Source organism: Microtus oregoni, unplaced genomic scaffold (assembly GCF_018167655.1).
Source record: "Microtus oregoni isolate MIOR12 unplaced genomic scaffold, Mior012 000077F_ref0000221, whole genome shotgun sequence".
Taxonomy (NCBI): Eukaryota; Metazoa; Chordata; class Mammalia; order Rodentia; family Cricetidae; genus Microtus; species Microtus oregoni.
Window position 1 is genome coordinate 6,116,946 of NW_024544029.1, and position 113,241 is coordinate 6,230,186.

Here is a 113,241-nt window from a genome sequence, read left to right on the forward strand (position 1 = left end):
TTAAGAAAAGTGATGCCGGGCAGTGGTGGCGCACGCCTTTAATCCCAGCACTCGGGAGGCAGAGGCAGGCGGATCTCTGTGAGTTCGAGGCCAGCCTGGTCTACAAGAGCTAGTTCCAGGACAGGAACTAAAAAGTTAAGGAGAAACCCTGTCTCAAAAATCAAAAAAGAAAAAAAATAAATAAAAAGAAAGAAAAAGAAAAGTGACTTATAGCTGAGACAGTTTGCTTTAAAGTCTCAGAGACCTGAGTAGGGCGGTGATGGCGCACGCCTTTAAACCTAGCACTCGGGAGGCAGAGACAGGTGGATCGCTGTGAGTTTGAGGCCCCCCCGGTTTACAGAGTGAGTTCCAGGACAGCCAGGGCTGTTAACAGAGAAACAGGAACGGGATGCTGCTTTTTAAAGAGGTGCATTTTGATATCAAGTTGACAAGGGAATAGACTTATAGTGGTTAGCTTTGACTGACAGCTTGTTTGGCTAGAGAAGTACCCAGGAGTTTAGTAAAGATGCATCTGAAGGGGCTGTGAAGTGTTCCAGGAGAGTTAACATCAGAAAACCCACACTGAGTGTGAGTGGCAGCCTTCCATTGTCCAGGGACCTGGAGAGAATAAGGAGTCCCTGAGAGGAAGCATCCAGCTACCGCAGGCATTCTCTCTCCGCTTCCTGGCCTCCGTGAGGTGAGCTGTCCTCTGCCATCATCTCCCTGACGTGGACTGAAACCTCTGAAGCCAAACAACTGTCTTTTCCTCTGGCATGCTTGTGACAGGCGTTTAGTCAGTGACTAGGAACTAGCCCAGACTCACAATACTGAATGATGTTAAATTTAAAAGCAAATTACAAGGGGCTGGAGAGATGGCTCAGTGGTTAAAAGCACCAGCTGCTCTTTCAGAGGACGTGGGTTCAATTCCCAGTGTCCACGTGGTGGCTCACAACCCTCTGTAACTCAAATTCCAGGGGACCTGCCACCTTCTTCTGGCCTCTGTGGGCACCAGGCACCGAAATGATGCTGAAGCATTCATGCAAGCAAAACATATACATAAAATAACAATAATAAAAAACATTACAAAGTATTATATATGGTCCCATTTTAATAAAAAAATATTTTGTAACTCTTCCTTATAATAAAATGTCAACTAATATTATATATTCTTTTTTAAAGTTTAAAAATTATTTTAGGTGCGTTGGTGTTTTGCCTGTGTGTATGTCTGTGTGAGAGTGTTCCCTGGATCTGGAGTTAGACAATTGTCAGCTGCCATGTGGGTGCTGGGAATTGAACCCAGGTCCTTTGGCAGAGCGGTCAGTGCTCTAAACCTCAGAGCCATCCTCTTGATCCCTTCAACTAATAATATAGAAGGAAGAAAATAATTAGAAAATTGTCACATTGCAATAATCAAAGTATCACAGTAATGACTAACTTGCACAAGACTCATCAATGGATGTGAAAGCTTGTGGGTCAAACATTGATAGAGACTTGTTTCTCTCCGTGTGATGCTGGGGACGGAGCCAGGAAGCACTCTACTCCTGAATGATAGTTTCCGTCTCTGCTTTTTCTTGTTTCTTTGAGACAGGATCTCATTATGCAGTTCAAACAGGCCTTAAACGCACACACCTCACATTTCTGCCTCCTGAGTGCTGGGATTACAGACGTGCTATTTCCTCTTGTTTAAGCAGCTTTGTTGCTACTTTTTGTTTTGTTTTTGTTTTTCGAGACAGGGTTTCTCTATGTGTAGCCTTGGCTGTCCTGGCACTAGTTCTAGTAGACCAAGCTGGCCTTGAACTCACAGAGATCCACCTACCTCTGCCTCCTGAGTGCTGGGATCAAAGGTGTGCACCACTGTTGTATTTGGTGCGTGGGCCCCTTGTTCTGTCCCACCCGGCTAGCTTATGCCCGAAATAATTACACAGAAACTGTATTCATTTAAACACTGCCTGGCCATTAGTTCTAGCTCTTATTGGCTAACTCTCACATTTTGATTCAACCCATTTCTAATGATCTGTATGTCACCACGAGGCCGTGGCTTACTGGGAAAGATTCAGCTTGTCTGACCCAGCAGCTTCATGGCAGGCGGCTCTCTCTCTGCCTTCTTCCTCCCAGAATTCTGTTCTGTCTACCCCAACCTACCTAAGGGCTGCCCTATCAAAAGGCCAAGGCAGCTTCTTTTTTTTTTTTTTTTTTTTTTTTTTGGTTTTTCGAGACAGGGTTTCTCTGTGGTTTTGGAGCCTCAGCTTCTTTATTCAACCAATGAAAGCAACATATAGAAAGAAGACCTTCCTACACCACGCCACCACCGTCTTAAGCAGCTTTGTTGACAAACAATTCACATACTGATACTCCACCCATTTAACATGCTCTGCCAGTATTTTCAGTATATTCAAAGACTGAAACCATCACGACAACCTAATTTTTGAAAGTTTTTGTTCCCATTCTCATTACAGTTAGAACCTGATCCCTCCCTCATGCTCCTCAACCACTGGAAGCCACTAATTTATTTTCTGCCTTCAGGGGTTTCCTTCCTTCCTTCTTTTCTTCCTTCTTTTCTTCCTTCCTTCCTTTCTCTTTCTTTCTTTCTTTCTTTCTTCCTTCTTCCTTCCTTTTTTTTTTTTGTGAAGCAGCATCTCATTAGTCCAGGCTGTCTGTGAACTCACTAGATAGCTAAGATAACCTGGAATTGTTGATCCTCCTGTACCCAGGTAGAGGATCATGATGAAGTAGTCCCACACTATCTCAGAATGGAGTATAATAAAGCATTCTTTATTTAGGGGTAGACTCACAGATCACAGTCCTCTGCATGAGCAGGGAACAGGAACCGAATCCAGCTGCCAAGAGAGAGGCTGCACAGTCTTTATAGTACCCAAGGCCATGGCCAGAGTGGTCCAGCCTCTCAAAGGCCATTGGCTGAAGGAGGTTTCCCAGGACCTCCCTCTTTTGTCTAATCAGGGAATTTTAAACCCAATACAAAACTATATACAATAAAAACAGATACCAAGTATAAAATTAGAATTACAGTGACATAAACAATATTAATCAAGAAAGATATGCTAAATATTTCAATAATTAACCTATCCTAAGGAGTCTAAGTCTTGAATTAGAAATGGCTTGGCCAAGTCTTGAGAGGAAAGTAACTATGACTATCTAGTCTTCAACTCCATCAAAGGCCTGAGAAGGGAGATAATATTACTTGAGTAGGCAGGAAGTGCAATCAAGCAGCTTCCAAAATGGGCAGTATATGACAGAGACAACTGGCTACCTGGGCAATCATCCAAAGTCTCATTTGCAACATTGGAGCAATCAACTTTGGCTAAGGCCTAGAGTAACTGACAGACCATTTTCAGAGGCAGGAAAAATTTCAAAACCGGTTTACCCTGTCTTGGCAAGGTTTGGTAATCTTTATTCTTGTATCCTGCTTGTCCAGTCTGGACAATGTGTATTTTGTCAGCGGTCAAGGCATGGGCAGTTCCTTGCCCAAAGGCCAGTTTTGTCAAGAAGAAAACAAGCTCCAAGTGGAGTGTCTTCAGTGTTCCACATTCTCTTGAGAATAGATTGGTGCTACCAGGACCAATTGTGTCTCACATCAACAGAATCCTAAGTTATTTAAATGCTATATTCTGCAGTTCTTTGAAGTGGTTAAAGATTACCTATCTATGTAGAATACAATCTCTATGTACCTAAAGAACCTTATTAATCCAACTATAAGTATGACAAACATGGATGACTGTTGACCTATAATTCTTAATACCTATATAGCTTAAAGACTAGGGCTTTATATTAGAATATTAGAGAATCTTTAAACAGCTGTGCAACAAATGAGGACAATGACCTCAAATGTAAACAATGTACAAGTATCTTGATCAAAGGTAGAAATGTATAATGCATTATGATAAATATATCCTAAAATTGTATCAATATACAAAATGTCTTAAGCAGAGGTAGAAGCATGCATGCATACAATCTGACCAAATAACTTTGTCTAGGTATACAAACATTGTAAACAGAAACAGGAGCATATTCAATATAACAAATATAATTTGAACTTGTATCAATATACAAGAATCTATACCAATGTAAATTGTCTATAAATAATAGCTCACAAGTATTTACTCTATTACTCACTATTATTATTAATGTGAGCAAGCTCATACTAATCTACTAGAGCCTATCATAATCACAAATCAAAGTTAACACCACAAATAATGGCACAAAGACTGGAGAGGTTAAGGCCTCAGAGGTTAAGAGCACTGGCTGCTCTTCCAGGGGTCCTGAGTTCAATTCCCCACAACCACATGGTGGCTATCTATAAGGAGATCTGGCGCCCTCTTCTGGCTTGCAGGCACATACGCAAACAGAAGACTGTATACATAACAAATAAATAGATCTTTGAAAAATAATGGTACAAGTTGATGCCATGTGCCTTCTGATCTATGTGCTGGAAAAGACATGAGTCTACTTACAAAATAACTGCGGGGAGTGTGGCATGTACTTATGAGTCCGTCATTCCAGGTGCACCGGCAGGAGGAGCATGAGTTCCAGAAGAGTTATGTGATAAGATCTTCTTTCAGAGAATCAAGGCCTGGGAACACAGCTGAGGGATGAAGCGTTTGTCTAACACACACACACACACACACACACACACACACACACACACACACCTCTAGCTCCAATCTCAGCATTGGAAAAACAAAACTCAATACAACATAATTCCACCAAGACATGCAAAGTCTGTGTCTCGCCAGCAAGAAGCATTAGATATAACCAAATAAAGTCTGTTCTGTCAGCTGATTAGTTTATATTCCTCAAAGATGTTCTAGAACATACACCAAGAGGAAACCCTCAAAAAAATTTTTTTTGGGTGCTGTCTTCAAAGGAGAATAAGCCCACAGCTGTATTTGAATAATATTAATTGTTTAACGTTTCTTGAATACACACACATTTTATATTTGCTTACAAATAGAGGGAAAGCTAGAGGGATACACATTGAAATGTTAATTATGGGGGTTGCAGGGAGCTCTGTCAGTAAAGTGCTTGCAAGAGGACCTGAACCCACATAAGAAAGATGGCGTGGGTGTGGTCTTGTAAGTCCAGAGCCGGCGAGGCCGAGACATGTGGACCCTGGAGGTGACTGACCATTGTGAGTTTCAGGCCAATGAGAAACGCTGCCTCAAAGACAAAGAAGATCTTGTCTGTTTCCAATTTCGAGGAGGATCTATATATGTTTTTCTTTGGGTTCACCTTATTACTTAGCTTCATGAACTATAGGCTCTATGTCTTTTGTTTATAGCTAGTATCCACTTATGACTGAGTACATACCATAATCCTCTTTTTGGGTCTGGGTTACCTCACTCAGGATAGTGTTTTCTAATTCCATCTATTTACATACAAAATTCAAAATGTAATTGTTTTTTTAAAAATATTTTTATGGTTTATTTAACTTCATTTTTTATGCGCATTAGTGTGAATGTGTCAGATCCCCTGCAACTGGATCTTCAGACAGTTGTGAGCTGCCATGTGGGTGCTGGGAATTGAACCCGAGTCCTCTGGAAGAGCAGTCAGTACTCTTAACCACTGAGCCATCTCTCCAGCCCAAAATGTCATTGTTTTTTACTGGAAATAGGAAACAGACAAAATTGGGATAAAAACCTATAAAAACTGATAAAATTGGGAGCATGGGGGTTGGGGGAGAAGGGAGGGTAGAAGAGGAAAAGGAGGGGAGAAAGGGAGGGTTGAGGAGAACTTGAGGGAATGGGATAGTCGAGATGGAGGAACGACAGAGATGAAAGCAAGGAAAGAGATATATATTTTTTTATTTTTATTGAGCTCTACATTTTTCTCTGCTCCCCTCCCTGCCTCTCCCCTCCCCTTCAACTCTTTCCCAAGGTCCCCATGCCCCCAATTTACTCAGGAGATCTTGTCTTTTTCTATTTCCCGGAAAGAGATATCTTGATTAAGGGAGCCGTTATAGGGTTAGCAGAAACCTGGCTCTAGAGAAATTCCCAGGAATCCACAAGGATGACCCCAGCTAGGACCCTAAGCAATAGAGGAGAGGGGGCCCAATCTTGATTTGCCCTGTAGTCAGGCTGATGAGTATCTTAAATATCACTATAGAACCTTCACCCAGCAACTGATGGAAACAGAGGCAGAGACCCACACTGGAGCACTGGACTGAGCTCCCAAAGTCCAGTTGAAGAGTGGGAGGAATGAGAATATGAGCAAAGAGGTCAAAACCATGATGGGGACACCCACTGAAACAGTCTATCTGAGCTAATAGGAGCTCACCAACTCCAGCCGGACTGGGAAGGTACACTCATAGGTCCACACTAGTCCCTCTGAATGTGGCTGACAGTTGTATAGCTGGGCAGACTGAGGGGCCACTGGCTGTGGCACCAGGATTTATTTCTACTGCATGTAATGGCTTTTTGGGATCCTATTCTCTTTGGATGTATACCTTGCTCAGTCCACATATAGTAGGGAGGGCCTTGGACCTTCCATAAAGCAATGTGCCTTACCCTCTCTGAGGATGGGATAGGGTGGGGTGAGAGGGTGTGTGGAGGGAATGGGAGGAGGGGAGGGAGTGGGAACTTGGATTTGTATTTTTTAAAAATCTAATAAATTTTAAAAAAACATAGTGGACCTAAAAGGGGGGGAGAAAAGAAAAAAAAGACAGGGCTAGAGAGATGGCTCAGTGGTTAAGAGCATTGCCTGCTCTTCCAAAGGTCCTGAGTTCAATTCCCAGCAACCACATGTTGGCTCACAACCATCTGTAATGAGGTCTGGTGCCCTCTTCTAGCCTTCAGGCATACACACGAACAGAATATTGTATACATAATAAATAAATAAATAAATATCAAAAAAAAAGAAAAGAAAAAAGACAAAGAATGCACTCTAGAGAGATGGCTCAGTGGTTAAGTGCACTGGCTGCTCTTCCAGAGAACCTGGGTTCAATTCCCAGCACCACAGGGTGATCATAATGTTCTGTAACTCCAGTCCAGGGGATTTGATGCCCTATCTGAGCTCCACAGATATAGATATCAGTCATGCGTGTTGTGCATAGAAACACATACAGGAAAACATCCCTACACATAAAACAAGTTTAAAAAAAAATATCAAGGTAGGCAACACTTGAGAAACAAGAGCTGAGGGTGACTTTTCATCTCTACACGCACACACACACACCTATGTGCACACATGTACACACACAAACAAACACCCTATGTGCACATTTGTACACACACACACAAACATACACATCTATGGTTATCTGCAGAAAGTAAAACTAGGTTTTTTCTGCATACTATCTACTAAATTTTCTATACTGAATGTGTAAATTTAAAATTTTTTTTTTCTGGTTTTTCGAGACAGGGTTTCTCTGTGGTTTTGGAGCCTGTCCTGGAACTAGCTCTTGTAGACCAGGCTGGTCTCGAACTCACAGAGATCCGCCTGCCTCTGCCTCCCAAGTGCTGGGATTAAAGGCGTGCGCCACCATTACCCGGCTTAAATTTTTTTTGATCTATTTATTATATATACAGTGTTCTGTCTGCATGTATGCCTGCAGGCCAGAAGAGGGCGCCAGATCTCCTTAGAGATGGCTGTGAGCCACCATGTGGTTGCTGGGAATTGAACTCAGGACCTCTCTTAAACTCTGAGCCATCTCTCCAGCCCCCTGAATTTATAATTTTTACTAAAGGATTTATTAATGTTTTTATACTGAATTCACAGTAAAGTATACTCTAAAGGGAAGTTTAAAAATTACATATATACAGCTGGGTGTGGTGGCTTGTGCCTATAATTCTAGTAACCAGAAGCTGAAGTGGAAAGATTGTGAGTTCAAGGTCAACCTGGGCAAAACAGTAAGTCCCAGGTCAACAAGGATTCCAAAACATATACACACAAATCAATAAAACAAATAAAACAAAACAAACAATAAAAAACAGAAAAGAGAAAGGAAGGAAGGGAGGGAGGGAGGGAGGAAGGAAGGAAGGAAGGAAGGAAGAAAGGAGAGAGAGGACAGGGAGAAGTGTCTTGGTATACAAGTATCCTTTCCTGAATATTATTTTTGTCCCCTTTGTAACACTGTATTTAAAGTGTGTGTGTGCATGTGTGAATGTGTGAGTTTATGTTCACTACTTGTGTTCAGGAGCCCATGGAGGCAGAAGAGGGTAGCACTTACTGGAGACACAGGGAGGCTCAAATAACATTCAGAAAGATCCACAGACATTTTCCATAAGAATCAGAAAGAGGCCGGGTGGTGGTGCACACCTTTAATTTCAGCACTCAGGAGGCAAAGACAGGTAGAGCTCTGTGAGTTCGAGGCCAGCCTGGTCTACAGGGCTAGTTCCAGGTCTCTAAAAGCCACAGAGAAGCCTTGTTTTGAAAAAAAACAAACAAACAAAAAAAAAAAGCATCAGAATCAGAAAGGGTAGCTGAGAATTCCAAAGACACGGTCCCCAACATTTTCTTTGCCATATCTTATAGTGAGCTTCTGTTTTTCTCACTATAAACTAATATATGCCCATTACTGAGAGCTCAAAAATATTATATTTGAAAAGAAAAACCACAAAAGAGCAGTTACAGGGGCTGAGGGGCTGGCTTAGCCGGTAAAGGGCTTACTGCACATGCATGAGAGCTGTGTTTGCAGGGTCGAGACTCTAAACCCTGCTCACACTGATCTGTACTGTGTGCAATGACTGTGTACAGGGTCGAGACTCTAAATCCTGCTCACACTGAGCTGTGCTGTGTGCAATGACTGTGTACAGGGTCGAGACTCTAAACCCCGCTCACACTGAGCTGTGCTGTGTGCAATGACTGTGTACAGGGTCGAGAGTCTAAACCCTGCTCACACTGAGCAATGACTATCATACACACACACACACACACACATATTCAGAGATCTCCTTGAAAAAAAGGAAAAATTAAATAAAATAATAGATTAGTGTGAGCTTACTCACAATAATAGTAAATAATAAAATAGATACTTGTAAGCTATTATTTATGGACAATTTACATTGGTATAGATTCTTGTATATTGATACAAGTTCAAATTATATTTGTTATGTTGAATAAGCTCCTATTTCTGTTTAGAATATTTGTACACCTGTGCAAAGTTATTTTGTCATATTGTATGCAAAAATGTTTCTACCTTTGTTTAAGACATTTTGTATATTGATACAATTTTAGGATATATTTATCATAATGCATTATACATTTCTACCTTTGATCAAGATACTTGTACATTGTTTACATTTTGAGGTCATTGTCTTTATTTGCTGTACAGTTGTTTAAAGATTGTTTAATATTCAAATATAAAATCTTGGTCTTTAATCTATATAGGTATTAAGAATTAGAGGTCAGCCGGGCGGTGGTGGCGCACGCCTTTAATCCCAGCACTCGGGAGGCAGAGGCAGGCGGATCTCTGTGAGTTCGAGACCAGCCTGGTCTACAAGAGCTAGTTCCAGGACAGGCTCCAAAACCACAGAGAAACCCTGTCTCGAAAAACCACAAAAAAAAAAAAAGAATTAGAGGTCAGTAGTTATAGCTAGATTAATCAGGTTTTTTAGATGCATAGAGATTGTATTATTCTACATAGATAGGTAATCTTCAACCACTTCAAAGAACTGCAGAATTTAAATAACTTAGGGTTCAGTTGATGTAAGACACAATTGCTCCTGGCAGCACTGATCTATTCCTGAGAGAATGATGAGCACCAAAGACACTCCACTTGGAGTTTGTTTTCTTCTTGACAAAACTGGTCTTTTGGTAAGAAACTGCCCATGCCTCAACCACTGACCACTGACAAAATATACATTGTCTGGACTGGACAAACAGGATTCTAAAAAAAGGATGCCAAACTTTGCCAAGACAGGGTAAGACCATTTTTAAAAGAAATTCCTGCCTCTTAAAATGGTCTGTCAGTTACTCTAGACCTTAGCTAAAGTTGGTTGTTACAACATTGCAAATAAGACTTTGGGTGATTGCTCAGGTAGCCAGCTGTCTCTGTCATATAATGCCCATTTTGAAAGCTGCTTAATTGCACTTCCTGCCTACTCAACTAATATTATCTCCCTCTCAGGCCTTCAATGGAGTTGAAGACTAAATAGTCATAGTTACCTTCCTCTTATGATTTAGCCAAGCCATTTCTAATACAAGACTTAGACTACTTAGGATAAAATGATTATTTAGCACATGTTCCTTGCTCAATATCATTTATGCTAGTTATAATTCTAATTTTTATACTTGATATCTGTTCTTATAGTATACAGTTTTGTATTGGGTTTGGAACTCTCTTATTTAACAAAAGGGGGAGGTGATGGGGAACTGCCTTCAGCCAATGACCTTTGAGAGCCTGGACCAGGTTGAGGTGTGGCTTTGGGGTACCATAAAGCTGCCATCCTGCCTGCTTGCCCCTCTCTTCTCACTCCGCACCTGAATGTTTCTGTTCTGTGAGTTTTCCCTTTTTTTGGAATTTTTCGAGACAGGGTTTCTCCATAGCTTTTGGTTCCTGTCCTGGAACTAGCTCTTGTAAACCAGGCTGGCCTTGAACTCACAGAGATCTGCCTGCCTCTGCCTCCCGAGTGCTGGGATTAAAGGTGTGCGCCACCATCGCCCGGCTGAGTTTTCCCTTTTAATAAAGAGAATCCTTAGAATACTCTATTCAGAGTTATCTTTGGGTACTTGACTTGCGTTCCCCCTATTTGATGCGTTCAGCATCTGTTGTAATAGAAGCGGCGGGGCTGCATCCCCAGCACCCCGGCCGCCTGGCTAGCTTATACCCCGAAATAATTACACGGACACTTTATTCTTTTAAACACTGCTTGGCCCATTAGCTCTAGCCCTTACTGGCTAATTCTGATATCCCGATCAACCCATCTCTAATAAACTTGTGTAGCACCGGTCTTACCAGGAAGGATTTAGCAAGTCTGACCTGGCGGCTTGCTCCATCGTGTGCATCTGCCCGGAAGAGCAAAGCATGGCTTCTCTGCTCCAGAGAGCAGAGCTGTCGAGTCTGAGCTCACTTCCTCTTCCTCCCAGCATTCTGTTCTGTTTTCTCCTCCCACCTATGTTTTAACCTATGAGGCCAAGCAGTTTCTTTATTACTTAACCAATGACCTTCCTCCATCAAGCATCAACCTTTCTTTTGGCACAATTTTGCACTTCTGAATGTTAACCCCTATTGCTAATATTTGCTTACTTTCTTAATTTTCTGAAGCCTTCCTTACCAACAGCTTAGTAAGTAGCGCTTCTCTAAGTGGGTGACTGTTCTCTCCATGTGTGACACTCTGATGCTCTGTTAACTGCGTGTGCTGATGCGTTTGACTGCCATGACCTGTGCTGGTCACTCTGTAGGTCTGCACCTCGCTGTTGTCCTCTCCACTCTGTGGCTCTCCTTCACCATTCTCCTCCTTGGAAACTTCACCATTCTCCTTGGAAACTGCCTTCTTCTAGAGCCTGTGATTGTCAACTCTTGGTTTTGTAAGTCAAAATCCATTTAGTTTTCATTTTGTGTGTGTATGTGTATGCGTGCGTGCACATGCATGCATGCATGTGCAGGGAGTGTGCATACCTCAGCATGTGGAGGTAAGAGGAGAAGCTGGAATGTCAGTGCTCACCCTCCATCTTGTTTGAGACAAGGTCATTTATCCTCCATTGCATATGCAGGCTCTCAAGTTTCTGCCTCTGCTCCTGTCTCATCATGGGAGCACTGGTAATACAGATGAGTCATCGACACCCAGGTGAGTTCTGGGGAGACCAGGTCCTCATGCTTGTAGAGCGAGCACTTTATCCACTGAGCCTTCTCCCCAGCGCATTCTCTGAGTCATTTTGGGGGAACACATTCTGCAGCAACTTCTGCAGAAAGAAATTACAGAAGAAAATGCCTATAGTTCCTTCCATGTTAGGAATGTCTTCAATGCATTTTTGCACTTATTAATCATTTGACTATGTGCAAGATGAAGCATTAAAAAATCATTTTCCTTCTGAATTGTTAGAGCAGGGATTGGAGAGATGGTTGGTAATTAAGAACACTGGCTGCTCTTCTAGAGGATCGGAGTTCTATTCCGAGCACCCACAGGGCAGCTGAAACCGTCTCTGAACTGCTGGTCTAAGGGACTCAGCGCCCTCTTCTGGTGTTTGTGGGCACTGCATGCATAAGGTGCACAAACACACATGCAGACAATACCAATACACATAAAATAAAAATAACTCTTGTTTTTTTAAAACAGGATCCCTCTATGTAGTTCTGGCTGTCCTGGAACTCACTGCATAGAGCAAGATGGCTTCGTCTGCATGCCTCTGCCTCTGGAGATTAAAGGCATACATCACCATATTGGACCCAAAATAAATAAAAATTAAAAATAAAAAATAAAACATAATTATCAGAGCATTGTCCTGCTGTTCCATGCTGCCCGCATCTCTGTTTAAGAGCCCATTGTTACCAAGATTGTGAAGTCTGTTTTGATTCTTGAGACAGAGTCTCACGTAGCCCAGGCTAGCCTTAAAAATCACTATGTAGCCAAGGATAGCCAACCTCTGATCCTCCAGCCCCTGAAAACTAGAATGACAGGCATGTACCACTGCACTTGGCTCATGTAGTCCTAGGGTTTAATCACAGGGCCTTGTGCATGTTCAGCGAGTAATCCACCATCTGAGCTGCACTCCCAGCCAAAAACCTACTTTTAAAAATAATTTTTCTTTGATCTGAAAGTATAGCTCCGTGGTTCAGAGCACTTTCTGTTCTGGCAACCCCAGTTCGGTTCCCAGCACCCATGTCACCTCTGACAGCCTTCTATTACTTCAGTGCCTTCTTCTGGTCTCCTCTGGCTCTAGGCATGCAGATGGTGCACAGACACACATGCAGACAAACATTCATACATGTGAACAATAAAAAAGAACGATTTTCTGTAAGACTCTGTGTTCTGTTTATCATCTGTTGTGCCCTGCCCATAAAGGAAGGTCAAGGGAAAGAAACAAAGAGTAAAACCATAGAAAATGCAGTCCTTCTAGGTAATAACCTATCCTGCCAAACCCAAGCCTCAGCTAAACCAACAGCTTATATTAACACCAGACAGAGAATTCAGTTAAACAGCTCACATTTTCCAGAAAGCATATAACTCAGGCTCAAATGGCCTTCAACAAGCAATCTGTAAGCCTGCTTACTATTTTCAGGAGACAGACACTCATTATGCTGTTTAGGCGGGTTCCAGGCTCCTGGGCCTAAGTGACCTTCATATTTCAGCCTCCCAAATAGTCAGGATATGCACCACCATGCCCAGCTCGTGTATGTGTTATTTATTTTTATCTGTTCTAGTTGACAGATTACTATTTCTAATATATATGTATATATAATAGTATAATATATGTAATCTTATTATTAATATATATTAGAAATAGCCAGGTGGTGGTAGCGCACATCCTTAGTCCCAACATTTGGGAGACAGAGACAGGTGATCTCTGAGTTTGAGGCCAGCCCAGTCTACATAGGGTGTTCCAGGACAGTCAGGGCTACACAGAGAGATTGTGTCTCAAAACAAACAAAAAAGGAAGCAATAGTAATCTGTCGAGCTAGGAATAGCAGTGCACACTTGTGATCCCAGGACTCAGGCATCTGAGATGAAATTTCCATGCTTTATTATATAACAAGTCTGAGGCCAGCCAGGGTTAGGAAGCAAGACCCTATTTTGTAAAAACAAAGCAAACAAATTAAAAAAGAATCTATCCAAATATTTCTCAGGGTGTCTCTGCCATATGACATTTTCACCGACGAAGGGTGACACACTCAGTTTCTCCCCTGAGACAATCGAGCATGTGGGACCATCAGTGTTTTCTTCATTCTCCGTCTTAACTGATGGGGAGGGATGTTCCGTGGAGGTCTTAGTTTATCTTTTCCTAAGGAATGGTTACGTCTAAAACATTTCTGTATGTTTGTCTGACTTAGTATATCCTCTTCAGTGAGTTGTCTCCCAAACTTTTGCATATTTTAGTTGATTTTGTTGAAGATTTTTGTATAGAGTTTAAAAAAGTTTATGTTTTAGGAGCAAACCTTTTGAGGTATGTGGCTTGCAGGTGTCTTTTCCCTGGTTGCAGTCCATCTACTTATCCACTTAACAGAGCTTTCCTCAAATTAAAATTATCATTCACTGATGTTTCTTCTGTTTTTAGACAAGGCCTCACTCTGTAGACCAGGCTGGCCTTGAACTCAGAGATCCACCCGCTTCTGCCTTCAACACACTGGATTAAAGACTGACCTGATTTTTTAGTTTGTGAATCATGTTAGGTTTTACATATTACACTTTTGTTTGTTTATTTGTTTTTCAAGACAGGGTTTCTCTGTATAGCTTTGGTGGCTGTCCTGGAACTCACTCTGTAGACCAGGCTGGCTTCAAACTCAGAGATCCGCCTGCCTCTGCCTCCCAAGTGCTGGTATTAAAAGTGTGCGCCATCACTGCCCAGCTTTAACTTATATTCTTTTTTTTTTTTTTTTGGTTTTTCGAGACAGGGTTTCTCTGTGGCTTTGGAGCCTGTCCTGGAACTCGCTCTGTAGACCAGGCTGGTCTCGAACTCACAGAGATCCGCCTGCCTCTGCCTCCCGAGTGCTGGGATTAAAGGCGTGCGCCACCATCGCCCGGCTTAACTTATATTCTTGATCAAGTAATCAATATGTATCTGTGTGTACTCGTGTGTATGCATGTGTAGATACACATGAATATGTATGCACAAATGTGGAGGTCAGAGGTCAACTTCAAGTGTTACTCCTCAGGACCCCAGCTGGCCTGGAACTTGCTATAGAGACAAGGCTAGCCTTGAACTCATGGAGACCCTTCACCTGCCTCCCGAGGCCTGGGATTAAAGGCACAGGCCTTGACACCTACCATCATCTTGTAGTTTGAAACAAGGTCTCTCGCTTGAACCTCCACATCTCTCCTTAGGCTGGTCTAGCTGGCCAGCAGGCCCAGGACCCTTCTGTCTCTGCCTCCCCTGCACTGGGATGACAAGCATGTGCCATCATCCTTGATTTCAGTGTTTTTCTTAAATTCGGGGAAATTTAGGTTTAAGTTCTCTGTCTCTTCTTCTGCTTCTGTCTATTGATATCTAATTGTTCAAGTATTGTTTATTGAGAGCATTTGAAAGTGGCCCCCAACAGTCTCATATGTTCGAATGCTTGGTCCCCAGATGAGTATTGTTTGGGAGGATTAGGAGGTGTGTTGTGGCTTTGATGGAGGAGGTATGGCCTTGTTAGAGAAGGTGTGTCCCTGAGGGTTAAAAGGTCCACGCCAGGCCCAGGTTTCTCTCTGTCTAGTGCCTGTGAATCGAGATGGAATGCTCTCAGCTACTCCTCCAGCATCATGCCTGCCTGCCTGCCACCATGCTTCCCCCCATAATGAAAATGGACTGAAATGCCATACATATGAGACACGGCAGTTCTGTTCCCCATTTGTTTGTGACAGGGTCTTGCTTGCTTGCCCAGGCTAGCCTCAAACTCACAGCAGTCATCTTGCCTCGGCCTTCTGAGTGTTGGGATTATATTTATGTGGCACCTCACCTGACTGAGAATTTTATTATTTATTTATTTTGAGACAGGATTTTACTATGTGGCCATGGCTGGACTAGAACTCAGAGATCCTCCTGCCTCTGTCTCCCTAGTGCTGGAATTAAAGGTGTGAGCCACCACACCAGACTGAAAATTCTATTTTTAACTTTTCAAATATTACATTTTTATTTACTTATTGTGTGTGTGTGTGCCACAGTGTGTGTGTGTGTGCGTGTGAGTGTGCGTGTGCGGGTGTGTGTGTGTGTGTGTGTGAAAGACAGCTTGTGGGAGTTAGTTCTCTCTTCCTACACCACCTATAGTTCAGGGATCAGACCAAGGCCTTTAGGCTTGGGGGCAAGCACCTTAACACCTGCTGGGCCATCTCATTGGCCCTGTTTTTAATTTTCTGGGGAGCCTCCATACTGTTCTCCATCATGGTGGTACTAACTCATATTCCCACCAACAACACAGCACAGCAGAATGGTACCTCTTCATTTAAGCGATACTCAGTGCATGGCCCGTGAAGGGCGAACACAGGCTTCCTGTGTAGCTAGTTGTTTGAGCTCAAGCTTCCTAGTCTGTATAGCCTGAGAAATCTCCAAGAGTCTAGTAGCAATGGTCCAAAAGTCATCAGGGTTTGTAAGATGTCAAAAACTTAGCTGTTGCCGGGCGATGGTGGCACACGCCTTTAATCCCAGCACTCGGGAGGCAGAGGCAGTCGGATCTCTGTGAGTTCGAGACCAGCCTGGTCTACTGTAGTAATATGAGCGGCGGGGCTGCATCCCCAGCACCCCGGCAGCCTGGCTAGCTTATGCTCCGAAATAACAACACACAAACTATATTCATTTAAACACTGCTTGGTCCTTTAGCTCTAGCCCTTACAGACTAATTCTCACATCCTGATCAACCCATCTCTAATAATCTGTGAGCACCGGTCTTACCGGGAAAGGTTCAGCATGTCTAACCTGGTGGCTTGCTTCATCGCGTGCGTCTGCCCAGGAGCCGGGAGCATGGCGTCTCTCTGAGGCGTCTGCTCCCGAGAGGAGAGCTGTGGAGTCTGAGCTCACTTCCTCTTCCTCCCAACGTTCTGTTCTGTTTACTCCTCCCACCTATCTTCTAACCAATGAGAGCCAAGCAGTTTCTTTTTATTTAACCAATGACCTTCCTCCATCAGTCTACAGAGCTAGTTCCAGGACAGGCTCCAAAGCCACAGAGAAACCCTGTCTCGAAAAACAAAAACAAAACAAAACAAAACAAAAAAAACCCTTAGCTGTTTTATTGCAGTTAGCTAAGGCAACTTATTTCCCCTTGCTCACATTTGTCCCTGTGCTGGATGGCACAGCAGTGGCCATGAGCGTTTTTGGCATCCAGGGCAGGTCAGCTGAGTCAGAAATGCCCTCCATCTGGGCTATTACTACAGTGACAGCTACTCCTCACTGCACATGTATGAACATTTGACAGTGGTGAATCACCTGGGGTTGTGGCCTGTGTGGACACATCTAGGTCAAGTCAGGGCATTAAACGTGTCCAACAGCACCTAGGACTAGAAGTCTGTGGGAGTGGAGAAGAATCAAGGTTTTAATAGACATGAAGCCAGAATCTAGTCTGAGGAAAAGTCTTCCAATCATCAGCCATGAAGAATTGTCAGTAGAGAATTCCACTCCATACTGGCATCAGTGAAACCAAGTTTATCCTGTTGGCAATATACTCAATAATACAGCACATATAATTATTTAAGCACTGTGGTCTGTGTGTGTGTGTGTGTGTGTGTGTGTGTGTGTGTGTATATGTGCATGCATGCTGAGAATCAAACACCCAGGGTCTGTGTTGGCTAGCTGGGCAAGCATACCCAGCTCTCATTGTTTTTGAGATAATGTCTTGTTATAGCTTGTTATATATTCATACATCTCAGGCTGGCCTCCAAGTTTTAACTTTCCCACTTTGGTCTCCGAGTTTATCACCACATCTGGTTCATCCTTTTCCTTTTTTATGGAAATTATGCAAAATATAATGTATCAGAATTCCTATGTTTAGGGCTAGCAAGGGTTCAGCGAGTAAAGGAACTCGCTGCCAAACCTGGACAGAGAAAACGGTTCCCAGAAGTTGTTCTCTGACCTTCACGTGTGCACCATGGCACGTGTGGCTGTTAAAAATGCAATAAAAAAAATCAGGAGCTGGAGAGATGGCTAAATGGTTAAGAAAATATACTGTTCGTACAGAGAACCCAGGCTCAGTTCCCAGTACTCACGTCAGGCAGCTCATAACCAACTCTAACTCTGACTCCAGGAGATAGAATACCCTCTTCCTGCCCCCTCTGACACTACCCTTGTGTGCACAAACTGTCCTCAACCCCATATACACACACTTCAAAAATAAAATCTTAACCCAAAGAAAAACATATAGGCATCCTCCTGAATATTAACCTACATCAGGCGATGAAAGGAGACAGAGACAGAGACCCACATTGGAGCACCGGACAGAAATCTCAAGGTCCAAATCAAGAGCAGAAGGAGAGAGAGCATGAGCAAGGAACTCAGGACCGCGAGGGGTGAACCCACACACTGAGACAATGGGGATGTTCTATCGGGAACTCACCAAGGCCAGCTGGCCTGGGTCTGAAAAAGCCTGGGATAAAACCGGACTCGCTGAACATGGTGAACAATGAGGACTACTGAGAACTCAAGAACAATGGCAATGGGTTTTTGATCCTACTGCACATACTGGCTTTGTGGGAGCCTGGGCAGTTTAGATGCTCACCTTACTAGACCTGGATGGAGGTGGGTGGTCCTTGGACTTCCCACAGGGCAGGGAACCCTGATCGTTCTTTGGGCTGACGAGGGAGGGGGACTTGATTGACGGAGGGGGACTTGATTGGGGGAGGGGGATGGAAATGGGAGGCGGTAGCGGGGAAGAGACAGAAATCTTTAATAAGTAAATAAATTTAAAAAAATAAAATCTTTTTCAATTTTGAAGAATTCCTGTGTTCAAATGTTTTATGACTTGGCACAAAATACTTCTCTCAGTGCAAATGAGATGGAAGATTGCAGAGACGGAGGACTGCAGAGACGGCGCAATTCCTGCAGAGACGGAGGATTGCAGAGACGGCGCAATTCCTGCAGAGACAGAGGATGCAGAGACAGCGCAGTTCCTGCAGAAACGGAGGACTGCAGAGATGGAGGATGCAGAGACAGAGGGTTGCAGAGATGGTACAGCTCCTGCAGAGGACCTGGGCTCAGTTCCCAGCACCCCAGCAGGCAGCTCACAACTGTCTGTAACTCCACGGGTGCCACTCCAGGGCATCCAGTACTCTCTCTGGCCTCCAGAGACTACATGCTGTACAGACATACACATAGGTATATAAAACTAAAATCACAATGTAAATATTTGTTTTAAAAAGAAGTTATAGACTAAAAAATTTAATTACATTTTTAGATCTATTTATTTTATACTTGTCAGTGTTTTGCCTGCACCTATGTATGTGGACCACAGGTTAGAAGAAGTCATTGGATCCCTGTCACCAGAGTCTCTGGAACCGAATGGGTGTGAGCCACCATGTGGATGCTGGAGATTGAATCCAGGTCCTCTATAAGGGCAAGGACTTTAACTGCTGAGCCTTCGTTCTGTTTGAGACAAGGCCTCCTAACCAGGCTGGCCTTGAATCACTGTGCAGACATGAGTCATGTCCTCCTGAGTTCTGGGATGATGAGTGCGCACCATCACACTTGGTTTTCTGGAGTGCTGGGGACAGAACCCAGGGCTTTGTGCTCACTAGATGAGCATGTGCTACCAAGGGACTGCATGTCCAGCCCTAAAAGAGATTTTTTTTTTTTGAAACAGAGTCTCTTGTAGCCCAGGCTGGACTCAAATTCACTACGAAGCCAAGGATGAGCATGAACTTTGGATTCCTCTTCCCTTCTGCTAGGGTGCTAGGATTGCAAGAATCACCGAGACTTGAACCCAGGACCCTGTGCATGCCATCAGCTCTACCAACAGAGTTATGTTCCTAGTATTAGAAACTTTCAAAAACTCAAACATGAAGAGAAATTTGACCCATTATGCTAAAAGGCTGAATTATCTTTCTAAACTTTTTTCTTTTTTTCAAACAATACTTAATATCAAAGAGATGCCAGGTCTGGGGGTGCCTTGTGGTAAAGTCCCCGCTGCGCAAGCATGAGGACCTGAGTTTGGATCCCCAGCACCCACAGAAAAGCCAACTGTGTGACACACACTTGCACGCCACTGGGAGGTGGCAACAGAAGGATCCTGAGATCTCGGTAGGCAGTTGGTGTAGGCAGTTGGCGAGCTCCAGGTTTAGTAAGGGATTGTGGTAGTTTGAGTGAAAACGGCCCATAGGCTCATAGGAACTGGCACCGTCGGGAGGTGTGGCCTTGTTGGAGTGGGTGTGGCTTTGTTGGAGGAAGTGTGTCACTGGGGGTAGGCTTTGAGGTCTCAGAAGCTCAGCCAGGTCCAGTGTGTCACTGTCTCTTCCCGCTGCTGCCTGTGGATCAAGACGTAGAATTCTCAACTCTTTCTTCAGCACCATGTCTGTCTGCATGCCACCATGCTTCCCACTATGGTGACAATGGATATACCTCTGAACTGTAAACCAGCTCCAATTAAATGTTTTCCTTTATAAGAGTTGCCATGGGGATGGAGAGATGGCTCAATGCTTAAGAGCACTGGCTGCTCTTCCAGAGGTCCTGAGTTCAATTCCCAGCAACCACATGGTGGCTCACAACCATCTGTAATGGGATCCGGCAACGTCTTCTGGTGTGTGGGCATACATGGAGGCAGAATGTTGTATATATAATAAATAAATCTTTAAAAAAAAAAAGAGTTTCTAGGTTCATGGTGTCTCTTTACAGCAATAAAACCCTAACTAAGGCAGTGCTTAAAAAAAAAAAAACAACTCACCGGGCGATGGTGGTGCACGCCTTTAATCCCAGCACTCGGGAGGCAGAGGCAGGCAGATCTCTGTGAGTTCGAGACCAGCCTGGTCTACAGAGCTAGTTCCAGGACAGGCTCCAAAGCCACAGAGAAACCCTGTCTAGAAAAACAAAACAAAACAAACCAAAAAAAAAAAAAACTCAAGGTAGATGTGATATAGAAATGGCTCAGCAGTTAAGAGGGCTTGCTACTCTTCCAAAGGACCCAAGTTCTGTTTCTAGCACCTATGTTAGGCAGTTCAGAACTGCCCATAACTCCAGTTCCACAGGATATGACACTCTCTCCTGACCTTCAAGAGCATCCACACACGGCACATACTCAGACTCACATTGTACTATACACACATACACACACATATACACATACACACACACACACACAGAGAGAGAGAGAGAGAGAGAGAGAGAGAGAGAGAGAGAGACACTTTGGAGCTGGAGAGATGGTTCAGCAATTAAGAACCCTTGTTTTTCTTGTAAATGACCAAGGTTTGGTTCCTAACACCCACATCAAGCAGCTCATAGCAACCTATAAATCCTGTTCTAGGAGATCTAATGCCCTCTGCTGGCCTCCAAAGGCACTGCATGCATATAGTACACATACATATACTCAGATATCAAGTGAGTAAATGTTTAGAATAATAATCTTTAAAAAAAAATAAGGTGGATAGCACACTAACATCAACCTACAGCCTACACACACACACACACACACACACGTATCAAATAGGATTCAGCAAAATTTGGGGGTTAACATTCTAATGCAACCATTGCTCCAACTATAATAGGAATTTTTTATGATGTTTTTGATAAATGCTAATGTTTAAACTTATTATACATAAGTTTACTCTTCTATGGTTTGATGTTTATAACTTTGTGGTTTGTGTTTGTTTTTCTCATCGAGGACGCATCCTCTGTCATTAGTCCTGACCCCTGACCTAGAGAATTGCCTAAGGCATAAATCAGATGCCACAAATCTAGCTGACCAAAGTTCAGAACAACTCCCAGGAGTTGCTACAACTGTCTAAGACTGGTTCTTCATACAGCAGGACCAGAAACCTGGGCTGGTCAGACTCCACACAATTCATACATTAAAAATAAAGTTAGCAGAATGGGTCAAATTAAATGTCTTGTTATAGGGAACCCCTAAAGCATTAGGTCACAGGTAGCATCATCAGACCAACATCCGTCTCTCCTTCTGGAAGACCCTGTGTGGAATATTATTTTACACTGTATGAATATATGTTGCTGTGATTGGTTGAATAAAGAAGCTGACTGGCCAGTAACCGAATAGGATAAGGTTAGGCGGGAGAGCCAAACAGAGAATGCTGGGAGGAAGAAGGGCGAGCTGAGGAGTCGCCAGCAGATGCAGAGGGAAGCAAGACGGGCATGCCTTACTGAGAAAAGGTACCAAGCCTGTGGCAAAGCATAGATAAGAAATAAAGAGTTAGCCTGAGCTATTGGTTGAGCATTTATAATTCATATCAAGACTCTGTGATGGGGGAAGCTTTGTTAACCAATCATCTTTAAGAAGTAGAACCTAGTTAAACCGTGGCTACCTGGAACCCAGGAAGAGAAACTGGGATAGACCAGGTGCTCGCTCTCTCTGGGTGATTCCTGTGGGACACAGCAGGACTTGGACTTCCTATTCTTGTGACATGAGTTTCCCCTTATAATAAGTAAAAATATAACTGTTTATCTTTAAGCTGGCCTGGTTATTTCCCGAATCGAGTTAACTTATACAACTCTGTGTGAGTTCTTTGAGAACTGGCAGCCGGAAAGAAAAGCCTATCTACAGCCCTGCCCTTCACCTGCCTGATGCCCATTTATCTCCTGGCCAACAGTGCTCTGAGAACGCGAAGATGTGCTCACCTCCTAGTGAAATTAAATCCTTACTGACAAAAACAAAGGCCAGCCAGCACCTCCACAAAGTGCTTGAAGACACAAACAAAAAGTGTGTAGGGAAGGTGACTCAGGCACCTGAAGAATTGAGGGTTAAGAGTTTGTAACAGTGACATCTAGTGACAGAACAGGGCTAACTCAGTTTACCAAAGACCTGTCCAGCGCAGGATGTGGTGCCCACACAAGAGGAAGGGTTGCTCAGAGCTAGAATGGGCAACAGAGTGAGCTCAGGACTGACTGGAAGATAGAACAAGACCCTACCCCCAAAAAAGCAAACCACTCTTGTCTAGGACAGAGAGAACACTGATGGCTTTCTCCCTAAATTTTTCTGGAAGTGGTGCAAAATACTGCACTTTACTTCAATTCCGCTGTGAAGCTTGGTCATTACTTTGTGGCTTTGAGTCTTAAAAGAGTGAAATAGGAAACCAGGCAGAGATGGAAGTACAAAGTAAAAACTGGGAAAAATAAATAGGACCTCAGCTGGACATGGTGGCTTATTATAATCCTAGCATGTGGGAGGTGGAAAAGCAGGAGGGTCAGAAGTTCAAGGTCAGCCTCTGCTATATAACAAATTCAAGACCAACCTAGACTACACCATGAGACTTGGTCAAAAAAAATTTTTAAACAAAAAAAAAGCATGCAGCCAGGCAGTGGTGGCACATGCCTTTAACCCCAGCACTTGGAAGGCAGAGATAGGTGAATCTCTGTGAGTTCAAGTCCAGCCTGGTCTACAGAGCAAAATCCAGGACAACCAGAGCTGTTACACAGGGAAGCCCTGTCTCAAAAAAAAAAAAAAAAAAAAAAAAAAACCAAAATAACAAAAAAAGTAAAACAAAAACAAAAGAAAACATATTTGTTCCCAGGGGTGGGGTGTCCCTAGAGACCTATTTGAATGCTGTTGGCACTTCTGTAGACATCTCTTAGAAGTTTAGCAAATCTTTGGCCTAATAGAGTGGAAGGTCTTAAGACAGACTGGTCAGAACACAGCTCCACTGGTTGACTCTGTCCGATATGCTGGGCCATCCTCACTCCTAACTTGAACTTGCTGCTTAGGCTTTGGGGTGGTTTGAATAAGAACATCCCCCATAGGCTCATATATTTGAAAGCTTAATCACCAGGGAGGGGAACTCTTTGAACGGGTTAGAAGGATTAGGTGTGGCCTTGTTGGAGAAAGTGTGTCACTGGGGGTGGGCTTAGAGGTTTCTTTCTTTGCCTGTGGATCAGGATGTGGCCCTCAGCTACGGTTGCGGTGCCTGCCTGCATACCTCCACCATGAAGATAATAGACTAACCCTCTAAACTGTAGCAAGTGTCTAATTAAATGCTTTTTGTTTAATCTAGGAGTTGCTGTGGTCATGTGTCTCTCCACAGCAACAGAGCAGTGACTAAGACCGATGATGACTCCTCAGTCTTTCCCCTCGCCAGCTTTCCCCATCCCTAACCTCTGCTTTAGACCACATTTAAATCTTCTGAAGTATTACTGTTTCTTACATGTGTGTACATGTGTGTGGAGACCAGAGGTTGCCGTAGGGCGTCTTCTGTGATCGTCCCACCTTATCTTTTGAGACAGAATCGCTCAGTGAACTGGAGCTTACCAAGTGGGCTAGACTGGCTAGCCCGCAAACCCCAGGGATCCACTAGTCTCTGCGCTCCCAGCTCTGGGATTACAGGCATGCACCAATAGCAGCTTAGTATGTGGGTGTTGGGGATCTGAACCCAGGTCCACACGCTTACAGAGCAAGCATTTGCTGACTGAACTGTCTCTCCAGCCCTCCACCCACTTTTTGTCTGACTCCATGTCATCACAGTTCTTTAACGTAACTCCTTTCTCCCGGCCACTTTATTTTCCCCTAGATGGATACTGTGTGGGTACTGTTTTGCATCCGGCAGTTTTCATCCTACAAAAATCTATCGACCATCTCTGCACCAGCGTTTACGGAAAGTATAGGAGATTCAAGGCTGAAATATATCAGTGCTGCAAGGCCATCCTTCGGAGGACAGTCTACAGTTGTTATGTCTGCCTGTCCCTCAGGAAGGACCGGCAGGGCCACCAGGTCTCCTGGCACTGCAGTGATCTACAGCTCCCAGCTACCTTTTACTAAACCAGGTTCAAGTTCCTGTGTCACAGGCTCACCGGGTGACTCCCGTCACAAGCCAAACACATACTCCCCACCCTACCCCAGACTCTCCTTTGGGTCTTGCTTTGTGCATTTGAAACAAAAGGGAATTGGACCAACTTGATTTCCAAGACCCCCAAAACTTCTTGTTTTGGTCAGTTGGCCTCAATTTTGGCAACTCTATTAAGTAAGAAGGGATGATCCCGGCCTTCAGTAGGCTGCCGCAAGCCCCAACTCCCTACACTCTGGGGTCTTTCTCCCCTACCTCGGCCCGTCATTCTCCTGACCTCTCCCCTAAGCGCACGCGCACTGGCGCACGCCCGCACACGCCGCAGGTTCCGGGCTTCCGGTTCCGCCCAGACTGAGGGACCGAGGCTGATGGCGGCGGCCGAGAAGTTGGCGGCCGAGAAGTTGGCAGCAGAAGAGGCTGTGGAGACTGAGAATCCGGGAGCTCTGAAACCCGGAGCCGCCCCGTTCGGAAATTTCCCTCATTATTCTCGCTTCCACCCTCCCGAGCAAAGGCTCCGCCTTCTACCCCGGGAGCTTCTTCGACAGCTCTTCCCTCCCGAGGGTCCCGAGAGGAGGCCGATCCTAGGGCTCGACGTGGGGTGTAACTCCGGGGTGAGTGACACGGGAGGGATCGGAGCGCTGGGAGCCAAGCAATTGTCGCCTCCAGGTCCCCTGTGGTTCTGACCTGGGCGTGCCATCAGAACTTGCCCGAAGCGGGCTTTTAAAGTTTAGCGTTGACGGACACGTGCACTTCCCAGCTCTCCCGCTGCCCCTCCCGCCCCCGTTCACCCCCCCCCCACCCCACCCCCGCCACCGAGTTAGGAATTTTGAGTAATCCCCAAATTCATTCCAAATTCCCGCCGGACTGTGGGGGAGGAGGACCGGCTTATCTGGATTTCCGGCGCTTGCCTCCTCTCCTGCTTTGCTGGCCTCCTGGCTGGGGAACCAGGGCCCACATCTGGGAACACTGGTTCCTAGAAGAAAAGAGCCAGGGAGACAGAATCATGTCTGAAATGTAAGGCTCCAGATATCCAGTGCAGGCCAGACCTGGAGCCAGGTATGTATTTACTTAAACTTGTGCTAACAGAGTGCAACAGTGAACACTAGAGAGGATCAAGGAACAAAACAGATCCTTCCGCCAGAGGAGGGAGGCCTTAACCATCCTGCCCACCGCAAAGTGTTCTAAGGTGTGTAATGATTATAGTCGAAACCACATGCAAAACAAGGAAATGCCAATCTCACCTCTTTGTAGCCACGGATGTCTTAATGGAGCAGGCAGTTTTACCCCACGACTACAAGTATTGCCAAAGTTAGGACCCGTGCCCATCACTCCAGAGTGGCAGAAGAGTGTGGCCCAGGTGTGATGCTAGCACTCAAAAGATAAGGGTGGGATCCTGGCCAGTGAGGCTGTTTCCAAAAACCATTAAAAAAAAGAAAGAAAGAAAGAAACGTTGGTAGATGGTTGAAGACCGTGAGGGCTCAGCTGAGTCGCTTCGTATATAAGCAGATGGGGCTTTGTGTCCCTTGCCAGCTTCATTAGAATGTGGGAAAAAAACAGAAAAAGACTTCCTAAAAGGAACCCGGAAGCCACTGAAGATTTATTTATTTATTTATTTATTTGTTTATTTATTTATTATGCATACAATATTCTGTCTGTGTGTATGTCTGCAGGCCAGAAGAGGGCACCAGACCCCATTACAGATGGTTGTGAGCCACCATGTGGTTGCCGGGAATTGAACTCAGGACCTCTGGAAGAGCAGACAATGCTCTTAACCACTGAGCCATCTCTCCAGCCCCCACCGAAGATTTTAAAGTTGAAAACATCCTACATAAAAACACAATAGAAGGGACACAGCAGTGATGGGCTAAAGCAGTTGTTCCCAAATACGATTTATTTTTTTATTTTACCTAGGGTCTCACTGTAGTAGCTACACTGCCCTAGATGCGTGTTGACCAAACACACAGGGTCAGACTGAAGGAAGGAGGCAGGCTTAGCAGCGCAGTGTGGGTTCTTGTGCCTTCAGGTATGACTCTGAGCTGCGTTAGCATGACTTCTTTGATGTTTATATGAAGTGCAGGCTCTTGGCCTTTCCCGTGTCTGCTAAGTCAGCATCTATGTTTTAAGATGACTCCATAGATGACTTAGGTACCGTTTAAAAAGGTAGGAAGGCCAGAAGAAGCACCTTCAGAGCACTTGCTAGAGGTACAGCAAGTACCAGGTGCTTGCCGCTCTTCCAGAGGACCCAATGTTCTCCTCCAGCCTCTCCGGGCACTTGCGCACATGGCATATGTAAGCACCAAGACACATGTGTACACACATACATAAAAGTAGATTTTTAAAAGTCAGGAAAGTCTACTGTGGAAAAAGGAACTCAGTGTAGCTTAAGTCTTCCTTGAGCCATAATTTTTAAAATACAGAGTTTTTTGTTAATTATTCTATACCCTCATAATAGTACACAAACATATCTATACTTTATGATTATAAGGCAACCTTTATGGCCACTGTCAGAGTAAAAAAATAAATAAATAAATAAATAAAGCATTATCTACCCCAGAGGTTCTTTATGTGCCGTTTCCTATTTATAAAAGCCCTTCTTCACCCACAGGGAACAACTAGCCTATTATTTGCTTTTGTTTCTATCTTACTCCTTTCCTGTCCGTAATTAATATAGTTTAGTTTTCCCACTTTGGGATTTTTTTTTTAAAGGAAGCCTGCATGTCTGCTCTGTCGGTACATGTCTGTAATGCCAGCACTTGAGAGACTGGAGCAAGAGAGCCACAGTTGGAGACCAGCCTCATCTACATAGTGAGACTTGTTTGCAAAAAAACAAAAAAGGAAAACTTGCCATGTATTTTCAGTGTGGCTTGACTTTCTAGTCAGCAGCACTGAACTGAAAATTCAGTCAGTAGTGGAGGTAAAAATACTCTATTTTGGTGTATTAAGCCAAGATCCTCAACTTTACAATGTTACTAATATTTTTTCTTTTTCCCCTCTTTGGTTTTTTGAAACAGGGTTTCTCTGTGTAGCCCTGGCTGTCCTGGAACTAGCTGTATAGACCAGGCTGGCCCAAACTCAGGGATCTGCCTGCCTCTGCCTCCTGGGTGCTGGGACTAAAGGCGTGCGCCACCGCCAGCTATTATTCCGTCTTAATGATGTTCTTACTTGCCTCGTTAGTGGACTTCTGCGTGGTTTCCTCTGCATGTTCTTCACCTGCGTGAAAAGACTAGGGAACTCCTTGGAGAAACTATATAAAACAAGATGTTTGAATTAGTTACAGTGCCTCCGTAACTATAATAGTTTCAGAGGAATGAGCTGGTGTCTCGTTTGAGTCAGAAGTTTGCTAAGATGGTAAGAATCATGTCATGAGACACAGCTAGAAACATTCACAATGACTTGAGGTGGTGAAAGCTCGGGCAGTAGGAATGAAGGCTGGATTGCTAGAATCCGGACCTTGCCAGCTACATCTAAGAAACAGGTTTTCACAAGGTCATGCTTACTGTAGTCCTCACCTTCCAGAGAGAAGGGACCCCACTCACACTTCTGAATCCCTTGCCTTTGGATATGAGACACCCAGAAAAAGAAAATGCATCTGCCATGGGCTCTTCGCTACCTTTGTCACGTCATTTGGACTACACTTCCAACTACACAAGTGTCAGGATATAGGTGGCCAGGTATGGTGCACACAGGTAATCAAGTACTCAGGAGGAGCAGGAGTTCGAGACCATCCTCAGCTACATAATGAGTTTGAGGTCAGCATGAACCACTTAAGAGTGACTCAAAAAAAAAAAAAAATAGAATGTAGGATCTAGGGCAGGTGCATTACAGCCGTCAGCCTCTGGAGGGCGCTGAGAGTCTGCGCTTGAAAACCCGTAGCCTCTTTAGATTAAGAGCCTCACGTTGGTACAGTAAGAGCTAAGTGGCAGTCTCAAAGGATGAGAGATATCTTTTTGGCTCAGTGTTTGAGAGCTGCAATGACAAGACTCTTTTGGATTCCTCTAGGACCTGAGTGTGGCTCTGTGCAAACATTTCCTTTCCCTGCGTGATGGGGAGCCCTGCTCAGGTGCCTCCAGAGACCTCCGCCTCCTCTGCTGTGATATAGATCCAGTCCTTGTGGAGCGAGCCGAAAAAGCATGCCCTTTTCCCGATGCTTTGACCTTTGTCACCCTGGACATCATGGATCAAAGGAACAGGAAGGTTCCCTTGACTTCTTTCTTAGGCCAGTTTGGACGTTCTGTTTTTGACATTGTCTTCTGCATGTCAGTAACCATGTGGATTCATCTGAACCATGGGGACCGTGGTCTGTGGGAGTTCCTGGCCCATCTCTCCTCTCTCTGTCACTACCTCCTTGTGGAGCCACAGCCCTGGAAGTGTTACCGGGCTGCTGCAAGGCGCCTCCGAAAGCTGGGACTCCATAACTTTGATCACTTCAGCTCTCTCACCATCCGAGGCGATATGGCCAGTCAGATCGTGCGGATCCTGACGCAGGACCATGCAATGGAATTAGTGCGCTGCTTCGGCAACACCAGCTGGGACCGAAGCCTTCTGCTCTTCAGAGCAAAGCACACCGTGGAGACTCATCAACCCTGAACCGCTGACAAAAGAGACAGAAAGGAAGAAATGGGAATTCGGAATAGGAGGGCAAGCAGGAAGAGCACCAGGGACACAATGTAACGCTTTCATACTGAGAATCGCATTCACATCCTGGAGCAATGGAGCGCCAGACCTGGCAGGAACTTTTGGCAGTGTCTGAAGCAAGCAACTGAAAGAGTGTCTGTGTTCCCGATGTTTGGATAGCCCCTGAGGGGAATGAATTCAGAGAGCAGTGAGCTAGGCGTCTGGATGGAGATTGTCCTGGGGAGTGAAACTGCCTTTGAAAGCTGTCTTGTTTGCTGGGGACCAAAGTTAGGGTCTTGTGTGTGCTAGTCACATAGTCTACCCCCAAGCTACACCCCCAGCTCTGTGGGGTGTTTATAAAAGTCAGACCGGGTTAGTAGACTGTGTCTTCTCTTCTGTTTACTTATTTTTACTTTATGTGCATTGGCATTTTGCCTGCATGTATGTCTGTGTGAGAGTGTCGGGTCTGTGAGTGCTGGGAATTGAACTTGGGTCCTCTGGAAGAGCAGTCAGTGCTCTTCAGTGTTGAACCATCTCCGGAGTTGCACACTGCCACTTCTTTGAACTCCTTAAATCCACCCTGGATCTCCAGCCTTTTCTGGACTTGCTTGGCTGCCTTGAAACAGAGCCTCGTGATGAAATCTGCAGCGAGAGGCCCTGGACTGGCTACAGGGAGTGGTCAGGAGGGAAAGCATTTCATCTTTCTAGAAGAGGCCAAGCCTCACGCAGTAGTTATGCACTAAAAGACACACAACATTTTAAAAAATACTTAGAAGCTGGGTAGAGTGGCAGATGCTAGCTAGCACTTGACAGGCAGGGGCAGGAGGATCAGGAGTTCAAGGACAGCTTTAAGGCCAGCCTGGCCTATATGAGTCCCTCCTGTCTTCAAAAAAGCAAAACCAGTGTGATGACAGCAGATGTCTAGGGCTCAGGGTAAAGTTAACTGTACCTGTTTACTCGGTACCTATAAGGTTTGATCCCTAGCCTTCTCATCCCCCACAAAAAAACAACAAAAAGAATTTAATTATGAACCCTAAGACAGGTAGTGATTTGTGATTTGGTTCTACAATACAGCTCAGCAATCTTGCTTTCTCTTCCTCTTCCTTTGCCGTCTCTCTTTAGTTTTCAGGACCAGATCGAACATGGGACCTTGTACCCACAGGCAAGACTCTGCCACTGAGTCCATCCCAGCCTGGTTTGATTTTGTTTTAATTTTTGTTTTGTTTTTTGACCAAAGGCATCTCTAGGTAGTCTTGGTTGTCTTGGATATTGTTATATTGACCAGTCTGGCCTTGAACCACCACCTGGCAACAACGTAAACCTTTAATCCCAGCACTTGGAAGGCAGAGGTAGGTGGATTTCTGTGAGTTCGAGGCCAGCCTGGTCTACAAGAGCTAATTCCAGGACAGGCTCCAAAGCTCCAGAGAAACCCTGTCTCGAAAAAACAACAACAAAAGGCTTATATTGTCATGCCCGGCCTTGTATTTCTTTATTGCAGCAAAATTTATGTGACAATATTTGTCATGGTAGCCATTTTAATTTATTTATGGTATGTGTATTTTGTTTGGTCTGCATGTATGTCTGTGCACCATGTGCATGCAGTGCCCAAAACCACCAGAAGAGGGAAGCAGATCCCCTGGAACTGGAGCTGGCCATTTTTAAGCATACAATTCTGTGGCATTAAGTACATTCACAGTGAAGGTTCTGTTCTTAGCAGGCTCTTTGATCTGGTACAAGTGAAGAGAGACCACTGACGGCTTGGGATTCTCTCTAGCCTTCTGCTAACAGGCCTTCCTTTCCTGATGCTTTAACTTACCCCTGATGGCAGCTCCACCCCCAAGGCTCCAGACTAATGCTGTCCTGTTTTGTAATCATAATCCCCCAAAGTAGTTATTAGGCATCTCAGATTCAAAAGATCCCAAAAGCAAACTAATCCTATTCCAACCTAATCCCATTTGGCGCTCATTTATTGCACACACGAGAGACTCCAGTTGGCTTCTGTCTGCTCCCCACGCTGAAATAGGTGTAGTCCAGCCCGTAGTCTACCCCAATCACTGCACCCATGCGGCAGCACCTGCCTTCTGAAGGCAGGATGCGGGTCCTGGGCCCTGCCTTCAGCCATAGCCATACCCACACACCAGAAATAGCGCTCTCCTTTTCCTGAACTCAGGTGAGCTAAGAATCAAGGAATTTTTCGGAATAAAGTATTAAACAAAAATAAGGTGCTGTTACTTTGTGACGTCGCTCTGCTCCATCATATGCTGCAGCCTACAATTATGCTTGTTGGAACAGAGGCTTACAACGGAAAATGGCAGAAAATGTGACTCTTATTTGTTTTTCAGGAGAAGGAAGTGTAAAATGAGGAGCTCTGATTGAAGGCCACTGAACGTTTTAAATGGTGGAGAAGTGGGAATGGAAGAACAGAAACAAAGCTAGGTTGGGGCGGTCTCAGAATGGTCGCAGTTGGAGACAGCTAAGTTTCCTCCTCTGTATATCTTTTTTTGGAGACAGGGTTTGTCTATGTAACAGTCCTAGCTGTCCTGGAACTAGCTCTTGTAGACCAGACTGGCCTCGCACTCAGAGATCCTCCTACCTCTGCCTCCAAGTGCCACCACCGCCCGGCCGTCTCTCTATATCTTAACTCTACTATGCGGCTCTGCTGGGCACGCTCTGTCACCCATCACCAGGACAGTACAAAGAATTCTGTCACTGTGTCGGGTCACACTAGATCCCAGCATGTCCACATACTGTCCTGGGAGCCTGTGAGTGTTAGAGCGCGCTAGGGGCCTTGCTGGTGTGATTAGGGACCCTAACCTAGGGAAGTTAACTGGGCTCCCCTTTAAGAGGAAAGCAGAGATTTAACCACAGCAGACTGGGTGGCACTGAGGAAGGACCACAAGCCAAAGGATGCAGGTAGCTTCCAGAAGTCAGAGCAGCAAGGGGGTACAGTCTTCCTTTATTCCCTAGAAGATACACGGCCTGCTGAGACCTTAATCTGAGATTTCTAGAATAAGCATAGGTTTCAAGCCTCTAAACTTGTCACAGCAATGAACGGCACGAACACAGGAGCTTCTTTCCGTGGGACTGGCTTTGAAGGCCTCAGAACCTGGCCCAAATAACTTGTTTCATTCTTGGTTTTGCAGCCCTGGCTGTCCTGGAACTCACTCTAGACCAGGCTGGCCTCCAGCCCACAGAGATAGGTCTACATCTGCTGGGAATAAAGGTGTGTGCCACCATGCCCAGCTGTCCCAAACGACTTGATGACAGAGAACGAGCTCAGAGAGCAAAGGATATGGAGGGGCTCCATCTCCACAGTCAAAGTGAGCACATGTCAGCCATGAATGCCTGCGGGTGCAGGCTGCCTGCTCACTAGGGACACGCTACAGGACAAGTAGTTGCTTGATCAGTCAGAGAAACCGCTATACTTCTAGAAGAACATGTGTAATTAGTGCTCATAAAGATGAGGCCATGCAAACAATGGCTGCTTAATCGCCTCTGAGCTGTGAAGACCATGAAAATGCCTTTTCTCTGAGAAGAGATCATCTTTATATCAAACCAGTGTGTCTGAGGCATGGCACCAAGTCGGCTGAGCCCTTTCAGGCCTCGGGACAGACGTGAATAGAGAATGAGCTGAATAAACCTCAGCACTTTAAAAAAGACACAAGCTGGGTGTAGGGGCACTCCAGTACAGTCTCCGCACTCGGGCTGAGTTTGAGAACAGAGCTCCAGGCCGACTTACACTATGTGACAAAGATCCCGTATCCAAAAAAATTTTACATATGTAATCAAACTGGGTGATGGTGGCGCATGCCTTTAATCCCAGCACTCGAGAGGCAGAGGCAGGCGAATCTCTGAGTTCGAGGCCAGCCAGGGCTATTACACAGAGAAACTGTGTCTTGAAAAACAAACACAAACAAATTTAGATACGTAATCAAATATCTACAAAGTGTTTCCATTCAGTTAGCAGCAGAGTGGGACCCACCAACCATCCCTTACACTGATGCTTCCAGTTCTGGCATTTAAATACCTATGAAGTTCATCTCCATTTGGGTCAGCCATATTTCAGATGCGCATTAGCATGTGGCTAGTTCACGTACTTTTGTGGCAAATGAGGAGGTTCCATGTCCAGGTCCTTCCATCTGCCTCTCATGCCCTTAGCTGCTGCGGGATAGTGCCGGGAAGCAGACTAAACAGCCCTGGACTTCCAAGGTTAAATTCAGCCTGTTTTACAAATTCAGCTTGACCAGAAGATGTCTACAGCAGCTAATGTGAGCGTGGAGCTTCAGGGAAGGGCGTCTATAGCTGCAGTGGGCACTGGAGACACAGAAGAGAGACAGCTGTCAGTGAGAGGGTGTGGAATGATGCCAGGAGCAGTCCCTGTGAACCTGACATAAGGGACCCTGTGGCCAGAGCAAGGACAGAATGGGCTGGTGACAGGCAGGTGTCGGCATAGAGCAATGCAATATTGGAATACTTTCCACACATAACAAAATACTCAGGAGCCACGGGCATTTGACTAAAAGAGGGGAAAATAAAGTGTCATGAACACCAACTAAGAAAATTATTTCTAATGTATCTGACAAAAGACTAATCTCATACACAATTTGTGAATCTCAGAAAATGACATTCACAGAAAATAATGGCAGGCTGGGCATGGTGGCACACGCAGATGGAACTCTGTGAGTTCCAGGCCAGTTTATTTTACATATCAAACTCCAGGACAGCTGGAACTACATAGAATTGGGGGGGGGGGCAGGGGAGCAGATAAGAACTTAACACTTGACTAAAAATCTGATTAGTGCAGTACTGACAGGCTTCTGGGTTTTGTTGTTGACTTAAGAGCACTGGATGCTCTTCTAGAGGACCTGGGGTCATTCCCAGCACCCACATGGCAGCTCACACTGCCTGTAACTCTAGCCCTGGAGATTTGAGGCCCTCTTCTGACCTCCATGAGCACCAGGTATGTGTGTGGTGCACTCATAAGCAAAACATTCATTTGCATAAAGCTGAGAAAATAGATTGTATTGTGTACCATTAGTTGGAACGTAAGTTGACATGGTAGTTAGGGAAGGCAGTTGTCCAATGTTTATCAAAATGTATACTATACTTAGAAATTACATTGTGAAGAAGTTATCCTGTGGATATATACACATGCAAAGGTATATATGTAATGTTAAAACATTACAGTTACTTGACATGAGTGGATAATTGAAAGCAAACCATGGAATAGTAAAGGGAAAATATCTACCTGGGAGACAGCCCAGTAAACTGCTTGCCATGCAAGCTAGGAGAGGCTGAGTTTGATCTTCAGAACCCCCTACAAAAGTCAGTGATGACACACTTGTAATCTCGGTGATGGAGAAGAAGAGACCTGGAGATCTCTGGGGCTTGTTGGCCGGCCGACCTAGTCCACCTGGCGAGCTCTGCTTAGATAATGGGACCCTGTCTTAAAAACCAAGATGAGGGCGTGGGAGGGCGGGAGAGATGGCTCAGCTGTAGAAAGCACAAGCCCTGCAAGCCCAACTACTGAGTTCAGTCACTGGGACCCATGTAAGAAAAGTTTCACGTGTTCCCACGACTTAGGCAGCAAGGTGGGATGGGAGCAGATGAATCAAGAGCCATCCTGTCTCAACAGAGTGGAAGTCCAGAAGGAACTCCTTAAATTTGTCCTCCGAGCTCCACATGCACTGCCATGGCACGGTGTCTGCAGGCCCACCCTCACACATGGACACACATTTTAAAATTAAAAATAACAAGGTTGCAACAACTAGTGTCCCATGTACGTGGGAAGCAAAGGCTGGTAGATTTCAGTGAGTTTGACGCTAGCCTCGTCTACATATAGAGTTCCAGGTCAACCAAGACTACATAGTAAGATCCTGTTCCAAAATACCAAGCTGGGTAGACAACACAAGACTACCAGCTCACGCTGGTAATCTAACACTCAAGAGTCCAAGGCTAGGCCACCGAGCTACAAAACAAGATTCAATGTCGAAAACAAACAAACCAGGGCAGACAAGAACTTAGCAGGTAAAGGCACTTGCCACCAAGCCCGACAACCTGAGTCAGCCCCAGAACCAACAACAAGAGACATAGCCCAGCCCTTTAATTACCTTTTATTCTGAGATGGGGTCCCATTTAGTTGCCTAGACTGGCCTTTGAAATCACTCTGTAGCTCAGGCAGGATTTGAACTTGTGATCTTCCCAAGTAGCTACAACTATAGGCCTGGATCACAGGGTTCAACTCAAAAAGAGAAGTTCAAGGATATGAGCAGATCCATCATATCTTGCAGGTGAGAGGTTTCAAAGTATATTGGCAATGACTTACTCTTACTGAGAAAATGGACCAAACACTAGCCAGCTCCTGTCTTCCTCTCACTAGGCAGTAGTAACATCTAGACTGTGTCCTGGAGTGATCCAACTTGAAGAATAGGTAGGGGAGGGTGTTCTAAGAGCCAGTTAGCAACCGGACCACATCTTAATGCCAGGAGTTCCAAATCTGGGTCCTCTTATCAACAACAGTAAGGTGACTATGTCAACCACTGATGGCTGACCACACAGTATTAAAGCAGAACTATGGGAAGACAGCTCATTGCTTATGAGCACTTCTTCTTGCAGAGGACCAGGGTTAAGTCTCACCCCTCACAAGGTGGCCCACAATCATCCATAATTCAGTTCTAGGGGGTCTGATGTCCTCGTCTGACTTCTGTGGGCACCAAGCACTCAACTGGTGCACAGATTTCTATGCAGGCAAAACACCCATTCTCAAAAAGTAAATAAATCTTTGAAAAACAGCGAGAGTGTGCAGTTGAAATGCTGGCATGAGTAGAGAGGGCGTGGCTCTCCGAGGTCACCATTGCTATACACATAGTTATGCTACACCAGCACACGGGTTTGTAAACAGCAGCCTGCAGCAGCCCGCAGCGCCAGACACCCAAGAAGTCTAGCTTGTCTTATTACAAACAAGGACAGGAGGTGATTGGTGATGCATAATAACAATGGAGAATCAACTTTGGGACTTCAAAGTTTTAATAAACTGATTGATAAAACTGAATCAAAATTTAGTAAGCCTCATTAAAGAAAATAATGATGGAACATTGCTACAGTTTCACATCTTGTCTCTAAGGATGAATAAAGTTTGCCAAAATCTGATAGCCCAAATATCAGGTGTGTGAGAGCCTGTAAGGGTGGTGAGGACATGCAAATGTTTTGCCTGTGTTTATTAAATAAGGGTAAATACTCAAAGTTTTAAAATCTAGATGTTGTTTGCCTCCAAAAATTCAGTCACTTACAAACATTCAAAAACCGTTAGAAAATGCCTGGCAGACTCAAGATTCCCATCCCAAGGCACAGGAATGCAACAGACACATCATTCCTATTGGACTTTAAAGCCTGTTGAGGGCAGGCGGATCTCTGTGAGTTCGAGACCAGCCTGGTCTACAAGAGCTAGTTCCAGGACAGGCTCCAAAACCACAGAGAAACCCTGTCTTGAACCCCCCCCCCCACAAAAAAAAAGCCCGTTGAAGGAAGAACTGCGTCTAATTTTTGTTATTCTCCAGGATTAGTCCATTGATCCCTGTTCAATAAACATTGGGTGATTGAGCAAGGATTAATCAGTCCTGTAGTATTTCAAAAATACCATAATTGAGCATCAAGAAATATGACGCAAAGGGAATGGAAGGCCATGAATTTGGCTCCATGATAGAGTGCTTGCCTGATGTGTGTAAACCTCTGGGCATGGTGACATGGTGGCATGGTGGCACACCTGCAGTCCTAATACCCAGGAGACAGAGTGCTTGAAGTCAGCCTAGGTTACACAGTGAGACCCTTGTTTGTTTGTTTCTTTCTGTTTTTAAGTCCAAAACAACTCCTTTATCCATAGGTTCATTCTGTTTTCTATACAAAACTTCTTGCATTAACTCTCCCCACTCCCTACCCATTCACTTGCTATCCCAGGCCAGTAATAGCTTTTTACCTCTCTCTTGTCCTGTCTAGACCTTGCTCCAGGTCTCTGTCTTCAGAATCCCACTTTAAGTAAGAGGCCTTCTTCAGAGAGGAACTCTTAGATTAATCCCAGCCAACCAGACCACCTTATGTTCCCTTATGGTTTATGTTCCTTTACTGGACTCATTCCACTTTAAGGCTAATCCTGTACACCTACAACAGAAGCAATTTTAGTAAAATATACATTGTGTCCAATGTGCGATATAGTTCAGAACCTGCACATCCAGGCCAGTCAGTACAGGGCAGGTTGTGAAGGCTATAAATTATTCACAGAATAAAAAGAAAGCTGTTCAGGACCAAAATAGTGGCAGAAACTATAGGATCACGGGAAGTTTGGGGTCAGCCTGGCCTGTATTATGGGTTCTTGGTTAGCTAGGGTTATATAGAGACCCTGTCTCAACAACGTAACAAATAGACCAGTGAGAATGGTACTGAGCTCTTAGGACGCAAAGGCCTGAGTGAGTTAATTAGCTACTCCAACAGTTTGAACTGCACTTCCCTCTTCCCCGGTAGGAAGTGGCTAAAAATCAAGGCCCTATCCTTTTCTGCACTAGAGATCTGTCCGCCTTTGCGTCGCGAGTGTGAGGATTAAAAAGCATGAGCAATCATACCCAGGTCTGCCTTGCTTTCTACAAATGCTGACTGTTCCTCACCCAGTTTCTGGGTATCTAGGAAGACCCTGACCTAGAGAAGGGAGCGACGGGAGCATTTAAGGCCAAGGAGACACTCAGGATTCTTCCCATAGATTTACACCCAACACGTAAGCAGGAAGGCAAATTACAAACACGCTCTCAACCACATACACGTGCACGCCCAGACCCACAGAAGCAGACGCGCATGCCCGTGGGCCCGCGGGAACCTACTTAGTTCTCTCTGTTCTAAATGCCTCCTTTTCAGCCCCACTCGGCCAAGCCTGTCATCCCCAACCCCGGCCCTGGGAAGGTTTGGCAGGTCAGCTCCCGCCCGGCGAGGACTGTTTCTCCGCAGAGGGGGAGGGGAGGCCCTTCCCACCCGCGCGGGCGGGCGGAAGCGGCGCGCGCCGGCCGGGCAGACTTAGCTCTCGTCCTGGGAACATCTGGACAGAGCTGGGAGGGGCGCGCATCCAGGCTGAGCTTGGATTGGCTGCGCAGGAGGAGGGAGGCGGGGCTTAGGCGAGGGGCGGGGCTCGTTGGCCCCTTTAAAGCCTTGACATCAAGAGGCGGCTCCGGTACCCCCCTTTCTCTGCCCCCCCACCCGAGATGCGGCCATGGACCCGGAGGACCAGGCCTGCCCAGCTCAGCACTTGATCTCGGTGAGTTCAGGCCTGTTTGGCATTTAACGGGCTGTGAGGTGGGGGGCCGTACGCCCTGGGCGGGGGCCGCGGAGTGGGGAGTGAAAGGCTCTCGTGGCAGTTTAGGCTTGAAGGAGCAGCGAGGCTTCCGGCCCACACCTCGTCGCCTGCCAGTCCCTCCCGCCGCACTCTCCCAGGAGGGGTCCTGTTGTGACTTTGTCCACCCCCACCCTACCCCCTCCCGCCCCTAGCGCCATCCTCGCGCACACTCGGTGGCCCCGGAAGGGAAACTTTCGGGAGTGGGGGATGTTCCGGTGGTGGGTCTCCCTCCCTCTTTGAAAGCACTGACCTTGCCCCCACTGCGCATCCCACCCGGCCGGCATCCCACGGTCCCGGTACTGTTTAGCGGTGCTGGGTTGCAGAGGGAGGGGGCTCTCCCCCCGAAGCGCAGGCGCAGGCTGGAGCCTGGGGCACCCCTCCGTACTCCTTCCAGTCCCCGTGGCCCGGGGCTGTAGGGCGTGGGGGAGGCGGGGAAAGGCGGAGTGACCGGGTCTTCTTGGGAACAACCCTACTGAAGCTCTGAGGGGTTATGGGATGGAGGGAACCCGACAATCTGCCTGCTGAATAGAGGCTGATAGAGGAGAATGGCTGGGCTGGAGTAGGGACAGGACAGCCCCAACAGAAAAGGCTTTCAGGGTTTTGGCTGGGGTGCTAAAAAATGCGGAGAATTTGTCAGTGCCTGATATTCCCTTGGTTTAGCAGGCCCAGGAAAGCGGCTCTTGGGACCCCAACTCGCTCTTTACATCCAGGGCGGAAGGCCCCTCTTGTCTCCCTAGCCTTGGCGCTGTCCCAAGGGCGCAGAAGGCCTTCACCTATGGGGATAGGTCTGGCTTTCCAAAGGGCTCAGCCACCCAGTCTGCCCAGCAGTTGCTTTTTTAAGATCCTCCTTAGGAGCCAGTGGTCTTAGGCTTGAGGGCTTCCTTAGCTTTAAAGGCAATCTCTTATTCCCCTGTCCACGAACTCGCTCTTCCCTTCTCCAGCGTGTCTGCTTCTACACAATTGTCAGCCAGAGGAAGTGGTTGGAGACAGAGGCCTGGGACCAGAACTGGTTTGAGGAACCATGGAGAAAGAATCTGTCTAACCATTGTGTGCCCGGTCCTTTGAAGGGAAGTGAGCATTGCACAATTGCTTTGTTGTAGACCCTCTTTCATCTTACAGACAACTCCCCCCAGTTCTGACCTGAGAGCCTGGCTCTCAGATTTTGAACCCCAAGCCCAGTGTGAGATGAATGGGGTTTCTTGCTCCAGAGAAACCAGGAGCGTTTTTGTCAAGAGAGGGATCCTCACAGAGATTGTTTGGTTTTGCTTCCAGCACCTGTGGTCTGTACGTAAGGTGTCTTTGACTTTATAGTATCTTCCACCAGCTCCAGCCTTAGACAGGGAGCTGCTGGCCCAGGCTGCAAAGAAGAAAGGAGAGAAGGTTTGTGTGTGGGCACTGGGTTGCTGTCAAGATGGCTGGAGTTAGGAGCTTTGGCCTTGCGCTTCCAGCCTGCTCTGACCTTGAGCAAGATAGTTTGCTTCTCTGGGGCTCAGTTTCCTTCAGCTTTGGAACTCAGCAGTAGGACCAGAAAGATCTAAAAATCCCTGGAGAGGGGAGAGAGGCGCTCCATCAGGGTGACTCCATTAAGAGAGCTAAAATGCTTGGCCACAGTGTGTCAGGATTGGACTTTAGGATTGAGAGAACAGAACCCTGTTCTGCCTGTAAATAGTGCTTTTCTGCTTACCCTGCCGCCTTGGGATATGAACTCCTGCTGGCTCAGGTTCGGCCCACCCATCAAGGTGAGACACCATGACTGGGCCAGGCTGGGCCAGGCTTTGGGTTGGATCTTTGGGGAGGGGTTGAGGGAGAGGAGGAGGCAGCCAAGGGCCAGCGGGGTAGGCAGATTCCCAGGAGACAGTTTGCATCTCAGTTGTTGGGACTTGTCTTAGGATCTGAGCCAGGGAGCCCAGCACATTCATCCACCCTCTTGTGGGAAGAGGGTAAGGAGGGCCCCACTGCTGCTGCCCATCCTACCTGCTGGCTCTACACACTGCTCCTCTGTGCTCAGCCCAGCTCCCAGGCAGCAAGGAGACTCGGCCACAGCCCTGTTTTTCCCAGCCCCCTTACCTCTTTGAGGTAGGCTCTCAGGACGCTGGAACTCCAGGTTAGGACTCGCTTTCCAGCCCATGAGCCACGAGCTTCTTCATGTTCTTGTTTATTTTCATCCTTGGTCTCCCAGGTGATGGGGAATATTGTTGGAGATTGTGGTGCTTAAAGAGGCCCCGGGCTGTGAGGCACAGTCTCCTGCATTGTGTGTACTCTGTCCCCTGCCCTGGGCCTGGGGAGCCCTCTAGCCTCGGCCCCGCTACCCTAGGTGAGTGAGCTTCTATTGAAGGCTTGTAGGTTGCGCGTAGCCCTTGAAGTGGGTAATGGGAACTCCCAGGGAGGTCACTTTCCCAGAAGCTGTCACTGGTGGAGTTCCTATCAGACTGAAGGATGCAGCTGTTGCTAGGCAGAAGCGGCAATCCCATCTTGAGGAATGGCAGAATGGCTGTGAGGCGGGTCAGCCCGGGGCCCTGTGGAGGGGAAAGGACAACAGCCTGAGTGAGGGGTGAGGGGCCCTGGTGTGCAGACCTGAGTCACCAGGGCACTCGCTGGCACTGCCCAACCTCCCCCCCCCCCTCTCCTCTCTCTCTCTCTCTCTCTCTCTCTCTCTCTCTCTCTCTCTCTCTCAGAACAGGTGCCCTTTTTCACTCCTGCTTCCCTCAGCCCCTCCCCCAAACCCCTATCACTCTCTGCTTTGACAACGCTCTCCTGAACCTGGCAGCCCCTCCAGCCTGTCTGGCTGCGCTAATAGAGCGATTGGATTTTCTATACTTGGGAGTTTGGAGTTTTTTGATTGAACATGCAAATTTATGTAAATCAACCTGAGATCTGCCACCACATCAAAACAATGTCGAGCCTCCACAGGCTGGAAGGAATCCGAGAGAAAAATCTAATCTGAGGCCCACCTTCAAATTCAAAATGGGGAAACAGAGCTGGGTATGGTGGCCCATGACCTTTAATCCCAGCACTCGGGAGGCAGAGGCAGGCGGAACTCTGTGAGTTCGAGGCCAGCCTGGACTACCATGAGTTCCAGGATATCCAGGGCTGCATAGTAAGACCCTGTCTCAACACCCCCACCCCAAACGGGGAGACTGGCAGAGAGGAAGTGATTCATGGGGCAGTGAGTGCCCGAGGTGGGATTCAAACCTCAGGCCTCTGGTTTACATGGTTTTCTGCCATAGTCTCTCATTCATGCTTAAATCAAAGAAAGCCAGTTCTTGAACTCAACAATTTAGAGTGTTAGCCTAGGCTTCCTCGAGTGCTTTGGGCAGCTTTCTGACTGATTGGAGAAACACTGGAGCAGCAGAAGACAAGATCATGGATGGCTTCCTGCCATGGTTCTGGTTCCCCGTGAGTTGCTTTTGTTTCCAGCCTCAGCTTGGTGCTAGGCTCACAGCAGGCTATGAGCATAGCTGTGGAATCTTATCGCTATCTTAGTTCGACTTTTCGCTGCTTCCCTCCTTGGATACAAGTTGGAAAGCTCTGCTGTGGGTTTCCACCCACCCCCTTGAGTGTCAGGCTGGCAGGGGCACCCTCTGCAACGTCCCACTTGCTGTGAGAAGAAGACCATCCCAAAGGTGGGTGGGCGCTACAACGAGAAGCTTGGGTTTTTCAGTGACTTTTTTTTTTCCTGTGCTAAGGATTGAACCCAGGTTCTGAACTAGACTCCTCACTTTTTGACTTGCTCTTGCTTAGGTTCCCACACCCAGCTACCAGTTGCCCCACCCCCTGACACTTCATTGCCTCTTCTTGTACTGTGTTTGTGATGTGCAATTATGGAACTCCAGCCCTCTCTTATCCTGTGACCCCTTGTCTAGGGATGGCTCAGGCAACCATTGGCCTGCTTCCCTGTACTCCAGGAGAGTAGAGCAGGGACTCAAAGACAAAGTCCCTAATTCCCTGCCAGGGCTGCCCGCCCGTCCTGGACATGTATCCGGTCTGTCTGCACCGTCTTCACCACCCATTTGTGGAGTGAATGCAGTTCGCTAGAACATCTTCCCAAAACTGCAGGAGTGCAGCCGGGACCTCCAGTTCCCAACCGCCCAGCAGCTCGGCTCCACTGGAGCAAGATCCTTCTCCCGGGCCTCAGTTTCCCAGCAGAACTCCTAAATTAATAACACATCATCATTGGGGTGTGGCTCTGCTCCGTAATTACCGTTTTTCTCAGCTCTGGGAGTTACGCAGATGAAAGAGGTCTGAGGGGGGCAGGCTGTTATTAAGGTGAATTATCATTGCTGTTATTACTGATTTCTAAAAACCCAGTAGGTGCTTGGCAGAACCCAGTTAGGCACAGCATCCTGAACCTTGTGCTGGTCCCTGAGCTCTGGGAGCTTTTTATTTAAAAAACAAAAATTGCAGGGTCAGGGGTATAACCCTGTAGTAAAGGGCTTGAGAAGCCCTGGGTTCCATCTCAAACACTGCTTTTGTTTGTTTGTCTGTTTTTAAACTGCTCCCTTAAAAGGAGGGTTGGTCCACGCTGGTGTTTGTATTATTGCCTGCAGGGCCTGAACAATAGGTGCTGCTGGCTGCATTTCTTCCATCTCAGCTTAAATCTGCTTCTGACCCCCAGGGGGAAGCTGTGATAGACCCTGGAACTCCTGGGGTCCTCAGGGACAAAGTTTCCAAAGACTGATTCACTTTACACCAGCTGGATTGATGCAGGGGCTGTAATTGGTCCTTTTGTGCAGGGATCTCTTGATACATTTCCCCTAGAAACTGCTCACAGCAGCTCTGGACATTTCCAGAAGTCCTTTGCCCTTCTTATTCCCACCTGACTCAAAAGTCTCCCCTGGACCAACCTCCTACCTCTTGGCCCCCAAGTTCTGTATAGACTGGAGGGTCATCTGCTTCTGCTATCTGGCTAGACTTTGCTCCTTCCTAAGGGTCAAGATCAGTGGTTCTCAACTTTATTTTTTTTTATATTTTTATTTATTTATTATGTATACAATATTCTTTCTGTGTGTATGCCTGCAGGCCAGAAGAGGGCACCAGACCTCATTACAGATGGTTGTGAGCCACCATGTGGTTGCCGGGAATTGAACTCAGGGCCTTTGGAAGAGCAGGCAATGCTCTTACCCTCTGAGCCATCTCTCCAGCCCGGTTCTCAACTTTATTAATGCTGTGATCCTTTAATACAGTTCCTCATGTTGTGATGACCCCAACCACAAAATTATTTTTGTTGCTGCTTCATAATTATAATTTTGCTACAGTAATGAGTTGTAATGTAAATATCTGATATACAACCCCTGTGAAAGGGTCATTTGACCCTTCCCCTCACAGGGGTCTGGGCCCCCGCTGAGAACTGCTGGTCAAGTCAAGACGGCACTCAGCTTGTGAGAGCGCGCATGCGCTCGCTCTCTCTCTCTCTCTCTCTCTCTCTCTCTCTCTCTCTCTCTCTCTCTCGTAGAAGTGGCTGCCATAGACCAGGGACACAGAAGCCTCCTCTTACCCTGGGGAAGAAGGGAACCAAGGCTTTGGTACCCATGGTCAAAGCCCACACACACACCACACACATCTTGCCATGCTGCCTCACCTGCTCCTGGGATGTTTCCTCTGTTTCTTCAGTGCAGGACTATAGATGGACACAGCTGGGAGAAGCTTTAGGACGATGGTACGGGCCTGGGATGCTAGCAAGACTCTGTCTCAAAAGGACACTTGGTCAAGCAGTTTGTTTTGTTTTTTTTAAATTGGTTTTTATTTTATTTTTTTAAACAGAGGCTCACTCTGTGGCTGAGGCTGGCCTCCTGGAACTCACGATGTTACCGGGAATGACTTCAAATTTGTAGTCTTTCTTCAGCCTCCCAAGTAGTGGAGTACGAGTGTGAGCCGCTCTCCACTTGTATATGTTTTATTTCTGGGGTGCTGGTGACTGGACCCAGGGCCTTAAGGACATGTCCCAGGCAAGGGTTATTCTCCCCTTCTGCATCCGCTGACTCCTTGAGACAGGGTCCCTCTACGTAGCCCTGGCTGTCCTGTAACTCTTCAAGGTGATGCTGGCTTTGAGTTCAAGAGATCTGTCTGCCTCTGCCTCCCAAATGCTGAGATTAAAGACGTGTACCCAACCTCAGACTCCTTATAACATCTCCGAAGCTATTTTATTTATTTATTTATTTATTTTGGTTTTTCAAGACAGGGTTTCTCTGTGGCTTTGGAGCCTGTCCTGGAACTCGCTCTGTAGACCAGGCTGGTCTCGAACTCACAGAGATCCGCCTGCCTCTGCCTCCTGAGTGCTGGGATTAAAGGTGTGCGCCACCATCGCCCGGCTCCGAAGCTATTTTAGCTAGGAATGGTGGCCATGCCTTTACTTCTAACACCCCGTGAGTTTGAGGCTAGCTTGGCCTACATAATGAGGCTACATAGTGAGACCCTGTCTCCAAAAAAAACATGTATTTTAGAGCTGGTATTAAGTAGCCGTGTACTGGGGTCATAGAATGAGAGGTGTATGCTTTACATTTGAAGCTTAGAATTTTGTTTGGTTGTTTCTTGGTTGGTTGGTTGGGTTTTTTTGTTTTTGTTTTTGTTTTGGAACAGGATTTCTCTGTGTATCCCTGGCTGTCCTGGAACTAGTTCTGTAGACCAGGCTGGCTTTGAACTCACAGATTTGCCTGCATCTGCCTCCTCAGTGCTGGGATTAAAGGGTGTGCCACCACCACACATACAGCCTAGAGTTTTATTTTTCACTTGATTTTTTTTTTTACAAAGTTGAAAAATCAGTAGTTTTTTTAAAAGGCATGCAATGAGAACTACTCATCCTCATCCCCCCTTCTCATAGATAACATCTTACTAGTCTCTCACTTAATCATCCAGTTGTTTTGTTTTTGCTGGGGATCAAACCTAGCACCTGGCTTGTGCTTGGCAAATCCCCTGCCACTGAGCTGAGTCTCTCTCTGACCTCACGGTATAGCCAGCCTAGCCTGACCTGGCAACAGGACCGTCCTGCTTCAGCTTTCCAAGTGCTAGTGGTACAGGCGTGTGTCATGATGCTTGCCCCTGCAGAGTTTCTTTATGCAAAAGCAAACACACACAAGTGTGTATTCTCTTTCCCCCTCTTTCACCTATGCTGTGCGTCTGTTCTCTTACTGGTTAGCAACCCCTGAGTGTTGGAGGGGTTCCCCAGGCCTCTGGCTACAGGCTGCTATAGCAAAGTCACGTGAATTTCAGATATTACAAGCAACACACATTTCATTCTGACAACTTTAGAGGCGAGGAGTACAAGATCAAGCTTGTGCAAATATTCAGTATCTTGCAAAGGACGGATTTCAGGTTCGACGATAAAGCCTTCCCATTGTGTTCTCTTGTGCTGGAAAGCATAGAGGTTTCTCCAGGAGTTAGACATTGGAACATGAAAGAGGCCTGAGGAGCCAGGCTGTAATTAAAGCCTCTTTGTTTTGTTTTTGTTCTTGTTCAAAACAGATCTCACTGTATTCCAAGATGACCTTGACCCTGAACTTTGGTAATCTTTCTCAGCCCTCTGAGTATTGAGATTGCAGGCATGAGCCACCACTGCAAAAGAGTTCATGGCCTTTTTTATAAGGGCACTAATTTCGTCCTAAAGGACACCACCCCTCGCCACACCTCTCAGTGACCCCGACTTCGTATACTCTCACCCTGAAACCGAGGATTTCGTGGGGAGTTGTTTACAGACATTGCAGCCATGGCCTCCTCTGGTTCCCTCACTGGACTGCAAATGATGGTCAGAGTTTATTGGCCAAATGCTGATCTTCACTCAGATGCCAGGACTCCCGTCCAGTCCAGCTGCTGAGGAGTTTTTAAGCTATGCAAGGCCACTCGTAAAGCCAGCAGATAGTTTAGAGCTTCCTAGCAAGGAGGTCCACACTCATCAGCCACTGAACACTTGTAAATGCAGCTGTGAGGCGGGCTGCAAAGAAAAGCCACGTGCAGCCATGATGTGATTGTCACACTGTGTACATGGATTGCGTTGGGACACTGTACCTCATAAATCATTACAAATCTGTGTTAACTCTAAAGAAAAGGCACATACTGGAAGAGTAAGCACTCGCAAGACCTGCCCCAGCTTGGTGTGTATTCATGTGAGCGGAGGCACGTGCCGAGTTGTGTGGCTGGGCACTGCTGGAAGCAGGCGTCTGGCCAAGGCCGCAGATCTGCACCACGTGAGCTGGCTTTCCCAGCCTGGCTCAGTGATTCTGTTCTCTCCACTTCCCAAGTGTGGGGACGTCCTCGGCCCCTGACTTCCTCTGTGTCTGAGGCAGAGACTCCCCTTCTCTTTCCTTTCTCCTCGACCCTGGGCTGCACCTTCGGTTTCCCCAACCCTGGGCCCACAGTTCTGCTGAAGTTGAAGCCTGCTTTCCCTCCCTGCGGCTTAAGGGAAGTTCGGGGGTGTTTGCTTCTCATTTCCTCTGTAGACAGCACCTCACTTCCTGCACCCCCTCCCCAGAAGGCTGTAAACACTCTTGGCTCTGCCATCCCTTCCTCTCTCCCAACGTTTTCCTGGAAAGCCTTCAAAGCAGCTGCTAGTTCCCAAAGGTACCATGAGTGGCACACAAAACACAACACCATCCATCCTTCGTGGTCCAGAGGATCCGCCCGTCCACAGCCCTTCCCATGATACCAACCTTCTGTTCCCAGCTGGGAGAGATGTAGAAGAGGGCTCACTCCCACTTTACAGAGAGTAAAATCCAGGCCCAGAGGTGTTGATGGCCTTTCTCAGTCTCTTCTCAGGTCACTTCCATTTGTAGGCAGATGGGAAGGAGCAACTGTTGGTGAAGTGACCTACAGTCCCCTCCAGGTCTGAGCTGCCAGCTTAGGAAGGGACATCTGGGCTTGGCCCACTGGTGCTACTGGGTGCAGAGGGCTGGTCAGAGCTTGTTCCTGTTACAAAGAGACCTGGGTACAGAGCTCAGAGGAGTGGACCCTGGGGTCAAGTGTGGGGAGCTGGAAGGTTCTCTGACCAGCTTTCCTGGGACCATAGGGGAACCTGAATCAGCTGAGCAGCCGTCCAGCACTGTCACCTAAGGTCAGTGGTCATTGTTTGCTGCCACCTCCAGAGGCCTCTGCCTCTGGCCTTCCTGAAAGCCCCAGCATGTGTCTGGTTACACCCAGCACCCCCGCTTTGTTGTGTGTGCTGGTGCATATTCCTAGGCCTTCTGTCTGTCGCTTTCTGTCTTCTTCCCCTGACATGTGTTCTCTCATTAAACCTGACACACACTGGTGTTGGCTAGTCTGGCTTGCCACGGGGCTCCTGGGATCCACACATCCCTACTCTTCCAGTGCTGGGGTCACAGGTAGAGGTGGCCATGATGTGGCCATGCCTGGTTTGTATGCATGTATTGGGGATGCGAACCCAGATCTTCACTGGTTGCCCCTGGTTAGCCTGGAGTACACAGGGATCCACTTCTTATGATGTTTCCTGGGGTTGAGCTCTCCTCGTCAGGGTTGCTCAGTCAGAGCTGCCTGCTCCACGCACGTCTCACCAGCCCTTACCTCATTTTCTGTGTCATGATAGAGAAATTATGCTGGTAGCTGTGCGGTGGTGGCACAAGCTTCTAATCGCAGCACTCGGGAGGCAGAGGCAGGCAGATCTCTGTGAGTTCGAGGCCAGCCTGGTCTACAGAGCAAGTTCCAGATAGCCAGGACTACACAGAGAAACCCTGTCTCGAAAAACCAGGAAAAAAAATGCTGCTGGTTTTCATAAATATGTATGTTATATCCCCTGGACTATAGGAGTCCAAGGAATCTCAGAAGAGCTGATCTAACTCTGAGTCGATTGCCCAGGAGCCCGCCCGGCATTGTGTTCATGTAGATGATCTGCTCGCCGTGTTGGAGGGGTGACTGAGACAGGCAGGAGCTCAGAGGACCTTGTGCATACTAAGTGAGCACTTCTGCCATTGGCTGTATTCCCAGCCAGAAAGTAAGGGTGTGGTGGGGTGGGGGTAGGGGTTCCGAAAGAACCCAGGAGACAACCTGGAACTCAGTAGCAGGTGGGAATTTGAGCAGTGATGTACTAGTGGACTATGAAATAAATAATAAAACTTAGCTAATACACAATAATAAAAAGTATATATTTAAATAATTGGAGATAGAGGGACAATTGTTCCTTACAGAAGAACTTCCAGGAAATGAATGTACAAGGGATGGGAGAAATTGAACCATAGCACTTCCCATAAGCAAGGCCGATTGATGAACCTAAAATCAGTAGGTGGAAATATGATAAGCTGAATGGTTGTATAATCTTAATGTATTGCCTTCCAAATGTTAATTGCAGAGAGAAAATATAGACTTTTATGTTTGTTTTGTTTGGGTTTGGATTTTTAGTTTTTGAGAGTCTTACTATGTAGCTTTGTCTACTCTGTACTCGCTGTAAACTCATAGACATCTGCCTGCCTCTGGCCTGGGATCAAAGGTGTTTAGCCAGGCTGAGCCAGGCTTTACTTTTGTCTTGCTGGGGATCACATCCAAGTACAAATAAGTCACTCTGTATGCAGTAAAGACAGCAGGTGACCCCACCTTGCTGAAAGTCCCGGTGAGAGCACCTCCCTCCTGAAATGACTGCACACTGAGAGGCACTGTCTGCTAGGCCTCCCAGAGCATGACGCTTGACCAGCAAGCGTAAGTATCAGACAAACCCAATGAGGAAGATGGTCTCCAGTTACCTTCAAAAGTGTCCAGGTTCCGTAAGGTGGGGCAGGACTTAGAGTTGCCATGACCCCTGTTGGGTTCTGGGACAGCAGTAGGAAAGCTGGTAGGATGTGAATAAATTCTGTGATTTCATCTTCTAAAAATTGTTCTGCTAAAGAGACCCAACGGCATGCTACTGTATCTTTTAAGTGTACACACACAAACACATCCAAGCATGCACACACGCACATGTACACAGAATAATATGAGGAATTGGAAAGCTGAGACAAGTCCAGGACCAAAAAGATCCCCTCAGGGAAATAACTGTTCTCCCACAGAATGGGGTGAAATGTGTGTTTCTAGGGCATGTAAACACTGATGTCTAGAAAACCCAATTTGAAAATGGACAGAGGATCAAATAAATACTCCTCCAAGTAAGACTTTGAATATGGGAAGCTGGAGAGATGGCTCAGCTGTCACTGTCTGCTCTCCCAGAGGACCCAGATTCAGTCCCCAGCACCTAAGTGGTGGCTCACACCGACGTGGTGGTTCACACTTACATGGTGGCTCACAGCCAGTCCAGTTCCAGAGGACTTGATTCTTTGGCCTCCCTGGGCATTGCACACATGTGATATACAAATTCAACGTGCAGGAAAACACCCACAGACATAAAATAAAACAATTAAATCTCGGGGCAGGGGACCCGTAAGAAAGGACCAACATTGTAAATCACCTGGGAATTAATTACAAACCAGAACCACAGTAAAGAACTGGTATGGTGGATTGCGTATTTAATCCTAGCACTCAGAAGGCAGAGGCAGGAGGATCTCTTGTGAATTCAAAGCCAGGGTCTACATAGCAAGTTCCAGACCTGCCAGAGCTATAGCGAGACTCTCAAAACAAAACAACAGTGAAACACCGGTTCGCACTGTCAGGAGTGACTAGGTCAGAAAACCAGGTAATACCAGGCGGTGGTGGGGCACGACTTTAATCCCAGCACTCGGGAGGCAGAGACAGGCAGATCCCTGTGAGTTCGAGGACAGCCTGGTCTAACAGAGCTAGTTCGGGACAGATTCCAAAACTACAGAGAACTCTGTCTCAAAAGAGAAGGAAGGAAGGAAGAACAAAGGAAAATCAGGTAACAAGTGGTGAGGTTGTGAAGAAGCCGCAATCCTCGTCCTTCGGTGAAATGTGAGCGGTGTCTGCTTTGGAAGACGATCAGGTGTTTCCTTGGACAACTAGACCTAGGTCCATGGACCAGCAATTCTGTAGATTCCTAAGAGAACATGAAAGTGCCTATAGATTATCTGATTCACATTAGGCAAGACTGAAGGCATTCCCGCGCTCACCTTCAGGTGGACAGACAGACGGAACGGGGCTGTGCACACAGACTGAGCCGTGACAAGATGGACAGCATTAAAGCTGACCACACAGGTGAGCTCTGAAGATGCTGTAAAGAGGGTGGAAGGAGGCGGTCACAACAGGCCACTTACTTGTGACTCCATTCAAGCAAGATGTCCAGAATAAGGAAACCATGAAGACAGAAGACAGTCAGGGGTTCCCCGGGGCTGGACCGGTGGGAGCTGCTAAGGAGAAAGGCAAGAGTAAAGAATGCCCTAAAATGGATGTTATGAGCGCACTTACCTGAGTGAGCCCCATTGAATCGTCTGTACCTGCTGTAATCCGTAGATGTTCTTTGAGGCTGGTCTCGTCTCAGACTGGCCTTCAGTTTGATAGCTCCTCATCTGTGCTGTCCGAGCATGCAGGGTGGTGTACCCCCAAGCCCAGCATGCACCTGTGAGTGGGTGAACAGTAAGGATGGGAACAGGAGAAGCAGTGAAGACTGGGAAAGGCCAGTGGGATCTGCTGCTGTGTGATGCTGCTCCTCAGGACAAGAATACACACGGGAGAAGCAGCTGTCTATTAGCTTTGGTTTTGTTCTTTGCTGCAGTGTTTCTTTTTCTTTCTTTTTTTTTTCTCTCTCTCTCTTTTTAAAGAAACTTGGTATTGTATGACAACACTTTTTCTGGAGAGACAACACGCACATCTACCTGCCCCAGATAGGGAGCCCACAACAGACCAGAGCATGGATACCACCAAGGCCCAACTTGGTGAAGCACTCAGTTTTATTGGGGTTCCTTACAGGAGCAGAAATGACTCAGACAGCTCCTTCAAGGAAGCTGACCCCAGCGAATGACAGCTTGGAACCTGGAGCACACTGCACAACCTGCAGGAAGCTCGGCAGGGTGGGGAGTGTCCCTTCCAGGTGCCTCGGGGTTTAACTCTGCGAGCAGCTGGCTGCTTTCTGCTTCCCAGCAGTCTCTCTGGTCTCTGCGTCTTTGCAGCTTTTCTGCTCTGAGAGTCTTCATTGCCGCTTAACTCTGAGAGGGACTTAGTCTGAGTCAGAGAGGGCCCACCTTTTACTGCTTACTCTAGGTGATGAGTAGGTAGGGAGAATTCCTTTGTTATTTGTTTTGAGACATGTAGTCCTTGTGGACTGGAACTCAGTGTGTAGACCAGGCTAGCCATGAGCTCATAGAGACCGATCGATCCTCCTGCCTCTGGAGCACTGGGATTAAAGATGTGTGCCACCATGCCTAGTCAAGGGATTCCAGGGATACAGAAGCCAAGCTCAGACTGAATCAGTTTTGAAGAGCCACTAGTAGCTGAGGACTTTAGGTCCACAGGAAAGGGAAAGGAAAGGACGGCCACACGTTCCTTTACTTACCTACTCTTCTCTGCCCCGACCAAAGGACTCATTTTAGCTGTGCCTGGGCCCTGCCAGCTACCCATCAAGGCCTCCAGCGGGGTTGGTCTCATCACCGTTCTTTCTCCACTTTCCTCAGACTTCTGTCAGCTGCCCATCCCGTATCCCCAGGGGGTAAAAAGCCAGCAATAGGCTAATCTCTGATCTGCCATGACATTTCTTCTAGTCCTATAAGAATCTTCTCACCAGGCATAGGATTAGGAGTTCAAGCTAGCCTCAGCTACTGTAAAATTATAGATAGATAGATAGATAGATAGATAGATAGGATCCAGTGGAAGGATGGATAGCGATAGATAGATAGATAGATAGATAGACAGACAGACAGACAGAGCTTAATTTCTCAGATTAGTCGTTATTCCCTCCTGTAGGTAGTAGTAACAGTGATAAACTGAGCTTTTCCTCTCAGCCCTGGACAGGTGATGCTCAGGGGCTGTGCAGCAGCCCAGTTGGCAGAGTGCTCATCCCTTTGTTTGATCACCAACACTGCAAAAGTAGAATGAAAAGGATAAAACAACCAAATGTGATTCTCAAGCCTTTTGGTGTATGAACTCCATGCTTTTATTTATTTAGTCTCTAGTTTCACGGGCTTCATTCAGACTGTTGGTTTTAGACTTGTGGCAGGTTAGAAATGCGTGTCCGGGAAGCATGGCCAACCTTCCTGTGCTTTGTTAGAACTAAGAGTTTCAAATATTTATTTCATTCTTTTAAAAATAAGGCCAGTGGGGGCTGGAGAGATGGCTCAATGGTTAGGAGCACTGACTGACTTTCCAGAGGTCCTGAGTTCAATTCCCAGCACCCACATAATGGCTCACAACCATCTGTAATGGGATCCAGTGCTCTCTTCTGTCATTCAGGCACACATGAGAAGTGGAAGACTGCTCATTTGTTCCCGGCCCCTTAGAGCTGAAATAATCACACAGAAACTATATTATTTACAACAATGTTTGGCCAATAGCTTAAGTGTATTGCTAGTTAGCTCTTACATCTAGAACTATTTCTATCAATCACTGTATCACCATGTGACTGGCTTTCTGGCCAGGTTCCATCTGTCAGCTCTGCGTCTTTCCCCTTTGATGGCTATATGGCGTCTCCTTGACTCCACCTTCTTTCTCCCAGCATTCAGTTTAGTTTCCCTCCCTCCCCCGCCTAGAACTACTCTGCCAAGCCACTGACTGAAACAGATTCTTTATTAACCAATGATACTCACACATCACACATGCTAATAGAGCACTCATATATAAGTAAATAAATTATAAAAAAAATTAAGGCAGGGGCTGGAGAGATGGCTCAGAGGTTAAGAGCATTGCCTGCTCTTCCAAAGGTCCTGAGTTCAATTCCCAGCAACCACATGGTGGTTCACAACCATCTGTAATGAGGTCTGGTGCCTTCTCCTGGCCTGCAGGCATACACACAGACAGAATATTGTATACATAATAAATAAATAAATATTAAAAAAAATTAAGGCAGTAAAATGCTTGTCCTGGTAAAGGATTTGACACTAAGCCTGAGTTGGATCTCTGGAAACCTGGTGGGGATGGAGGGAACTGACTCCCAGAAGTTGTCCTCTGACCTCCACATGCATGCATGCTGCCTACGTAAATGTAAAAACAGGTCTAGTAAGAAGGTTTAGTATGTAAAGACACTTGCCACCAAGCCTGATGACCTGAGTTTGATACCCAGGACCACATGGTAGAAGAGAAATTGCTACTTCTGGGAGTCAGTGCTGATCTTCACAGATGCACCAAAAGGAGAAGAGGAGAGAAAAAAATAATAATATAATAATAATAATGACAGCAGCAGCAACCTAGCTGGACTCTTAGTCCCAGTATTCAAGAGGCAGACAGATCTCTGAGTTCAAGGCCAGCCTGGTCTACAGAGCAAGTTCCACCCTGTACCAGGCTTTTAGGCACCAACTAGCTCCCAAATTATGACACAGAGACTTATTATTAGTTTTGAATGCTCGGCCTTAGCTCGTTTCTAGTTAGCTCTTTTAACTTAAATTAACCTGTTTTCTTTGCCTTGGGCTTATTATCTTTCTTCTGTATATCTTACATTCACTGCTTCTCTGGCTGGCTGGGGGCTGCCTCGTTCTCTCCTCTCACTCTTCTCCTGAGCCTAGATTCTCCTTCTGTTTATTCTCTCTGTGTAGCAGCCCTGCCTAGCCCTCTCCTGCCTAGCTATTGGCCATTGAGCTTTTTATTAGTCCAATCAGGTGCCTTAGGCAGTCAAGGTGAGAAGATGCAACACATCTTTACATAATTAAACACACATTCTTACATCATTAAGCAAATGCAGCAAAAGTAACACGGCTTTACACAGTTAAAGTGATATTCTGCAGCATAAATAAACATAATGCATCTTTTCCTAGTTATAATAATATTCCACAATACCATAACCCAGCCAAGGCTGTCTCCAAAAACAAACAAAAAATAGTAAGTCAAAGTAAAATAAAAATTTAAGAAAAATAAAAGTGATATATTATGAAAAGCAGTTATATTCTGTAACAAAAGGGGGATATCAGTTTTCTCAGTTTTTGCAAATCTGGTGTCTGATTTGGTAGAGAGCAGAGAGTCTCGTCACTTCCATTGTCATCGTCGTTGTCATAGTGGGCTGCACAGTCTTTGGGAAATGCTACTGGAGACACTTAAGAGAGAAGGCCAGGAAGTAAGGTAGACAGTGTCTTCTTACTGTAAAATAGTTTTTACCTTGTGGACTGTTTGACAAGGCTTCAGGGTCCCCAGGCTACTCTTTGTGAATCACTATTCTAGAACAGTCTCCTTGTAGTGGGAAAGGGCTTGTTCCTGAGAGATTGTCACCTTAAAACAGCTAAACTGTGGAGCTGGGCTAGGCTATGCCCCTGCCTTCAGGTCTGAGGTTTTTCCCATCTCCTTAGCTGGGCTGGGCAGGCTCTTGGCTGGCCTTTTGGGAGTGGGGCCTAGGCTGCTTGGCCGCTGAGCCCCTGGTGTGTGGTCCTATAAATAAACCCATTGTGTGGAAACCCCTTCCCTTGCCCCACCTCCAGCAGCTGCTATTTTTGTTGTTGGTTATGCCTTGGACAGGGAACAGCAGAGCTCTGAGCAGAGGTGAGGACTGTTGAAATCCAGAGGACTTCAGGGGGCTAATAACATGCCACCCTGCCCAGTAGGGTAGGCCTGGTACTGCTTTGAGTTGAGTTTGGAAGAACTTGCACCTCTGTGGTAGGCATCACTGCAGAAAGACCACTGTGTCTCTGTACCACTTGTTGTGGGGGGCGCGGGGGATGACAGGGACAGGACGACACTCTTTCCCAGTTCCAGTTGGAATTCTTAGGTACTTTGGGCCAGAGATGATGTGGACCCTCTCAGGTCTTGCCCTATCCCTGCTTACACCCTGCGCAGCCCAGGGCTCCTCTTAGCTTGTTGTGGGTGCCAAGGTTGGCTGTTGACAAGTGAACTCCTGGGTGTTACAGGCTGGGATTCCAGAAAGCAGCTGGCGGGGAGCTGAGCTGGTTGGTGTCCCAGAGGATTCTTTTATTTAAGTAAGTCCCTGTCTCTGCCTTCCTGCTGCAGCTGCCTGCCCCGCCCCCACCGCCTGCCCCTGGCTTTTCTCCCAGGAGGACTGTTGGGGGAACAGCTGGGAAATGAGGGGCTCCTCAGGGCTAGAAGGCCTTGGCTGATGGCCCAGGTGAAGACACACACACACACACACACACACACACACACACAGAGAGAGAGAGAGAGAGAGAGAGAGAGAGAGACAGACAGACAGACAGACAGACACACACACACTCAGGCCCTGACTAGAGAAAAAGAGGATGGGGCTGAATAAAGGTCAGTAGGGCAAGATCTCCTGAGGTGCAGGACTTCTGCCCATCCTGACCTCCTAGATTTAAAGGGAGGCCGGGCTTTGCATGCAGCAGACCTGCCATTGGGATTGGGAGGTAAGGGCGGTTTCATGACCCAGTTCACCGAGAAAAGTCCCCAGGTTACCCAGCCATATCTTTGTCTGTCTGTGGCCGGTCTCCTTTTGCCCAGTTTGTCCTAATCTCCTGCCCCTCTCTTCCAATCCCTGGATTACGGGCATGAGCCACCATACCTTTGGGTTTAAGGTTTTTGTTTCCTTTATTTTTGGTTTTCACTCTGATCCAAGCTGGTGTGGTATATCTTACTTCATATCCCAGGCTCACCTTCAACTCCCAGCTGTCCTCCTACCTCAGGGTCAAGATTACAGGAGTGAGCCTCACACCTGGCTGACCAGACACCTCTAACCCAGTTTCCCCTTCCCTGTCTCCCGCTGCCTGAGAGCTCTCTGCTCGCACTCCCTTCACTCCCTCTCCACTGAGGTCACTTCCTGGGAACCAGCCATCTTGAGAGTAGGGGCCTCCTGTTTGCAATTCAGAAGCTTCCAGTTCAAGCTAAGAGTTTCCAAACCCAGCCGCCTCGTCCCTCCCAAGCCTGGTTGGCAGGGAGTGACCCGATACAACCTTTCTGATGTGCTGTGGGACCCTGTGTGGGACCAAGGGAGGAGGAGCGTGCGTGGCCCCAGAGGCACAGTGACATCCCATGTGTACAGTCTCTGGTCTTAATGCAACTGTCATCAGCGGATTTCCTGTTTGAGTTTGGTGTGTGCCTGGAGATAATATGTCACTGGTGCATTCTGGTGTTCCCTAGAGGGCCACAGGAAGTTTCTTGGAAAAAAAATCTTTAAAAGTTTTCAAGAATAAATGGCTCTCAGGATGCAGCCAGGCTGATTTTGAACTCACGATTCATCTGCCTAGACTCCCAAGTGTTCCAGGATTGTGCCCGCACACTAACTCTCTTTACACCTTCAAGGCAGGTGAAGTCATTTCCCACCAAGCCTGCCAACCTAGGCCCGCATGGTAGGAGGAGGGCACCAACTCCCGCAAGTTATCCACTGCCCTGCAGTGTGAGATACAGCACATTACCCTGCAGTGTGAGATATGGCACACGCTCCGGCCTGCTCTCTCTCTCACACAAATGTAGTAAATACAATAAAAAAAAGGATTCTGCTTGCGTTCTGGCTCCACACATAGGTACTGATGCACTGCTTCTCTGGCTCCACACATAGGTACTGATGCACTGCTTCTCACCACCAAGGCTAAGCACAGGGCTCATCCCATGACCATTCCCAGAGCAGGCTGATAGCTCCCTGCTCTCTGCTGCTGGAAGCCTGCCGACGCCATCCTGAGTTGCCAAGGCCTCTGGGGAAGGGAACAACAGCATTTCTCCCTCAGTGGGAATGACTCACCGTCTTCCTGTGTCAATACTTGCAGAGAGCTACAGGAGAGACTATCACTCTTAGCTTAGAACCATCAGGTTGGGACTGGAGAGGTGGCTCAGAGGTTAAGAGCACTGACTGCTCTTCCAGAGGTCCTGAGTTCAATACCCAGCAACCACATGGTGGCTCACAACCATCTGTAATGAGGTCTGGTGCCCTCTCCTGGTGTCCAGGAATACATGCAGACAGAACACTGAGTAAATAAATCTTAAAGGGAAAATGAAACGTCAGGTCATCCAGTGTATTCCCGTGGAACTCTACCCCTGCCTCTTCGTCTGTAGGGTTCATATTTGGAGAGGGGTACTGGTTGCCTTTGGGGTATGTGGATCTCCACCTACTTCAGCAGATAAAACTCCAGTGACCTCAAGTTCTGGCCCTCACTCCTACCTGGGATGCTTCCTTATCGTTTATGAAGAGACATCCCAGTAAATTACCTTTGTCCAATCTTTGGGGTTTTGTTTCTGTGTAAAGAGCACAAGCTGTTGGACTTCCGCTAGCTTTAGCTTTATTTCTGGACGCTGTCCAGTTCATCCCATTTGCCTCGTTCACCATCGCAGTGCCCAGAGGTATGCATACATGCCAGCTGCTCTTCCCTGGGAGTTGCTATGGAGGAAACAAAGAGTGCAAGCTAGAGGGGAAAGCTGGTGACCACTGGGCATCAGGACCACAGACTGGAGCTGGGGGATGCTGCAGACACCAGAGTTGAGGGGTGAGCGCAGAACTGCCGAAGGGTGGGTATAACCTGGGGCCTTCTGAGTCTTAACCCTTACACATGTGTGGGAAGGGAAATACTTCTTAAAGTTGTTCTCATTTTTCCCAGGTCCCCATTTCTAAATATATCAAATGAGATAATGTCGGGAGCAAATCAAGTTATACTCAGCTCATTTGACAATGTTAAAATAACAAAGGGCTTTATTTCTTTAAAGACTTACTATGTTTATTTTATGTGTGTGAATGTTTTTGCCTGCATTGTGTAAATGATGCACGTGTGTGCAGTGCCCTTGAAGGTCAGAAGATGGTGACGAACCCCCTGGAACTAGAGTTACAGGTGCTTATGAGCGATCATTTGGGTGCTGGAAACAGCCTATCTTCTACAAGAGCAATGAGTGCTCCTGACCACTGCGCTATCCCTCCAGCTGCCAGTACTGTACATTTTCTTGTGCAGTGTTAAAAATAAGTATTACATAGCTCTTCCTTTTCTGCTCACTCAGGAATGCATGCATACAGCTAAGAAGGAAGACTTCTCGGGCCTGGGGTTGTAGCTCAGCAGCAGAGACTTGCCTCACATGCCCCAAGGCCTCTGGCACTGCCCTCCCGCCCTGCCCAGAAACCACCAGAAAGGCTTCTCTCCTTTGCTTGTTACCCTCAAAACTGTCAGCTGACTCTTTCTAGTGTATGAGGCAGAGCCTTATATATACTAAGGGACTCAAAGGGAAGGTCCTCCGAGGACAGAGCAGGCCAGGCCAGGCAGCACCCAAGACATGTAGATGCCCTGCATCTAAGACTCGAGTCGGAGGGCCCGGAACTCAGGCTTACTGTGTTGAGCCCAAGGTCACAGCAGGCTTTGGACTGCCTGATGAGCATGTGGTGTGTTGGAAGTGTCTAGTGAGTTTCTGCTGAACACTGTATCCATTATCTCATGTGTCCTCCATCTGCCCTTTGTACTGAGTAGCCTTATCCCCATTTCTTAAGCCAGGAAAGTAATTCTCTGGGGTCAGTATCTAGCTCAAGCCGGCCTAACTGTAAAACTCCAGGAATACAGCAGGTTCTACCTACTGTGCTCCCAGGGCTGGGCAGAGTTTGTTCCATGTAGCTGACAGTAAAGCTGAGACCACAAAGGAGGGGGCATCCATGCCTGTCCAGTGTGCTGTGTGGACCAGTCATGTGACTGCGGCAGGTCCTTTACCTTGAGAAAACTGATCAGACCTCTGTGTATGGTCAGCCCCTCGTGTTGTCTTGTGCCTTGTGTTGTCCATGGGGTAGAAGCTTTGAAAGCGGATGGCAGGGCTCTCAGCGTGCAGCTGTGCTCTCTACCTGGCACGAAGCCACGGCCCACAAGTACCGAGAGAGGGCGTCACTCACATCATCTTGTTTTCTCTACAGGTGAGGTGACCGATCTGGCTGCCAGAGTGAGGCTGCCAGCCTGGGTGAGGGACAGAGACTGGTGAGTAGCCTAAGGCCTGTGCCTGCCGGTGAGAGGGACTGGAGAAAGGGCTGGGGACAAGAAAGGTGGCACTGTGCCTCAGTGCGGAGGAAAGCGAGTTTGGACCCTGAGATCCTCCCTCTTCTGTGATCCACAACTTCTAATTCCCTTTTATGGGGCCTTTAATCGGCTAAGAAGGAAGCGATGGAGCCCCTTCCCACTAAGGTTCCCGACGGCTTTGGTGTCACTGGCTCCAAAACAGCTGGCAGGAACGTCTTAATGGGAGAGGAATTTTGACTTTCGGCAAAGAGGACAGTGCAAAGTGGCTTCATTTGGTGGCAAAAGTGGGAGCTAAAAATCGTTCAAAATCTACTGACCAGGAGGTGGGGAGGGTGAGCGCAGGGACTGAGCTGTGTCCTCCAAAGGTCCTGAAGACTCAGAGCACTGCCACCAGACAAGGACTGCGTGCTCAAGAGAGCCCAGGGACGGGGACGGGGTGGGAGTGGGGGGGCATTTCATAGTCCAGCCGAGAGATGAAGACTTGGCATTTAAAGCTATCAGCAATGGCGAGAGCCTCGTGGACAGGAGGAACATACGACACACTGCTAGTCAGCTCTGCTGTGCTTGTGTAGCCCAGGGTGGACTAGTCTCTTGTCTTCAGCCTGTCTGCTGCATGCCAGATTTCACGAGGACAGTGTGAGCTTGGGCAGGGAAGGAAGTGCTGTACCCTGTGCTCAGAAGCCGACAGCCTTGGTCAGGGGACCATTACAGAACTGCTGGAGCAGCCGGGCGGTGGTGGCGCACGCCTTTAATCCCAGCACTTGGGAGGCAGAGGCAGGCGGATCTCTGTGAGTTCGAGACCAGCCTGGTCTACAAGAGCTAGTTCCAGGACAGGCTCCAAAACCACAGAGAAACCCTGTCTCGAAAAAAACCAAAAAAAAAAAAAAGAACTGCTGGAGCAGCACCAATCACAGACTGGCCGCGAGAGCCCAGACCTGCTGTTGGGCAGCAGCAGGAGGCGCCTGCAGAGAGGGCCCATTGCAAAGCAGCTGGCACACTGGGACCAGTGGCCCTGCTTTAAGCTCGCTTAGTACCTGGGCCATTAGAAGTACCTGGGCAATGTTGGGGGGGGACACAGGATTCTTTTCACTGTGTCGAGGAGGTGACAGCATAGCTGCTGTGTGGGTGCTGGGACCTGAACCCCGGTCCTCTGGAAGAGCACTCAGCACTCCTAATAGCTGAGCCATGTCTCCTCCGGCCTTTACCTTTCAAATCACCTTGGCAGAGTTAATCTTTATGTGTCAACAGCGGGTAAGATTAGTTGAAGTTGATGTTAGTTTGTAACCAGGGACACTGAGTCACAGGGCAGCTGACTGAGTTGCCAGTTTGTGGTGAATCCTAGTGGAAAATTTGAGGTCCAGGCCCCTAGGCAGGGTATGGGGACACTGGGATTTCTTTAGCCTCTGCCCCAAGAGCAAATGGGTCACCAGCCTGACTTGAGCTGTCGCATTGTAACAGAGGTCAGAGAGTTTTGTCCTCCTCTTTATTTCTCTTCTTGCCTGTGAGTAGCCTGCCAGGGCTTTGCTCTCTTGTTCCCAGGGCCTGACCCAAGGCGATGGAGCAGCCGGCCGTAGGCACTGGGAGCCTGAAGCCAGCGGCCGGGGACGACAGCAGCATGGAGCTGGGCACCTGCCATGAGCTTCTGCACCGACTTCGGGAGCTGGAGGTGTGTGGTGGCAGGCAGGGTGGGGCAGTGGTGCTGGCCAGGACCCTGGGGAGTCAGGGCTGCCCACCCAGAGCTTGCCGAGCTGGAGGAGGCTGGGTGCTTCAGTGCAGTTCCCCTGAGCAGCTGGGAAAGAAGACACTGCAAAGGGGTGAACTATCCTATACCCCAAGTGTCTTTCCCTGCCCCTTCACTTTTATGGCCCTGCTGACTCCAGGGAAAACGGTGGTCTCAGAGACAACTGAATACAACAGTCAGGTGACCTAGGGCCCAGTTGACGGACAAGGCAAAGCCCTTTCCCCGTGGTAAGAATGAGCTCCAACACTTCCTTTCTCTTCCCCCTGTAGGCAGAGAACTCAGCGCTTGCCCAGGCCAATGAGAACCAGCGGGAGACTTACGAACGCTGTCTGGATGAGGTCTGTGGGTATGCCAACGACAGTGCTGGGGATGGGCATGGGTAGACACGATGCCAGCTCAGCTTCCGGCTTTCTGTCTCCAGGTTGCCAACCATGTGGTCCAGGCACTACTGAACCAGAAGGTGAGTGATTCAAGAACCATCTCATACTCTCACCCGACTGCCCCGAGGTAGACGGAGGATGTAGTCAGGAGGGCTATCCTGGGACTCCAGGCCCTGTTCAGTTAAGTCTCCACTAGGGACTAGAGGAGGAGCTCCCTCCACCTGGCCCTGCTCTGCTGCCGCTGGCAGGACCATCTTTATCAGGAGACAAGGGGGGCATAGGTAAGGCCAGATCTGGTCTCTGAACTGTGGGAACTTTGATTTGGACTTGGCGCCTTCCCTTAGCCTGAGCCCGCTGGCTTCTCTAGGGATGGCGTTGAGAGCGATGCTGATGCTGTGGGGCCCAGTGGCCAGGAAACATTAGCTGCGGATAACTGTACTATGAAGCCCTTTGACTTTGGGGTCTTCCATGTCTTATGACCTTTCTTTGACACGATTTCTAGGCAGGAGGAAGCCAGCCCCAGAAATGGTAAAAAAGGACAGAGACCCTGGCCTTTATGGTCCACTAGACTAGTAAACCTAGAGAATTGGTCCCCAGAGGCGGTAACCAGGAATACAGCTGACTGGGCTGACACCTGCTCATTTCACGGTTCCTCTCCTGCCTCCCCACCCTTGCTTCCTGTACCTCCTGGGTGGACAGGACCTGCGGGAAGAGTGTATCAAGCTGAAGAAGAGGGTGTTTGACTTGGAGCGACAGAACCAGATGCTGAGCACACTATTACAGCAAAAGCTGCAGCTCACGGCCAACTCCCTCCCTCAGGTGGGCAAAATGCTTCTCCTTTCTCCCTGGAGCCAGTGTCTGCGGCCCTGTTGGCATCAACATTCCATTCTGCTCACCTCATAGGAGAAGGGCATGAGTTGTTCTCAGCACAGGGGCTTGCAGGGCCATGCAAGGAAGGCCTACCCAGACTAACAGACTCGTACCTTAGCTGAGGGAAAACTGAGTCCCCTTACAAACTTAGCTGCTACCCATTCCTAGGTTCTCCCTGGCCAGCCAGCCAGCATCTTTGTTGTTGTTGAACAGATTCTTACTCTGTAGCCCTGGCTGACCTTAACTTGAGGCAATTCTCCTGAGTACTGAGATTATAAGTATGGCCCTCACTCTCAGGGAACACCCCCCCCTTATTTTTTTTTGGTTTTGAGACCTGGTTTCTCTGTGTAGCCCTGGTTGTCCTGGAACTTGCTTTGTAGACCAGGCTGGCCTCAAACTCACTGAGATCAGCCTGCCTCTGCCTTCCGAGTGCTAGAATTAAAGGCGTGCACCACCATCACCTGGCCAGTGTACCCCTTCTTATTGACAGAGAAAATTCAAACTTGCTCCAGCCCTCTGTGGAAAATTGGGTGGAGGCTAGACATGCAGTTATTTCTAGCTCCATAGAGGCCCTGTGGCCACTGACGCGGCTTCTTCCTGGCCAGGGCTAGGGCAGGGCTAAGCATAAACAACCCGTGGTTTCGTGTCACAGAGAGGATAAGAAAGGCTCATCACCCTGGTAACCAGATGTGTATGGTTGCACACACTGCCTCTGACTAGTACCTTCAGAGGCAGTGGTTTCTCCTGGCAGCCTGCATCCTACCTGCCCTGGGAACAGTGGAAGGCTCTGTGCATGGGTCCTGGGTTCAGTTGTCACTGGTACCACCTGTCAGGGACCCCATAGATGGGGTGAGACACAGAGAAAATAAAGAGCAATCTGGAAGTCGAGGAGAACAGAACGTTACTTCTGAGGAGCAACTAGCCCTTTCCCATCTTGACAAGAAAAGGACTATAGCAGGGAGGAGCTGAGCCGTGTCTGTCTGTCTGTCTAAACCTGTGTATCTCACCAAATAATGCAGCCTAGAGCCTGACCCCTGAACTGGGCCCCCGCCAGCAGGGGAGAGTCTGTAGTTGTTCCTGCCCTACCGTGTCACTGCCGGGCAGAACCCCCCAGAACCCCAAGGCCTACCGTCACCAAGCTCCCTCCATTTCAGTGACTGATAACAAAACAGGGAGCAACCTTAAGTCAGGTTTTTAGAAAACCTAGATGAACCCTGGGACCACTGAGGGTTTTGTCCAGCAGATCTCTCTATTCCAAGTTACCATGATGCAATGGAAAATTACAAACCTTGGCCTCAGATAAACTGGGGTTGGATTTCTAACTGAACTGCTTCTTAGCTAAGTGTGACCTCGGGCAGAGTGTCAAACTGGATAAACTATAGGTTTCCCCCTTACAAATGGGCATAAATGCTTAGTTACACATCGTTGCTCAGATTAAATGAGATAATATGTAGTGGTTGGCTCACAGAAGTCGATAAGTGGCAGCAGTTTGTACTACTGATGTGATTCCCAGGGTGTGCTTCTCCAGGTGAACCTCTGTCAGCAAACACCAAGCTTTTCTCGTGAGCCACGCCTTTGCCACAGCCTGAGGAACTGAACTGCATCTCACGGCCCTGTGGGGTCACATCCTGTGCAGGGTGGGTGTGGCCCTGGAAGGCTGAGCCTCCTAAGAGCAATCTGTGGACAGCCATGCTACAGCCAAGTGTGGCAGTACTACTTATCCCAGTACGGGGACAGCTAGCCCTTGGAGAAGGCCTCGAGGCCTGGGGAGGTGCCTCATTTAGTGGCTTATTGCTCTCGTGCAAATGTTAGGGCTTGTATTTAATCCGCAGGCCCCATGTAAAACGCTGGGCAAGATGCTGTGCAGTTTTCATTTGAGCTCTGGGGAGCCGGAGACAGGAAGAGCCTTGGACTCACTAGCCTGCTCACTGAGTCCCAGGAGCTCACTAGCCTGCTCACTGAGTCCCAGGAGCTCACTAGCCTGCTCACTGAGTCCCAGGAGCTCACTAGCCTGCTCACTGAGTCCCAGGAGCTCACTAGCCTGCTCACTGAGCCCCAGGAGCTCACTAGCCTGCTCACTGAGCCCCAGGTCCCAGTGATGAACCCTGTCTCAAAAACAAGGCAGGTGACTCCTGAGGAAAAGCACCGACATGCACACGTGCACGCGTGTGCAAGCACCACACACAGACACACACACGCAAGGTTCCTGTAAGGAAATGCTATTGGGCCTGCGTGTAGGTGGAAAGGAGAAAGACAGAGAAGGAATCCCCCGTTTCTGAACACTAGACAGGGGCGTTGGCGGCTTGCCTGGAGCAAAGGCTGTGTGAAAGAACACAGGTGACAAAAGCTGGAGCAGCTATCTTGAGAATCGCCGGCTGGAGGGGAGAAGATCTACGGTGGGCAAGGGCCAGGAAAGGAGGCTCTGTAGCACGAGGGCACTTTAGGAAACGAATGTGTTAGCTTCCTTGTGCCAGACTAAAGGGCCACTGAATGGGGTCTAGGGGACTCACTGGAATGCCAGGCACTGTCCAGGCCAGAGTGGGAAGTTCTGGGCTGCAAATGGCCAGAGGCAAGGCGGATGCTGAAGGCTGTGAGAGACAGAGTGAGCAAAGGGTTAAAACTGACTCATTCCCATTCCGCACATGGAACCACTGGGGAACACAGAATGATGGCTTTTTTTGTGTGTGTGTGTTCCTGTGTATGTGTGAGCGTGCACACCAGAGGTCAACCTTGGTTGTGACCCATTCTTCGCATGCTGTCCACCTTGTGGAGGAACACAAAAGGAGAGGAAGAGGATGTTTCACTGACCTTTTGCTACTGCAAGCCGCTGAATAAGGGCATGCCGCTGTGCCTGGCTTTATGTGTGTGTGTGGGGGGGGGGGGTCCTGGGGATCAAAAACTTTAGGCTTCATGCTTATATAGCAAGCACTTTACTTACTGATCTGTCTCCCCTGCTCAGTCTGTCTTCTCTAGTTTGGTCGTGTGTGTGTGTGTGTGTGTGTGTGTGTGTGTGTGTGTGTGTGTGATGCATGCGTGTGTAAGGATGGGCACATGTATGTGTGTGTACTTGCAGGCAGAGGCCAAAGGTTGGTATGTCTTCCTCAGTTGCTCTCCCTACCTTCTACTGAGGCACAGGATCTCACTTGACCCCAGAGCCGGATGGTTTAGCTAGTGTAGGTAGCCAGCTTGCTTCAGGGAGCCCCTGTCTTTGTCTCCCGTGGCTGGAATTCCAGGCTCTCATGACCCACCTGGCATGCATACAGATGCTGGGCATCCAAATCCTGGAATTCTAGGCTCTCATAGCCTACCTGACATGCATACAGATGCCGGGTATTCGAATCCTGGAATTCCAGCCTCTCATGGCCTACCTGACATGCATACAGATGCCGGGTATTCGAATCCTGGAATTCCAGCCTCTCATGGCCCACCTGGCATGTATACGGATGCTGGGCATCCGAGTCCTGGTCCTCACATTTGCATAGCGCTCTACCCACTGAGCCATCTTATCCATCCTGCCTTCATTTTCTAAGCCCTTCCACCTCTGCATTCTCAGATCCTAGGTGGTCAGAACAGGAAGGGGCCTTCATGGTAATTTCCTTTGTAAGCGGGGAAGCAAGGTGGTGCTGTAGCTGAGATAGGCACACTGGGTTAGACCCCCTCCTGCCCTGGCCCTAGGACGTCTCTCCCAACCCAAATCCGCTGTGCTAGTCGACTTCCATGCTACCTGGCCCTGTTCTGTCTTCAGGTCTCCTGCTTTTAGGCTTCCCTGACTGGGAGATATCTCTGGAGGGGCATGGTAGGTGAAATGCCTGGCTCTGTGGGGGCTTGATGACAGCTATGCAACCCTCCCTTCTGTCCGCAGATCCCACTCACCCCACTCCAGACACCATCAGAAACACCAGCCTCCCCGTCCCTGAATGCTGCTGAGGGGCCAGCAACCTCCCTGCCTTTAGGACACTGTGCTGGGCAAAGAGAGGTAGGAGGAACTGATGTTGACGCTTGTGTCTGAGTGACTAGATGCTCCACTGCCGGCCCTTAGCGAGTCTGAGGGGAGGGATTGTTTCCTATGTGCAGACTCCTGTCCAGGCTGGAAGTGGGAGCCCTCAGCTGTCAGCCTTAGACCAAGAAAAACAGGCCTGCCCTCCCTGAGCCATGGCCTGCAAGCCAATGTCTGCAGTCGTGCAGCTGGGCCAGCGCTCACACTTGCTGACCCTTCCATGCCAGGTGCCAACTGTGCAGGACACCTCGGGGCTCTTTTATGGGGTGAAGCGTAATAACTCTCATTTCACAGTGGACACCCTGAAATTTAGGGCTCAGACGGCTTGCTGAAGGTCATGTAAATGAAGGGACCTGGACTTGATCTCCTCTGACTCCAGAGTGCATGTAATTAAGCACTGTACCAGAACAAGGGTCTGGGTCACAGAGAAGAGTCATGGAGTCATCCACAGGTCCCTTCTGCTGGCACTCCTTCCTTCTGGTCGGCTGGCTGTGGAAGGCCAGGCTTGCCTGCAGCGAGTGACTTAGGTCTTGGCTATGATACACCCTCCTCTTGAATGTCTGTTCTTTCTGGAGCCAGAAAAACAGGCAGGCTTCCCTCCATCCCAGAACAAACACAGAGGTCAGAACAGGAGCTGTTTGGGCCTGGCAATGTGAAGAGCAGTGGGGATGGAAAGCTGGGCATGGGGTAACCAGTCTACTCAGTGTATGAGGCACAGCAGCTGGGCTAGGCAGGGCTCAGCTGTCCTCGAGGAAGCTGAGCTGTGTGTTCATTTGTAGGACAGACAGCCAGGTGAGGTTGTCCCTAGGATACGCTCTTACGTTTATCTTAAGGCCTGGGCCTTGCATGCCAGCTACACAGAGCCTCTTCCCATGCCATCTCTCCCCAGGTGTTTTGGGAACAGCAGTTGCGGCCAGGAGGCCCAGCAACTCCAGCCACTCCACCTCCAGCACTGGATGCCCTGTCCCCATTTCTTCGGAAGAAAGCCCAGATTCTAGAGGTGCTGCGTGCCCTGGAGGAGACTGACCCTTTGCTCGCGTGCTCACCGGCCACCCCCTGGCGGCCCCCAGGCCAGGGCCCCAGCTCCCCAGAGCCCATCAATGGCGAGCTCTGTGGCCCACCCCAGCCTGAGCCCTCGCCCTGGGCACCCTATCTGCTGCTCGGCCCTGGGAGCCTAGGAGCTCTGCTGCACTGGGAGCGTCTCCTGGGGGGCTCTGAGGAAGATGGAGGTACCCGGCAACCCTGGGCACCTAGCAGGGCTCCCCCACAAGCTCAGGGCCCCAGCTCTGGCCCACACTGCGCCCCCGGTAGTAGCTCCTCCTCCTCTTCCGATGAAGCAGGCGACCCCAATGAGGCACCCAGTCCCGACAGCCTGCTAGGTGCCCTGGCCCACAAGCAGGTGAACCTGGGCCAACTCCTCGAAGACACGGAGACTTATCTCCAGGCTTTCCTGGCTGGGGCTGCGGGCCCTCTCAATGGTGACCACCCGGGTGCTGGGAAGCCATCCTCACCAGATCCAGGGCCCCCACAGCTGTCGAAGTCCAAAGGCCTTCCGAAGTCAGTTTGGGGTGGGGGTACCCCAGAGGTCAACAGGCTGGGATTTGGTGCTACCTCAGAGGGCCAGGGGCCCCTTCCCTTCCTCAGCATGTTCATGGGTGCAGGGGATGCCCCACTGGGCTCACGGCCTGGCCACTCCCACTCTTCATCTCAGGTGAAAAGCAAGCTCCAAATTGGGCCCCCTTCTCCCGGGGAAGCCCAGGGACCCCTTCTGCCCTCGCCAGCCAGAGGTCTCAAGTTCCTCAAACTGCCTCCAGCCTCAGAGAAGGTCCCCAGCCCAGGAGGCCCCCAACTCAGCCCCCAGCTCCCCCGGAATTCTCGAATCCCCTGTCGCAACAGTGGCTCAGATGGTAGCCCCTCTCCACTACTGGCCCGCAGGGGTCTGGGTGGAGGAGAGTTGTCCCCAGACGGGGCACAGGGCCTGCCCAACAGCCCTTCGCCCTGCTCTGCAGTCCCAGAGTCTGTGCAGTTCAGACCCTCGCAGTCAGCTGTGCCCACTACACTGTCTCCAGGACCAGTAGCATCTCCCTGCTTTGAAAACATCCTGGACCTCTCCCGGAACGCCTTTAGAAGCTCTTCCCCAGAGCCACCTCCATCCCCGCTGCAGGTGCCCGCCTACTCACAACTGACTCTGGAGGTACCCCAGACCACTGAGGTCCTCAGGAGCCCCGGGGCTCCCAGCCCTGGCCTCTCAGAACCCTGCCCATATGGGAGCCCCCAGGAGAAGGGTCTGGACAAGGCAGGTTCTGAGTCTCCCCACCCCAGCCGCAGGACTTCAGGCGGCTCATCCAAGAAGCCTGGCCAGGGATCAGGGCGGCGACCTGGTGATCCTAGCCACACACCTCTGCGGGACAGATTGGCAGCCCTTAGCAAACTGAAGACAGGCCCCGAGGGGCCTCTGGGTCTAGAGAAGAACGGAGTGCCAGTCCGGCCTGGCACGGAGAAGGCCAGACTAGGGCGGTCAGGCGAGAATACTGGAGACGTGCCTCCCTCCACGAGGCCTCTTGAACAGCCAGAAGCTAAGGGCGTCCTGAGGGGAGCAGTCGCCTTAGGCACAAGCAGCCTGAAGCAGCAGGAACTGGGACTGACAGATCCTGGGGCCCGGGTCTACTCCTCCCATTCCATGGGTGCTCGAGTGGACCTGGAGCCCATCTCACCAAGGAGCTGCCTCACCAAAGTGGAGCTAGCTAAGAGTAGGCTGGCAGGGGCTCTGTGTCCCCAGGTGCCACGCACCCCTGCAAAAGTGCCAACCCCAGCCCCTAGCCTGAACAAGCCCAAGAGCCCTCACAGCAGCCCAACAAAGCTACCCTCCAAGTCACCCACCAAGATGGCACCCCGACCTGTGGCACCCTTAGCCACCAAGGAGCCCTCCAAGCCTGACAAAGGGAAGGGCCCTCCTTGGGCGGACTGCAGCAGCACCGTTGGCCAGCCTACATCCCCAGTACCTGGCCCCACGGATCCAAGCCAGGGTCCAGAAGGGCCAGCCCCACACTCGGCCATCGAGGAGAAGGTGATGAAGGGCATCGAGGAGAACGTCTTGCGACTTCAAGGTCAGGAACGGACGCCAGGCTCCGAAGTCAAGCACCGCAACACCAGCAGCATTGCCAGCTGGTTTGGCCTTAAAAAGAGCAAACTGCCGGCTCTGAACCGCCGCACAGAGGCTACCAAGAGCAAGGAAGGGGCTGGTGGGGGCTCCCCACTCCGGAAAGAAGTCAAGACAGAGGCCCGGAAGCTGGAGGCTGAGAGTCTCAACATCTCCAAACTGATGGCCAAGGCAGAGGACCTGCGCCGGGCACTCGAGGAAGAGAAGGCCTACCTGAGCAGCAGAGCCCGCCCGCGGCCTGCAGGCCCAGCCACCATGCCCGGCACAGGTCTGGGGCAAGTGCAAGGCCAGCTTGCCGGCATGTATCAGGGTGCAGATACCTTCATGCAGCAGCTCCTGAACAGGTGAGGGCCTGGGCCAGGTGGGAGTGCTCAGAGTGCTGGGGCTTCCCAGAGGTCAAGGCAATGCAGCTCTGCGCTGGTGCCCTGACCAAGGAGGAGGGTTAGGATCCAGAAGTGTGGGGTTTACATCCCTATCTTCCTCCATGCTGACTAGTGTCAGACTCAGAAAGACTAGCTCTCTTTTGACCCACTTCTCCCAGTCCTGCCCCCACCTCCAGGTGCCTGCACACACTAATTGAAGGCTGCTCCTAACCAGGCTGCTGGAGTCTGCCCCAGAGAGGGCAAGAAAGACCCTTTTGACTCTTGCCACCAAGGGAGTAGTGGTTTAGGGAAGGGGACCCACTTACAATGTTTACTCTTTCTAGGCCAGTTGTGTAAAAGGAATGAAGGACTCAGGCCCTGCGAAGGGCTTTCATTTTGGGCTACCATGTTCTCAGAAACTCCAGGGCAGCAGGCCGGGACTGTTGTATCCAGTCCCGTATGTAAACTGGCCTGCCACTGCGCTAGGGCATGACGATCCTGGGAAGACTTGAAGCTGCCCCCCACACACATATTTTTTCCTGCCCCTCCTTATTTCCCTGCTTCCCCTCCCCCACCCCCATCATAAGCTTCAGGAGGAGGGGTCATCCATATGGCTGTCTCCCCAGGATGATTGGCAGAAAGTACCTCTCCTCTCTAGGACTAGCTCTGTTGGAGGGTTCCGTGCCTGGTATATTAGATATTTTGTATCACTAATTAAATGCGTATCTAAGACAAACTACTCTTATAAAGAGTTTCATTTTGGACCATGGTTCTAGAGATCCATGGGTCATATCTGGTGATTGCCTTCTGCTTCCAGAGAATCCCAAAGTGTGCACACATGGCCCTGTTGGTGTCTGGCAGTCTCCGGACTGCACCCTAATGGCCATACCTGATACTGCTATTTGCCGAAAGGTCCTGCCTCTGGAAGCATCTTCATCCTTTGTCTGTCTGTTTGAAACAGAGTCTCAATATGTAGACTGTCCTGAAACTCCCTGTGTAGCCCAGACTGGCCTCAAATTCAGAGCTCCACCTGCCTCCGCCTGGTACTGGAATTAAGGTGTGCAGCACCGTGCCTGACAACGTTTCCATCTTTTTGCATGGGGTTTAAAATAGGGTTTCTCTGTGTAGCCCAGCTATCTTGGAAGTCACTCTGTAGATCAGACCGGCCTTGAACTTACAGAGATGCATCTGCCTATTAAACGTGTGTGCCAGCACTGCCACCTGGCCAGCATTTCCATCTTAATACCTCGTTAGGAACGGTGCCTTTCAACGCCTCAAGTCTTGGGAAACACCAATTTCCCTCACGTCCGTTGTGCTGTTGTTCCTAGGGTGGATGGCAAGGAGCTGCCCCCCAAGAGCTGGCGGGAGCCCAAGCCTGAGTATGGGGATTTCCAGCCAGCGTCCACTGACCCCAAGAGTCCCTGGCCTGCCTGTGGACCCCGGAATGGTCTGGTAGGGCCACTTGAGGGCTGCGGAAAACCTTCTGGAAGGGTAAGTTCTTAAGCAGGGGCTGCATCAAGGGCCTGGCTTCCTGGGCACCTGGAAGTCTGCATAGGGCCGACCACCCAGCCTCCTGTACCCCTAGAGGCACTGTGGGAGACTTGGGAGTCACTGGAATGGACACCCATATCTTCTGTATCCACACAGCCCAGCAATGAGCCAGGTAGGCGGGAAGAGATGCCCTCGGAGGACAGCCTGGCGGAGCCAGTTTCCACCGCACACTTCACAGGTCAGCAGGGTCCCTTCCCTCCTCACTGCCCGCCACTGCAGCGGAGCCAGCAGAACCATAGCTGCTGGAGATGTAGATCTCCCTGCCCTAGGGGCACCTGTGTCAAGCTGAGAGAGTGGCAGAGGTGGGGGTGAGTTCTGTGAAACCATCCTTTGGGGCCGAGAAGACTAGGTGGGGTGGCCTGGAGCTGGGAGAGAGCGAAGGGCTGAGCCCGAGCCTCATGCTCGTGTACTCTCTCCACAGCCTGTGGCTCCTTGACTCGAACCCTGGACAGTGGCATTGGGACCTTCCCCCCGCCAGATCATGGCAGCAGTGGAACCCCCAGCAAGAATCTCCCCAAGACCAAGTCATTGCGGCTAGAGCCTCCGCCAGGGGCACCCCCAGCTCGGCCTCCAGCCCTCACCAAAGTCCCTCGTCGTGCCCACACACTGGAGCGGGAGGTGCCAGGCATTGAAGAGCTGCTGGTGAGTGGGCGGCACCCCAGCATGCCAGCCTTTCCTGGACTGCTCACTGCTCCTTCAGGACACCGAAGCCATCAGACCTGTCCTGATGGTGAGTGTCCTAGCAGGCAGTGGACATCGTCGAGAGGATGCTTAGCGCTGGGCAGATGCAGCCACTTTCCCCTTCTCTTGGGCAGATCCCTGTGCAGATCCAGGCCCTCCCCCACCTGTCCAGCTGGCCAAGAACTGGACCTTCCCCAACACCAGAGCAGCTGGCAGCTCCAGCGACCCCTTCCTGTGCCCACCCCGACAACTGGAGGGCCTGCCTAGGACCACCATGGTAAGCTTCCAGAAGGAAGAAGAAAGGGGTCTGGGGTCAGGAGGGAGTGACACCGGGAGACAGACGTGCCTGGTAAGGTACTTACAGCCTGCCCATCCAGGAGTGAGGGCCCATTTTGGGAGAGGGCTTCCTTGTTCCCCAGAACCTTGGAAGGACTGTGTATAGTCAGAACGCCAGTCTGCCTCTGTGGCCCTCTCAGCAGGTCCTTCTTCTTTAGGCCCTGCCCGTGGACCGGAAGCAGAGCCTGGAGCCTAACCGCACAGCTACGCCTCAGGGCCCAGCATTTGGGGGCAGTCGTACCCCCAGCACGTCGGACATGGGCGAGGAAGGCAGAGTGGCCAGTGGGGGAGCTCCCGGGCTGGAGACTTCCGAGTCCCTAAGTGACTCACTCTATGACTCGCTGTCGTCCTGTGGGAGTCAGGGCTGAAGGACGGCACCCACTCCAGTTCCTCCGGAGCTGGGGACCCCAGACTGGGCCTGCTTTCATGCTCCCTGCCTCGGAGCCAGTGAGGCTCCATGTGAAGGGACCAAGGAGAAGGTGTATAAGAAGTGACTGGGGTCCCTGGCATACCCCACTGCTGCTGTGGATGAGACAACCAAGCTCAGCTCAGGGAGAGACCTCACCCCTGGTCCCTTAACTCGCCAGAGTCGGGCTCTTCTCTGAGGGACTGGGGGCCCCGACTGCTTGTCCCAGCTCCCACCTTGGACGGAGCCATCTTGTGGTGCTGGGCTTCCTGCCCGCCATTTCTGCCCAACCTGGCTGCAACCCTGCCCCAGAAGCCCCATGGGGCCAATTTTGGAAGCCCTGGGCTTGTGGAGCTTGGGGTGAGGGGGACAAATTGCCTTCTCTCTCTGCCCTGGTCCTCCCTGCTGTCTGAATGGTGCTGCGTCCCCTCCCCACGTCTTTGGGGTCTGTTGGTCTGTCTTCATCTTTGTTTTTATATACACACACATATAAAAGCGCCTGGCCCAGTCCCACTGCGGTTAATTTATCTGATGTTTAAAGCGGCTGCTCTGCTTCCAGCCTCTGCTTCTGCGGTACCCTAATAAAACGTGGCGGCCTCTCCCCACTGTGACTATTGTGACAGCATCTCCCTTTATCTAGCCTTGCTAGTTTCTCTGTACATAACCCCCGAGGTGGACAGGGGGGCAGGTCGAGGGGACCCCAGATGCTCTTACGAGGCTCTGTGCCTGCCTTCCACCCAGAGAATGTGGCTAGTCCTCTAGGAGGTGACTTAGGGTTTTGTGAACGAGGCCCTGCTTAGATCTGAGGTTTGAGGCTGCCCCCAAGGCCAGGGGAGGCACAAGGCTGGGCAGCCTTGGAGAGAGATGGGGAAGAAGACTGATCGTGCACTCAAGCCCCTCTGTGTGCCAGCTGGGGGACAGGCCTGGTGATGAGCAGCCTCACTGGCTTTGCACAGAGGGGACAGTTAGTGACTGCCCAGGCAGAGAGGGGATGAGCCTAGTGGGAATGCTAACCTTGCCGTCTTCCCGCCCTCGTGGCTTGCAAACCGTCCCCTACAGCTGCAGAGTGCTAGACCAGAAGTCAAGGATCGCCATCACCAAAGCTGCCGTTCTGAAAGCTGAATCACTACAAACTTCGGTCTTCCTCACCTGTCTATTAGATTGTGCTAAGCCAGGTAGTCCCGTCAGCTACGTCCTCCTGGACGTTCTGCAGTCCATCCATGTCTGGCCTATCCCATCATTGAAGACATTAACAAGAGCCAGAACAGGGCGATGCTAACAGTTTTGTTTAAGTTTGCCAGCCTTTATGTCCCTGCCTCTTCATAAGTGGGCTGAAGGAAGTCTGCAGCCTCCTGACTTGTCTCTGGACCTATTATTGCCTTAAGCTTGATGTATTACATCATTTCCTGTTAGAACTACCCTGGCCTTCAAGTGGTCATTCCTTTCTGGAAAGCAGTTTGGCATAGTGGGCTTGCGTCTCATCTTTTTCCCTTCAAAGGATCCATTCACGTTCTCACCAGGGTCCAGTCAGTTTGCACCTGGGCTCTGTTCTTGCTCCCTGGACCAGGGTGAGCTGACTGGAGAAACGTCCCAGGACTCATGGGCCATGACGATGCCCAGAGGCAGCCCTTCCCGCCATGGCTCTCCTCCCTGATCCTCTGCAGGCTTCTGCACTGAACAGCTGCAGCCCACGGCTCTACTATGCCCGCCCCCGATGAAGGCCTGGTTCCAACTGAAACAGTTTGGGGATGGGTGTGTGGGTGCGGTTATTGATACTCCAGGGAACCCAGTTTCTGGGACTTCAAGGAAGGCCTTGGCTAAAAACCTACTTGATCCTGGCTGGGGCAGAACACTTGGTATCTCAGTGTGCAACAGCTGCTCGTAAATTGAGTGTGACCTCATTCCTAACTCAAGAACAATGGGCAAATGTTCACCTTCCCATAGTGCAAATCCTTGGCTGGCTCAGCCCAACACAGGAAGCTCTGATGCCAGACACCTGCCCTGCCCCCACCAGCAGGTCTTAGCAAAGGCCTGAAGAAAGACATGCTCACTGCTGCGCTTCCTTTGCAGGTAGTCCCAAAAGTGTGGACTGAACTTTTTCTCAGGGCTGCAGTGGTTTTATTTTCTTTTCCTATACCTAGCTTTTTTCCCCCCCACAAATAGTATGTTTTGTTTCCATTACCAAAAAAAAAAAAAAAAAAAAGAAAGAAAAAAAAGTTAAAAAAAGAAAGTAAGGCTCAACAGCAAATTCTAGATGCCCTGCTCCCCCCAGATGCCCTCCTCCCTTAGATGCTCTCCTCCCCTTAGATTCCCTCCTCCCTTAGATCCCCTCCTCCCCCAGATGCTCTCCTCCCCCTAGATCCCCTCCTCCCCCTAGATCCCCTTCCCCCCTAGATCCCCTCCTCCCCCAGGTCCCCTCCTCCCCCCAGATGCCCTCCTCCCCCCAGATCCCCTCCTCCCCAAGATGCTCTCCTCCCCCTAGATCCCCTCCTCCCCCTAGATCCCCTCCTCCCCCCAGATGCCCTCCTCCCCCAGATTCCCTCCTCCCCCTAGATCTCCTTCTCCCCCTAGATCCCCTCCTCCCCCAGATGCCCTCCTCCCCCCAGATGCCCTCCTCCCCCAGATTCCCTCCTCCCCCCAGATCCCCTCCTCCCCCAGATCCCCTCCTCCCCCTAGTTCCCCTCCTCCACCTAGATCCCCTCCTCCCCCTAGATCCCCTCCTCTCCCTAGATCCCCTCCTCCCCCCAGATCCCCTTCTCCCACGGATCCCCTCCTCCCCCAGATCCCCTCCTCCCCCCAGATGCCCTCCTCCCCCCAGATGCCCTCCTCCCCCAAAATGCCCTCCTCCCCCTAGATCCACTTCTCCCCCAGATCCCCTCCTCCCCCCAGATGCCCTCCTACCCCTAGATTCCCTCCTCCCCCCAGAAACCCTCCTCCCCTTAGATCCTTCCTCCCCCTAGATCTCCTCCTCCCCCCAGATGCCCTCCTCCCCCCAGATCCCCTCCTCCCCCTAGATCCCCTCCTCCCCCAGAAGCCCTCCTCCCCCAGATGCCCTCCTCCCCCTGGACGCTCTCCTCCCCCTGGACTCTCTCCTCCCCCTGGACGCTCTCCTCCCCCTGGACGCTCTCCTCCCCCTGGACGCTCTCTTCCCCCTGGACGCTCTCCTCCCCCTGGACGCTCTCCTCCCCCTGGATGCTCTCTTCCCCCTGGACGCTCTCCTCCCCCTAGACGCTCTCCTTCCTCTAGACATCCTCCTCCCTCTCTGAGGTTCTTCAAGTATATAATCTCTTAAAGACACAAGTTCATGGTAAGTACTTTTTGGCAAGTCTGTGATTTTAGGAACAAACCTTTTCTTAAAATTTTCTAATTAAAGGCAAACAGGCCAGGCCGTGGTGGCGCACACCTTTTATCCCAGCACTTGGGAGGCAGAGGCAGGTGGATCCCTGGGTTCGAGGCCAGCCTGGTCTACAAATTCCAGGACAGACTGAGCTGTTAAACATAGAAACCCTGTCTCAAAAGTGAAAAGAAAGAAATTTGGTCTTAAGAGCTTTAAGACTTTTGTCTGTAGGTTTTTTTTTTTACTTGTTTTTTGAAACAGAGGCTTGCCTCAACTCTGAAATCCTGCCTCTGCCTCACCAGAGCGAGACTTACACAGTAAGGTACACACACTATTGTGCTGACGTGACGGCGCGCATGGGCATTTCACATGTGCTGACGTGACGGCGCGCATAGGCATTTCACATGTGCTGACGTGACGGCGCGCATGGGCATTTCACATGTGCTGACGTGACGGCGCGCATGGGCATTTCACATGTGCTGACGTGACGGCGCGCATGGGCATTTCACATGTGCTGACGTGACGGCGCGCATGGGCATTTCACATGTGCTGCAGAGAGCTTGCAAATGGGTCGCCAGCTTGTTGCTGCACCACCTCAGACACTATGGTGCTTACTTCCTACAAACAAGGACACTTTGATAAGTACACCAAGACTCCATCTACATCAGGAGTTAATATTGGGCAGACCCCTTCCCCCCGGCCTGGCTTAGGTCACGCACTATATAGCACTAGCCAGTCAAGAGGCTAAAGCAGGAAAATCATTTGATCCCAAGTCACATACTAGACCAATGTCCTGAATAAACAAGCCTGCAAGATAGCTCACTGGGTAAAGGCGCTTGCCACCAAGACTCATGACCTGAGTTCAATCCCTGGAACCCACGTGGTAGCAGGAGACTGATTCCTGCAAATTGTCTCTGACCTCTCTACAACAACATCACTAAGTTAGCTAATTAATTATTTAATCAATGTAATAAAATGGTTTTGAAGTTCTACTAAAAGAAACGATGAGTTCCTAGTTTGAGAGGAGAGGGGACACTGGGAGTTAGTCATCTAGTTTAAAAACATGACTGGAGTCTGGCAGTGGTGGTGCACACCTTTAATCCCAGCACTTGAGAAGCAGAGGCAGGCGAATCTCTGTTTGAGGACAGCCTGGTCTACAAAGCAAGTTCCAGGACAGTCAGGACTGTTACACAGAGAAACCCTGTTTTGAAAAGCCAAAAACAAAACAAAACAAAAAAAACCAACCCAGTGTCTGGAAAGCTGATAAGATGGCCCAGTGGGTAAAAGTGCTTATTGTGCAAGCCCAGCGTGAGCTCAGGACCCAGGTTTACAGTGCAAGGAGAGGACCACCCTTTGAACGTTCCCCTCTGACTACCACACACACTGTGGCCTGCACAGCACACACACCACAGGTATAGCCATGCTCATAGTAAAAGCAAGCAGAAGGCTGGGAGTAGAGCTCAGCATGAGGCCTTGGGGCATGAGGCCTTGGGAGTGCATCTAGCAGCAGCAGATCTGAACATGGTACCGCACACCCGGAGTCCCAGTACGCCAGCGCTGGAGGCAGGAGCTGGTGGAGGCCTGCCTAGGATAGCAGACACTGTCTCAAAAACAAAGGCTCAACTAGAGAAGGTCCGGGAGGGTCCACTTGAATCAGGGGTGTATATATATATATATATATATATATGTGTGTGTGTGTGTGTGTGTGTGTGTGTGTGTGTGTCTATAAGAACAATTAAAGAAACGGGCCATGAATTTGAAAGAGCATAGGAAGTCTAGGAGGAAGGAAAGGGAAGGAGGAAATGATGTAATTATAATCTCAAAAATAAAAGATTAAAAAAAATAAGAAATGCAAGGAGGTAGATGAGTGGAAAGGGAGGCCTAGTAAGTGGCATAGACCAAGGACTTGACACTCAAAGCTGAGGAAATTTAGGGAACAGAGTCTGGTCTTTGTAAGAAGTCCGGCATCGACACCAGAGCAGGACAGTAGAGTTGGTGAATACAGGATGCTTGCTCGCTCGCGCGTGCACGTGCACACACACACAGGCTTAGTCACTGGGAGGAGAGCCATAAAGGGCCTGAGACTAGAAGGCTCAGAGGCAGCTCTCAGGAAACAGCAGACGAGGAAGGTGCAGGGCAATAGGAGGACCAGGTCATGGGAGTCGTCACATGTCCCTAGAGGAGTACAAAACATGGCAGCCGTGTTCACAGTTTGCCCAACAGGCACTGCCTGAGCCTTTGATTTCATACCTTGTGGATAGGGAAAGTGGTAAAGACAGGGAGAAATCACCAAAGATATAGACTAAGGACTTCCCAGGATCTTCACAGGAAGCTGGAGCCAGTGGAGAGTGGGGACTAGGAGTCTCTGGCACCCAGCTGCTGGGGAAATGGTTTTAGGGAGTGGGGCTGCTTCTCTCAGTAGGTGCAGACACCTGGTTTCAGGACGAGAAAAGTGTTGCTGAGGAGGGAACTAAGGGCTAGTGGAGGCGACCTCTCCTTCACAGATGCTAAAGAAGAGCAAACACACACACACCGTTTATGATACGCCAAGCACTATCTCAGCTGCGCATGTGGCTACTTGGCTGTCCTTAGATGCAATCTCTTTATGTGGGTGATCCTGTTACCCTGGTTTGATAAAGACTGGAACACGAAAGGCTAAAGCCTGTCTGTAGAAGAGCTGTGATTTAAGCCCAGACACTCTGACTCCAGAGAACATCAAGACTACAACCGATTAACACTCGGGAGGCTGAGGGGAGGATGGAGAGTTCCAAGCCAGCCTGAACTACAAAACCAAAGCCAGACCCTGCCCTGGGGTTGGAGAGATGGATCAGTGGAGAAGATTGAACAAGGCTCTTCCAGAAGACCAACTTTGGTACCTACACTGGATGGCTCACAACCACCTGTAACTCTGGCTCTAGAGGTATCTGCTGTCTCTGGCCTCTCCGGGCATCTACACTGACGTGCAATCCCTCCCCCTACATACACATACGCAAAATAATTTATATATATATATATATGAGAAAAATGGACTAAAAAAACAAAAATAAGAAAACAACAGAAGAGAAATAACCTTAAAGCTAAGGCACTACTGAGACTACATATACATACACACATGTCTACATATATACACACACATATACACATATACATGCACATATATATATATACACATGTACATACACACACACGTGGGTTGTCACTCAGAGGTATGACACTTGCTTAGCAACAATGCCCTGAGCTTGATCCCTAATGCTGAAAGATGAAGGAGGGGAAGAGAAGAAAACTTGGGCTGGGTTCCTGCAGCAAGCGGAGTATGGGTGAGGAGAGAAGGGGCGGCGAACCAGAGGGATGTCGTTTTCCCAGCTCATGCTGCTGACATGAGACAGAGGTGAAAACTGCCAGAGGAAACCCAGAGGTGAAGCGGCAAGTGTGTGGGCAGGAAGAAGGCAACTAGGGTCTTACGGTGCAAGAGCCATCAGGAAATTAAATTTCAGTCCTTGCCTAGTGGAAGCCAAGCAGGTAGCATGAGACTGCCTGAGTAGGGTGTTTCTCTAAGGTAGGAGAACTCCTTGGAGTACATTTATTTTATTTATCTGTTGTAGGAGGCTGCTTGTTTGTTCCCGGCCTCTCAGCCCCAAAATAATGACACAAAAACTGTATTAATTACAATACTGCCTCGCCTATTAGCTTATGCGTATTTCTAGCTCACGCTTACATCTAATTTAGCCCAGTTCTATTAATCTGTGTATGGCTGCCCCGTGGCTGTGGCTTACCAGCAAGGCAAGGTTCCTGCTCGTCTGTTCCCGGAGGCAGCTACATGGCATCTCCTGACTTTGCCTTATTTCTCCCAGTATTCAGTTTAGTGTTCCCCACCTACCTCTGTTCTGCCCTCACAAGCCAGCTTTCTTTATTCATTAACGGTAATCACAGCATGGGGGGAGGGGCATCCCATATTACTTATCTTTCTTTCTTTTTTTGAAGACAAGAGCTCACTATGTAGCCCAGGCTGGCCACGAATTCATGACAATCTTCTTGCCCCTGCGGTGGCCTCTCCAGGCCTCAAAGTGTAGGGCCACCACACGAGGCTCTCATTCTCTAAGCAACAATAAAACAGTCCATTCTTGGCAATGGAGAAAATGCTACCAGTAGATGGTGCAACGGAGGCAGCTTCATGGTTTGCGGGGCTGCACTGCCACCCTGTGGTTATAAGCGGAAATACAGGTTTTGGACAAAGCACAGGGAGCATGAAATGAAGAAACTTGTCCCTGTCCATCTCACAGGGCTAGAACTATCCCTGCCAGTTCTCTACCAGCCTTGCATCACAGGAGACACATTTCCTGCAGCCAGTCTCAATGTAGACGAGGCTGGCAAAGCAGCTGGACAACCCTCGTGAGATCAGGACATTCTGCTGGTGAACTTCCACGCAATACCTATCCTTTCATCTCTTCTTCTTCTTCTTCTTCTTCTTCTTCTTCTTCTTCTTCTTCTTCTTCTTCTTCTTCTTCTCCTCCTCCTCCTCCTCCTCCTCCTCCTCCTCCTCCTCTTCTTCTTCTGCTTCTTCTTCTTCTTCTTCTTCTTCTTCTTCTTCTTCTTCTTTTTTTTAAAAATCCAGTCCTATTACATCTGCAACAGATGCTCAATGCTCACTGGGCACCCAGTAGGTGGAAAGCACTGGGCAGTCATAGGTGATCACTGAATGGAGCAGCATTGTAGGCCAGGGTGCCATGAAAGCCCCAGCACAGCCACCAAATCTGTCCCTCTGCCTTCCCCTCCCAAGAGTCCTCACGTTCTCAGCTTTCTGGAAACGCATCTAAGCTGTTGCGTATGCCATGATTCATCTCCATCCCAAGGAGGTACCGTTTGTTTATTCAGTCAAAAGGGAAGAATAACTGGATCGTTGCCAGTTTGGGGTTATTAGAAAAGCTGGAGTTGGGGATGTAGTTCATTTGGTAGGACTCTTGTCTAAATGCACAAAGCCTGACCCGGGTTCAGTTCCCAGCTCTGCATAAAGCGAGATCTGGTGGCAAGCACCTGTAATTCTAGGACTTAGAGGTGGAGGCAGGAAGGTTAGGGGTTTAAAGTCCCCCTTAGCTTCATAGTGAGTTTGAGGCTAGTCTGGATCTTATGAGACCTTGTCCCGAAATGAAAAGTAGCTGGAGAGACAGACAGTTCAGCAGTTGTGAGAACACACTGTTCGTGCAGAGGATTGAGTTTGGTAACTCCAGCTCCACTGGATGTGATAACTCAAACCTACTCTCTCTCTCTCTCTCTCTCTCTCTCTCTCTCTCTCTCTCTCTCGAGGTGTGGGGTGCAGCTTCTATGAGAACGTAATTTCTTTTTCTCTAGGATATCCAGCATTGCAGATGCTGGGTTGAATAGTAAGAGCCTTAAAAAACAAGAAATCCTCTGGAGCTGGGTTGTGAGCTGCATGGCTCAGGTGCTGGGAAGGAACTCAGATCCTCTGCAAGAGCAATAAAAGTTCTTAAACTCATAACCACTTCTCTAGAGTCCTCTAAATGGCCATGTAGCATAACAGACAGCACACCAATCAGTCTCATAGTGTAGAGGTTCTGAGTTCGAGGTCTAATTTGTTTGATTTTATAAGAGACTGCATCCTTCCCCCCACATACACCAGTGCCCGTTGCTGCACATTTCAACAGCACTCAGTTTACCAATGTCTACATATATGTACACATACATTCACACACATATATACATACATATTAGCTATAGTTCATGCCTGCTTTAATTTGGATCTCCCCAATGTTTGATGAGCTAATTTGCCATGACATCTGGATTGACCTTGCTCCTGATATCTGGCCTCCCTCCACCTCCCAAGTGCTGGATTTACAGCTAAGGCTAGCCTAGAACTTTCTGTATAGTTCAGGATAGTCCCAAACCCCTGGCAGTTCTCCCAAATTATCTTCCTGAATACTTTGATTACCAGCCTGAGTTACATTGGGCTAAAACTTTAATTTTTTTTAAATTCAAGATTGAATTCAGGGCATCACACATGCTAGGCAACCCTAAAATTAATTTTAATTGACAGATAAATTATATAATGATGTCTATATACATTGTAGAACAAAATCACAAAACCTCTGGTCTCATCCTAGGCATAACAGGCAACTGTCTGCCATCCAACTATGTGTTCAATGGCTCTATTTTTCTTAGTTTACCACTTAGTGCTTTTAATTAAAATTTTAATTATTTTACTTTTATGTATATGTGTACATCTGTGTGTGGGTATGTGCAGGAGTACAGTGCCTGCCCACAGAGGCCTCAAGAGGGCATCAGATCTGTGGGACATGGGTGTTGGGAGCTTGGGTCCTCTGGAGGAGCAGGAAATGCTAGTAGCTGCTGAGCCAGCTCTCCAGCAGCACCCCCTCCTCAGACCTCCTGGGTGGTGGTTTAATGTTCCTGCAATGTCTTTCTTATAAATGGTACTTAGATCTAGAACTCCCTATGATTCTGATTTAAGTGCTATTTAAAAAAACTTTATTGGGGGGCTGGAGAGATGGCTCAGAGGTTAAGAGCATTGCCTGCTCTTCCAAAGGTCCTGAGTTCAATTCCCAGCAACCACATGGTGGCTCACAACCATCTGTAATGGGGTCTGGTGCCCTCTTCTGGCTTGCAGGCATACACACAGACAGAATATTGTATACATAATAAATAAGCATTTTTTAAAAAACTTTATTGGTAGTATTGTAATGTCTCACTGCTTCTGTTAACAAGTCACTAGTGAAGGCTGTCATCTCCTGCCTTCATACAGCACAGGGCTTCACATCAGGGACACATTAACAATGTAATCCCTTCATCCCTTATTGGAATATTTCTTGGGCTGGGCGGTGGTGGCATACGCCTTTAATCCCAGCACTCGGGAGGCAGAGGCAGGCAGATCTCTGTGAGTTCGAGGCCAGCCTGGTCTAGAAGAGCTAGTTCCAGGTCAGGAACCAAAAAAAGCTACGGAGAAACCCTGTCTCGAAAATCAAAAAAAAAAAAAAAAAAAACAACAAAAAACAAAACTCAATTAAAAACAAACAGGCATGATGTCCTAATTCTAGCATCTGTGAGGTTGACGCAGGAGGATAATTAGGTCAAGGCCAGCCTGGGCTACATAGCAAAACCATGTCTCAAAAAACCAAAATGAATAAATAAAAGCAAAAAGTTGTCTTTTTAGTTTAGTTATAATTCTTACTGATGCCTAAATTGTTCCATGTTGAGCTCTCAGCATCTTCCTTAGGTGTTTGCCTTGGAGTCTGGTGCGAGCTGCCTTTAACCGAGTTCACTATGTAGCCTAGGCTGACCCCTAACCCCAGACCAGGTGCTGGGGCTCAGCTAAGCTTGCTTTGGACAGAGCATCATCTCACGCTCTTTCCTTGTCACAGACCTCTCAGCCAGCGCCTTAGGCAGACTAGTTCATTCGAGCTGGTACCAGGGCTAGAATTAGACCGGAAAAGACCTTTGCCTGCTAATCTCAAATCGGCAGGGTGTGAAATCAAGTCTACCCTCTCTTGCTTGCTAAGTGCCCTCGGGGCTGTCAACTCCATAGTGTCGTAGTGTCTCCTACTGAAGTCCTTGGTAACTGCTGCTCTACTTATTGACAAGCCTAATTCCCATTTTGGTTTCCTTGACCCAGCAAAACCTGTGCTCTCCACACCGAGCCACACCTGGGCCTCGCGCAGCGTCATTTCCTAAGCCTGAAGCCTCCACGCCTACCGCCTTCCCTAATCTCTCATTTCCTCTCACTTTAACTCAACCTTCAGGACTCAGCTTCGGTCCTCTCCAAAGAGCACTCCTGAGCACCCCGACCCAGGACTGTCGCTCACTGCAAGCCCACAGTGGTAACCTGCAAACATGCAGTTTTGTGTGTACATGTGGAGGCCTGAAGTCAGCTGTCTTCCTCAACTGCTCTTCACTCTACGAAGCTTGCACTGCCACCCAGGCAACTTGTCCAGGCGATTCCAGCTCTGCCGCCCAGGAGCTGCGCAGGTTTCTCTGCGACAGTCTTAGCTGTCCTGGAACTAGCTCCTTTGGAGGGCCTGAAGTCCAGCCAGCCTGCACTCCAAGTGCTGATATTGAGCCTCCTAAACGTGAGAAATTTACAAGTAGCTCTCTTGTGCTAGTGGACAATGACTTGCCAAAATGGGGAATCATCGTAATAGATCAAAACATTGGGGGAATAGACACCCCTAATCCACACTTGTTCGGAGTGTCTTAGTGCTGTGAAGACACCATGACCATGGTAATTCCTACGAAGGAAAACATTTAATCGGGGTGGCTCACGTACAGCTCAGAGGTTCAGTCCATTCTCATGGTGGGACCTGGCAGTGTGCAGGCAGACATGGTCTGAAGGCTCCGGCATCAACTGCCTCTTTTTCCTTTCTGAGCAGACAATTTACTACTACCTGATGGTGTGACCTTGGAAATAACTGAGCCCATGTAGTAAATGTATCACCTTCTTTGGCTATTAAGACAATAAAACAGGATCAGTGAGATGGTTTAATGGGTAAAGGAGACCTAGACACAATCCCTGGAGCCCATACAAAGGTGAAGAGAACCCCACTCTACAAAGTGACCCTCTCATCTCCAAACGTGCCACAACCCATCCCCAATAATAAACTAAAAATGTTGAAAACAAAAGAAATGTTTAAAACCATCTCAGGACAGGCGCACTTACAAGTCTTCACTCAGTGCTTGGCATCTGTCGGCAGTCAAATCCGGCGTGCTTGTGCCAGGGGAGGATGCTGAGGTTAAGGGCATGTACTGTTCTTGCAGAGGACTCTAGTTCAAACCCCAGAACCCACATCAAGCAGTTACAACTGTCTGAAATTTCAGCTCCAGGGACTCCTATTTTGAAATACAGTGTACCTGTGCCTCCCTTCCCTATGAGAATAAAGCTAGGCTTTAAAGTCCTTAGGATGAGTCTTCTTCCAGGAAGGAGGTACGAGAGGAACTGTCTCAAGTTGAGAAAAGTGGCTGTTTAGCGGGGACAGTGTATGGTGGTCTGATATGTTCCCCAGGTCCTCAGGGGTAGAACTGTTTGGGAGGCGTGGCCTTGTTAGGAGAGTTATGTTATTGGAGGTAGGCTTTGCCAGTTAAAATATTTTCACCATTTCCAGTAACTGTAAGCGCAAATAAACCCTTCCTTCTCCATGCTGACATGGTCATGGTGTTTTATCACAGTACAGCAAAGTGGTTTATGGGGTTCAAACAGATCTACTGTAAGCACCCTGGATGGGTAGGAGCAACAAGACCCTCCTGTGTAGCTAACTCTAAGAGTTTGGCCGGCCGGGGTGTCAGAGCAGACTGAGCCCCTCTCACAAGCACACTTACAAGGACTTATTCATTGATGCACCTGGAACAGGGCCTGGCCAGAGAGTGAACTTGAGTATTTGCAGGATAAGTGATCTTCATTCCTGATCCAGAAGCTGGTGCACAGCTTAACTGTGTTGGCTACTACCACCAGCAAAGGCCAGGGTGAGGAGAGGGCTCTGGAGGCTGGGCATGCTGGGCTTCCAGAATGGGAGGCCTAAGTTTGGTCCTTGTTTCTGTCTCTATGAGGAGCATACAGTTAACTTCCAGCTCCCACCAGCAATATCCCAAACAGTACCCCAGCCCCCTACCAGCAAGCCCTTGATTTAACGCACTTAGACAACAGGAAAGGTTAAGGAATTTTCTTTATTTTTTACAAATTAAGACTATGTAGATATATTTTTTTAATCAAAAACACCTTTGTCTTCACAGTATGAGTTAGAGAACGCAGCCTGAGCTGGAAAAACAAAGAACTAGGACAGAGTGGAAATGACACGACACCTGTATTAAACCTGTTAGGCATTGTCTTTAAAAGTAGTTTATATCTTATCATTCTTGGCACTGTTTCTAAAGAAAAATTCCTTTATCCCAAGCAAGAAAGCACAAGAGGTGGAGTCTGGCTTCAAGAGGTGGAACTACGTCAGCTCCGTAGGGCTTGCAGAGAATCACTGTTCTAGAGAGTGGCTGATGTCCAAGCCAGGGCAGAGGGCAACAGGCAAACAGGGCAGCACCCCAGTGGCGCTGAGCCACTCTGGGGCACACCACTGCAGAAGCAGTGTCATGGCACAGTAAACCACGAGCCACTGTGTTCAACTGTACTGCTGAGAGCAGAGAAAGTCAAAAGCGCCATCCTGCTGGTAATGGGCTCTCAGTGGTTTGGTTCTTTTGAATAGAAACCACAAGTAGCCAAGGCCACGGCAGCTTTTGATGGAACCCTTCTGTGCAGACTGGTGGCCCATAGTTTGGTCACCCGGCTTCTGCCTAGACCAACAAATTTCTTCAAACAGGTCAACAAAACAAACTAAAGTGCATCTGTAGGTGAACATGACCTATTGCCTCAAATCTCTGGCCTGACTCCCTGACAGTGTCCAGGCAGACAGACACAAATGCACTGAAGAGCTGTTAGGAGTGCTACCTTCAGTAGCAGTCAAGACTCCCTGCAAGGAAGTGCTCGGCTGGTGGAGACTTGTCCCTTGCTGCAGTCCTTACAGAGGCTTTTCTAAAAAGATTTAGTACAATTAGCCCTGAGGCTCAATCATTCCTCTTTCCTATCCTTCCCCCAAGATTTAACCAGTCACCTAGTGGAAGCCAATCAGTAACAAAGGCAATAATTTTAAAAACCAACAACAAAATCCAATAGGGATACTTGAAAATTGTGACCTCTCCCTTGCCATACATGCTCAGAGCGCTTCACAGGTACCTGACAACAGCTGCCCTTCCCACCCCACAGATGGAAAGCCGGTCACTCAGGGGTGGAAAGGGAACACCCACAAATCCACATTCTCATCATGGCAAGGTGGAAAGGCATTTGCCAGACCAATTCAGGCAGAGGAGGTGGCAGGTTGACAGGACAGGTGAGCTCCTTCTCAAGGAAAACACGCTACCCAGTATCACTGGACTGTGAAAACCAAACACAAGGGCCAAAGAGGCTCCAGCAAGAGTCCAGGAGGGTCCATCTGCGGAGGCGTGGCAGGAAGACATCTACTCCTCGCTCCTCATCTTGGTGCACTGGCTGCCTGAGCAGAGCAATAGGCTATGGATAGGTTGACAGAAAAGGGAGCGTGGAAACCTCAGGAATGTGAAGCCAAACTCCAAACTATATTCACTAATCAGTTTTTTGATCAAAAAATTCAAAATAGAGAAAACCACAAAGTACAAAAGCTTTTCTGATGCTTTTCATTATCATAGAACACGACACCTGTAATGTGTGCAGAGAAATGAAGGGTGGGAGAGGAGTCGAGCTGGGAGGCCGAGGCCCAAATCACTTCTTTTCTTTCTTCTTGTCCTACAAATGAAGAAGAACCACCTAAGTACTTGACATGCAAATCCAAAGGAGCGAATGCTGGCAAAGGGTGTGAGGGAATCCGGACAATGAAGGATGAGAAACCTGCGTGAGCCGAGTCCTTTCTATTAGGTGCAAGCCCCAAACAGAAAAGGAACAGAGTTCAGCAGCTGAGAGGAACAACTGCGGTACGGCCCAAACAGAACCACAATCCTACTCTGTCACTGCCCCCCCCACCCCCCGCACTCACTTGTACTCCTGAGTCAGACTTATAAAGGAAAGCTCATAGGTTCATGGCTTCTCTGCTGCTAGACTAGACTGATTCTTTTTTGAGGAAAAATTAAGATTAACAAATGGATGGGACTGGAGAGATGCTCAGCAGTTAAGAGCATTGGCTGCTCCTGCAGAGGACCTGGGTTTGATTGAGAGCACCCACACTGTGGCTCAGAATTGTCTTCTGGGATAACTGTAACTGCAGTTCCAGGGGACCCAATGCATGCAAGATACATTGTCTTCCCCAGCCCCTTTCTGAGTCCTCATGATCCCTGCAGCCTTACTCTCTGTAAGTGCAGTCACCATAGCTGTCTGCCATTTGAAATTCATCTCCAGGATTAGTTAAGATGTAAGGAAATTGTTTCCACTTGGTCTTTTGTTTTCGATAGCATAGACTTCGGTTCCCCTCTTGCTTGAGGGACCTGCCTGCCTTTCACGTATTTTTGCCCTACACAGTGAATGACCAACTTTTCAAAGTCTCACATCCACAGACATGAGCACGAGCCACCCTCTCATGTGCAGGCTGTGGACTCACTAACCTTCTCATTCAAAGCAAGGATCAGCATGAGCTTCCTGAAGAGTGTAACAAAATCTAAGAAGAGGTCAACGCAGTGCCTGAAAGAGAAGAACTAGTCACTCACAGTACCTCTACTTCCTTCCCCAGGAAGCCCAAGTGCCCACCTGTGAGTCACTCCCTCCAACACCCACCCCCCCCAAGAAACAGTCAACTCAACAAATCTGGTGTGGGAGGTCCTTCTGTCTATGTGTTGGTTTTATTGTTATGTGTTGGTTTTATTGGTTAATGAATAAAGAAACCGCCTTGGCCTATTGATAGGGCAGAATTTAGGTAGGCGGGGAAAACTGGACTGAATGCCGGCAGAAGGAAGGTGGAGAGACACCATGGAGCTGCCGCTGGAGACAGATATGCTGAAACTTTGCTGGTAGGTCACAACCTCGTGGTGATGCACAGATGAATAGAAATGGGTTAAATTAATATGTAAGAGCCAATAAGAAGCTAGAGCTAATGGGTCAAGCAGTGATTTAATTAATACAGTTTCTGTGTAGTTATTTTGGTTCTGGGCGGCCAGGACGAACAAGCAGCCTCCTCCAAATACACAAATCCATGAGGACCAGGAGACCAGGCTTTGTACTAAACAGAGACCAAGTCGGAACCTGGAACTACTAAGTACCAGTGACCAGTGGTGAGGAGATCCTCTCATTGTTAACCACTAAAAACAGAGTAAAAGAGAAAGCACCTTTACTCCTGGATGCCTGCAGGTGGAAGATGTTAAAGCTGTGCCATGCTGGAGTCCCAAGCTTGGCTCCAGTGATACAGCTTGTCTGGAGTGCTTGCCCAGCACTGCTAGAGCCCTGTATCTAATTCCCAGCTAGCTGGTTTATACCATGCCTGTAATCCCCGCACTCAGGAAGTAAAGGATCACAAGTTCAAGGTCATCCTCAGTTACATAGTGAGTTCAAGGCCAGCCTGGGCTACGTGAGACCTTGCCTCTTAGAAAAAATGAACAAACTTTCATATGTATGTCGAGCCATGGAATGGAACAGTTTGTGTCAACCTTCAATGTGGACCAGTTCTCACTCACCAGATGTAATCCTTATCTCCGTTTTCAGCCTTCTCAATAATGAGCTGAGTATCAAAAAGGACAAAGCCACACATGACCAGCAGCCCCATGTACAGGTTTGCCTGAGAAAAGAAAGAGAGTTACATGTGGTAGATATAGTAGTGGAAGAACAGTCTACTTCCTGCCTCTTACCCTTTGAAAACATACCACATGCTAACTCAGAAGACAGTGAAGTCCATATTACTTCTCGAGACAATTCTGTCTCAGTCCAGCTCACTAATCTGGACTGAGAGAAACAGTCTCTGAGCAAGTCGGTTCTCCTCAGCAGTGTCTAGCCATGTGGGAGGCCATGTCCTCTGAAGGTCCTCAAGTCTGTAGGGCACTGCCCAAAGAAAGTGAGGGTTCTAGAGAAGACACCTTTATTTGTTTGGTTTTTGGATTTTGGAGACAGGGTTTCTCTGTGTAGCTTTGAAGCCTGTCCTGGAACATGCTCTGTAGACCAGGTTGGCCTCAAACTAACATATCTGCCTGCCTCTGTCTTGGAATTAAGGTGTGTGCCACCATGCCTGGCTCCTTTTCTTTTCTAAAGATTTATTTATTTATTATGCATACAATGTTCTGCCTGTGTGTAGCCTAAATGCCAGAGGAGGGCACCAGATCCCACTACAGATGGTTGTGAGCTACCATGTGGCTGCTGGGAATTGAACTCAGGACCTCTGAAAGAGCAGCCAGTGCTCTTAACCTCTGAGCCATTCCTCTAAGCCAAGGAGTCACCTCTTTTGACTTAGAATTAGGTGAGAAAAATGGAACAAATGACTCCTGGAAACTATATAAAATCTCACCTGGAACAGCCAAATGGATCCAAAGAAAAGGTTCCCCAGGGAGGACAAGAACATGAGGCTCATGGCTGACATCAAGATGCCTAGCAAGAGAGGGCAAACCTTGTCACGAGAAAAGCCAAAGCTGGGCAGAGACAACCCCATTAAGGTCATTTCTAGCTGTCTCCCCAAATGAAGACTCGAGGTAGAAAAGGCAGTCTACTGACAGCTCTACCAGAGCAGAGCCCAGGGCTTTCTTTCCAGTCCATACCTCCCAAAAACAGGTAACTCCGGCGCCTGGCGTAGAGCGCGCTCAAGCTGAAGCAGGTGAAGATCATGGCCGTGCCCATGAAGGCAGTGGGGAGGATGCTGTGAAAGAAAAGGCCATGAGGGAGAGCTCCAACTATGCAGTCTGTTTAGAAGGCATATTCATAAACACAGTAAAACAGTTACCTGGGATTGATAGCAATGCACAGCTCCAAAGCGGGGCCCAGGCCAATCCCTACAAAACAAACCCCAGAACCAATTACCATTGATTCTGATCACAGGCATGCATTCTTTTTTAAAGAAAAAGTAATCTGAGCAGTAATGGTGCACACCTTTAATCCCAGCACCTGGGAGGCAGAGGCAGGTGGATCTCTGTGAGTTTGAGGCCAGCCTGGTCTATAAGCTAGTTCCAGGACAGGCTCCAGAGCCACAGAGAAATCGTCTCAAAAAAGAAAAAGAAAAACAAACAAACAAAGAAACCAAAGCAATTCTTTTACTTAACCCTTTCCTTATTTTCAAGAGAATATATAACTGAGTTAATTCAAGGTATATCAGTCCTCTTAGCAGAAAACCATGGATGTTTTAAGAAAGAATAAAAATGAAAAACAACACAAAAGCAGAAATGTCAAATGTCATGTGTCCTTGAGATTGTAATGTGCATCAGGGACGGTAGGAGGACAGAACAGAGCCTGGCAGCCAGTGACCTGCGGCCTGCAGTGAGGGCAGTCAGACCAGTCTTCCGGGGTAATCACATGGTGACAGCAAGCAACCCAGTGTTTTTTCTACTCTGGCTATTTCCTCCCTGATAATCCCCCAACACCTCCAATAATTAGTGTTCCCTGAGCCAAGTCTTAAATCCTAAATCTCTTCCTTTCTAAAATTTCCTTAACACTGTACAGAAGAAACCCATGCATTTTAAAGTACTTTATTATATAGCTCCAATCTGTTTTCTTCAATGAGAATTCTAAAAGAGATTAACTTTTTTTTTTTTTTTTGGAGACAGGGTTTCTGTGTAGCCCTGGCTGTCCTGGAACTCCCTCTGTAGACCAGGCTGGCCTTAAATTCAGACATCTGCCTGCCTCTGCCTCCCAAGTGCTAGGATTAAAGGTGTGCGCATCCACACCCAGCAAGAAATGAACTTTTAACCAGACTCTTAGTTCATGTCTACCATTTAAAAAGTCATGGACCTCACCCAAGCCACACCCATTTTTAGGTCATAGTTGCTAGCTATCAAGTACTAGTTAGATAGTGCTTAACTCTATATGCAAGACAGGAACAGTCTATATGCAACAAGGAAGGAGGACAAAGCAAAACAAAAATGCTCAAATATGTGTGACTGACTGGTGGGTACAGAGCAAGGAGACCAGAAAAGAGATATCACAGCAGTGTGATAGAATTTAGGGAAACTCTACAAAAAGAACTGTTTTGAAAGAATTGTACACAGACAAAAACAAACAAACGAACAAAAAACCTCTTCTGTCCCCAACAACCTCTTCACATACCTGTGAGGAAAGCAAAGCCAGCAAGAAGTCCCAATCTTTTTTGCTCCGTTTCATGACTATGAGGTGTTGCCATCAGCCAGATCATCAAGCCCAGGGAGCCCAAGGCAGAGAGCAGGCCAGCCTGTGAGAGCCAGTCACAAACACTTCAAAGTTCATGTTTACGGTTCAAATACTCATCTGAAATTTCTAACATTTGTTTTTTAATCCAGAGGCAGAGGAGAAGGTATTAAGTTCTCAGAGAGAAGGGGGGAGAGAAACCAGAGGCCTGGAGGTGAGGGCTTCAATTACAGAACTACTAAGGCAAACAGAAAAGTGCTAGAAGCACACTGTATCTGTAGGACAGAGAAATACAAACAACCCAAACAAAAAAATACCAGTTGACCTAAGTTATTTGGTCCCTAGGATCCAAGTGGTTAAAGAAAGCAACATGTGCACTGTGGCACACCCAGGCTCACCCACGAGCACAGGCACACAGGGCTGTGGAAGGCTGGGGGAGGGGTGTTTATAGAGGCTTGTACTCGGATCCTGCCGCCTCTGTTGCCGTGCTGGCAGTACAGACACACACAATGTTATCTGGCTTCTAGAGCTTTAAAATCACCCAGCTATTTTTCAATTTCCTACAGTAACATTACTTTTCTAATAAAAATAAAAATTTTTAGGGGAAAACCCACCCACAAGTGTTAGGAGGAAATTACTGAGGCTAAACACAGGCACTGAAGTTCCTGCCGTTAAAGAAAGGTACAGTTCCATTCTTACCACTGAGAGCAGTTAAAAGGTTACAGTTATTAACTGGATGTGGAATTACTGAGTGTTCCTAGGGGGATACAGAGAGGTTTCTGCACCTCTCTGGTCACATTTTCACAAAATGACGAACACACAACCTTACTTTATTTGTTGCTTTTTAAGGCACTTATCTGACATACACTGTTGATTCACAGAGCCGCTAAGACAAGCACATTTTCTCTCTGAAGTAAATCAACCACCGTATTAAGACAGTACACTTAAGCACCATGCCGTTTTTGACAAAATCAGGAACAAAAACACAGAACAGGGTAGGTTGCAATGGTGTACACCTTTAACTGCAATGCAGCACAGGCAGAACGTCCAGCCAGATCTACGTAAAAGCCTAGCTAAAAGTATAAACCCGGCTCAGTGGTAAGAAGCATGTATGAATCTGGGTTCAATCCCTGGCACACAAAAAAGCATAAAGGTGGCATTGGGCCTGAGGAAGTAACATGTCAGTGAAGCAGGATCCTAACTTCCACGGGGCACGGAAGTCGTAAAAGATGAATCTAAGTTTCCACTATTTACATGCTTACAAAAAGTACTAAGCAGTGACTGCTGAGTAGTTGAACCCCCAAATGAAAAGGTCAGTTTGCACTGAGAACTAACTAAGGTCAGTTTGCACTGAGAACTAAGAGCATTTTACATTATCTCAAACAAACAACAAAAATGCAAAAATAACACAAAACCAGAAAAAAAGACCCAGAACCTGCTTTGAACTCAAGGATCAGCCTTGCCCTTCTGAGTGCCAAAAGCAATTTTTCAAACAACTCTTGGGAGGAGAGGCCTGAACAAAAGGACAGTTAATCACAGTGGCAAATGTCAACACAAATACACCTCTGTGTTTATGCTAAAAACAGCCGCTCTGGAGTTTGGCGACTAGGGAAACTTCAAACTTTTTGGTTATTCTTTAAATAAAAATAAAAAATGAACCTTCTACTTCTGTCAGTCAAACCCAAACTTTCCTCCCCAGACCAGTAAGTTGCTGAGGGCTTCTCCCAGGCATGAACATAATGAAATCGGTCAAATCTGTACACGTCCCAACCCTGCCTAATCTAACAATTAATTATATAACTGGTATTTTGCTCTAAGCATTCCACAGTCAATGAGGCAACAAAGAAGAAAAGGTGGGACAGGCACCATGCCATGAGTGCCAGCACCTGGCTCACGTCTGAGGACGGGGTCTTGTATGTCAGACAGCATCAGCTGAATACCTTTAGGGCCAAGTACCGAGCAGAAGAGATTCCTGTGTTCGGTTTCCAAGAGAGGAACAGCTGCCAGAAAACGCTAATGGTTTAATGATGTCTGGCTGAATTCTGATATCAAACTACTGATGAGAATATTAGAAAGCGCATAGAAATAGGTTACCCTGTTAAGCTGTTTTCTCCCTAATGGAGTCTGTGCCACTGACCCCAGAGAAACGTGTTCTTACCTGAATGAAATGTGTGACCACATGGACATAGGCCCCTGCCGCCGCCACAAACATACAGAGTGCAAAGCTGGCATAGACCTTCTTTAGGTGCTGCTGTGTCGAGGGAGTTCTAGAAAAGAGTGTTCACAGCACATCATGTCTGGACGTGTATCTAAGCTACAAATCATTTCTCTGTAAAAAGTTATGAACAGTCTGAGATACTTTGGGAAGAACATACTATAATAAAAAAGAGGGGCTGGAGAGATGGCTCAGGGGTTAAGAGCATTGCCTGCTCTACCAAAGGTCCTGAGTTCAATTCCCAGCAACCACATGGTGGCTCACAACCATCTGTAATGGGGTCTGGTGCCCTCTTCTGGCCTGCAAGCATAGACATAGACAGAATAAATAAATAAATAATAAAAAAAAATAAAAAAGAATGTTTGGAAAATGGGTTAAGAGAACCTGCTAGAGAAAAACCCAAATCCCAAACATATGCACAATCAGTGCCCAAATGGAACAGATGAGTCGCGGTGACTACACAGTAGCCCTGATTTGGCTGCTTCTGCTAGGCTTCACAATCTAGCCAATTTGTTTACTGTCACCAATAAAAGTTATCCAACTAAGAAAAGAAACTAGGTGTGACAAGAAATGCAGCAAAGGACAATGGTCAAAGTTGGATCACTTACATATGGGAAAATTTTAAGAGGGCATCAAAGTTGATCTTCCGATCAAATATGTTCATGGTTCCGAAGTCTGCTCAGCACACCTGCTAAGAAGGAAGAAAAGATTATTTTATAGACACCGGGACACTTAAGAGCACAGGTATATTTAAAAAAAGGGGGGGGCAGTATACAAGCTTTGGAAAATTAAAAGTCCCCATCAACTCCTTTAAAAAAGACAAAAGACATAAAACCATCTCCTCTTAGCCGGGCGGTGGTGGCGCACGCCTTTAATCCCAGCACTTGGGAGGCAGAGGCAGGCGGATCTCTGTGAGTTCGAGACCAGCCTGGTCTACAAGAGCTAGTTCCAGGACAGGCTCCAAAACCACAGAGAAACCCTGTCTCAAAAAAAAAAAAAAAAAAAAAAAAAAAAAAAAAAAAAAAAAAAAAAAAAAAACCATCTCCTCTTCTCTCCAAAACTACTATCATTTGATTTCAATTATTTTAAAGAATACTTACAATTTTTTATTTTATTTATTTATTTTTGGTTTTTCGAGACAGGGTTTCTCTGTGGTTTTGGAGCCTGTCCTGGAACTAGCTCTTGTAGACCAGGCTAGTCTTGAACTCACAGAGATCCACCTGCCTCTGTCTGAGTGCTGGGATTAAAGGCATGTGCTACCACTGCCTGGCAGTACTTACAATTTTTATTTATTTATTTAGTTTTTATAATTTATTTAACTTTTTTATTTTATGTGGATTGGTGTGAAGGTATCAGATCCCCAGAAACTGGAGTTACAGACAGTTGTGAGCTGTCATGTGGGTGCTGGGAACTGAACCCTGGTCCTCTGGAAGCACAGCCAGTGTTCTCAACCACTGAGCCATCTCTCCAGCCCTACTTACAATTTTTAAAGGGCAGATTTATCTTTGACAAGATAGTTTACACCGGGCAATGGCAGTGCACACCTTTATAATTCCAGCACTTGGGAGGCAGAGGCAGGCCTATGAGTTTGAGGCCAGCCTGGTTTACAGAGCAAGTTCCAAAGCTACAGAGAAACCCTACTTTGGTTCTGAGCCTAGCCTTTAAAGGCTGAGCCATCTCTCCAGCCCGAGAAACCCTACTTTGAACACCCCTCCCCTACCAAAAGATACTTTACAGAAGAATTCAAAGAACTCATCGAGTTTTGTTTGTCTGTATTGAACGTGTGGATAAGACAACTGTTATGTGGTGGAGTTAGTTCTCACCTTCCACAGATGGTACTCGGTGCTGGAGTTGAACTCAAGGTTTGCATAGCAAGGGCTTCATCTACCTTGGAACAATTATGTCACTGCTTCAAGATACTAATCAATTCTCTAAGAAAAAGTACCTCAGTTGGGTGGTGGTGGCATGTCTTTATTCCCAGCACTTAGGTGGCAGAGGCAGGTGGATCTCTTTGAGTTTGAGGCCAGCCTGGTCTACAAGACCTAGTTCCAGAACAGGCTCCAAAGCTAAGAGAAAGCCTGTCTCAAAAAAATCAAAAGAAAGAAAAAAACTACCTCAAAGATTAAAAAAAAAAAGAAAAAAAAAAGGCCATTTATTTATTCCTTTCCACAGCAATCTCCTGGGGCGAAAGTGTGGCACCACCCAGGAATGGAGTCAATCCTTGTTCTAGAGCAATTTACAGTAACACAGTTGAAAAACTCAATGGAAAGTCACAATTTTAAAAATTTATCTCCATGAACATAAAGTACACAAGAATTTTGTTGTTTTTTATACTATTAGAACTTTAAAAATGTTACTGTTTTCTTTATGGGTGTGTGTGTGTGCATGTACATCTGAGCATCACATGCATGTAGTCCAAGGAGGCCACAAGAGGAGATCTGATTACCTGGAACTGTAGTTGTAGGAAATTGTGAGTCACCTGATATAGATGCTGGGAACCAAACAGATCCTCTTTAAGAGCTGCTCTTAAGTGCTTTTAATTGCTGAGTCACCTCTCCAGCTCCCTCCGAATCATTTTTCTAAGACTTGGACTTACTAGAGGCTCTGACTAGACTGGATCTCATTATATAAACCAGGCTGGCTGGCCTCGAATTTAAGAGATCCGCCTGTCTCTGCCTCCCAAGTGCTGGGATTAAAGGCGTGTGCCACCAGGCTTAGGCTCCCACGGAAGCCTTCCTATATAAAGATTGTAATCATATAAATATTCCCTCTGTATTCTTTTTTATTTTGTCCCAAGACAGGGTTTCTCAGTAGCTTTGGAGCCTGTCCCGGAACTCATTCTGTAGACCAGGCTGGCCTCAAACTCTCAGAGATCCGCCTGCCTCTGCCTCCCGAGTGCTGAGATTAAAGGTGTGTGCCACCACCACCTGGCCTTCTATATTCTTTTCAAAATCTGAATGTATACGTGTATGTGTGCTCTCTCAATTGTGGATATGTGCTCGCCACAGCATGCATGCTGAGGTCAGAGAATGTGCTTGGGTCTTCCACTTGAGACAGTCAATAGTTATTCATTACTGTGCGTGTCAGGCTAGCTGGCTTGTGAGCTGCTAGGGATTCTATTGTTTCTGCCTCCTATCTCCCTCTAGAGCACTGGGATCAAATATGGGAGCCACCATGCCTGGCTTTTACGTGGGTTCTGAGGTTTGGGGCCTTAACGTTTTCATGGGAAGCATATTACCCACTGAGCTGTCTCACCAACCCACTTGATATTCTCCTCTTAGATTTCTTAAATATTAGTATCTGCCTTTTCCCTCCTCCACATATAACAATATTTAATATAAAGATTTAAAATCTTTTTCTTAAACTGTGTAGACAATGCTCTAATACTTAAGTGGAAAGCTGGAAAACACTCATCAAAAAGAGAGGATTATGATACAGACCTTATTCAGATTTTCCCAACAGTTCCAAAATGTCAGACAGCATTTTGGAACCAAAGCAGGACATGTACCACCCCCTTTCCACTGTGACCCTCACGAGCCTAATATACGGGCAGTGCAACTCCTCCCACCACAGAAATTAAAAGCAAACACAAAACCCAAGGAAACCATATCCAGTTTCTTCTATCTCACGTGCAATCCCAAATAAACACATCTAGTCTAAGAACTAAGATCTGATCAAGAGCGGTCAGCTTTCCTAAATACACACACACACACCAGTCTTACTAAACACACAATGCCCACTCTATTCCCAATCTACTAAAGGGGGTGGGCAAACAACCATTAGCCTGCAATCAAAGTTACAATCCTAAAGTCACAAAGATGCAGTTTGGGTATAGGCTGGCCTTCTCAAGCCGCCTCCTTCCTCACCCCTACTTACCCTGACTCTTGTCAGTTCAGTTCGAGCACAGATCTGATGAGAAGTGCAGACCCTACCGGAACTGCTGCTCTCCTCTCCAGTCACTGGTTTCTGCGCCCGCTTGGTCTAGATGGTGCAACTATTGCAGGCTGTTGCAAGGCCAAACAGTCTTCCACAACCATGATGATGCATTCTCCAGAGAGCACACTTACAGGACGGTACCATCCAGCAACTGGAAAGTGTCTTTAAGGCGTCCATTAACACTCCTAATGATGTCCCCAGAGAGCACTTGCAACCTCCACAGCCAGGTTTCTCAGCACTCACAGTAGAAGTGCTATACTACCTCTTGCTTCCAATTTCAATCAGCAATAGGGGGAGGGGGCCTTAAATACCCAGGGGGTTGTTAGTCAGAAAGGGGCAATACTCATGTAACCAGACCCTCTGAGGAAAAACTGTGAGAGCACAATGGCAGAACTCTTTCCCAGTTTGCTCCTTGACATGTTCCAGAAGATACTGACTGCTTCCTTCTGGAGCTTTCAGTTGATACACAAAGATAGGGGTTGGAGAGGGCTCAGCAGCTAAGACCACTAGCTGCTGAGGTTCAGGACCAGGTTCAATCCTACCACCCACAAGGCAGCTTACAGCTGTAACTCCAGCTCCAGGGGATGGAGTGCTCGCCTTTGAACTGAGGGCACCAGGCACAGATGTGGTGCATAGACATATTTGCATGTAAAACACTTAGTCTTATGAAAAAAGTTAAGACAGTTTGTGTAAGAATGAGGAGTTCAAGGCCAGCCTGGTCTACAAGAGCTAGTTCCAGGACAGGCACCAAAGCTACAGAGAAACCCTGTCTCGAAAAAAAAACAACAAAACAAAACAAAAAAACCAAAAAACAAGAATGAGGATATCAAATACTTAGTTTTTCCTTGACTTATAAGTAACTTCCAGTTTAAAACACTAAAATATACACTGTTGTGAAATACAGTCTCACTATGCAAGTGAAACCTTCAATCCTTGTGTCCCAAGTACTGGGATTGCATGTGTTACATCAGTTAAAACTCCCATATATATGTTTATTTCACTACCTATTTCAATTAAAGGGGGGGGGCGAGGGTTTCCCTGTGCAGCTCTGGACTCTGTAGATCAGGCTGGCCTTGAACTCAGAGATCTGCCTGCCTCTGCCTATTTAGTGCTGGGATTAAAAGCCTGTGCCACCACACCCAGTCTATTTCAAACTTTAAGTGAAATATGCTAATTAAAGCAATTTTTGTACTGTTAGTAAGAGGGGTCCACGAGGTGGCTGATACTAAAGCAGATCCATTCCCAGTGAACACGGAGCTGACTCGCGCTCTCAGCCGTCCTCCGGCTCCAAACACTGCTGTGTCACGCTGTGACACACCCATGGTCACACCCATCACACACAGATACCAAGTAATACAAATGTCCAACTTTTCTTTTTAAAAAGTAGTAATGTATATACTTAAAGTATATGCCATATTTCATTTTGGAAAAGGTAAAATGTAAGGGGAAGCAGGTCTTGGATGGAAGGAAATGTAGCTCTGCTCTAGAGTTGTCCAAACTGGGGAGAATGGGGGTAGAAATAGAGATAAAGTGCTCCCCCAAGGTTCTTTTTTCTCCTTTTTTCTTTTTGAGACAGGGGTCTCACTATGCAGCCCTGGCTGGCCTGAAATTCACCAAAGAAATCCACCTGCTTTTGACTCCCAAGTGCTAGCATTAAAGGTGTGTGCCGCTGTGCCTGGCTCTGACATATACATTAAAAAAAAAAAAAGGATGTTTTATACAGCACCAGACCTCCTCTGCATTGAGCAATGTGTTAGAATTTTTTTAATTAAAAAAAAAATCTTTTCTCATTTTACATACCAATCCCAGTTCCCACTCCCTCCCCTCCTCCAGCTCCCATCACACCCCACCCACCATCCACTTCTGAGAGAGGGTAAGGCTTCCCATGGGAAGTCAACAAAGTCTAGCACATTGCTTTGAGGCAGGACCAACCCCCCCCCCCCCACCCCATATTTAGGCTGAGCAAGGTATCCCTATAAGGCCAGGCGGTGGTGGCGCACGCCTTTAATCCCAGCACTCGGGAGGCAGAGGCAGGCGGATCTCTGTGAGTTCGAGGCCAGCCTGGTCTACAAGAGCTAGTTCCAGGACAGGCACCAAAGCTACAGAGAAACCCTGTCTCAAAAAACCAAAAAAAAAAAAAAAAAAAAAAAAAGAGAGAGAGAGAGAGAATGGGTTCCAAAAAGCCAGTACAAGCAGTAGGGATAAATCCTAGTCTCACTGCCAGTGGCCCACAGTCTGCCTCAGCCAAGCAACTGTCACCCACTTTCAGAGGGCCTAGTCTGGTCCTATGGCAGTTCCCCCATTGTCATGCCGGAGTCGCTCCCATTAGTTCAAGGTAAGCTGTTTCAGTGGGTATTCCCATCATGGTCTTGGATTTTTGTTTTTAAAGATGCAGTGCTTTATGGTTTTTTGCCATGGGGAAAAAAGAAATATTGGACTGGAGATATAGTTCAGTAATAGAACACTTGCCTAGCACAAGTGAAGTCAATCTCAGACACTACAAAAATAAGCATCATTCCAGTGTATATGGGGGGTCCAAATTGCTCCAAAATTTACTGTCATATATCTGACACATAACTAAGACTATTACAAAAGTCAACAAATCAGGCATGGTGGCACACCTCTGTAATCTCAAGACTTCTCAGGATAAATTTAACTTATCTAATGAAGCATGATCTTAAAGAGAAAATCATTTGGTCTATCTCATCATAAACTCTAGTTCATACAGAAACTTAGAAACAGATTCCTAGTAATAGAAACACTCAACTGTGAAAGAGTTGAGGGATTATTCACACAAAATTAAATGGCAGTGCCTTTCAGAGCATTGGGGAATCTGCTCAGACTGCATGTATAAAAGAAAAAAATGCTCATGTTTTAGTTACAACCAAAATCCTTTGACTCTGCACCTCATTTTATGGCCTACCTTTAAGGCAGCAGGAACTCCAAATATTAACGGAACTTCAAATATTAACAGAACCTATCAAAATTTGTTATGCACATATTGCAAGTTTGGTTGAAGTGACAGGGGTAGCTTCCTCCGCTTAGAGCCACCCCAAGTTACAAAACAAAAACCAGGAGCTGAGAGAACACAACTCATCCCAGCACAGAAGGAAGGTGAAGCAGGGCGGGAGTGCGGCAGCCCCGCCTTTCACAGTTCAGTGACAAAGCACTTGCTGAGTTGACCAAGGCCTTCCGTTCAATCCTCAGGACTCACACAAACACACACAAGCACACGCATGCACAACAAAAACTCCCAAATTTACTGCATAGTTTCACCATGACCACCTTTAGCTTGGCAGGATAAAGTCTAGCCTGTCTTATTAAAGCCCGTTTCCGTTCCAGGGACCCTTCTTACTCTCATCCTAAAACAAAAGGTTATTATCTAATAGTGGTCATGCCTTCAAAGCATGCACGCACACATACAAAACCAACAAGCACTGGGAACAGCTCAGTGACAGAATGTTTTCATAACATGTAAAAGGTCCTACCCATCACTGAAAAAAAACTGTAATTTTTATTTCAATACATATAGTAAATACAGTACAAATGAAACATGCAGAAGCTTCTAAATCTACTCCAGAAAGTATCACAGCTGAAAACTACAGGAGCTGCCTCAAGGTACACAACCTAACATGAATGACAAACGCTATTTAGATACACTTTAGACACTAGATAGTGAACTACTCTGTTTTACCCTCCTATATACTAGCTATCCTGTAAACCTTCAACTATCTTGATTGCTCTCCCTGTACCTCCATAGGGGACCAAATTGGTAAGTAAGTAAAGGAAAAACAAGAACCCAGGGCTGACGACTGATTCAATGTGCTTACTGCCACACCAGACAAACTGAGTTTGACCCCCTGGATCCACATGTAAGAGAGAATCAACCCCTGAATGCTGTACTCTGACCTCTATACACTCTCCCCCCATCCCCACAGTAAATGTAATTTTTTAAAAATGTATTTATGTGAATTGGTGTGAGGGTATCAGATCCCCTAGAACTGGAGTTACAGACAGTTGTGAGGGGCCAAGTAGGTGCTGGGAATTGAACCCAGATATTCTGAAGAACAGCCAGTGCTTTTAATGCATGAACCATCTCTCCAGCTCCCAGTAGATAGAATTTAAAGGGTGGGGGCAAGACTGTCTCTTCCAATGAGTTTTCAGCCTCCGTATCTGCAGGTGTAGCTCTAAGCAAGCCGAAGCACCCCACAAAACCACAGCAAGCTTCTGGCACTAGACTTCGCTCTGCTTCAGTCTCACCATTTCCCACACAGGAACTACAACGCTCTTTACTTCACGGGGTTGACTGTTAAGTGGGGCAGTGCAGCTCACTGCATGTTCACCAAAAAGTGATCATGTGAATTGTTTAAAAAATACATAACTTACAAGGCAGTGGTGGTGCACGCCATTAATCTAGGGAGGCTGAAAAAGGCAGATCTTTCTGAGTTCAAGGCCAGCCTGTCAACAAGAGCTAGTTCTAGGACAGCCAGGGCTGCAACACAGAAAAACCCTGTCTCGAAAAACCAAAACAAACCAAAAACCAAAAACCAACAACTGTAACTCTGAGCAACTGCATCACAAAGGCTTAACACTTCTCTATGGAGAAAGTGAAGGTAAACAGGTAAGGAGGACGTCTAAGAAGGGTCCTGATAAAGCCTGCGTACCTTCCCTCTAACACTCACTGCACCTCCTGCCCAGAGGGCCACGAGGTGCTTACAGAGCCTACTGATAGGCCGCCATGGCAGAGTTTGTTCAAGTCACCTTCATTATTAGCTGGATACTTGTGCTGCTCTAGGAGCTGGTCAGCTCAGTTTCAAGTGAGGGCTGGGCCAACATCATAAGGAGACCGGAAACTCCAGAGCTCTCTTAACTTGACCCCAAATCCCTGGGCTAAACTAGCACAGCACTTATCTCTCGAGAGGGCTGGCTCAGCCTTCTAAAGGAATGCCTTCCACTGTCAATTCTTTTCAGACAGGGTCTCTCTAAGTATCCCTGGTCATTCTGAAATGCTATGTAGACCAAGCTAGCCTTGAACTCACAGAGATCTGGCTGCCTCTGCCTCCTGAGGGCTGGGATTAAACCTGTACACTACTACACTTGGCTCAAATTTCTTTTTTTGTAACCAAATCTGAAACGATTGAATCTCCCTTTCTAAAGCCATACCTCTTTGACAGAAATGAAACCTAAGACGTTTCAATGTCCTAAACATGTCATCTTCCATTAGAAACCAGTAGTCTCTCCCCCACTAATACCTTGTTTATCTCTCCAAAAAGAAAAAGCATAGGGGCTGGGGAGATGGCTCAGTGGCTGTTCTCTCAGAGGACCCAGACTCAATTCCCAGCACCCAATGGCAGATCACAGCTGTCATTAACTCCAAGATCTGACACCTTCACACAAGCATACATGCAGGAACAACACCAATGCACATAAAATAAAAATAAATGAATTATTTTTTTTTTTTTTTTTTGGTTTTTCGAGACAGGGTTTCTCTGTGGTTTTGGAGCCTGTTCTGGAACTAGCTCTTGTAGACCAGGCTGGTCTCAAACTCACAGAGATCCGCCTGCCTCTGCCTCCCGAGTGCTGGGATTAAAGGCGTGCGCCACCACCGCCCGGCTAAATAAATGAATTATTAAAAAAAAAACAAGTATAAGAGTCCTACAACTGCAACATTCCTTGGCTAGCCACTCAGAGCGGAGCCTACTCAAATGCAATCCAATCTCTGCAGCCTCTCTCTGGTCTTGAATACCATTTTTGGGGAATCTGTGCTACCTTGAAATTTGGTTACAAACTTTAGGGGAACAAAACTGGATGAAAAAGAAGACATTTGTACCAGATCATATAGCCAAGTCAAAGTAGCAAAGAAAATCTTAGACGTGAGAACACTGTGAGTGGTTTCCCTAAAGGAGATTAATACCCATGGGTAGTTTATGAAATAAAATGAAACTCTTCAAGTCAGTACATTATCTCCAATGATAATAAGTATCAATTTGATTCCTTCTAATGTGCAGGAACAGACTCCAAGATGGTTGAATTAACAAGGGGGGGGGACGGACTGACATGTAGTTTATAATCTAATATTTAATTAAATATGTGAAAGTGTTTGACGTGTTACTTTAGTTGTTACAGATCCTACCCTTTCTACCACATAACTTCTAGAAGACAATCTTACTTAATTCAATCTCCTCTTCAACTGCAACACACATATGATTAATACCACTTCTACCGACTCTCAATTAGAAAAATATGTATGCTAGGTGATGGTGGCTCATGCCTTTAATCCCAGCAGCACTCAGGAGGCAGAGGCAGGCAGGTCTCTGGGTTTGAGGCCAGTATGGTCCACACAGCAAGTTCTACATAGGCTACATAGACAAACCCTGTCTCAAAAATAAATAAATAAATGGTAAGTGTGTATTTTTTGGTAAGGCACCAAACCGACATTAGTACTGACTTGACCAACATCAGAAAGCCTCAGGTCTCCTGACACCGACAATAGAAAAGTAAGCTTTCAAAAACGCAATTTCATAACTCTCCAAAGCATATGTTGATTCCTACCACACTCGTGTATTTTTTAGCACTTTCACCCAGTACATGAAACTGTATCTGTAACGAGGAAGAAAACAGGAAATGCTAAACATTCAATTTTTCCTTTTCCTAGTCATTGGGAAAGCAAGGCTTCATTCAGATCAATGGAGAGAAGGCTGTGAAACCGTATTTCCACATGAATAATGAACAGCATTTCTCAAGGGCTCGAGCCTCTCTCTACTGGAGAAAAACCGACGGGATTCTAAATGTCAACTTATTCTCCAGGTTAGAACAGAAACAATTCTAGACAATGAAGAAACACCGAAGAAAATAAATGCAACCATTACAGACTTTAAGTGTTTGCAGAAGCCCTGAAAACGGGATTATGCAAGCCAGGGAAATCTTTCTTGAATCATCTCTCTTAAACTACCCGCACAGCCCCAAGATAAATTATTCACAAATATCAATAAGTAACTAGAAATTCTGCCATTAACCTTTAACCTTGAGTTCCTTGTCTGTGTTTCAGGCAGTCAGCTCTTCTAAAGTGTTACATATTCACAAGTGTTTGTGTAACTCGAGTCTCGAGTTCAAAGTGGTTTTGTTGTGGTTTGGTCAACAGAAGCCTGATTGGACAGGAAATGCAACCTGGTCTGGCAACGAGATAGCCTGTTCTTGTTGTTTAAAAAAGAAAGAAAGAAAAAGAAAAACAAGGAGGAAAAAGAAACGTCAAAGCCTGCTTATCACAGGTTCAGCAGTGGGTCCAAGGGAAAACCCGCCCATCGCCGCCCTTCCGGACCAGACTTTGGTTCGGGACCTGTGGGAGCAATCACCACCGCCTCACCTGTCCAGAGGTAATCTAGCAGATCAGAGGGGGGCCGCTCCGTCGAGCCAGGAAGCCAGGCCAAGCCCGGGTCCTCTCACCTCCAGCCTCTACCGTTGGCTTCCAAGTAACTAAGGAATCTCGCGTGTCACAGAGAAGTGTGACATCACCCGGCCCGCCGTGACAGGGCGGTCTGCCTACCCAGGCCTAACCCGAGTCCCCGACCCCGGCAGCTCAACCAGGCCAGGCTGAGCGAACCCGAGAAGGCGCTGCCCAGCAGCGATCGCCGAGTGGGACGGGAGTGACACAAACAACACAGCTTTCCCTTTCGTTTTCCTCAAAGTCAGGAGTGGGGGGACCTGTCTCGAATTCAAGCCCTGAACTCAGCTGAGGGGAAGACGGTGGAAATTGAAAGGGACGCAAGCGAGGTCCCTACGAGGCCTCAGCCACAAAACCAGGCCCCCAAACGCCCGGGAGACCCCGCAGACTCGCCCCCGCCCCACCCGCCCCGCCCCCGCCGGCGCTGCTGCGCCTGCGCGGCACTAGTTCCTCCGCGTCCCTCCCGGTCCGGCTGCGTTCTCGACTCAGAGCCGGCCTTGCTTCCGAGGAACTGGGCGGTCGGGAAACGGAAGCTCCTACGCAGCCCGGTCTTGCTCCCTCGCACCCCTCACCCGGGTCTGCCTACTCCTAGCTTCGCACGTACCTTCTCGGCCCGCGACTCAGGAGCTCCCCAGCTCGGCTAAAACCGAATGTGCTCTGAGTCTCCCGGCGGTGGCTCTGGAGCTCTACCCACGCCCGCCCCCCGGGAAGCCCCGCCTCTATCCTGGCCAGGCAAGTTCTTATTGGTCCTCGGTTGCACTACCGCCTGCTGTACGTTCATAAACAGCAGCCGTTACGTCAGCGTCATCGGCTAATGCTCTGTCAATCAAGGCTGTGGCCACCAAACGGCTCGGTGGCCAGAGGCCTCCGCCCTCTTTCCCCTAGGAAGGCTGTCTGTCTGTCTGACGCCCGGTCGGGAGAGGCAGTGAAGTGGGGTGTGTCAGTCCTGAGGCCGCTGCCTAGTGAGACCCCGTGACACTAACGACCACAGCGCTAAAAAGTCCAGAGATGCCGCTTTTAGGCTTCTCGTGGGATAGTAGAGAGAGAGAAAACGGAGGCTGCCCAGAAAAACTGCCTCCCTGGGACCTTTAACAGTGAATACAGTCCAGCCCACCAGAACCCTAGGACCCCAGCCTGGAGGTCACTCTCTAAGGCCACGTGGTGGTCCTGGAGCCCCAGTCAAACAGGCTATGACGACAACTTTCCTATTAACCTCCATGACAATGGGTGGTTCTTTATAATTACCAAGGGCTCTGCAAGTCAGGTGTGAACAGGGCAGCAAAGACTGGTCTTGCAGTCCTAACCAGCTCTTTGGAGACCTGGCCAAGGGAGGTCAAAGAGCAGGCCTGTTCTTTAAGGCGTGTCTCTAGCCGGAACACAACCAGTTCTTAGCCAGCATTGATTACACAGCAGAATGTTCTCTGTTGGATTAAACTGTTAGGGCTAAAGAAGCTCCATTTTATGCTAGGCCTCCATCTTGGTAATCACCAGTAGTTTGTCTCCCAAAAATGTACAGCCGTGACTATCTACTTGTTACGATAAGGCAACTGCTTTATTTTTTTATTTTTTTTAATTTATTTTTTGCTTCTGTAACTTGCTTAAGCAGACACTCAAAGATTGTTTTGAGTTGCCTTAATCACTTAGATTGGCAGAACGGAACAGTTTTTATTTAGTTGCATAGATAGTGAAGGTCTCCATGTGGTTTTCCCCTTTGAAAGTCCTTCCCTGATGTGGGAAGTCCTTCTGTATATGTGTTGCTTTACTTTATTCATTAACAAAGTAGCTTAACAGAATATAGACAGACTGGAAAAGATATAGAGAGAGAATAGGTGGAGTCAGTGAGGAGCCATGTAGCTGCTGCCGGAGACAGGCATGCCAGAACCTTGCCTGTAAACCACAGTCAAGTGGCGATACACAGATTAATAGAAATGGGTTCATTTAAGATATAAGAGTTAGGCAGAAGCTGGGTGGTGGTAGCGCACGCCTTTAATCCCAGCACTCAGGAGGCAGAGGCAGGCTGATCTCTGTGAGTTTGAGACCAGCCCGGTCTACAGAGCGAGTTCCAGGACAGGAACCAAAGCTACAGAGAAACCCTGTCTTGAAAAACCAAAAAAAAAAAAAAAAAAAAAAAAAAAAAAAGGCAGAAATACACTTAAGCTATTGGCCAAACAATATTGCAATTAATACAGATTTCTGTGTGATTATTTCGAGTCAGGGCAGCTGGAAAATGAGGTAGCAGCCTCCCCCAGCACTTCCCCATGCCCCCTCTCCTTCACAGCAGTCTCAAATTCAGATCCGCGACTGATCGTCCTGCTAGTACTTAATGATTTTAACTATAATCGGATTGAGTCTATGGGCTTTTCCTAGGCGTCTCAACCTCCATAACAAAACAAGAAAGATTTTTTCTTTCTAAGGATATAGAGTCTCACTGTGTAGCTCAGGCTAGTCACAAATTCAGTGAGTAGCTCAGGTTAGCCTTGAATCAGCCTTTCTCACCTTCCTAGTACTGGGATTACAGGCATGTACCACCAAACCCTACATCTGGGTGCTTTTGAGACCTGCTTAACTGCATGTTGCAAACACTGAGCTAGAGCAAGTACATCTTTCAAAACTACATATTTCAGACCAGGCATGTAGCACATGCCTTTAATCCCAGCACTCAGGAGGCAGAGGCAGGTGAATCTCTGTGAGTTCAAGGCAAGCCTGGTCTACAGAGTAAATTTCAGGACAGCCAGGGCTATACAGAGAAATTCTGTCTTAAAAAAACAAACAAACAAACCCCAGGTGAACAGACAAACAAAATATGGTATAGTTCATACTATAAAATATTATATAGCCATAAAAAAGCTTGAAGGCCAAGTGTGGTAGTAAGTCCAAACCTTGGCTCCATTATGAGTTCAAGGTTAGCTTTAGTATCCTAGATACTGTTTGATTGCTGTGAAGAGACACTATGTCCAAGGCAATTCTTAGAAAAGAAAGCATTTAATTAAGGGATTGCTTACAGTTTTAGAGGGTTAGTCATGATCATCATAGCAGGAAGCAGACAGGCATGATGCTGGAGCAGTAGTTAAGAGCTTCATATTCGGATCATAGGCTGTAGGCAGAGTTTTCCTGGGCTGACAGTGGCTCTCGAATAATCACTCAGTCTTAATATTAATTGTAAATGCTCAGGCAATAGCTTAGGCTTGTTACTAGCTAACTCTTACATTTCCAATTAACCCATATTTTTTTTAATCTATGTTTTGCCACGTGGTGTGGGACCTTTTCTTAGTATAGCATACCCATCTTGCTTCTTTCTGCATCTGCTGGTGACTCCTCTGACTCCACCCTTCTTCCTATCATTCTTATTTTGGCTTTCCCACCTAAGTTTTTCCTGTTCAGTTATTGGCCAGTCAACTTGTTTATTAAACCAATCATAACGGCATATATTTATACAGTGTAAAGGAATATTCCACAACAGGCAGCAGGCAGAAAGGCAGGGGTAGAGGTTGGCTGGGTTCTCCCACATCAATCATCAGTCAAGAAAATGCATCACAGGCTTGCCTACAGGCCAATGTAGTGAGAGCATTTTCTCAGTTCCTGCTTCCAAATGACTCTAGCTTGTGTCAAGCTGACTTAAAAGTAGCCAACACAACACTATACTAAAAAACCATTAATGTGTGTTTTGTTTGTTTGTTTGTTTTGCTGGAATTAAAGGTGGGTGCCACTATGCCCCACATCTACTCACCTGTTGATCAACCTTTGGGTACTTTCTATTCCCTGGCAATTTACTATGAACAATGCCACTACAATGCGCTCTAGAAAACTATCACCAGATGTGAGCCCTTGAACAGCTCTGCACTAAATAAACATCTTTTCCTCATAAAAGCTTTTATTATTTTGCTATAATATCACAGAAGGAACTAAACCAATTGAAAGTACAATTGCTTGGTTATAACTTCATTATCTACATGTATTTGTTTGAGAGAGAGTCACTTTACTTTCTTACCAGAAGTACATGAAGGTTCCAATTTCTCTATATCATTGCCAACATTTATTGCCAAGCATTTTGATTTATTGCTGTTTTAACAGATATGTGGTAGTTTGAATGAAATTGGTTCCATAATCTCATAGGAAGTGGCATTAAGGGGTATGGTTTTGTTAGGTCGGGTATGGCCTTCTTGGAGGAAGTGTGTCCCTGGAAGGGTGGGCTTTAAGGTTTCCTATGCTCAGGATACCATCCAGTGTCTCATTCGACTTCTTATTGCCTGGGAGATATAGGACTCTCAGCTACTACTCCAGCACCATGCCGTCTGTAAGCCACCATGCTCCCATCATGATAATTGGACTGAATCTCTGAAACTATAAGCCAGCCACCCCAATTAAATGTTTTCTTTATATGAGTTGCTATGGTCATGGTGTCTCTTCATAGCAATATAAACCCTAACTAGACAGAAGTTGGTACCAGGGACTGAGGTATTTCTGTGCCAGGCCTGCCCATGTTTATGTTCGGAGGAATTTGGACTTTGGTACTGTGGTTGTGAAAGCAGCATCATGCTTTACACACTTAGTGGGTCACACAAGTAGAAGAGTGGAAGACAATGGTGCTAAGTGTGACCTGATAAACTGTGAGGGCCCGGCTCAGGAGGTTTCACAGGAGAAGAATTTTAATATGTTGCCTAGAGATCATTCTTGTGATATTGTGGTGAAGAAAGTGGCTGCCTTTTATCCTTGTCCGAAGAGTCTACTTGAGGCTAAAAGTGGAGAATTTTGGATCAATTCCCTTGGCAGAAGAAATCTCAAAACAGTATAGATTCTGTCATGTGGTTACTAGTGTTCATACTTGTAGATGTTCATTCCTGGCTGTTCAGACCTGAAATAATCACATAGAAACTATATTATTTGCAATTATTGGCCAATAGCTTAAGCATATTTTTAGCTAGTTCTTTTTTGTTTGTATGTTTTTGTTTTTCAAGACAGGATTTCTCTGTAGATTTTGGAGCCTGTCCTGGAACTTTAGCTAGCTCTTATATCTTAAATTAATCCATCTTTATTAATCTGTGCATCACCGTAAGGTCATGGCCCTACTGGAAAAGTTTCAGTGAGCTCGGGGCATCTGTCTCCTGCAGTGGCTACATGGCTTCTCTTTTACTCTGCCTCCTCTCTCCTCTCTCTACATCTCTGTTTTTCACCTGGCTTTACTCTGTTAAACCATTGGTCAAAAGCAGCTTTATTCATTAACCAATAAAAGTAACATATATACAGAAGGACTTCCCACATCATTTCCCCTTTTCTGTTTAAATAAAAAGGAAGGTTTTAATTTTAACATAGTAAAATTACATATAACAAAACAGGTATCAAGCAAGAATTAGTTACAATATTTATATCTACTTCATCTTTTATCATAACTAAAGAAAACTATAACTATCTATTCTTTAACTCCATCAAAGACCCCAGAAAGATACAGTATTTTCTAAGTTAACAGGAAGTGCATTTTAAGCAACTTCCAAAACTCTAGAAATGACAGAGATATCTTGCTGCCTGGACAGTCACACATAGTTTTTTTTTTTTTTTTATAACACTGGAGTCTGCAGGCCCATAGTATCCAGCAGACTTTTCCACAAAGCAGGAAATTTGAAAATCTGTTTGCCTTGTAATGGCAAAGTGAGACAGTTCATTGGGGTTCCTGCTTTAGAGTTAAGAATAAAAGGGCTGGAGAGATGGCTCAGAGGTTAAGAGAACTGACTGTTCTTCCAGAGGTTCTGAGTTCAATCCCAGCAACCACATGATGGCTCACAACCATCTGTAATGAGATCTGGTGCCCTCTTATGGCCTGCAGGGACACATGTAAGTAGAATGCTGTATACATAATTAATAAGTAAATCTTTTTTTTAAAAAAAAAAGAATAGAAGAAAGGAGTTATGGAATTTGCCCTGTGCCTAAAGAAAGCCGGTGAGACCAGGCACATGTCAAGGGTGTCCCTGAACGGAGGTCTAGCAGAGGGGCCATTGCATGAAGCTGTGAAGTTGAAGCCTGGATTGCCTTGGAGAACCCAAGACATTAAAGGTGCCAGAGTTGTGGGATACCTGTCAAGGAGAGCTGCCAACAGGGAATGGAACCAGCTTGAGAAAGAAGTGTGTTGCAGTCAACAAAGCTGAATAGAGTTGAAGATCTGACGAGCACTTTGACATCAGACATTGAGATACAGAGTTTGGGGTTTGCCCAGCTGGTTTTCAGTCTTGCTTTGGTCCAGTATTTCCACACAATGTCCCTTCCCTATGTTTTGAAACAGTAATTATCTTAGCTAGGGCATCTATTGCTATAAAGAGACACTATTCAAACTACCACAACAGTGTATATCCTGTGCCTGTGATCTGCTTTTTGCTTTTGCTTTTCCAAGGGGATTACAGATAAGAGACTGCCATGAGTCTCAGAAAAGACTTTGGACTTTGAAACAAGTTTGAGACTGTGATAGACTATGAGAACTTTTGAAATTGGATTAAATTAACTTTGCATTATGTTACTGTTACAAGTTTATGGGATCCAGGGAGTAGATTGTGGTGGTTTGAATGTCATTGGCCCCCATAATCTCACTGGTAGTAATACTTTTTTTTTTTTTTTTTTTGGTTTTTTGAGACAGGGTTTCTCTGTAGCTTTGAAGCCTGTCCTGGAACTAGCTCTTGTAGACAGGGCTGGCCTCGAATTCACAGAGATCAGCCTGCCTCTGCCTCCTGAGTGCTGAGATTAAAGGTGTGTACCACCACCATCTGGCTGCAGTAGTGATACTATTAGGAGGTGCGGTTTTGTTGGAGTATGGTCTTATTGGAGTAAATGTGTCACTGTGGGGGCAGGTTTTGAGGTTTCCTATGCTCAGGATACTCCCAGTGTCTCAGTTGACTTCCTGTTGCCTGCAAGATGTGGACTCTCAGCTACTGCTCTAGCACCACGTCTGCCTGCATGCCACTATGCTTCCTGCCATGATAATAATTGCTTGAACCTCTGAAACTGTAAACCAGTCCCAATTAAATGTTTTCTTTATAAGAGTTACCACGGTCATTGTGTCTCTTTACAAGTAATAAAAACCCTAAGACATGATATGAGCTGGTATTTTATTTTGGTTTTTCAAGACAGGACTCAGAGGTCTGTTTCTCCCTCCCAACTGATGAGTTTAAAGGTATGTGCCACCACCACCTGACTTGTGAATGATATCTTACTATGGCTTATTTTGCTAATGATTAATTATGTTGAATATCTCTTTATATTCTTACTGCTCATTGAATATTTTATTGGGATAAATGCCTATTCAAATCCTTTTCTCATTTTAATAGTAACTCATTTACCCTTTTTATGATTGAGTTGAAAATGGTCTTTCTTTGTGGAAAACAGGATATCATGTATTCCAGGCTGGCTTTGAAATTACTATGTTCAAAGATGAACTGGAACTTTTGCTTCTTAAGCACTAGAATTTTGCCGAGCTGGAGATCACACCCAGGGCCTCAAACATGCTAGGCAAGCACTCTTCCCACTGCCCCATATCCCCAGTCATGCAAATGTTCTTTATATAGTCTGGGTACTTGTCAGATATATGGTTTGCAGGTATTATCTCCAATTTTATGGGTTTTTTTCTTGCTGTTGGTTCATCAATGCAAGAAGTTTAATTTTGATATAATCTATTTTT

The 113,241-nt window shown here is 47.5% G+C and overlaps 3 protein-coding genes and 1 long non-coding RNA gene across 9 annotated transcripts; 2 read left to right on the top strand and 2 right to left on the bottom strand.

Moving 5' to 3' along the window:
* Positions 1 to 24,844: 24,844 nt before the first annotated feature.
* On the top strand, positions 24,845 to 31,321 carry Bcdin3d (BCDIN3 domain containing RNA methyltransferase). Its single transcript, XM_041642572.1, has 2 exons — positions 24,845 to 25,096; positions 28,485 to 31,321. The coding sequence occupies exons 1-2, from the start codon at positions 24,854 to 24,856 to the stop codon at positions 29,070 to 29,072; spliced, it is 831 nt and encodes a 276-aa protein (XP_041498506.1). The 5' UTR covers positions 24,845 to 24,853; the 3' UTR covers positions 29,073 to 31,321.
* LOC121441437 lies at positions 28,974 to 38,067 on the bottom strand. The gene is made up of 3 exons (XR_005973460.1): positions 37,964 to 38,067; positions 33,197 to 33,413; positions 28,974 to 29,076 (listed from the first exon to the last, which is right to left on the bottom strand). It is a non-coding gene; the product is annotated as an uncharacterized LOC121441437 (long non-coding RNA).
* Positions 38,068 to 38,282: 215 nt separating this feature from the next.
* Positions 38,283 to 73,466, top strand: Nckap5l (NCK associated protein 5 like). 3 transcript variants are annotated; one of them, XM_041642570.1, is made up of 14 exons: positions 38,287 to 38,391; positions 57,712 to 57,863; positions 59,258 to 59,318; positions 60,897 to 61,023; positions 61,368 to 61,436; positions 61,520 to 61,558; positions 62,178 to 62,297; positions 66,211 to 66,324; positions 67,235 to 69,849; positions 71,196 to 71,358; positions 71,515 to 71,596; positions 71,840 to 72,148; positions 72,234 to 72,376; positions 72,594 to 73,466. In XM_041642570.1, exons 4-14 carry the CDS (start codon positions 60,913 to 60,915, stop codon positions 72,801 to 72,803), a joined length of 3,975 nt encoding a protein of 1,324 aa, XP_041498504.1. In that variant the 5' UTR covers positions 38,287 to 38,391; positions 57,712 to 57,863; positions 59,258 to 59,318; positions 60,897 to 60,912; the 3' UTR covers positions 72,804 to 73,466. The 3 variants fall into 3 exon arrangements, with proteins under 3 accessions (XP_041498503.1, XP_041498505.1, XP_041498504.1); XM_041642569.1 differs by lacking the exon at positions 57,712 to 57,863 and having other exon boundaries at positions 38,283 to 38,391; XM_041642571.1 differs by lacking the exon at positions 57,712 to 57,863 and having other exon boundaries at positions 38,283 to 38,391; positions 71,840 to 72,060.
* A 12,374-nt stretch (positions 73,467 to 85,840) lies between these two features.
* On the bottom strand, positions 85,841 to 106,309 carry Tmbim6 (transmembrane BAX inhibitor motif containing 6). 4 transcript variants are annotated; one of them, XM_041642612.1, is made up of 10 exons: positions 106,189 to 106,309; positions 94,816 to 94,898; positions 94,151 to 94,259; positions 91,936 to 92,056; positions 90,620 to 90,668; positions 90,438 to 90,535; positions 90,191 to 90,270; positions 89,370 to 89,470; positions 88,308 to 88,383; positions 85,841 to 87,498 (listed from the first exon to the last, which is right to left on the bottom strand). In XM_041642612.1, exons 2-10 carry the CDS (start codon positions 94,869 to 94,871, stop codon positions 87,475 to 87,477), a joined length of 714 nt encoding a protein of 237 aa, XP_041498546.1. In that variant the 5' UTR covers positions 94,872 to 94,898; positions 106,189 to 106,309; the 3' UTR covers positions 85,841 to 87,474. The 4 variants fall into 4 exon arrangements, with proteins under 4 accessions (XP_041498546.1, XP_041498547.1, XP_041498549.1 ...); XM_041642613.1 differs by having other exon boundaries at positions 94,816 to 94,895; positions 106,189 to 106,300; XM_041642615.1 differs by lacking the exon at positions 106,189 to 106,309 and adding an exon at positions 105,507 to 105,722 and having other exon boundaries at positions 94,816 to 94,895.
* Positions 106,310 to 113,241: the final 6,932 nt, after the last annotated feature.

Coding starts and splice junctions, on each gene's coding strand:
- Bcdin3d (XM_041642572.1), top strand. CDS start 24,854: ATGGCGGCGGCCGAGAAGTTGGCGGCCGAGAAGTTGGCAGCAGAAGAG. Junction 25,097..28,484: donor ACGTGGGGTGTAACTCCGGG/GTGAGTGACACG, acceptor GGATTCCTCTAG/GACCTGAGTGTGGCTCTGTG.
- Tmbim6 (XM_041642612.1), bottom strand. CDS start 94,871: ATGAACATATTTGATCGGAAGATCAACTTTGATGCCCTCTTAAAATTT. Junction 90,669..91,935: donor TGGCTTTGCTTTCCTCACAG/GTATGTGAAGAG, acceptor TTTGTTTTGTAG/GGATTGGCCTGGGCCCCGCT. Junction 90,271..90,437: donor GAGTTACCTGTTTTTGGGAG/GTATGGACTGGA, acceptor CTCTCTTGCTAG/GCATCTTGATGTCAGCCATG.
- Nckap5l (XM_041642569.1), top strand. CDS start 60,913: ATGGAGCAGCCGGCCGTAGGCACTGGGAGCCTGAAGCCAGCGGCCGGG. Junction 61,024..61,367: donor ACCGACTTCGGGAGCTGGAG/GTGTGTGGTGGC, acceptor TTCCCCCTGTAG/GCAGAGAACTCAGCGCTTGC. Junction 62,298..66,210: donor CGGCCAACTCCCTCCCTCAG/GTGGGCAAAATG, acceptor TTCTGTCCGCAG/ATCCCACTCACCCCACTCCA.